At 43.3% G+C, this 130000-nt stretch overlaps 2 protein-coding genes across 6 annotated transcripts in view; both read left to right on the top strand.

Annotated features, from left to right (window-relative positions):
- pag1 (phosphoprotein membrane anchor with glycosphingolipid microdomains 1) overlaps positions 1-7783 on the top strand; it is a 91671-nt gene extending 83888 nt beyond the window's left edge. For all 5 annotated transcript variants that reach the window (XM_024441056.2, XM_024441055.2, XM_024441054.2 and 2 more), the window contains 2 exons: positions 2565-2615; positions 3002-7783. In XM_024441056.2, the coding sequence (XP_024296824.1) occupies positions 2565-2615; positions 3002-3361 (411 nt within the window). In that variant the 3' untranslated portion in view covers positions 3362-7783. The remainder of the gene's footprint in view (positions 1-2564; positions 2616-3001) is intronic.
- Positions 7784-11394: 3611 nt separating this feature from the next.
- On the top strand, positions 11395-123289 carry LOC112264442 (zinc finger protein 704). Its single transcript, XM_042295316.1, is given in 10 exon segments — positions 11395-12002; positions 16007-16227; positions 105903-106006; positions 107553-107584; positions 107587-107802; positions 114375-114475; positions 118314-118605; positions 118855-118992; positions 119235-119332; positions 119597-123289. Coding segments are annotated over 10 exon segments (1575 nt in total). The 5' UTR covers positions 11395-11744; the 3' UTR covers positions 119712-123289.
- The last annotated feature ends 6711 nt before the right edge of the window (positions 123290-130000 follow it).

The following is a 130000-nucleotide window of genomic DNA, read 5'->3' as shown; positions in this document are numbered from 1 at the left end:
TGCGTGTTTGCCTGTGGGGGATGTGTGTGTGTGTGCGTGTTTGCCTGTATGTCTGTGTGTGTGTGTTTGCCTGTGTGGGGGGCGCGCATGTGTTTGTGTGTGTGTGTTTGCCTGTATGTGTGTGTGCCTGTATGTGTGTGTGTTTGTGTACCCATGTGAAACCAAACCACATATTCTCTTGCTGACTGATGCGTTGGCATGTTAGACTTCAGTCCTCCATCATCAGCCTCATAGTAGATGTCCTGTCTGTCAGTCCATACCCCAAACTGCCTTGATACACCAAATGACCAAAAGTATGTGGACACCTGCTTGTCAAATATCTCATTCCAAAATCCTGGGCATTAATATACAGTTGGTCCCCCCTTTGCTGGGAAGGCTTTCCACTAGATGTTTGAACATTGCTGCGGGGACTTGCTTCCATTCAGCCACAAGAGCATTAGTGAGGTCGGGCACTGATGTTGGGCGATTAGACCTGGCTCGTAGTCGGCGTTCCAATTCATCCCAATGGTGTTCGATGGGGTTGAGGTCAGGGCTCTGTGCAGGCCAGTCAAGTTCTTCCACACCCATCTCGATAAACCATTTCTGTATGGACCTCGCATTGTACAAGGGGGCATTGTCACGCTGAAGCAGGAAAGGGCCTGCCCCAAACTGTTGCTACAAAGTTGGAATCACAGAATTGTCTAGAATGTCATTGTATGCTGTAGCGTTAAGATTTGGAACTAAGGGGCCTAGCCCAAACCATGAAAAACAGCCCCAGACCATTATTCCTCCACCACCAAACTTTACAGTTGGCACTATGCATTGGGGTAGGTAGCGTACTCCTGGCATCTGCTCAACCCAGATTCGTCCATCAGACTGCCAGATGGTGAAGTGTGATTCACCACTCCAGAGAACGCGTTTCCACAGCTCGAGTCAAATGTCGGCGAGCTTTACACCACTCCAGCCGACGTTTGGCATTGCACATGGTGATCTTAGTCTTGTATGCGGCTGCTCGGCCATGGAAACCTATTTCATGAAGCTCCCAACAAACAGTTCTTGTGCTGACGTTCCTTCCAGAGACAGTTTGGAACTGTGTTGCAACCGCGGACGGACAATTTTTGTGTGTGTATATATAGTGTACATTCTTATCTATAAGACATCTTGACTGAGTGAAGGAATGCCTTAACATGCATACTTTTCATAGTTTTTCCTGACCATGGAAGTGACCTGACCTTTCAGCCTTAATGTGGTCAGGACAAGTGACTTGGCTGGTATGTCTAGGAACCTGTTTTCTCCTGGTTAAGTCATGTAGTCAGGAGCAACTCCTGGTTGTAGTCATGAAACAACTTACTTAACTGGACTGGCACTTTAATTTGTTAAGCTACATGGACAAAGACTTCAGGGAATTCAGGAATTAGAGCAGACTAACATTATGAGAGACACATGGAGGCTTGTTGATGACGGGGTCAAGAACTTTCTTCGTGATTCCACACCACTGGGCTCCAAGGCAATCAAATGAATTGGTTAGCTAATCAAGGAGAATGTGTGTCCATAAATTAAGAATATGAATTCTGCGCTCTTTGAGAGTATCAAAAGAGATGAAGGAGAGATGCTGAATATAGATGGAGAGATGATGCTGAATATAGATGGAGAGATGCTGAATACTGATGGGGAGGTAACAGAGAGATGCTGAATATAGATTGAGAGATGATAGAGATGATAGAGAGATGAATATAGATGGAGAGATGCTGAATATTGATGGAGAGATGATGCTGAATGTTGATGGAGAGATGCTGAATATAGATGGAGGGACGATGCTGAAAATTGATGGAGAGTTGCTGAATATTGATGGAGAGATGCTGAATATTGATGGACAGATGCTGAATATTGATGGAGGGACGATGCTGAATAATGATGGAGAGTTGCTGAATATTGATGGAGAGATGCTGAATATTGATGGAGAGATGCTGAATATTGATGGAGGGACGATGCTGAATAATGATGGAGAGATGCTGAATATAGATGGAGATGATGGAGAGATGATGCTGAATATAGAGGATGCTGAAAATAGATGCTACTGAATATAGATGGTAGTGGTCAACCCTTTCTGGTTCTACATTCAAGTTATCCCACCATCGTCCTCACCAGTCCCCATGTAAAGTCATTGGTTAACCTTGGGTTGTCTAACTCAAGATTTACATCTTATATGTCCTTGACCAAGTGAACAATGGATTTTAAACCAGGCTTATTCCTCAGTACATCCAACATATAGGAGGCGTGAAGTAGTAGCCAGCTAGCTACTGTACCAGCTCTGATATTGACACCCTAGAAAGGTGTTTTTGATGTCTGTCGGCGATGTGTTGTTGATTAATGACCCCATCAATCATAAGGAACTGTATATAGCAGCTATACACAATAACATCGCTACAATTCTCATTGTGTATTAACTGATTAATCCGTAATGTTGTTCATAAATGATTGATTACATATCATACACCTGCTTAGCTCAGGTGGGAGTATGCACAACACACATGGTTCTGTTATATTGTAATGCGTGGACTTGTTTGTGTTGTTTTCTCTTCTAGTTGCTCTCTCCCTCACCGGGGCTTCACAACCATGTGCTGTTGGAGAACGAGGTAGGGTTGTGGCCTTCCACTGAACTCATTCCCCTATTGTCCTGATGCTTATTTAGGAATCACTTGAAAAAGAGATGTCAGTCTAACTGTGACTTCCCTGGTTGAATAAAGGATACATAAATCAAATAGTCCTTCGATGCTCACTCTGACTGCATTCTCTCCTCTCGCTCTTTCTTTCTCTCTCGCTCTTTCTTTCTCTCGCTCTTTCTTTCTTTCCTTCTCTCTCTCTCTCTCTCTCTCTCTCTCTCTCTCACACACTCTTTCTCTCTCTCGCTCTTTCTTTCTTTCTCTCTCTCGCTCTTTCGTTCGTTCTCTCTCTCGCTCTTTCTTTCTCTCTCTCTCTTACTCTTGCTCTCTCTCACTCTCTCATCCCTCTTTCTCTCCAGCTGTCAGACATATACTCCACAGTGAGGAAGACACACCTAGACGTGGAGGAGAAGGAGAGTGACTACAGCAGCATCGCTGAGATCAAAGGTCTGGTCCCTGAGTCGTCCTCCAGTGATCTCTACGCTACTGTCAGGGACATCTACCCCCAGCTCGGAGAGGGGGAGTCAGACCCACAGGGACCCCCTGGGGACCTCCAGGAGTCCCCTGCAGAGAGCATCGACCCGGGCTACGAGAACGTCTGCCTCACTAAGACTGGCAATGGAGAGGACTTGGGGCTGAGGAACCAGGTTCAGGAGCCAGACTATGAGAGTGTAGGTGAGCTGGGCCTGGGGTTGAACAGGGAGAGTTCCCGTCTCTAACTGGGTAGTAAAGCTACAGTGCGGGGCCTAAATCTGAGCCTCTGGGGCCTCACCCTCAACCCCAGCAGTTAGCCTAACTCCTAGCCTCAGATTCAACCCCAGCCATTAGCCTAACTCTTAGCATCACCCTCAACCCCAGCCATTAGCCTAACTCCTAGTCTCACCCTCAACCCCAGCCATTAGCCTAACTCCTAGCCTCACCCTCAACCCCAGCCATTAGCCTAACTCCTAGCCTCACCCTCAACCCCAGCCATTAGCCTAATTCCTAGCCTCACCCTCAACCCCAGCCATTAGCCTAACTAATAGTCTCACCCTCAACCCCAGCCATTAGCCTAACTCCTAGCCTCACCCTCAACCCCAGCCATTAGCCTAACTCCTAGTCTCACCCTCAACCCCAGCCATTAACCTAACTAATAGCCTCACCCTCAACCCCAGCCATTAGCCTAACTCCTAGCCTCACCCTCAACCCCAGCCATTAGCCTAAATAGTCTCACCCTCAACCCCAGCCATTAGCCTAGCTAATAGTCTCAGCCTCAACCCCAGCCATTAGCCTAACTCCTAGCCTCACCCTCAACCCCAGCCATTAGCCTAACTCCTAGCCTCACCCTCAACCCCAGCCATTAGCCTAACTAATAGTCTCACCCTCAACCCCAGCCATTAGCCTAACTCCTAGCCTCAGATTCAACCCCAGCCATTAGCCTAACTCTTAGCATCACCCTCAACCCCAGCCATTAGCCTAACTCCTAGTCTCACCCTCAACCCCAGCCATTAGCCTAACTCCTAGCCTCACCCTCAACCCCAGCCATTAGCCTAACTCCTAGCCTCACCCTCAACCCCAGCCATTAGCCTAACTCCTAGCCTCACCCTCAACCCCAGCCATTAGCCTAACTCCTAGCCTCACCCTCAACCCCAGCCATTAGCCTAACTCCTAGCCTCACCCTCAACTCCAGCCATTAGCCTAACTAATAGTCTCACCCTCAACTCCAGCCATTAGCCTAACTAATAGTCTCACCCTCAACCCCAGCCATTAGCCTAACTCTTAGCCTCACCCTCAACCCCAGCCATTAGCCTAACTAATAGTCTCACCCTCAACTCCAGCCATTAGCCTAACTAATAGTCTCACCCTCAACCCCAGCCATTAGCCTAACTAATAGTCTCACCCTCAACCCCAGCCATTAGCCTAACTCGTAGCCTCACCCTCAACCCCAGCCATTAGCCTAACTAATAGTCTCACCCTCAACCCCAGCCATTAGCCTAACTAATAGTCTCACCCTCAACCCCAGCCATTAGCCTAACTAATAGTCTCACCCTCAACCCCAGCCATTAGCCTAACTCTTAGCCTCACCCTCAACCCCAGCCATTAGCCTAACTCTTAGCCTCACCCTCAACCCCAGCCATTAGCCTAACTAATAGTCCCACCCTCAACCCCAGCCATTAGCCTAACTCCTGACCTCACACTCAGTGCTAACCATTAGACTAACTCCAGCTTCACCCTCAACCCCAGCCATTAGCCTCACTACTAGCCTCAACTTTACCCAGCAGCCCTGATGACAGGAACACCACCTCAGGGCTCTGAACTTCAACCTTCAACCCTACTGCCCATCATCACCAATTCAGGGTTTCTGCCCACTACCCCCTCAGTGCAGTTTGGGTGTGCCCACAGCCCAGCGATATCTGACTGAATTAGCTATAATCTTAACTCTCCATCAATTCATGGGGCCCTTAAATTACAATGTGCGTACTCTGGGTGCTATCAAATCAGTATCTGAACTATGAAATCACCGTCCGTTTTCAAGTTATTGGCATCCGTCCACTTTGTGATGTTGCTTCTCACTCTGTATCATGGTGCACATCACATCACTGAAGATTGAAGGTTAGCTACATTATCAACGACTGCTATCAATGTGGGAAGGAAGGCCAATATTTCTACATTATCCATCACCATCATAATTACTTCCTCAGACTATAAAATAGTACATTTATAAACATTTATAACCAGTCATTACGAATTCAGTTCATTTTACAAGGCTGGTGACAAGCTGACTGGCCAGTGACACTTTGTCAGTGCCTTGTGATTTGAGTTTTTGTGCCATAATGTCGTTCTATAAGGCACTTATAAAGGTATGAGTAGAATGTTTCCCCACAATGTAATGTCACTTTTTATATAATCTGTTCTCCCTTCCTAGTGCATCATTTCATTCAGAACATCATGATAAATCAGAGATATGATAGATATGTGTACTTACATACTATTGTGAAATAAGTAGCCTCAAGTCAGGCAGTTTAGACGGCTGAACTCGAAATGGAACGGCTTCTTTTAGTTTCTAAAACATTTTTTATTTGATTTACGTCAACTTTTTTTAATTTAAAAAAATCAAATTCCTATTTATTTGAAGATGGTGGATCATTGTGTGATTAAGGGATATCAGGAAGTGTGTTTGTTCATGAGGGAAACTTGAAAAGGTTTTGCTCTGTACATAGGATAAACAAATGAATAAGTGGGTTACCATGGTAATAAAGTAGTAAAGGTACTCATGAATAATCCAGACTTTTTAAAAAGGACTTATTCATTCAAACAAAAGACGAACAATGGTGAGACCATATCTATCAATGTTGTTGTGAATTGTTGTTTTCTCTATATTTCTTCACATGATTCAAAATGTATTTAAAATACTTATATTCGCTCAATGTGACAATATGCAACAGCAAACCGGTGTGTTAATGCAGCTGTATTGATCAAGGTGTATAATATGTGTTTGTATGGCGTGTTTATGCTTACCCTGTAGGTACGTATACTATTGATACGGTGGAAAAGGATTTTAAAGCACAAAGTGTCAAAAAACATTATGCTACTGCTTCTGTACAGAGCTTATAGCAACAACATCATACATACATACATATAACCCATCATGTGCACAATTATAATATCAAATGCTTCTAACTTAACTATTTGAACAAGCACTATTAAGGTAGCATGTGCTGATGACACGCTAACCGAGGGTTGTATAAAGTTAGAGTACGATTTCATTAAGTCGGCTAATGTATGAATTTGCAAATGGTAAAGTATATTTTGTAGTATGTATGCATGTGATTTGGACTGCTTAATAGTGGCTATAAAAGCACATAGAGGACAGTAAAACCATGATGTCATTTTAAGGGAATACATTTAGGCTAGCTGTAAGTATGCCCCTTACTCAGAGAGTGACCTAACTATTGTTGAAAATATAGTGATTGATTGAATTGTGGCGTATAACAGTTTGGGAGTTCTGTATTCTGTTTTAATAGGACACCATCTCATTGGTTATTTTGTTCTGTTGTTTTATTCAAGTATGGTACATTGTGTTGGTACAGGTGTTTTAAAACAGAAAAGTCAAAGTTGGTACTTTTTATTTTTTTTAAAGAAAAGTGAATGAATATTGTTGTTTGGTGTTTATTTTCAAACTAACTGAGTAAGTTGTGACTAGCTATTGCAATGATGATATCTGCATTTGACAGTTAAACAATAATACTATCTTACTTTTCCTCCCATTTCTCTGTTATCTCAATATTGCACATTATTGGTGTATGCAGAGTGAGTGAGTGGATTTCATTACACATGCATGAGCTTGAATGAGCTTCTTGACGACAAACCAAGCGCGCAGGTTGACTGATATTATATTCACAAATGAAATCCAGGAAGGAGAGAAAGGACAGTTCCCACTAAATTAGCAACAATTGATAGACACATTAAAGATGCTATACATTTCAGATATCCTATAAAGCAAGGGCCCTGCATATGAGGTTTTTCACACATTTTATAGAGTGTAATTGTCATTTCATTAATGTTAAATCGCAAAAACATGACCTTTTAATGACCATTGTTCTCCCTAACAGATTCCAGATTAGTTCATGTAGCAGGAAATGCTTTCATTTAAACCTAATGGTGTCTATGGAAATGCCATAAAAGGCTTTTAACAAACGGTCTGTCAAATAGGAACATTAGTGCCAAATCTCACAACCAAAGGTACCACACACAGACGAGCGTACGCACACACACTCATACAGGAGGGAGTGGGTTGTGGGGGGCAAGCATGAAGAGGAAGTCCATCATAGCACCCTCTCATTCAGCCCACTCTAATAATGAGACAATACATTCTCAACAAGCAGCAGAGAATTCCTTACCATTGTCTTTCATTATGGACACTGTGTCCCAAATGGCACCCTATTGTCTCCGTAGGTCACTACTTTTGAACAGTCAAAAGTATTGCACTAATAAATACTATAGGTATAGGGAAAAGGGTGCCATTTGGGATGCAGCCAGAGCCATGCTTTCTTTGACAGTTATGTGCACATCTGTCATAAGATTCTATCTGGTTTCCTGTGTATGCATGAACATATTTTATGACCATAATTTGAAAATATTAAAAGATGTATAACAAGTAAGTGTGTATTTTTTATTCATGAAGATAGCTTGCAGGGGGAGAATGGTGTTTTATACATTTAATCTGGTACATTGATTAGCTACTTGCAACAGTATTGCATTAATTCATTGAAAGTCTAGTTTATCATGTTAGCAGTTAAACAGGCTCATATGGACCATTCACACAAAATTTGTATTAGGCCTACCCTCTGACCAAAAGAGGGAAAATTAATATTAGGTACCACTAATTTCACAGTATGTCTACTCGAATGTTTCAGCACTGAGCTAATTTCATGTCTGCTGAGTGAAACTTGAAAGTTGTGAAAATTCTGTGCAACTTCCAGCGCATTTACTGTGAACACAGGCAGTGGTCACGCTTTAAGTTAGTTTTAACAGTGGCAATGTAGGCTACTGTGGCTATTGGATCATAATGTAGGCTTACCAGAGTGGCATACCATCAAAAATAATGGAGAACATGCATCCCATAACATTTTAACATGCAAATAACTGTTATATCATTCAGCCTACAGACAATGTGTGATGTTCAATGTAGGCCTACATTCCATGAGATTTGGAAAAAAGCATACAGGGCTTGATGTTAACCTGTTTATCCACTTGTCCTTCAGACAAGCAATCACTCCCATATTGCTAAAACAAGCACATCTACTCACGACCGCTCATGCTGCAAACACAGTCCAGTTCAAAGTAAAGGCACAGATCCATATACGGCAATGGTCTATTCTTGCATATAACCCTCCTGCAACTCAAATTGTTTATTCTGCGTAGAGTATGGGCTGAGTAGTGTGTAATACTACCAAAAGAACCAGACACCATTTTTACTACTATCAGATATTCTCTGTAGGTGGCTACTTAGCATAGCCAGTTAACACAGTGCCTTAAAATAAAGTGCAACCAATTATTGTTTTATACTGAACAGAAATATTAAGGCAACAATTTACAAGATTTTGCTTAGTCACAGTTCATATAAGGAAATCAGTCAATTGAAATAAATCAATTAGGCCCTAATCTATGGATTTCACATGACTGGGCTGGGGCGCAGCCATGGGTGGGCCTGGGAGGGCATAGACCCACCCATCTGGGAGCAGGGCCCAGCCAATCAGAAATATGCCCCCCCCTCTGACCATCCTGCAGGTGAAGAAGCCGGATGTGGAGGTCCTGGGCTTGGGTGGTTACACATGGTGAGGCCGGTTGAACGTACTGCCAAATTCTCTAAAACGAAGTTGGAGGCGGCTTATGGTAGAGAAATTAACCTTCAATTATCTGGCAACAGCTCTGGTGGACATTCCTGCAGTCAGCATGCCAATTGCACGCTCCCTCAAAACTTGAGACATCTGTGGCATTATGTTGTGACAAAACTGCACATTTTAGAGTGGCCTTTAATTTCCCCAAGCCCAAGGTGTACCTGTGTAATGGTCATGCTGTTTAATTAGCTTCTTGATATGCCACACCTGTCAGGTGGATGGATTATCTTGACAATGGATCAAATGTTCAATAACAGGGATGTAAAAACATTTGTGGATAAAATTTGAGAGAAAAAGCTTTTTGTGCATAGGAACATTTCTGGAATATTTTATTTCAGCTCAAGAAATAATGGAGAGAAGAGGAAATTAGGAGGGAGTAAGGGAGAGGATAAAAATGGGACCAGCACTTCACATGTTGCGTTTTATATTATTGTTCAGTGTAGCTCACTTGGGTAAGCCTATGATCATCTCGCCCTATACTGTGAATCTGGCTTTATTTGGTTTGAGGTGACCATGATGATAGAGAGATTCTGACCCATTTTTCTGATAGTAATCATCAAATTACATATTTGATGCCTTATAAATCCAGGAGCAATGCTTTTAGGTAAATGGCCTTCATAGCTCCTAAAATAAAACTTTGTGGGCTAATAGAAGTGTACAGAATAATAGTAGGCTTATATTTGGTTTCAAACTATAAGCTTTATGCTTGAAATATACATAATAACCCTGGCTTCTCAACTAGTCTTACTGAGCCTGGCTGGTCTAAGTGTTTCTTTCCGCTACATTCCCATATTTTTATCCTCTCCCCTACCCCTCCCATTTCGTTTTCTCTTCTATCCATCGTTGCGTCATTGTTTTGGTTGGAGCCAAAACTTGTGTTATACAGACAAAATACTCGATTGACCGCTGTAACAATGGAAATACATGTCCTTAAAGATGGAAGGCAGGCGACATCAGGTGGGACCATTCTAGCCAATGATTGGGCAGATACGCGTTTGAACAACATGCCATAGAGATAGATAGAGGACTCATCTTTGTTTCTGTGTTATTATAGCGTCTGTGACGCTTTAAAATCTCAATTTTAAAGTAGTCCATTTTCTTCATTGGATAATTGCTCCCAATTTATGGGAATCCCGACCCAGTTGACCACTTTAAGATGATAGAAGCCCTCAATGCCAATGTCAAAAATATGTTAAATCCATGAGGAGTCCTCCATAAAGTATATATATTTTTTTTAAGTTGCTGAAATGCCACGTGAGTCCATTTTTATCAGTGTATTCTTAACTTCTTGGCGCACCTAACCATTACGAAACGTATATTAGATCAAATAACCTCACGTAGAAAATGAGCAATTACAATTTTTGATGACCAAATTCGACACTCTCCCTTCCATTGACCTCTAAACAAAAAAAATACAAAATTCCTGGGTTCATTTTTTTGTGGAGAAATTTTGAAACGTCGCTTCCTGTCTGATGGAGCGTCCTCTCCATCTCCCATTACCTTATAGTGGAGGGAAATTGAGGGAGTTTTATTAACCTGAACCCCGGTGCACCGGTATATGGCCCGTGACGTGAACAGACAAAAGCGGTGAGGGAGGAGCGCCTTTTTCAAATCGAACAGTAACCTAATCTGCGTTGCTCGGTCATGTTGTCAACAAGGCAGCATGGTGCATCATTCAGGAACATACATATCTTTTCCATTCGAATTATGTTAACATTTTTGTTAACATAGTTTTCATCGGGAAGGCTTATAAAGCGTTTTTAGCAAGAGCAATCATTTTTGCATGGTAAAACAGATTCCTACTCATTACTCCACGTGCTTAATCAAGCCTGGGCTACGTCACCTTTGTTTTGAGCGACTTTTGCGTGGGTTTTGAAGGGGCATATGGATCACGCCCAGGAGATAGCCCGGTTCCAAAACGAATGCAATCACTTTTCACCCGGTTTAAATTCATTCACTGGGGTAACCCGGGCCAGATAATCGAATCCCTTCACTGACAGAAAAATGTGCGTAGCCTAGTGGAGGCGTGTGCTGGGTCGACCAATGGGAGCTCGAGTCAACCGCGAGACCGCACATGTTTACAGGCAGCAATCCGCCGGTAGAGGCGCTGGCTCTTGGCAGTCGGCTACGGACTGGAGTAACTAGAATATGGATCCGGAGTTACTGTACGCGGCTATTTCAGCAAATTTCACCCTGTCAGACGGCAAACCGGTGTAAAATATGTGTGTGAAACTTAAATAATTTTTCATGTAGATCACAATTAATATCTTTGTTTGTGTATTGGCGAAGCCCTTTTGTTCGGATGAAAATGTACTGTACAAATGTCATTTGTCGGTCCTTAAATACATTTCCGTGTTTTTGTGCTCTCTTACGAGTTTAGAGGGAACAGTCAGGAAAACAAACAGGTCGAACGAAGAAATATCAGTAACCGGTCTGTTGAAGAGGTTATTTCACGGGGAATGGTTTGTTTTCATGCATTTGTTAATCCATGCATGTAGTTTTTTCTACACATATTCGTGCTTTCGAATATCGTTAGTTTTGACCCGTGCTAGCAGCAGAGTATGTTGCCGCTTTCTAACATTTGGTTAGGGTTTATGGAGCACGTAGTCTATCCGCTGCGGTGTTGTGTTTTTCATGTCAGTGTTTATCAATTCTAACTCGACGTCCATAGATAGACATTGACCACATTCCGCTTTAAATTCGGTGCTAAATATTGATCGCTATGCATACGAGGCGTTTAGTGAAGCGTTCAATCCTGGGGAGCCGGGTGTATGCGCCGAGTCCGACTGGGGACGGGGCTCCGTTGACAGGACTGGTACAGGCTGTCAAGCAGGAAAACAGAGACGTTTCAACCGGACCTCGGCGTAACGTCTACACGGTACTAATGCAAGACGGAAGCCTGAAAGAATTCTCCGAGGACGAGATAGCCGTGGGCTTCAACCAAACGACCGCGAAAGGACCGCTCAAATCCAGCTTGAAGGTCTGTTTGTGTGTGTGTGACCGGGAAGCCTGCAGTTGTCGTGCAGCGGTGTTTTGCAGCGTTTAACTGCTTCGTGCACAGACGGAGAAAGAGCGTGCTATTGCATCCATTGCCCGCCGCTGCAACCGGTTATTACAAGCTATATTAATGATAGGCAGACAGTCACATACCCAGAATAATCCAGATGAGATTTATGTTGTAGTGCAGAACTACATATTGAATAATAACAATGCACTGTCAAAATATTTATCATTAAATACAGGACAAAGGGGTTCCCATTGAATGCTTGATTATGATAGGGCCCTATCTGCGCAGTGTTTTTCTGACCCATTGACTGTAGATTTGACCCAGTGGGTAGGTGGCAGACGCAAACACGCTCTGCAGCGTTTTGGACCGATCATTGATGTAATAAAACATCCGAGATTGTACACAATGAATCAGTCGCATATGACACTGGCAATTCATGCATATTAACCCGTCATATTGCATTGAATATGTCACTATAATGTAGGAATTCATGTAATAACAGTAGTTGCATTTATTTTATTGTGTAGGGGAGGGAGTAGTATGTAGTCATTAGATAAGCTATTTGTTTCATTCATGTCACACTTGTGTCCTTGCTGCTACTGAAGAAAACAATTGACTTTAGGCTAAATAACTAGCGTAGAATAGTAGATATCATATTATTATGCCACACTGGATGGTACATTGTGTTCCTAAATATCAACATGTATTCCTTCCTGTTATGAGTGACCTCATTGCCTGCCTTTAAAAGTTCCAGCTTGATGGTGTCGCATGGTTTCACAACAAAGATGGTCTGGTGAGGCTGCCTGCTTGGTGGTCCCTTATAAAAACCGCTTCTATGATGAGAGGGGAATGCATGTGACTGTGTTGGATAATGTAGCCTGTCAATACGTATTGGGGGTTTGATCCAAGCAATGGGGTCATAGTTCAGTGACTCAAATGGGAAAACAGGCATATGGATACAGTTTCAAAACAGCAGATGTAAACATCTTCATAGAGGCATGACAGAAATACTAGATGTCATAGCATGGGTATTCATAGGACACAACCATATTTTATAAACAAACCCATTCTATTATGCATAGTCAGAATGCAAATAGTGGTCAAGTACAGTTCCATAAAGAGAAATGTAAGTAGTATGTTTGCATAAAGGCACAACAGAAATGCAGGATGCCATAGCAACCACATTTGATAAACAAGCCATAATATCCATTCCATTTATAGTCCGGTTGTAATTTTTAAGTAATAGTTCTCTAACGGAATGGTAGCTTCCCTCAGCACCGCTCAATCTTCTAAAAGTAGAAAGACAAGACATGGATAGAATCAGGGGACGGAGGAGAGTAGGGGTCAGAGGCTGGCGGGGGGGAGAGTAAGGGTCAGAGAATGGAGGGGGAGAGGCTGGCGGGGGAGAGGAAGGGGTGAGAGGCTGGCGGGGGGAGGGAAGGGGTGAGAGGCTGGCGGGGGAGAGGAAGGGGTGAGAGGCTGGCGGGGGAGAGGGAAGGGGTGAGAGGCTGGCGGGGGAGAGGAAGGGGTGAGAGGCTGGCGGGAGGAGAGGAACGGGTGTGAGAGATGTTTAACTGAAGAGGTTCACATCTCCTAGCAAGCAGTTGCTGTAGCAGCTGTAGTAACAAAGCATGGCTTGGAGAGAGAAGGGCACGGCTTGGAGAAGAATCTGGAGCTCTGGCAAGGTGCCCAGAATGCCAAATGAGCACCATTCACTTTAGAGGAAGGAGGAGTGGATGGATGGATGGAGGGAAAAGGGGATGGAAGGGAGGTGGGAGAATGCCACTTGTTGTTATAAAGGAAGGAGGTATAGCATTGACCGACTGACTGCCATTTTATGCGGCTCCCACACAGACAAAGGCATGTGTTGTTTTCAGTTGATTTGACATCAGACATCCTAACTGAAGCTAACTGACTGACTCTTTGTTCATCAGCACATTGCTCCTCATTGGTTGGTTGGCCACCATTTGCCTGCATGTCATACGACGGGGCCATGTTTAGATTCCTTCATGATGGATAGATGAGTATTCCGATGGGAGAGAGAGAGTCCGGTTCTTTGGCTTGTGCTCTGCCAAAATCATTCACCAGGCAGTGTAGCCAAGGCAAGGCCTCCCCTTGCTTTGAGGGAAGGATCATGGATCCTGCCGTCAGAGGGCTGTGTTGGTGAATGGAGAGCACTAATCAATATCCCGACTGTTGCATTTGGCTATTGTAAGCTGCAGTGACGTGATGGTTCAGAGAATGAGATCAACATGGCTAACTAGGCTACATCACCTGACACATTGAGTGTTTTAAACCAATCAACTACTTCATGACCGTGCTCCTGATCTCCTCTTGTTTACTGTGTAGTCTACTGTGTAGTCTACTGTGTAGCCATACATATCAATGGAAGTTAAACTGTAATAACATTGCATGTTTATTTTACTACAATAATATTGAATGCTCTGGCTGGCTATGTAAGCAAAATATTTATTTTCTTTATCCTGGAGCGAAGCCCTCCCCATTAGGTCAATTCACATCCTTCTATGTACATATAACCTGTAATCCATGTAAATCTCCTGAATTCTACAAATATATAGCTTTTTGAAATATTATTATTAAAATCTTTAATAGCACTGTTTGTTGAATTATTTTATCCGAATACATTTGATAATATATAGCCTAATCTTTGAACAATGCATCACATGAGTTGAACACAAATACCATTAGGATGAAACCAAGTATTCCATGACTCCTGAGCTATTGTCAATTTATGATGCATGAAAACTTCTTTACCTTTGGCCTAATAGAGGTGAAAAACCTCATGCCTAAAGCAAGAACATAAATTTTGTGTGTGTGTGTGGTGTGTACATCATGGTAGCTTGTTAAACTTACATGATTAATCTCCTGAATTTCGGAGCTGCGAGACAGTTACCCCACATTAAAAACTCGTATGACATGTGCAACCCAACTTACATTTTATGGTCGATTTGGCTCTGCAATTTCCTGCCATGCATGAAATATCATAATTCATAGGGCTGTAAAAGGAAGCGATGGAGATTTGTTTTGGTTATAGTCAAATAACGGGTCTAGGTAACAGTTAATCTTTCTCTTAGTTCAGATAATCCATCTTGTTGTTTCACTCAAGTCCTGTTTTCAGAAAGGCTTTCTCGCTTGTTAAATGTTTGCTCAGCCAGGTTTTTATATATGATAATCCATATTTTACCTCATTAATCTAAGCCAACTGTTGAAAACTGTGTCTGATCGACTGACTGGGTGTTTCCTGTAGTTTTCTCTTCAGTTGAGAACTGATTGTGTTCGTGTGTTTTGGAGATGAGGATCTCCATCCCACTGTACATCTGTATGGGCATATTGTCCTTCAACGCTCTGCTGGTGCAGATAGCCATGTGTATCTCTCTCTCTCTCTCTCCCTGCCCTTTCCGATTATGTGTGTGTTCACCGTGCATGTCTGGATGGTTGACGTCTTTATTTAAGGTGTGCCCAAAAACAAGTGTGCACGGCATGCTACACACACGCAATCTGTTGCCGTCCCGAGTTATTTTGTGTGTGTGCTGCTTCGCCTCACATGATTGTTTCCACGGGGTAGTGGTTTACAGAATGTCAGGGGAGATGCTTGCTTGTGCAAAAGGGAATGGCTGTTATCACCACCGGGGCACTGCAGCAACAAGAGCAGCCACCTTCAGGGGCTTTCTCACACAAACAAAGAGAGTCCGGACTTTGACATATTTGAAAGTCAAACACCCTCCACTGGTAGCATACATCCTGTTGGTGTTAGCTCAACGCTAGCAGCACTAGCAAACTGTCTGTACATGTGAGTATTTGCTAGAATGACAAAGGAGAGACTGGAAGGCAAATATGTAGTGACATTTCGCATCTTTATTTTATTTCCACATACAAATCCTCTTAGGTTTTTGCCTCCCAGAGTCCCAGTCTTTACTCTTCTGTATTGATCCAGTCATATCTGTTCTCCTCTGCAGCAGAGCTCCAGTAACGGCCGGGGGGACGGGACTCCAAACCAGGGCCAGAACGGGGAGGCCAACTCCCTGAGCCCAGATGCGGTGGAGGGGGAGCGGGCAGTGGATGGCAGGAGGACAGGGCGCACCTTGGAGGGTCCTGAGAGGGACCACACCCGCTCTGTCTCCCTGCTGGACCAGAAACGTAAGGTGGTGTCATCCAGCATCGATGTGCCCCATGCCAGGTAAGACAGACAGTGTGTATGTGTGTTATTGGGTGGGTGGGCCGATGGGCTGTGTGTGTAAATGTATTGCTTCTGTGTCTTCCTTACTGAGCTCGAACCAGGGACCCTCTGAACCCGTCAACACTTTTCAATCATTGCGCCACAACTGCTACATCGCTAGCCATTTCACATAGGTGTGTGTGTGTGGTGTGTTATGGGATTGGTGTTTGATTGCAGGAGTTTTTGGTTAGAGTTTCTTTGTGCTACATGTATGTGATATACACTGAGTGGACAAAACATTAAGAACACTTCCTTATATTGACGTGCACCCCCCCTTTTACCCTCAGAACAGCCTCAATTCGGGGCATAGACTGTACACGTTGTTAAAAGCGTTCCACAGGGATGCTGGCCCATGTTGACTCCAATGCTTCCCACAGTTGTCAAGTTGGCTGGATGTCCGTTGGGTGGTGGACCATTCGTGATACACACGAGAAAATGTTGAGCCTGAAAAATCCAGCAGCTTTGCAGTTTTTGACACTCAAACCGGTGCTACCATACCCCGTTCAAAGGCACTTAAATATTTTGTCTTGCCCATCCACCCTCTGAATGGCGCACATACACAATCCATGTCTCAAGGCTTACAAATCCTTCTTTAACCTGTCTCCTCCCCTTCATCTACACTGATTGAAGTGGATTCAACAGTGACATCATTTAGGGATCATAGCTTTTACCTAGATTCACTGGGTCAGTCTATGTCATGGAAAGAGCAGGTGTTCTTAATGTTTCGTACACTCAGTGTACTTAGGTGTGTGGTACAATGGATCGATGACGATGGACTGAAATTCAAATCTGATCTGTTAAACTATATGATCCGTCGCCTTTAAAGTGCTTTAACAGGAACCAGGCGGGTGCATATGGCTTTAATATATATGACCATGTAGGCATTACACTGCTGTGATTCAATAAATATACTACAATCAAATAGATTCATAATAAAGAAAATCTGCACATTTTTCCACCAGTGGTCTGTTTCTACCAAACAGACTTGTTGCAGATAAGTCCGTGCGTGATGACGTAGTGCACACAATGTTTTCATGTACCAAATTAAAGTTGAATGTGTTTCCATCGTATTTTCGACTCTACCGCTAGTTTTGTCACAAAAACTGTTGCATTAAATAGACAATGTGCTCTGGTCTTGACATCTGCACTCTAGCCAACAGCTTTGCAGATACAGTGCAGGTAGGCTAGTCTACATGATGAGATTATTATGGAGAAGAGCCAGAATAGTTTTATTTGTCAAACAGCAGTCAAGCATCAATCATCATGTCACCAGAATAAGACCCTCAATATTTTTGGAAAATCTGCATCATGCTCATCACCCTGTAAAATTCATCCTAATTTATTGAATCTGTTGCCTAATCAACTGCATGGCTTCCCGAGTCGTAATGGGAGGACCACACAACATACACTGTACACTACCTGTCAAAAGTTTTAGAACACCTACTCATTCAATGTTTTTTCTTTCTTTCTTTTTTACAATTTTCTACATTGTAGAATAATGAAGACATCAAAACTATGAAATAACACACATGGAATCATGTAGTAACCAAAATAGTGTTAAACAAATCAAAATGTATTTTATATTTGAGATTCTTCAAATAGCCACCCTTTGCCTTGATGACTTTGCACACTCTTGGCATTTGCTCAATCAGCTTCACCTGAAATACTTTTCTAACATTCTTGAAGGAGTTCCCACATATGCTGATCACTTGTTGGCTGTTTTTCCTTCACTCTGCAGTCCAACTCATCCCAAACCATCTCAATTGGGTTGAGGTTGGGTGATAGTGGAGGCCAGGTCATCTGATGCAGCCCTTCCTCACTCTCCTTCTTGGTAAAATAGCCCTTACACTGCCTGGAGGTGTGTTGGGTCATAGGTAACGCTAATGAACGTATCCTCTGCAGCGGAGGTAACGCTAATGAACGTATCCTCTGCAGCGGAGGTAACGCTAATGAACGTATCCTCTGCAGCGGAGGTAACGCTAACGTATCCTCTGCAGCGGAGGTAACGCTAATGAACGTATCCTCTGCAGCGGAGGTAACGCTAATGAACGTATCCTCTGCAGCGGAGGTAACGCTAATGAACGTATCCTCTGCAGCGGAGGTAACGCTCGTATCCTCTGCAGCGGAGGTAACGCTAATGAGGCAGCGGAGGTAACGCTAATGAACGTATCCTCTGCAGCGGAGGTAACGCTCGTATCCTCTGCAGCGGAGGTAACGCTAATGAACGTATCCTCTGCAGCGGAGGTAACGCTAATGAACGTATCCTCTGCAGCGGAGGTAACGCTAATGAACGTATCCTCTGCAGCGGAGGTAACGCTAATGAACGTATCCTCTGCAGCGGAGGTAACGCTAATGAACGTATCCTCTGCAGCGGAGGTAACGCTAATGAACGTATCCTCTGCAGCGGAGGTAACTGCAGCGGAGGTAACGCTAATGAACGTATCCTCTGCAGCGGAGGTAACGCTAATGAACGTATCCTCTGCAGCGGAGGTAACGCTAATGAACGTATCCTCTGCAGCGGAGGTAACGCTAATGAACGTATCCTCTGCAGCGGAGGTAACGCTAATGAACGCCTCTGCAGCGGAGGTAACGCTAATGAACGTATCCTCTGCAGCGGAGGTAACGCTAATGAACGTATCCTCTGCAGCGGAGGTAACGCTAATGAACTCTGCAGCGGAGGTAACGCTAATGAACGTATCCTCTGCAGCGGAGGTAACGCTAATGAACGTATCCTCTGCAGCGGAGGTAACGCTAATGAACGTATCCTCTGCAGCGGAGGTAACGCTAATGAACGTATCCTCTGCAGCGGAGGAGGTAACGTAATGAACGTATCCTCTGCAGCGGAGGTAACGCTGAACGTATCCTCTGCAGCGGAGGTAACGCTAATGAACGTATCCTCTGCAGCGGAGGTAACGCTAATGAACGTATCCTCTGCAGCGGAGGTAACGCTAATGAACGTATCCTCTGCAGCGGAGGTAACGCTAATGAACGTATCCTCTGCAGCGGAGGTAACGCTAATGAACGTATCCTCTGCAGCGGAGGTAACTCTAATGAACGTATCCTCTGCAGCGGAGGCAACTCTGGGTCTTCCATTCCTGTGGCTGTCCTCCTGAGAGCCAGTTTCATTTTAGCGCTTGATGGTTTTTGCGACTGCACTTGAAGAAAAAGTTATTGAAATGTTCCGTATTGACTGACCTTCATGTCTAAAGTAATAAACTGTTGTTTTCTCTTTGCTTATTTGAGCTGTTCTTGCCATAATATGGACTTGGTCTTTAACCAAATAGTGCTGCCTTCTGTGTACCCCCCTACCTTGTCACAACACAACTGATTGGCGCAAACGCATTAAGTGTACAAATGTACTTAAGGCACACCTGTTAATTGAAATGCATTCCAGGTGACTGCCTCATGAAGCTGGTTGAGAGAATGCCAAGATTGTGCAAAGCTGTCAAGGCAAAGGGTGGCTATTTGAAGAATCTCAAATATAAAATATATTTTGATTTAACACTTTTGGTTCCTACATGATTCCATATGTGTTATTTCACTGTAGAAAATAGTAAAAATAAAGAAAAACCCTTCCATGGGTAGGTGTTCTAAAACCTTTAACTGGTTGTGTGCGTATATACACCAAAGTATGTGGACACCCCTTCAATTTAGTGGATTTGGCTATTTCAGCCACACCCGTTGCTGACAGGTGTATAAAATCGAGCACACAGCCATGCAATCCCCATAGACAAACACTGGCAGTAGAATGGCCATACTGAAGAGCTCAGTGGCTTTCAACATTCCACTATCATTGGATGCCACCTTTCCAACAAGTCAGTTTGTCAAATTTCTGCCCTGCTAGAGTTGCCCTGATTAACTGGAAGTGCTGTTATTGTAAATGTCTAGGAGCAACAACGGCTCAGCCGCGTAGTGGGAGGCCATACAAGGTCAGAGAACGGGACCGCCGAGTGCTGTAGTGCGTAAATTATCATCTGTCCTCAGTTGCAACACTCACCACTGAGTTACAAACTGCCTCTGGACGCAATGTCAGCACAAGAACTGTTCATCGGGAGCTTCATGAAATGGGTTTCCATGGCCGAGCAAGCCTAAGATCACCAAAAGCTCACCTCCATTGGACTCTGGAGCAGTGGAAATGTGTTCTCTAGAGTGATGAATCACTGTTCACCATCTGGCAGTCTGACGGATGAATCACGGTTCACCATCTGGCAGTCTGACGGACGAATCCGGGTTTGGCGGATGCCAGGAGAACACTTCCTGCCCGGCTGTGTAGTTCTGACTGTATAGTGCCAACTGTAACGTTTGGTGGAGAAGGAATAATGGTCTGGGGTTGTTTTTCGTGGTTCGGGCTAGGCCCCTTAGTTTGTCTAGATGGGGGTGGAAGAACTTGACTGGCCTGCACAGAGCCTTGATTTCAACCCCATCGAACACCTTTGGGATGAATTGGAACACCGTCTGTGAGCCAGGCCTAATCGCCCAACATCAGTGCCCGATCTCACTAATGCTCTTGTGGCTGAATGGAAGCAAGTCCCCGCAGGAATGTTCAACATCTAGTGGAAAGCCTTCCCAGAAAAGTGGAGGTTGTTATAGCAGCAAAGGGGTGACCAACTCCATATTCATGCCAGTGATTTTTGGAATGAGATGTTCGAGCAGCTGCCCACATTATTTTGGTGATGTAGTGTATCATTGCGTGACTCCACGTTTACTTCGATTTGATGGTTATTATTATATCAGTATTTGAGCATGAAGGCATTTCAACACAAAAAGATCCCACCATGTGGAACGAACATTATCTGTCTGCATTTAGAGAATTGTACCGAAACAACTTGTTTCCATCACAGCTGTCCCATAGCCGCAAGAATTATTGGTGCTGAGGGTGCTGCAGCAACCCTGATAAATCACAATACAATTTATATTTTTTAAAAGTAGTGCACTGGGCCATTATTACTCCTTTTATGAGCAGACAAAAAGGGGTTAGTGAGACAGAGCGAGGGCTCTGTCCCAGTTTAAAATAGTGGGCACAACCTGTATCCATAGGTCATTAGTTCAGAACACACACTAATAATATTAATCTCTGCAGACCAACAACAGATTTAGATTATAAAGGCATTGATCCCTGAGAGGTGAGTTACCAACGACAGATATGTTCAGAATAGGCATTAAACAACAGTAATCACTCACATATATAGAAGTACCCAGCGAGACCCACTCCTAGAAAAAAATATAAAATACATCTCGACAGTATAAACAATCTACAGGTATCTATCTGCCTTTACTGGCACACATACACACACTGAGAGGCACTTTATAAATAAAACTGTGCATCCCAAATGGCACCCTATTCCCTAGTGTACTAGTTTTGACCAGGGCCCATAGGGCTTTATATCGGGAGTAGGGTACCATTTGGGACAGATCCTATAGTGGAGGTTTTAGCTCAGTATGCGGTTATTGTTTCTATGTGGTCAACAAACTGCTTTTTCCAAGCTCCCAACTCCAGAGCAATTAAAAGTGAATGAGTGTCTTCTTGGCTGTGAAATGTAGTCTAATAAAAGAAAGACACACTTTTACCATTAAATGGCAAACACTCATGTACTATAAACTATACTGGTGTTATACGCCAGGCATTATTTCTCTATTAGACGGTAGATGGCGGAAATCGATTTGGAAGCCGTTGTAAAAGTACAATAAAAAACCAACATGCGCACCATGCAGATCCATCCAGCTGTTTTTCGACTCATTGATGTAGTATTATTTGTTATTGATTTGGCTCTCAAAGTACTATTGATTTGGCTCTCAAAGTACTTGTCTATCTTCAACCATTTTAAAGTAAAAATATCTCTGTTCAGATTGAAGTTATTTTATGGATGAGCCAAGGAATTTTTGATAATTGCCCTTTTGCAAAGGAGCAGTGATTTAAAAAAAAATAGATATTTCTGTTGGCATCACTGGATAGCTTGTTGATCATCTCGATACCTGTGTGTCTCTTCAGCTGGTTAATCCTCTCCCATGTGAGCGCATACAGCTATTAATCCATATCCAACTAATGATATGGTATAGAGCAGGATATTGTATCAGGGAGATTATCTAGTGTGTGCAGATTTAAAAAATAAATAAATAAATACATAATATATATATACACACACACACACACACACTGGGGCAAAAAAGTGTTTAGTCAGCCACCAATTGTGCAAGTTCTCCCACTTAAAAAGATGAGAGGCCTGTAATTTATCATAGGTAGGCTTCAACTATGACAGACAAAATGAGAAAGAAAAATCCAGAAAATCACATTGTATGATTTTTAATGAATTTATTTGCAAATTATGGTGGAAAATAAGTATTTGGTAAATAACAAAAGTTTATCTCAATACTTTGTTATACCCTTTGTTGGCAATGACAGAGGTCGAACGTTTTCTGTAAGTCTTCACAAGGTTTTCACACACTGTCATGCTGAAAGACCCAGCCACGTTTCATCTTCAACGCCCTTGCTGATGGAAGGAGGTTTTCACTCAATCTCACGATACATGGCCCCATTCATTCTTTCCTTTACATGGATCAGTCGTCCTGGTCCCTTTGCAGAAAAACATCCCCAAAGCATGTTTCCACCCCCATGCTTCACAGTAGGTATGGTGTTCTTTGGATGCAACTCAGCGTTCTTTGTCCTCCAAACACGACGAGTTGAGTTTTTACCAAAAAGTTCTATTTTGGTTTCATCTGACCATATGACATTCTCCCAATCTTCTTCTGGATCATCCAAATGCTCTCTAGCAAACTTCAAACAGGCCTGGACATGTACTGGCTTAAGCAGGGGGACACGTCTGGCACTGCAGGATTTGAGTCCCTGGCGGCGTAGTGTGTTACTGATGGTAGGCTTTGTTACTTTGGTCCCAGCTCTCTGCAGGTCATTCACTAGGTCCCCCCGTGTGGTTCTGGGATTTTTACTCACCGTTCTTGTGATCATTTTGACCCCATGGGGTGAGATCTTGCGTGGAGCCCCAGATCGAGGGAGATTATCAGTGGTCTTGTATGTCTTCCATTTCCTAATAATTGCTCCCACAGTTGATTTCTTCAAACCAAGCTGCTTACCTATTGCAGATTCACTCTTCCCATCCTGGTGCAGGTCTACAATTTGTTTCTGGTGTTCTTTGACAGCTCTTTGGTCTTGGCCATAGTGGAGTTTGGAGTGTGACTGTTTGAGGTTGTGGACAGGTGTCTTTTATACCGATAACATGTTCAAACAGGTGCCATTAATACAGGTAACGAGTGGAGGACAGAGGAGCCTCTAAAAGAAGAAGTTACAGGTCTGTGAGAGCCAGAAATCCTGCTTGTTTGTAGGTGACCAAATACTTATTTTCCACCATAATTTGCAAATAACAATGTGATTTTCTGGATTTTTTCCCCCTCATTTTGTCTGTCATAGTTGAAGTGTACCTATGATGAAAATTACAGGCCTCTCTCATCTTTTTAAGTGGGAGAACTTGCACAATTGGTGGCTGACTAAATACTTTTTTGCCCCACTGTATATATACTTTTATTTGAATCCACCAATCAAATTGACATACAAAACATTTCAAAGGTCCCTGTGTGCATGGACACTCAAGGGTACAGAAAACACCACCTTCTGCAAACCACTAGACTGCCCATGAGAGCTGAAACAGAGCAGCACCTAGCCAACTGCTTTGCCCTAGTCTTTGGCAGGCTCGCAATCACATACACATACAGCAAGCCTGCAGCCTCTGGTCAGCTTCATTTCAGCTGAACTGTGCCTAAAACAACCTCCTGTATGTTAAATAACTGGCATATCACTTAAGGCTGTACTCAGTCTATGTATGGTATGTCCCAGTCTGGCAGCGCACAACAGCGCAGTGAGCACACAGCAGGGCATCAAAATTATGTGTCATGCACAAAGTAGATGTCCCAACCCACTTGCCAAAACTATAGTTTGTTAACAAGAAATTTGTGGAGTGGTTGAAAAAAGTCTCCAACCTAGGTGTATGTAAGGTTAGAGTTCAACTGTAACTAGGCAAGTCATTGAAGAACAAATTCTTATTTACAATGATGGCTTACCCCGGCCAAACTCTAATGAGGATGACGCAGGGCCAATTGTGCGCCAACCTATGGGACTCCCAATCACGGCCAGTTGTGATACAGCCTGGAATCGAACCAGGGTCTGTTGTGACACCTTTAGCGCTGTGCGACTCGGGAGCCCTTTCAATAAGCAAATGAGGAGTCGGTGTTAGTTGTCTCACAAACAACTTTTATTTACAAATTGTGCATTTATATAAAAGTCAACGACCAGCAGATACATGTTTAGCCTGTAACACTTGAATTAACTTTGGTTTAGGCTAAAAATGAATAGCCAGATTAGGATATGTCTCTTACCTATCAAACTGTACAAATCCTAAATATATGTTTCAAAATAAATAATTTAGCCTAACACCAATAAGTATGAAAATAACTAATTATTGCAAAAAAAAATTGTAAAGAGTAAAAATAATTATTTAAAGTTTTGACAATGTTTTAGCCCAAATGTTGTCTTTTGAATAAGATGCTTCTGGATTTGAATATAGGCTACATTTACAAAAAAAAAGTGCAATGAGGAAGCGTTAGATCTAGTTGTTTTTACCATGTCTTATGTCAAAGGTTTCTGCCAAGGAACACTAGCATGTTCACCATTTCTGCCTCAGGCTAGTGAACTCTGTAGGATGATGGACTTGTAAATGTTGATGGAGGTTTGTAGTCTGTCCATCCTTTGCCTTCATATTCTTTAAGTGACTTGGGTCAGGTCTGCTGGCTCACCTTTATCATTCGTCCTGAATCCAAAGAACGCGCCAAACGGGCGAAGACAAGAACGCGCCAAACGGGCGAAGACAAGAACGCGCCAAACGGGCGAAGACAAGAACGCGCCCACCACGTCAGCCATTGTCATTTTTCAGATTTTTTAACTAAGGCAGGCTGTGCTGCAGCAACTAAGTAAAATTCCGCCACTTCCTTTTTTTTTTACCAGTCTGAAACTGAGAGAAAGTAGCCTACTGGAAGAAAGAATATCACACATGCTCTTTCCCAGATGATCAAGATTAAATGACTGGCCTACACTTGATGCTGCTATAAAATTCCCTTTTAAAAGGTAGGCTAATATAACTGATATCTGAGTATTTTTATGGACAAGAGAAACATAGTCCTACTAATTTTAGAAAACCATTCTGCAGCCTAGACGAAAAATAACTAGGCCTGACACTGTTTAGATTTGATGACGTTATGGGTGTTTTTTGTAACAATTGAAATAAGAACCTTAGTGTTCAGTAGATAGACGGTGAGAGCAGAATCCTCCCTTGTAGTTCAGAGCCAGAATGCCCTTGAACAGTCTAAAAGGCTCTGAAAGGAAAAGCGCCTCTTCTAGTCGTAATTGAACACAATGTTTTGGGTAATTTGGCTTTCTAGGCTATGTCAACTTGCTTTAAACGTGTAAACGGATCTAGCCTGGTTGGTTTCTGTGCTGTGGTCTCCTCTTCCCACAGTGCATGGTGTGTTATGTTTCAACAGTCTCAGATGGGAACAGATCGTGTCTATAAATGAAATGATATGATGGGTTTGTTGTGAAACTTTAATGGTTAAGTTCTCTCATATTCTTGTTATTTTCTACAAGTTTGGTACCCTGAAGTCCAGCAGCCAACTCATTCCTTTGTGAGGGGCATTCTAGAATGTGACTTTGCCCCCAATCCCAAGCAGGTTTCAATTCATCACTCAAAAGAAGATATTGTCTCCTCCTCTTACTGGGTTGTAGGCTAGGCCACAGTGTCTCCAGCTCTCTGTCTAATAGCTTAATCCCTCTCAGACTGAAATGAACGAATGTGGAGTGGAGAGATACCATTCTGACTGGGGCTTCAGTAGGAACAGCTTCAAGTTCCCGTTCCTTTCGCCTGGCTCCCTCCGTGACCTCTCCTCAGCGCGGGACCATTATTGCCTTCAGATTAAGATCCATTGCACACGGCTGCACACCTGTGACCAATTTCTGCTGCAAACGCTGAATGCTTTCTGCGGGAATAAATGGTTCTGCCACCACCACAAAGTAACCGTTAGTAATGTTTATCCTGTATTGGAGACTAGAGGGAAGGGTGGAGGGGGGACTGAGAGCAAGAAATGGAGAGAGAAAGAGAAGGCGGGAGCAAGATTGCGAGAGGGGGACCGAGAGAGATGGAACGAGTGAAAGAGGGGGAGAGATTGCCTGAGGATTTTTTTTTAGAATCAACTCCCCAGAGGAATATGACCTTGAGGCTTTTAATTGCATTTCTTTCAAAGTTGTGATTTACAAGGGAACTGACTCAATGTTTGCTGCTGGTGCTCCTGTCCACAGTAACCCACATAAGATGTTAACCTCAGTGGAGTAAAGACTTATGTGTGAGTACTGTAGTGGAGACACTATCTGGGGGTTAAATTACTGTAAAGTACAGAAAAACATGTATGGCGTTGGTTATGTTTACTACGCCCAAGTGGCTCTGACAGTCTGGGTACCTCTTTCATTTACACACATACAGCTATTCTGTACATCTAAATGTTTGTAGTCATTTAGCAGACGTTCTTATGTAGAGCAACTTACAGTAAGTGCATAAATGTTCATACTTTTTCATACGGGTTCCTTGTGAGAATCAACCCCACAACCCTGGCGCTGCTACTCCGTGCTCTACCAACTGAGCCTCACTGGACGTCTCATTATTATATCGAATAGCTTTGCAAGTCATTTACACCATTACACCACAAGTCTTCTGTCCAATCTCACATCTCACTCCTAAAATCAATGCTCTAGTAAGTCTATATGATGATTGACCTATTTTCCCTCCTGACTGCAACCAGTGCCCCGAGATACAGTTATATATGAGATGTTTCATTAAAACTGCTGTGTCTCACATCTTAAAATGTTGAACTGCTCACAAAGGAGGACTTAGCTTTCAGTTCTTGTTTATATTTAGGTATGCTTCAAATCAAATTCTGTATTACTCTCTTCCCCCAAAAGCTCTGAATGTACACTGAACGAAAATATAAATGCAACATGTAAAGTGTTGATCCTATGTTTCATGAGCTGAAATAAAATATCCTAGAAAAAAGTGTTTCTCTAAAATGTGCACAAATTTGTTTACATTGCTGTGAGTGAGCTTTTCTCATTTGCCTAGATAATCCATATGCCTGACAGGTGTGGTATATCAAGATTAAACAGTATGATCATTTTTTATTTTATTTATTTTATTTTTTTATTTCACCTTTATTTAACCAGGTAGGCTAGTTGAGAACAAGTTCTCATTTACAACTGCGACCTGGCCAAGATAAAGCATAGCAGTGTGAGCAGACAACACAGAGTTACACATGGAATAAACAAATTAACAAGTCAATAACACAGTAGAAAACAAAGGGGGAGTCTATATACAATGTACAATGTGTGCAAAAGGCATGAGGAGGTAGACGAATAGTTACAATTTTGCAGATTAACACTGGAGTGATATATGATCAGATGGTCATGTACAGGTAGAGATATTGGTGTGCAAAAGAGCAGAAAAGTAAATAAATAAAAACAGTATGGGGATGAGGTAGGTGAAAATGGGTGGGCTATTTACCAATAGACTATGTACAGCTGCAGCGATCGGTTAGCTGCTCAGATAGCTGATGTTTGAAGTTGGTGAGGGAGATAAAAGTCTCCAACTTCAGCGATTTTTGCAATTCGTTCCAGTCACAGGCAGCAGAGTACTGGAACGAAAGGCGGCCAAATGAGGTGTTGGCTTTAGGGATGATCAGTGAGATACACCTGCTGGAGCGCGTGCTACGGATGGGTGTTGCCATCGTGACCAGTGAACTGAGATAAGGCGGAGCTTTACCTAGCATGGACTTGTAGATGACCTGGAGCCAGTGGGTCTGGCGACGAATATGTAGCGAGGGCCAGCCGACTAGAGCATACAAGTCGCAGTGGTGGGTGGTATAAGGTGCTTTAGTGACAAAACGGATGGCACTGTGATATACTGCATCCAGTTTGCTGAGTAGAGTGTTGGAAGCCATTTTGTAGATGACATCGCCGAAGTCGAGGATTGGTAGGATAGTCAGTTTTACTAGGGTAAGCTTGGCGGCGTGAGTGAAGGAGGCTTTGTTGCGGAATAGAAAGCCGACTCTTGATTTGATTTTTGATTGGAGGTGTTTGATATGAGTCTGGAAGGAGAGTTTGCAGTCTAGCCAGACACCTAGGTACTTATAGATGTCCACATATTCAAGGTCGGAACCATCCAGGGTGGTGATGCTAGTCGGGCATGCGGGTGCAGGCAGCGATCGGTTGAAAAGCATGCATTTGGTTTTACTAGCGTTTAAGAGGAGTTGGAGGCCACGGAAGGAGTGTTGTATGGCATTGAAGCTTGTTTGGAGGTTAGATAGCACAGTGTCCAATGACGGGCCGAAAGTATATAGAATGGTGTCGTCTGCGTAGAGGTGGATCAGGGAATCGCCCGCAGCAAGAGCAACATCATTGATATACACAGAGAAAAGAGTCGGCCCGATCATTACACAGGTGCACCTTGTGCTGGGGACAAAAGGCCACTCTAAAATGTGCAGTTTTATCACACAACATAATGCCACAGATATCTCACAGATATCTCAAGTTTTGAGGGAGTGTGCAATTAGCATTGTCATGACTGTCCCTCGAGGATCCAGATGGGTCGGATCAGCTTTGCAGTGGATGACTTCGGCCAGACCCCCTCACCCGCAGAGGAGGGAGAAAGGAGCTGGTGGGGGGTTGACCGCTCACACCCTGTTGTAAATCAAGGAGAGAACATCCCTCCAATGTTCACACAGGAATGTGCCTTTGTCTACACAGACATTTTTCCGCCGAAACTCTTAACACGCTCTAAAGCGAATACTGGAACAATATTTCTAACAACTTTTTTTCTGGGATCTTTTATTTCAGCTCATGAAACATAGGATCAACACTTTACATGTTGCATGGTCAGAGGCGATCTAAAGAACAATAATGTAATTTCCATTATTTTTTGTGATGTCAATAAAAATGTTATAAAGGAAATGCATTAACTTAAAGTAGACACACTACATGTACGAAGTTTCCATCCTCTCAGTTGTGTATGAAATGTGTTTTTGTTAAGAGAGAATGTCATCTTAGAAACTATAAGAGGAAATTGTTTCTCTAACTTTTTGTACAAGGAAGTAGTCACTGCTCCCTGAGTGAGGTCAGAGAAAGTATCAGCCTGGTGAACCGCCCCTTTTGAATGAACCATATAAAACGATGGGTTAAGAATGAACATATCAGACCAGAAAGGCTTCGAGCTGCAGCTCATGCCCAAAGTGGTTTGTACTCTGAAATCTCAACACGAGGTAGAGGCGAGAAGCTCACCTCCTGGACATTCACTGGTACGGCTGATTAGCCCCACCAATGTGTCGGTGGAAACACTGTCCAGCTGGCAACCGTGTCAGCATGCATGCACCCGGCCCGCCACAGGAGCCGCGAGAGCGCGATGGGACAAGTACATCTCGGCCAGCCAAACCCTCCCCTAACCTGGGCCAATTGTGCGCTGCCTCATGGGTCTCCTGGTCGCAGCAGGCAGCGACAGCCCTGGATCGAACCCAGGTCTGTAGTAAAGCCTTAGACCGCTGCGACACTCGGGAGGCACGTTTTCTTTCTATGTGGATGTTTTTTTTTAGCAGTTGTTTAGTCTTGCTATTCTTTTGAGGGCCTTATGTTTTCCCTATTGCAGGAAACGGCCAATTGTAACGCGAGCTGGATAAAGGACTGGTGGAAACAGATCGAAACTCTAAATTTGACAAATAGCCTTCTGGAGACTAATTGCTAACAGGGGAAGTGGAGTATAGTCTGGGGTGAAAAGAAGAGTGACTGCATATGATTGAAACAGCAGTCAGCCAGTGATCTTCAAGGCATGGCCTCCTGACTTATACTATTTGAAATGTTCCATATATTTTTGGTATTTGCTCGAGTATGCCTGGAGGCAAAATGGACTGACTTTGCAGTTTTGTGACTTCTATTGGTTCCATTGCAACATGCAAGCTTAATTAATTACAGATGAGGTATTTGAACCCAGGTCTGACCTTGACCGAGATCTTTAGTTCTCAATAATGCAAGACAAATGATTTGCATGAAGGACCAGTTTTTTTCACAGAAGTTTCTCAAAATAACCTGCAGTTTTTCTGCTCACAACCGGCTTTGACTTTTTAGTTCGACAAATGTTTTGTTGTTGAACGCCTGATGAATATACATCAGTAAAATAAACCTTTTGGACTTGTGCTAAATGCTGGCATGTGCTGAACATGAACATGCAGGCTAGTAGTAAAAGATTAATGTTTCGATGAGTGTATCGGCCTAACTTCAAATCACTTGTTTCTAAGTCCAAACCAATCTGTTTCTTCTCTCTCTGTGTGGTGTGTGTGTGTGTGTGTGTGTGTGTGTGTTCTGGAATGGTACTGCATTGTGTTCTGAGTGTTTCACCAGCAGCCATGTGTTCCATCCACACTACAGGCCCAGCGCTGTAGCATAGCCAGCTCTCAGCCAGGGACAACGGCCAAAACTCTTCTTTCCTCCTGAAAAAAGACAGACTTAAGGGACTATCGCATTATCGTCTGTTTTGATGAAGTGACTTCTTTTTGTTAATCTCCCCTTCGTTGTTTTTTACTACAGTATTTCATTTCTTTCTCTTCTTCTGGCACTGATGCAGTTGCCGGATATGTGCAAACTGCAAAGGGGGTTGGGTGGATGAATGTTGAAATGGAGAGGGAGGGAGGTTGTGTTTGTGTGTGAGGTTTGTGTGGTGGGCAGGCGGCTCAATGTAGCATCGGAACAATATGGTTTCTCAGCAGCAGAGCACGGCCACTCGGGCTAGCTTTTGCCAAAAAAAAAACAATTTGCTCCAGAGAGTGGATGATGGTTGACCGTGTTATTGCCATCTGAAAGGAAGGCGCTCCTCTCCTTTCAGCAGAGCATCCGAGTACTGCCAGGGTGGAAGTCTTACAGCCAGCCCCAGTTCACATCTAGCTAACTTCCCAGAGGGAGAGAAGGGGAGAGAGGGAAAGAAAAATAGACTCTTCACTAGTCCAGCCCTGGCCTGCGCCACTACCCTCTTATCTGATTGGATATGGAGAGGTTCTGACTTTCTCAAGTCCGTCTGACTTTCTCAAACTTTACTGAGCAATGATTGAAATATTCTATACGCCATATCTGATTGGCTCTGGCAGTAACATTCTGCTAGAACTACAGCAACATAATGCCAGTCGTCCCACATAATGAATGTTCCCCCTTTATTAGGAGGTGTGTGTGCGTGCTGATTGACAGTCTCTTCTTCAGCTACTGTTGTATGTTATGTTTCAACAGCTAGCTAGCAGGCAGCACACTTACCATGCTACTCATATGCACTACTGACATATTCATATTTTAGAGAAATTAGCAGGCAAAATAACAACTAGTAAGCAGTTGATTGTAAGCAGCTGACTGTATGCACTGAGAAGACAACTTTTTGATGTACAATCTATTCAATTTCTCACTTGTTTTCCCCTCTTTCATGGGTGTTGTCATACCTGTCCTGGTTCTCCCTTCAACCACCAGGCTACACAATAAAACAAAGCTTTAATATATGTAGTAATCTGATGGTTGGTTTTGGTCAAGAAGAATGATCTTGTCTGCCAGAAAACCGCCAATGAATCCTAAAAACGTATTTCATTCAGGAACAATGGATCTGTTTTCATTGTAGAATCATTCCAACACTCCACAACGGAACGTGAAGGCCATGAGAGAGAGCGACTACCTGTGATGGTGTTGTGTTGGGAATTACATTGCCATGCATTGGAATTTATATGCAAATTGGCAGTTGAATTAAATGTGGTGAGTTTAGTAGGTGTGAGGGTTGACATGCATTATGGCATTCAGGCCAGTCAGTATACAATATAAAGCCTTGAGCAGGTGGCGCTTGAGTTGCCAAACCCCCAGCTGTGCTGTTTGTATGTTGGGCTGGGATCAACTTACTGTGGATTTATATTGTAGCACACACACACACACACACACACACACACACACACACACACACACACTCATAAGGGCCGTAAATAAGTCAGTGGGAAGGGACTAAAGGTTACATCTGTCAGCATTTTTTGGTCCCCTTGACAACGTCTGTTCTAGAAGTGTCTGTATTAATAATTTATCGCCATGACAACATAAATACCTGGATAATGTATTCAGTTACATCTAGAATGGTTGTGAGGATTACTAAAGATTATAATTTCAGGGGGTAGATCAGCTTTAATATTGAAGATAGATAGATTGTAGTTTCCATCAATGTAATTGTCTGGATCATTTCCAATCCCCCATATATTTTTGGGAATATAGATATATATCTATCCAAAATGTTAGTCCTGGCCTTATCTAACCTCCACCTCTCCCATCTGTTTCTGATGTCCATCCAGTTTCATTTCTATTTGCCATATATTTTTAACTGTACTATTTCACAAAATTCCTTGACCTATATACATTTTACAGACCCGTATGTTTTACATTTATTGTGTTGTAATTAGTCCCACCCTTCAGCTCCATTCAACCCTTCCTATCTCTTAACACCATCCATATTGGATTTCTATTTGCCATAGATTTTTCAACTGTGCTGTGATGCTTCACAAAAGTTCTGAACCTTTCTATTCTCATAGTTCTACAGATTGTAAATTAAAATAGCATTTTTGCTAAAAGTATATTATTGATCGATTTGACTATGACTTTTCAAATCACCCAGTATTGCTATCTGCAGCATTAGCTCCAGGTAAATGTTGCAATTCTAAAGCCATTCCTGGACCTGTGACCAAAAATAAATTATCTAATGACTCTGCCCCTTCGCAGATAAATCTGCAGAGCTGGGAAGGTTGTATCCCCCATATACAGTTGAAGTCGGAAGTTTACATACACTTAGGTCATTAAAACTCGTTTTTTAACCAAGCCACACATTTCTTGTCAACAAACTATAGTTTTGGCAAGTCGGGTAGGACATTTTACTTTGTGCATGACATGTATAGTGCCTTGCGAAAGTATTCGGCCCCCTTGAAATTTGCGACCTTTTGCCACATTTCAGGCTTCAAACATAAAGATATAAAACTGTATTTTTTTGTGAAGAATCAACAACAAGTGGGACACAATCATGAAGTGGAACGACATTTATTGGATATTTCAAACTTTTTTAACAAATCAAAAACTGAAAAATTGGGCGTGCAAAATTATTCAGCCCCCTTAAGTTAATACTTTGTAGCGCCACCTTTTGCTGCGATTACAGCTGTAAGTCGCTTGGGGTATGTCTCTATCAGTTTTGCACATCGAGAGACTGAAATTTTTTCCCATTCCTCCTTGCAAAACAGCTCGAGCTCAGTGAGGTTGGATGGAGAGCATTTGTGAACAGCAGTTTTCAGTTCTTTCCACAGATTCTCGATTGGATTCAGGTCTGGACTTTGACTTGGCCATTCTAACACCTGGATATGTTTATTTTTGAACCATTCCATTGTAGATTTTGCTTTATGTTTTGGATCATTGTCTTGTTGGAAGACAAATCTCCGTCCCAGTCTCAGGTCTTTTGCAGACTCCATCAGGTTTTCTTCCAGAATGGTCCTGTATTTGGCTCCATCCATCTTCCCATCAATTTTAACCATCTTCCCTGTCCCTGCTGAAGAAAAGCAGGCCCAAACCATGATGCTGCCACCACCATGTTTGACAGTGGGGATGGTGTGTTCAGGGTGATGAGCTGTGTTGCTTTTACGCCAATCATAACGTTTTGCATTGTTGCCAAAAAGTTCCATTTTGGTTTCATCTGACCAGAGCACCTTCTTCCACATGTTTGGTGTGTCTCCCAGGTGGCTTGTGGCAAACTTTAAACAACACTTTTTATGGATATCTTTAAGAAATGGCTTTCTTCTTGCCACTCTTCCATAAAGGCCAGATTTGTGCAATATACGACTGATTGTTGTCCTATGGACAGAGTCTCCCACCTCAGCTGTAGATCTCTGCAGTTCATCCAGATTGATCATGGGCCTCTTGGCTGCATCTCTGATCAGTCTTCTCCTTGTATGAGCTGAAAGTTTAGAGGGACGGCCAGGTCTTGGTAGATTAGCAGTGTTCTGATACTCCTTCCATTTCAATATTATCGCTTGCACAGTGCTCCTTGGGATGTTTAAAGCTTGGGAAATCTTTTTGTATCCAAATCCGGCTTTAAACTTCTTCACAACAGTATCTCGGACCTGCCTGGTGTGCTCCTTGTTCTTCATGATGCTCTCTGTGCTTTTAACGGACCTCTGAGACTATCACAGTGCAGGTGCATTTATACGGAGACTTGATTACACACAGGTGGATTGTATTTATCATCATTAGTCATTTAGGTCAACATTGGATCATTCAGAGATCCTCACAGAACTTCTGGAGAGAGTTTGCTGCACTGAAAGTAAAGGGGCTGAATAATTTTGCACGCCCAATTTTTCAGTTTTTGATTTGTTAAAAAAGTTTGAAATATCCAATAAATGTCGTTCCACTTCATGATTGTGTCCCACTTGTTGTTGATTCTTCACAAAAAAATACAGTTTTATATCTTTATGTTTGAAGCCTGAAATGTGGCAAAAGGTCGCAAAGTTCAAGGGGGCCGAATACTTTCGCAAGGCACTGTAATTTTTCCAACAATTGTTTACAGACAGATTATTTCACTTATAATTCACTGTATCACAATTCCAGTGGGTCAGAAGTTTACATACACTAAGATGACTGCCTTTAAACAGCTTGAACAATTCCAGAAAATTGTAATGACTTTAGAAGCTTCTGATAGGTGAATTGACATCATTTGAGTCAGTTGGTGTTCTTGTGGATGTATGTCAAGGCCTGAGTGCCTCTTTGCTTGACGTCATGGGAAAATCTAAAGAAATCAGCCAAGACCTCAGAAAAATCATACCACTCAGGAAGGAGACGTTTTCTGTCTCCTAGAGATGAACGTACTTTGGTGCGAAAAGTGCAAATCAATCCCAGAACAACAGCAAAGGACTTTGTGAAGATGCTGGAGGAAGCAGGAACAAAAGTATCTATATCCACAGTAAAACGAGTTCTATATTGACATAACCTGAAAGGCCGCTAAGCAAGGGGCGGGGCCGCAGGGTAGCCTAGTGGTTAGAGCGTTGGACTTGGAAGGTTGCAAGTTCAAACCCCCGAGCTGACAAGGTACAAATCTGTCGTTCTGCCCCTGAACAGGCAGTTAACCCACTGTTCCTAGGCCGTCATTGAAAATAAGAATTTGTTCTTAACTGACTTGCCTAGTTAAATAAAGGTAAAAAAAGAAGGAAGAAGCCACTGCTCCAATACCGCCATAAAAAGCCAGACTACGGTTTGCAACTGCACATGGGGACAAAGATCATACTTTTTGGAGAAATGTCCTCTGGTCTGATGAAACCAAATAAAACTGTTTGGCCATAATCACCATTGTTATGTTTGGAGGAAAAGGGGGAGGCTTGTAAGCAGAAGAACACCATCCCAACCATGAAGCACAGGGGTGGCAGCATCATGTTGTGGGGGTGTTTGCTGCAAGGGGGACTGATGCACTTCAGAAAATAGATGGCATCATGCGGAAGGACAAATATGTAGGTATATTGAAGCAACATCTCAACACATCAGTCAGGAAGTTAAAGCCCGGTCGCAAATGGGTCTTCCAAATGGACAATGACCCAAAGCATACTTCCAAAGTTGTAGGAAAATGGCTTAAGGACAACAAAGTCAAGGTATTTGAGTGGCCATCGCAAAGCCCTGACCACAATCCTATAGAAATTTTGTGGGCAGAACTGAAAAACTGTGTGCGAGCAAGGAGGCCTACAAACCTGACTCAGTTACACCAGCTCTGTCAGGAGGAATGAGCCAAAATTCACCCAACCTTATTGTGGGAAGCTTGTGGAAGGCTACCTGAAACATTTGACCTAAGTTAAACAATTTTAAAGGCAATACTACCAAATACTAATTGAGTGTAAGTAAACTTCTGACCCACTGGGAATGTGATGAAAGAAATATAAGCTGAAATAAATCATTTTCTCTACTATTATTCTGACATTTCACATTCTTAAAATAAAGTGGTGATCCTACCTGACCTAAAACAGGGAATTTTTACTAGGATTAATGTCAGGAATTGTGAAAAACTGAGTTTAAATGTATTTGGCTAAGTTGTATGTAAACCTCTGACTTCAACCGTATATAACGTTCTATTAGTTGCAAGAATTTAGTTAAATAATTGAAATTGGAAGTTTTGAATCCAGCGTCATTTTGGGTGAAAATCTCTTCCCAACTATTTTGCAATTGATATTGCACAGCTGTCAATGTTTTGGTCGTTCAATTAAACTGGTATATTTTTTTATTTATCACAGTTTTCTTCAACCAATTTTGGTCTTTAATCTAGGGCCGATAAACAAGTTCCTTACTTTTTCCCCCTTCCACTTGCCATTTTTGTGGTAATGCTGCAATTAGTTGTAATTTTGGGTAGAGCAGACATTTCCATATATTTGTGTTAGCTACATGTGTGACAACTCCACCAGTCCTATTTATGATATAATTTACAAAGATTATACCTTTTTTTTAATGTATATAAAAAATAAATATATATATATATATATATATTTGATCAATTACTATATTTGAGATTAACCACAATATTTGTAGTATTATTTGTTCTGCCTTTTCAGGTGGATTAAACTGAAATTTCAACCAACTTTCAATGGCTTGTTTAAAAAATACAAATATTTTTTTGATTTCTTTTTCAAATAACCGAAAGTGATAGGTTTTAATCTGAATAAAGGGGAAAAGGCCATTCTTGAACATGGGGTGAGACATTCTTACTAATTTGCTAGAGAACCAGTTTGGATGTAAGTATAACTTTTGTATGACTGACACCTTTAGTGAGAGGTCTAATGCTTTAATACGAAATCATTTCTTCCCTCGAAATTCATATTCATTATATAAATAGGCACTTTTTATTTTGTCTGGTTTGCATTCCAAATAAAATGGAATATTTTTTGCTCATATAATTTAAAAAACGGGTCGCTAGGTGTAGGTAAGACCATAAGCAAATAGGCTTTGTGTATGACTAAAGATTTAATCAGGGTGATTTTTCCACAAATATACATTTATTTTCCTTTAGATGTTATCTATTTTTGCTACCTTTATGTTAAAATGTGTTGGTGTGAGATCATTAATTTATTTTGGGATATGTACAGTGGGGAGAACAAGTATTTGATACACTGCCGCTTTTGCAAGTTTTCCTTCTTACAAAGCATGTAGAGGTCTGTAATTTTTATCATAGGTACACTTCAACTGTGAGAGACGGAATCTAAAACAAAAATCCAGAAAATCACATTGTATGATTTTAAAGTAATTAATTTGCATTTTATAGTACATTTATCATAATTTGGTTTTAATCCAGAGGTTAGAAAAAGTATCTAGATCCTCTATGAGGCTGTGGATCCAAGTTGTGTATTTAAAGAACATGAATCATCAGTGTATTTAAAGAAAACATGAATCATCAGTGTATTTAAAGAACATGAATCATCAGTGTATTTAAAGAAAACATGAATCATCAGTGTATTTAAAGAAAACATGAATCATCAGTGTATTTAAAGAAAACATGAATGTTTTTAAGCCCTGGATTTCTAATCCTTTAATATTATTGTTGGATCTGATTTTAACAGCTAACATTTCGATGGCAATAATTAATAATAGATATTTATAAATAAACAAAGGCTTTATAAATAAGGCCTTATCAAAGTCAACTATGAATACCAGGCCTGGTTTCCCAGATGTTTCGTAGTGTTCTATTGTTTCCAGTGCTTGTCTTGTATTATCTTCAATGTATCATCCATGTAAAAAACAACCTGACTGATTGGGATGAACAGTATCCAACAATACCTTTTTTAATTCAATGCGCTGTACATTTTGCTAGAATTTTTCCATCACAACAAAAGTGTAAAAGGTCTCCAATTTATTTTAAATGGACTGGATTTTTATATTTACCACTTGCATCCTGTTTCAGTAGTAATGAAATCAGACCTTGTTAGTGTCTTATAATCTCCATTTATATAGGAGTGGTTAAAACATGCTAATAACAGTGCTCTGAGTCTATCAAAAAAGGTTTGATATACATCCACTGGTACGCCATCCAGCCCTGTAGTTTTCCCAGCCTTAATTAAAGGCTTTAATTGCACTAAGAAGTTCCTCCTCTGTAATTTGGCCTTCACATGAGTCATTCTGTACAGATGTTAATTTTACATTATTAATAGGAAAAAAATCCATACAATTAGCTTTGGTTAGTGGAGATGGAGGAGACTGAAACTAAAAACATATGCTTAAAGTACTTCCTCTTTCAAAATATAGTTTGGTGAATCATGGGTGACCCCATTTGTAACTAACAAGCTTCAGTAAATTATTTTTGGTAGAATTTCCATGTTGAAGATTTAAAAATAATTTGGTGCATTTCTTTCCCCATATTCCATCCAGTTCATTTTATTTTCTGAATATATTACACTGGATATTTCTTGAATAAGTTCCTCTGTTTCTTTTTGTGTTTCCTCTAACTTACTCTGTGCCTCTATGGTACAGTTGTTATTGCTATCCATCTGTTCTGTTAGTCCTTCAATATCCTTTGTTAATATGGTCTCATTTGACCTAAATTGCTTTTGTTTTAGAGATGAGTACAGAATTGTGTGACCTCTAAAGGCACATTTTAAAAGTGTCCCATACAATAAGGTAATCTGCTGTACCTATGTTGTGGAGTAAAAAGCCTTATTTCTTCTGTCCTAGTTAACTTGTTTTTGTCATCCAATAGGCTTTGATTACATTTCCAATATCCTCACCCACGTGGAAAATCTGTAAGAGTTATTTATTTATATATACTGCTCAAAAAAATTAAGGGAACACTAAAATAACACATTCTAGATCTGAATGAATGAAATATTCTTATTAACTACTTTTTTTTTTTACATAGTTGAATGTGCTGACAACAAAATCACACAAAAATGATCAATGGAAATCAAATGTATCAACCCATGGAGGTCTGGATTTGGAGTCACACTCAAAATGAAAGTGGAAAACCACACTACAGGCTGATCCAACTTTGATGTAATGTCCTTAAAACAAGTCTTAATGAGGCTCAGTAGTGTGTGTGGCCTCCACGTGCCTGTATGACCTCCCTACAACGCCGGGCATGCTCCTGATGAGGTGGCGGATGGTCTCCTGAGGGATCTCCTCCCAGACCTGGACTAAAGCATCCGCCAACTCCTGGACAGTCTGTGGTGCAACAGTCTGTTGGTGGATGGAGCGAGACATGATGTCCCAGATGTGCTCAATTGGATTCAGGTCTGGGGAATGGGCGGGCCAGTCCATAGCATCAATGCCTTCCTCTTGCAGGAACTGCTGACACACTCCAGCCACATGAGGTCTAGCATGGTCTTGCATTAGGAGGAACCCAGGGCCAACCGCACCAGCATATGGTCTCAGAAGGGGTCTGAGGATCTCATCTCGGTACCTAATGGCAGTCAGGCTACCTCTGGCGAGCACATGGAGGGCTGTGCGGCCCCCCAAAGAAATGCCACCCCACACCATGACTGACCCAACGACAAACCGGTCATGCTGGAGGATGTTGCAGGCAGCAGAACGTTCTCCACGGTGTCTCCAGACTCTGTCACGTCTGTCACATGTGCTCAGTGTGAACCTGCTTTCATCAGTGAAGAGCACAGAATTTGCCAATCTTGGTGTTCTCTGGCAAATGCCAAACGTCCTGCACGGTGTTGGGCTGTAAGCACAACCCCCACCTGTGGATGTTGGGCCCTCATACCACCCTCATGGAGTCTGTTTCTGACCGTTTGAGCAGACACATGTACATTTGTGGCCTGCTGGAGGTCATTTTGCAGGGCTCTGGCAGTGCTCTTCCTCCTCCTCCTTGCACAAAGGCAGAGGTAGCGGTCCTGCTGCTGGGTTGTTGCCCTCCTACGGCCTCCTTCACGTCTCCTGATGTACTGGCCTGTCTCCTGGTAGCGCCTCCATGCTCTGGACACTACGCTGACAGACACAGCAAACCTTCTTGCCACAGCTCTCATTGATGTGCCATCCTGGATGAGCTGCACTACCTGAGCCACTTGTGTGGGTTGTAGACTCCGTCTCACTCTAGTAGACTCCGTCTCACTAGAGTGAAAGCACCGCCAGCATTCAAAAGTGACCAAAACATCAGCCAGGAAGCATAGGAACTGAGAAGTAGTCTGTGGTTATCACCTGCAGAACCACTCCTTTATTGGGGGTGTCTTGCTAATTGCCTATAATTTCCACCTGTTGTCTATTCCATTTGCACAACAGAATGTGCAATTTGTTGTCAATCAGTGTTGCTTCCTAAGTGGACAGTTTGATTTCACAGAAGTGTGATTGACTTAGAGTTACATTGTGTTGTTTAAGTGTTCCCTTTATTTTTTTGAGCAGTGCATATATATGCCAATTGTGTGATGGTCTGACCGCATTCTGATTACTAAAGATTTGTAAATGGTAGGAGTTGACTTATTACTGGGGACATTCATTCAGCAGCCAACAACAAAATGTTTATTTACATTCATTGATATCAACAATAAGAGTGTAGCAGGCTTCTTCCAGAGTTTGAACAGTTTTTATGGCTGTCAGGAGAGGCGAGACCAATATGCCTGTAGCGTTGGTTTGGAAGACTGTAAAGATGGTAAATCCATGAAGGAATCAATCAGTGATGCTTGAACAACCCATCTTGCTATTTTAAATGGATCCATATTGTTAGAATCCCATGGTCTTCTCTATGTTACACACACACACACACACACACACACACATGTACAAACACACACTTTAATATAATGCGTTGTCCAAACTACTAGTCAATGCTCTTAAGGCAGTGTTCATGTTCAGTGTTGTTCTGGAAGGGATTTGGTATTTTGAAGCTAATTCATAGCATCTCTATGACTGATCGCCACACTGTTAGTCTAGCCGCGGAAACCGCTCATTGATTATATTGACCAATTTTGCATTATGTTCATCCTCTGTAACCAATAAATTATTCTAGTTGACCAATAAGGTGTCAGACAGACAGTGTCACAAAGTTCACAAAGGCTCACTAATTAGGTGGTGGAATTTCTCAATATGACCCCTCTTTAGCTGGTCCTAGATTTGTTAGTGCTACAGCCAACTCCTATGGTTGTCATCAAACTGATCTGGGACCAGGCTAGATTAGTCTTTAGCTGGGATGAAAACAACGCATCATCACTTTCATCTTGTGATCTTAATGAATATTTAGTTGGAGGAGTCTAATATTTACCTTAAGATAATTACAGCTATCACTACCAGCTGTGCTCAATCTATGGATTTAAGTGGTTCCATTGCGCAGGCCCATCATTCAGCTTAATGGCAAATGAGTAGTTAGTGTGTTAGTAGGTAGTAGTAGTTAGTGAGGCTATAATGAGATGTTAGCAATATATTGATGTCTTCATACCCCACTAACATTAACAGAGAGGGAGGGGTATCACTGACAACCTTCTAGTCATGTCCTGGTCAGGGGCAAAGGCATTATGGCATTGGGTGGGCATTAGGATTTGTTGACGTGTGTGTCCTATTAAAACGAAACCTGTGTAACATGTACTTCTCTCTAATTACACCCATCAATTTACTACATGGTTGTGTGTGTGTGGCGTAGTGGGTGAATTGAAATGATTGATCTCTGTCACAATGAAAGCCTTTATGAATTAAAATGGAGATGTATGAATTAAGAGCGCCACATGAGGGTGTCATAACAGTCCCTGATTTTAATGGTGCGCTGACGCTCATCGATCTTATCACAGTTTAGCATAATGGGCTTCGGGACAAGGCTGGGGGGATACTTTCGAGGGAAGCACACACACACACATGCAATGTGTTTTGTCAATTGTCACTATCCTCCACCACAACATGCCAAAAGGAGATATGGAACCCCCAGACTGCAATGCCAGATGCCTTGCCTTTCCCCCCCACACACACACACACTTGAAAGTTTTCCTCATGACATTCGTTATGTGATCCAAAGTAATATTAGCATATTTGATGTGAAGTCCCTCATACATCAATATTGTAGTAATTCCATTCTTGATTGAGACCTGCAACAAGTTGCTCCCTAACACTAGGTCTAACCTAAACCTACTCCAGGGCCTGTACTCACAAAGTCTCAGAGTATGAGTGCGGATCAAGGACCAGTTTCGCCTTTTAGATACAATAGTAAGATTACATGGCAACTCCTACTCTGAAACACTTAATGAATACAGAAACAGGCTTCGGCAGTGCAGTTTTCACCAGGAGGAGGAAGTAGAAATGAGAGAAATTTAAGATGACTGTGTTTCTGGAAGAACTCCCAGACTCTCTCATACATATTTCAAAAAAGAAATGGAGCAATTTATGCTGTCCTTCTCCACATCAGCCTCTCCAGAAAGAGAGTCAGAATGGCTTATTGCCGTAGAGTGACAAGCATCTGGATAACAGAACGTGGCTCGTGGCCCAAACAGAGTGTATGAAGTATTTTTAAGGCCGAGTAGCCGTGTATCTGACGACAACGATCAGCTGCAACGTTTTCAGGATGCAAAAAGTACATTGACTGTAAGAGTTGGAAATATGTAAATGAGGATACAAAATTATAGTTCACAAACAAGAACAAAAGCACTTAAAATGCTTGTGGTGGGGACCATACCCTCGTGCAGATTCTTAGATGAGATTGTTTTCACCCACACAGGCAGCTGCAAGCCCCTCTAAACCCACCACCTCCTCCCCCAGGTATCAGGCGTCAACTTCGGTAGCCATTTTCATGTCCAAAAAGCTGTTATTCTTTATACTGTCATTGAATACACACCATAATAAGAAGTGAATAGCCAATTAGTGGTTTGTACACTAGACAATGCTGCCTGTGTCCTTAGGAATAGAAACACTCGGCCACCGGAGATAGTCTAGTGTATTTAGCATGGCAGCAGTATGTCATTTTAATTCCAAAAAAGAAGATAATCATTGCCTTGTATGAATAATTCTGTTTGAATGTAACGTGATCGCATGATTGGAGCTTTCAACTCATGTTCCCATGCCAACAACAACCACTTTGTTTGATATCACACAATCTTATTTCTCGCTCAGCATTTTGCTCGTGCAGAGAAATTCAGTTTTCCTATAGCCAACAGCTCTTTTATCAATAAAGCGTCACAATACTGTGCAGAGCATTCGATTTGGCTGCTGGGGGGGCATGGAGACCCACAGCTCCACAAACCATTGACAACTATGTGCCGTTTTTAACCTCCCTCGCCAACAGCCAATGAAATTGCAGGGCGCCAAATACAAATCAACAGAAATCACATAAATCAAATTTCTCAAACATATATGTATTAGGCACCATTGTAAAGATAAAATTCTCGTTAATCCAGCCACAGTGTCTGATTTAAAAAATGCTTTACAGCGAAAGCTCCACAAACGATTATGTTAGGTCACCACCAACTCACAGAAAAACCCAGCCATTTTTCCAGCCAAAGAGAGGAGTCACAAAAACCACAAATAGAGATAAAATGAATCACTAACCTTTGATGAGCTTCATCAGATGACACTCATAGGACTTCATGTTACACAATACATGTATGTTTTGTTCAGTAAAGTTCATATTTATATCCAAAAATCTTATTTTACATTGACGTGTTACGTTCAGTAGTTCCAAAACATGCAGTGATATTGCAGAGAGCCACATGAATTCATAGAAATACTCATAATAAATGTTGATGAAAATACAACTATTATACATGGAACTTTAGATACACACGTCTCCTTAAATTTTTAGGGATAGGGGGCAGCATTTTCACTTTGGATGAATTGCGTGCCCAAAGTGAACTGCCTCCTACTCTGTCCCAGATGCTAATATATGCATATTATTATTATTATTACTATTGGATAGAAAACACTCTGAAGTTTCTAAAACTGTTTGACCTATGTCTGTGAGTATAACAGAACTCATAGGGCAGGCAAACTTCCAAACCGGAAGTGGAAATTCTGGTGCTGGTTGATTTTCAACTCATCGCCTATTTACATCCCAGTAAGATATGGATCTGTTCGCGCTTCCTATGCCTTCCACTAGATGTCGACAGTCAGTTGAATGTGGAATGAAGTCTCTAATGTGATGTGGGACCGGATGGGAGGGGAATGAGTCAGTGGTCTGGCAGAATGCCAGTTCCTGGTTACGCACATTACTCTTGATATCGCCTTGCGTTCCATTACTCTGTAGACAAAAACGAATGCTCCGGTTGGAACGTTATTGGATATATATGATAATAACATCCTTAAGATTGATTCTCTACTTAGTTTGACCAGTTTATTCGACCTGGAATATAACTTTTTGAAGTTTTTGTCCGAGTTCGCCTGGACCGGCGTCAGCTTTTGGACCTGTAAGCTAAACGTGCGAGCAAAAGAGAAAGAAAGAGAGAATTAGAGAGGGCACGCTTAAATTCACACAGGACACCGAATAGGACAGGAGAAATACTCCAGATATAACAAACTGACCCTAGCCCCCGACACAAACTACTGCAGCATAAATACTGGAGGCTGAGACGAGGGGTCAGGAGACACTGTGGCCCCATCCGAGGACAGCCCCGGACAGGGCCAAACAGGAAGGATATAACCCCACCCACTTTGCCAAAGCACAGCCCCCACACCACTAGAGGGATATCTTCAACCACCAACTTACCATCCTGAGAAAAGGCTGAGTATAGCCCACAAAGATCTCCGCCATGGCATAACCCGGGGGGGGGGGCGCCAACCCAGACAGGATGACCACATCAGTGAATCAACCCACTCAGGTGACGCACCCCCTCCAGGGACGGTATGAGAGAGCCCCAGTAAGCCAGTGACTCAGCCCCTGTAACAGGGTTAGAGGCAGAGAATCCCAGTGGAGAGAGGGGAACCGGCCAGGCAGAGACAGCAAGGGCGGTTCGTTGCTCCAGAGCCTTTCCGTTCACCTTCCCACTCCTGGGCCAGACTACACTCAATCATATGACCCACTGAAGAGATGAGTCTTCAGTAAAGACTTAAAGGTTGAGACCGAGTTTGCGTCTCTGACATGGGTAGGCAGACCGTTCCATAAAAATGGAGCTCTATAGGAGAAAGCCCTGCCTCCAGCTGTTTGCTTAGAAATTCCAGGGACAATTAGGAGGCCTGTGTCTTGTGACCGTAGCGTACGTGTAGGTATGTACGGCAGGACCAAATCAGAGAGATAGGTAGGAGCAAGCCCATGTAATGCTTTGTAGGTTAGCAGTAAAACCTTGAAATCAGCCCTTGCTTTGACAGGAAGCCAGTGTAGGGAGGCTAGCACTGGAGTAATATCATCAATTTTTTTGGTTCTAGTCAGGATTCTAGCAGCCGTATTTAGCACTAACTAAAGTTTTTATTTAGTGCTTTATCCGGGTAGCCGGAAAGTAGAGCATTGCAGTAGTCTAACCTAGAAGCTAACCCAAAAGCATGGATTAATTTTTCTGCATAATTTTAGGACAGAAAGTTTCTGATTTTTGCAATGTTACGTAGATGGAAAAAAGCGGTCCTTGAAATGGTCTTGATATGTTCTTCAAAAGAGAGATCGGGGTCTAGAGTAACGCCGAGGTCCTTCACAGTTTTATTTGAGACGACTGTACAACCAATTTAAACCAAAAGGAACATGTTTCGTTATCTACTTGAGGCTAAATTGATTTTATTGATGTATTATATGAAGTTAAAATAAGTATTGATTCAGTATTGTTGTAATTGTCATGATTCCAAATAGAAAAATTTGTAAAGAAAAAAAATCGGCATCGGCCTTCTTGGTCCTCCAATAACCGGTATCGGCGTTGAAAAATCATAATCGGTCGACCTCTACTTTTCAGCGGAATGTTGGGGGGTTCCGTTAGCGGAACGTGTGTCCTAGACAGGTTTAATGCGACCGCTGTCAGATTTAAAAAAAAAACTTTGCGGAAAAAGCATAATCTGAGAACGTCGCTCAGGGGAATCGCAATTCCACAATAAATGCTTGTTTTGTTCGATAATGTCCATCATTTATGTCCATTTATGTCCACTAGTTATATTACAGGTCGAAGAAACTTGTCAAACTAAGTATAGAATGGAACGAGAGCTACCTCTCAAGTGAAAGCATGTGACTGAGAACGAGGCTGTAGGCAGACCCCTTAGTCAAACAGCTCCCATCCGGCCCCCCTTCACATGAGCAGCCTGAAACAACGTTCTAACACGGTTGACATCTAGCGGAAGCCTTAGGAAGTGCAAAATAACCCATATCCCACTGTGTATTTGATAGGGGTGAGTTCAAAAACTACAAACTTCAGATTTCCCACTCTGTTTAGATTTTTTTCTCAGGTTTTTGCCTACCATATGAGTTCTGTTATACTCAGACATGATTCAAACAGTTTTAGAAACTTCAGAGTGTTTTCTAAACAATACCAATAATAATAAGCATATATTAGCATCTGGGACTGAGTAGGAGGCAGTTCAATCTGGGCACGCTATTAATCCAAAAGTGAAAATGCTGCCCCCTATCCCAAACAAGTTAAGGGAATGTTAAATATTAACTTGTTTATTGTGGTTGTAATATCGTCACCTCTCGAAGAGCATAGTCGGAACAAACAAATATGATTATTCCATGCAAAAGTTGGACACATTTTAGCTCTATCATCAAAGTTATAGTCCAGCAAGTAAACTTATGATCAGTAACCATCAATTGATCATGTCATTTCAGATATGTAAGGGTAGCCTCTTGATATCTCTTTATTGTCCACCATTAATTGGATATTTGAGTAAAGTAAAGTATACAAAATCAAATTTGATTTGTCACATACACATGGTTAGCAGATGCTGCGCCTTCTTCACCATGCTGTCTGTGTGGGTGGACCAATTCAGTTTGTAGTCGTTTAGAGGTAGTCGTTTAGCTCAGTTACCTTAGCTTTCTTGGGAACAGGAACAATGGTGGCCCTCTTGAAGCATGTAGGAACAGCAGACTGGGAAAAGGATTGATTGAATATGTCCGTAAACACACCAGCCAGCTGGTCTGCGCATGCTCTGAGGACGCTGCTGGGGATGCCGTCTGTGCCTGCAGCCTTGCGAGGGTTAACACGTTTAAATGTTTTACTCACGTCGGCTGCAGTGAAGGAGAGTCCACAGGTTTTGGTAGCGGGCCGTGTCAGTGGCACTGTATTGTCCTCAAAGCGGACAAAAAAGTTATTTAGTCTGCCTGGGAGCAAGACATCCTGGTCCGTGACGGGGCTGGTTTTCTTTTTGTGATCCGTGATTGACTGTAGACCCTGCCACATACCTCTTGTGTCTGAGCCGTTGAATTGCGACTCTACTTTGTCTCTTTACTGTCGTTTAGCTTGTTTGATTGCCTTGCGGAGGGAATAGCTACACTGTTTGTATTCGGTCATGTTTCTGGTCACCTTGCCCTGGTTAAAAGCAGTGGTTCGCCCGAAATTGAAATTGAAATGCTGCCATCAATCCACGGTTTCTGGTTTGGGAATGTTTTAATAGTTACTGTGGGTACGACATCGCTGATGCACTTGCTAATAAACTCGCTCACCGAATCAGCATATTTGTTATTTGACGCAGTGCGTAACATATCCCAATCCACGTGATTGAAGCAATCTTGAAGCGTGGTATCTGATTGGTCAGACCAGCGTTGAACAGACCTGAGCGCGCGTGCTTCCTGTTTTAGTCTCTGTCTATAGGCTGGGAGCAACAAAATGGAGTCGTGGTCAGCTTTTCCAAAAGGAGTGCGGGGGAGGGCCTTATATGTGTCGCAGAAGTTAGAATAACAATGATCCAGGGTTTTACGAGTCCTGGTAGCACAATCAATATGCTGATAGAATTTACGGAGTCTTGTTTTCAGATTAGCCTTTTTAAAATCACCAGCTACAATGAATGCAGCCTCAGGATATGTGGTTTCCAGTTTACATAGAGTCAAATAAAGTTTGTTCATGGCCGTCGATGTTTCTGCTTGGGGGGGGACAGATATGCGGCTGTGATTATAATCAAAGAGAATTATTTTGGTAGATAATGCGGTCGACATTTGATTGTGAGGAATTCTATGTCAGGTGAACAGAAGAACTTGAGTTCCTGTATGTTGTTATGATCACACCACGTCTCGTTAATCATAAGGCATACCCCCCGCCCCTCTTCTTACCAGCTTGTTTCTGTCGGCGCGATGCGTGAAGGAACCAGCTGGCTGTACCGACTCCGATGTCTCGAGTGAGCCATGTTTCCGTGAAGCAAAGAACTTTACAGTCTCTTATGTCTCTCTGGAATGCTATCCTTGCTCGGATTACATCAACCTTGTTGTCAAGAGACTGGACATTGGCGAGTGGTATGCTCGGGAGCGGTGCGCGATGTGCCCGTCTCCGGAGCCTGACCAGAAGACCGCTTCGTCTGCCCCTTTTACGGCGACGTTGTTTTGTTCGCCGGCTGGGATCCAATCCATTGTCCTGGGTGGTGGGCAAAACAGAGGATCCGCTTCGGGAAAGTCGTATTCCTGGTCATAATGATGGTGAGTTGACGTTGCTCTTATATCCAGTAGTTCCTCCTGACTGTTGCCTGGGGTACGAATGTAAGAAATAACACGTAAAAAACAAAATACTGCATAGTTTCTTAGGAACGCAAAGCGAGGCGGCCATCTCTGTCGGCGCACTTACACAACAAGTATGAGTGTTTTTAAGGTTAATTTCCCATCCTTTGTGGACTCTGCCAGTCAAGCAGCAGAAGGGCCCATTTGCCGATGTAACGTTACTGTTTGTTAGCTGATAACGTTTACTTTGCAAGCTAACGGTAGAAACATGGTACAGTTGACTGAACAAAGACTTTTTTTTTCTCTCAACAATGTAGGCCTACCTAGCAAAGTTAGCTAACATTATCCCCTGTTCAACATTGTTTTTAAATAATGTTTAATCACGATTGCTGCTGACAGACATGATAGGCTACATTGATTGATGGACCATGTCAAATTGGCTAGCTAGCTAATAACAGATTATGTCAAAATGGCTAGTTAAGAAGCTAGATGGTTATATCCAAATATTTGATTTGCTTTCCATCTATAGTTCTGTCTGACTGACAACTTTACCAGGACGAGGACTTTACAAAATCAGAATCTCTGATGAAGCAAGCTAAATTACATGCTGTTTGCTTAGCTAGCTACGCAATGGATCTGGCTACCCTCACGTATTGGAAAATACATGAAAATAATGTATGTTTACTGAATTGATTGTGAAAAGCATGCAGTTATTTGCTGTATAACACATAGCTACAGTGGGGCAAAAAAGTATTTAGTCAGCCACCAATTGTGCAAGTTCTTCCACTTAAAAAGATGAGAGGCCTGTAATTTTCATCATAGGTACACTTCAACTATGACAGACAAAATTAGAGAGAAAACAATCCAGAAATTCACATTGTAGGATTTTTAATGAATTTATATGCAAATTATGGTGGAAAATAAGTATTTGGTCACCTACAAACAAGCAAGTTTTCTGGCTCTCACAGACCTGTAACTTCTTCTTTAAGAGGCTCCTCTGTCCTCCACTCGTTACCTGTATTAATGGCACCTGTTTGAACTTGTTATCAGTATAAAAGACACCTTTCCACAACCTCACAGTCACACTCCAAACTCCACTATGGCCAAGACCAAAGAGCTGTCAAAGGACACCAGAAACAAAATTGTAGACCTGCACCAGGCTGGGAAGACTGAATCTGCAATAGGTAAGCAGCTTGGTTTGAAGAAATCAACTGTGGGAGCAATTATTAGGAAATGGAAGACCTACAAGACCACTGATAATCTCCCTCGATCTGGGGCTCCACGCAAGATCTCACCCTGCGGGGTCAAGAACGGTGAGCAAAAATCCCAGAACCACACGGGGGGACCTAGTGAATGACCTGCAGAGAGCTGGGACCAAAGTAACAAAGCCTACCATCAGTAACACACTACGCCGCCAGGGACTCAAATCCTGCAGTGCCAGACGTGTCCCCCTGCTTAAGCCAGTACATGTCCAGGCCCGTCTGAAGTTTGCTAGAGAGCATTTGGATGATCCAGAAGAAGATTGGGAGAATGTCATATGGTCAGATGAAAACAAAATATAACTTTTTGGTAAAAACTCAACTCGTCATGTTTGGAGGACAAAGAATTCTGAGTTGCATCCAAAGACCACCATATCTCCTGTGAAGCATGGGGGTGGAAACATCATGCTTTGGGGCTGTTTTTCTGCAAAGGGACCAGGCCGACTGATCCGTGTAAAGGAAAGAATGAATGGGGCCAAGTATCGTGAGATTTTGAGTGAAAACCTTCCATCAGCAAGGGCATGGAAGATGAAACGTGGCTGGGTCTTTCAGCATGACAATGATCCCAAACACACCGCCCGGGCAACAAAGGAGTGGCTTCGTCAGAAGCATTTCAAGGTCCTGGAGTGGCCTAGCCAGTCTCCAGATCTCAACCCCATAGAAAATCTTTGGAGGGAGTTGAACGTCCATGTTGCCCAGCAACAGCCCCAAAACATTACTGCTCTAGAGGAGATCTGCATGGAGGAATGGGCCAAAATACCAGCAACAGTGTGTGAAAACCTTGTGAAGACTTACAGAAAACGTTTGACCTCTGTCATTGTCAACAAAGGGTATATAACAAAGTATTGAGAAACTTTTGTTATTGACCAAATACTTATTTTCCACCATAATTTGCAAATAAATTCATAAAAAAATCATACAATGTGATTTTCTGGATTTTTATACTTCTCATTTTGTCTGTCATAGTTGAAGTGTACCTATAATGAAAATTACAGGCCTCTCTCATCTTTTTAAGTTGGGAGAACTTGCACAATTGGTGGCTGACTAAATACTTTTTTGCCCCACTGTATATGTGGAATAATTGGAAATGTGTAGACTATGCTCTTCAAGAGGTGATATTAAAACCAAATAGTTGTCTATAGCATTTATTTAACAATATCTTGAAAACGGCACGTAGTTGTCAATGATTTTAGCGGAGCTGGGGTCTCCTTGCCCCCCAGCAGCCAAATTAAACGCTATTGTGATGTTTTATTAATAACGACCTATTGAGGAAGGATGACACTTTTATCCCAAGTGACTTATGTGTGTATGATCCCTGTGGGAATTGAACACGCACCAATGGTGTTACTATTGCCCCTCTCAACTGAGCCACATAGGACCACATGTAGTTCCTTTGCTTTAAGTACACTACGTAGTCCTCCCACTCAGAAAAACCACACTCAGTGTCTTTTTACCTCCGAATCCAATAAGATGTTTGATTAAGGCCTGGTGGGCCTCTGTGGCTTCCAATCAAAACAAGCAGTGGAGGACAGCCACAACAATACAGGCCAGGCATTAGACCAAATATCTACTTAGAGAGCCAAAAAGCTTCCAAACATACATTTTAAAAGGCACAGAATCCTATGTTTGCTTGCCAGCATCTACACACTTAGACCTAATAATAAAAGGCTAACATAGAGCGCTGAAGATGACAATCTTTCCCTCCTCCACCTCCTCCTTCTCACTTCTTGTTGTAAGTTGGCTGTTATCTTGTTTACAGTTGCATTAGCAACCATTTTGATTTGAAACCATGGGAAGAAAACAGCCTTTAAAAATGGACTGTTCAACCTTACACCCCATATACAGTGCCTTCAGGAAGTATTCACACCCCTTGACTTTTTCCACATTTTGTTGTGTTACAGCCTGAATTTAAAATTGATTAAGTGTTTGTCACTGGTCTACGCACTACCCCATAGTGGAATTATGTTTACATTTTTTCTTTTACAAATGAATTAAGTGAAAAGCTGAAATGTCTTGAGTCAATAAGTATGCAACATCTTTATGGCAACCCTAAATAAGTTCAGGATTACCAATTCACCATGAGGCCAATGCTGACTTTAAAACATTTAGAGACTTCAATGGCTGTGATAGGAGAAAACTGAGGATGGATCAATAACATTGTAGTTACTCCACAATACAAACTTTATTGACAATTGCAACAAGGCACATGTCTGTGGAAAGAACTGCAAATTGTTGTATAGCAATGATCAAAAAACAATTTGACAGAGCTTGAAACGGAGCTTCAATTTTGAAAAGAATAATGGGCAAATGTTGAAGAATCCAGGTGTGGAAACCTCTTAGACGTACACAGAGACTCACAGCTGTAATCACTACCAAAGGTGCTTCTACAAAGTATTGACTCGGGTGGGAATACTTATGTATATTAGATTTCTGTACTTCCTTTTCAATACATTTGCACACATTTCTAAAAACATGTTTTCACTCAGTCATTATGGGGTATTGTGTGTTGATGGGTGGACATATTTATTTAATTTGTTTTGAGTTCAGGGTGTAATACAACAAAATGTGTAACATTCTGAAGGCACTGTAATTGCTAACCACAGCCCCTAGCATACACTCCATCAGGGTCTTAGCGGGAATGGAGAACGACTCCGCTGTTCAATACATTTTGTACAACAGTAATTGCTTTCTGCCTCCTACCATAATGGCCAAAATAAGATAGCTGTGTGTGTGTGTGTGTGTGTGTGTGTGTGTGTGTGTGTGTGTGTGTGTGGGGTATTGTATTGTATTGTTGGGGATCTGATTCATTCTACCACATCCCTTTGTTGTGCTGCAGACACATTAGTCATTTAGCTCGACCTACAGCCAAACCAGACAAGTTAGTCATTTAGCTAGATCTACAGTCAGACCAGACAGAAGGGTAGAGACAGGGAAGGGTTAATGCATACCGTTTCAGCCACCACTGTCTCAAGTTCAGTTTTCCTTAAGACTGATGATGCTCCTCCTCACACACGTCACACGTGCACACACACAGAGACACCTTCCTGTTCCCTCCTGCCTGTAACAACAACAGCTTGCAAGGGGTTCAGAGCGGACCTTGAGTCTCCTATCTCCTAGTCAGTTGGTCAGCTGTTTCTTTCAGGGCGGTAGTGTGACAGCTGGAACTGTCACCCCCCCCTCCCCCAACCCTCTTCAGGGGACTAACGTGTAGTGTTATGTGGGCCACCTCTGGTTTTTCTTCCTTGCCTTCAAACCAAACCCTCAAGTGCAAGTTCAACTTTTATTTGCCATATGATAAATATATTATTCGTACATTATCAGATTAACACTATCAATACTACCTGCCTGGCTCCTAAACTCTCATATTTTTTAAAACCACATTAAAAACCGCAAAAGGTTAACAACAACATGTGTACAAATATGCTTTTATACACCAACCATGATTGATTGCTTCCTCCCAGTCTGCTTTAGCTGTAGCTTGCTGCTTTTTCCTGCCTCAAGTAAACAATGGAGTGTGTTAGTCTCAGTCAGCACTACAGCGCAGCCCAGCAGCATCTGTGGGAGAGGTTGTTGTGATTCTGCTTCATTCTCTGAACTTTGCTCCCGTTGGAGAAAGGAGAGGAGGGAGAGAGGGCTTGTGGCTTGTAGTGTTCTGCCAAACTCTTGAGGGCTGCCTGCCTGGCCTGTGTTTTACTATGGGGAGTAAACGGCATATTGATGGTGCTGCTGGAGGGAATAAGGGAAGGAGGGAAAGATGATGGCTTTGGCATTACCTCACAGCAAGCTGCTTGAGGATGTGTTTACCAGCACAGCCTGAGCTGCTATGATCTACTTTTTCTCTTTCTCCCTCTATCGCTCCCTCCTTTTCTCTGTCTCACTCTCTCTTTCAATTTAAGGGCTTTATTGGCATGGGAAACATATGTTTACATTGTCAAAAGGGAAAATAAATAAACAGAAATATGGATTGTATTTAAGATGGTGTTTGTTCTTCACTGGTTGCCCTTTTCTTGTGGCAACAGGTCACAAATCTCGCTGCTGTGATGGCACACTGTGGTATTTCACCCAAGAGAGAGAGAGACTCCTGTAGCCCATTCTGTTGTTCTCAGTCACCTCTGTCTCTTTCTTGTAGGCTCTCCCTCTGTTTACCTACACTCTCTTTCTCTCCCCTGTTCTCCCTCACCTCTCCTGTTCTCCCTCACATCTTTCTTTCTGACAGCTGTGTCTACCTGTCACTGTCACCCCAGGAAATAAGTAATTCCCTTTCTCACTGACAGAAACACTGCACCCACGCACAGACACATGGATACACATACATACACACAATAAAGGAATGCACAATAAAGGAATGCACAAATGCACAAACTTGCATAAAAATGCCCAGTTTCCCACACTGCAATCTACACAAACAGTGGTTGTGGTTGAAGAAAGCAGAAAGCTGATTTTCATACCGTCATACTGTTTCTATACCATACTGGGGTATACAGTATTACGGGAAGTGCACAAAAGGGGTGCTTTTTAGAAGGTATTTCGAAATATCCCTGTGTACGGTATAAATGGTATATTGCCTAAGCCTAACACACACACGCTGACTCTTCTCACCCCCTGGAGGGAGGGGCCAGGGCCTGCTGCTCATAAAAAACCCTGCTGGTCCTCTCTTAAACAATAAGCACAACACCAACTCTCCTTCCTTCCTTCTCTCTCTCCCTGCTTCCCTCCCTTCCTCTCTCAATTTACTCCAGCTGAGGGGATAAGCGCCCACTCTCCTTCTCATTCTCTCTTCCCTTCCTCTCCCTTTTCCCTCCCTCTCTTCTTCCTTCGCTCTCTTTTTTTCCTTTGTCTCCTCTCATGTTTTTTCCTCTGTAAGAGAGATGAAACTCCACCGCTGTGCTGTACGGAGGCTTTATTGTACAGTCTCATTACTATAAGGAGGCCAAGGAACACCAGTTATGTTCTATCTGGCTGAAGGCATCTGGTGTTGTTTGCTATCTGAAGGAATGTGCTGAGAGTCTGAACATTCTCTCTCACACACACATACACACACACACACACACACACACACACACATATCATGGGCAATGAGACATGAATGACAATGTAAACAAACACATGTATGATCATATAAAAACATGCAAGGTAGTTACAGGCACAGACAACGTTGTTGTTTAGTTGCTTGGTCTCAGACCACTTGGTGATAAGAAGTAATCCTGGAATACATAATTAGTAGGACTATATCTATCTGTATAAACTGTGGTTCGAGCTCTGAATGCTGATTGGCTGTTGGGCAGTCCTCTTCTCTCCTCTTCAAAATTCATGGGAACATTCAAATTTAGCATGGGAAACATGGAACATTGCCAAAGCAAATGAAATAGATGATATACAAAAGTGAAATTTACAGTAAACATTACTCTCACAGAAGTTCCAAAAGAATAAAGACATTACAAATGTCACTTCTCTCTGTCTGTGTGTGTGGTGTATTAATCAGAGATGGAGACTGAGTTGTGTTGGAGGCCTTATCTTCTACCTCTTCAGGCCACTCTATGCTTTCAGAGCTCCTGCCTGTGGTGGGGTGTTGTGGGTGTGAACCTGGTGACCCAGTCTCCTGGGTGATAAGCCCTCATATAGACTACCTGCCTGTGGTGGGGTTTTGTGGGTGTGAACCTGGTGACCCAGTCTCCTGGGTGATAAGCCCTCATATAGACTACCTGCCTGTGGTGGGGTGTTGTGGGTGTGAACCTGGTGACCCCTGGGTGATAAGCCCTCTCTACCTGCCTGTGGTGGGGTGATAAGCCCTCATATAGACTACCTGCCTGTGGTGGGGTGTTGTGGGTGTGAACCTGGTGACCCAGTCTCCTGGGTGATAAGCCCTCATATAGACTACCTGCCTGTGGTGGGGTGTTGTGGGTGTGAACCTGGTGACCCAGTCTCCTGGGTGATAAGCCCTCATATAGACTCCCTGCCTGTGGTGGGGTTTTGTGGGTGTGAACCTGGTGACCCAGTCTCCTGGGTGATAAGCCCTCATATAGACTACCTGCCTGTGGTGGGGTGTTGTGGGTGTGAACCTGGTGACCCAGTCTCCTGGGTGATAAGCCCTCATATAGACTACCTGCCTGTGGTGGGGTGTTGTGGGTGTGAACCTGGTGACCCAGTCTCCTGGGTGATAAGCCCTCATATAGACTACCTGCCTGTGGTGGGGTGTTGTGGGTGTGAACCTGGTGACCCAGTCTCCTGGGTGATAAGCCCTCATATAGACTACCTGCCTGTGGTGGGGTGTTGTGGGTGTGAACCTGGTGACCCAGTCTCCTGGGTGATAAGCCCTCCCTCATATAGACTACCTGCCTGTGGTGGGGTGTTGTGGGTGTGAACCTGGTGACCCAGTGTGGTGGGGTGTTGTGGGTGTGAACCTGGTGACCCAGTCTCCTGGGTGATAAGCCCTCATATAGACTACCTGCCTGTGGTGGGGTGTTGTGGGTGTGAACCTGGTGACCCAGTCTCCTGGGTGATAAGCCCTCATATAGACTACCTGCCTGTGAAAGTGTTTCTCCACTTTATGTACAGGATCGTTTTACTACCCCCAGGCTGTGCTGAAGTGATATTCACTGATAGGGGCCTGCTATATAACCCATCTACCCATGTCCTCCCCCTCCGAGGTGTCATTTATTTACCAATTATTTTAACAGGGTGTTCCATTGAGACCAGGGTTTCTTTCACAAGGGAGGAGCCTGCATACACATCATTTAGAAAATATAATATGATACTAAAATTACAAATACATTAAAAACAATTACATTCCTCAGCAAGGAGGTCCCCACTCAACATCTTGAACTGCCAGAGAGGCACCAGAACATGCAGTTGTAGGGAACTCTGTTCCAAACATGGGGTGCAAAGAAATTAAAAGCAGATTTACCCAACTCTGAGGAGACCAAAGGTGATTTCCAGGGTATGGTAACTTGTACATCTAAATGTAATGAATGAAGTTAGGTACGGTGAGTTTTTGTGAGAGCTTTATAAATATAAACAAGGCAATGAATTGAGGAGACTTCAGAGATGGCCAGCTTCATTTCTGGTAAATAATGCAGTGATGAACCTGTCATCTGTAATAAAATGAAGTGCGCTGTGGTAAACTGCATCTAATGGACTTAAAGACGTGGCAGCTACATCCATATAGATAATGTCCCCATATAGATAATGTCCCCATATAGATAATGTCCCCATATAGATAATGTCCCCATATAGATAATGTCACCATATAGATAATGTCACCATATAGATAATGTCCCCATACAGATAATGTTACTATATAGATAATGTCACCATATAGATAATGTCACCATATAGATAATGTCACCATAGTCTAGGACCTAAAAGACGGGCCCGTCTATCCACATGCTTTCTAAAAGCCGGCCCGTCTATCCAGATGCCAAGATATTTGTAAGCAGGGACACGATCAATGTGGGTGCCAAAGTATAAATGCTTAAATCGTTTGTCATTTATATGCCCTCTAGAAAACCACACGTCATTTTTCCAGCATTCAATGCTGGTTTAAGATCAAAGGTTTTCTGTAAAACCATGAAGGCAGACTGTAGATCAGACAGAGCTTTGTCAACAGAAGGGGCAACACAATACACAGCAGTATCAAATGCATACAAGTGAAGGTTACCATTTTTTATTTACAGACAAACCATTGTTTATATAAATAGCAAAAAGTACAGGTGACTGGGGAGGGCTTGACATTGAGATAAATTTGCTTTCAAAGTTACTGGCCCCAACATTTGCCTAGATGTTATGCACATTACCTCATCTTTCTCTGTTGCTTCATTTCTTCCTCGCTCTCAACAGAGAGTTTCACGTTTACATGCGCGCAGTATTCCAGATAGTAACTCATATCCGGCTTAAGGTCTTATTCCTGATAAGCTTTTTACGTGCACATGAGTATCCCTGTAACCATGAATAAACAGAATATCCCTCTTTTTAAATTCATATGGGTGAAATGGAATACTAACTGAAATCTGGACGCTGACTATAGGCCTATAACCTCTCACATGTAGTGTAATATTATATTCAACTCCTATAATACCAATTTGTGCATTTCTTGCAGTGAAATTGTTCATGTTAATTTTGTCTTGGGAACAGAAGTGGAGAAATATGGTTTCCCTCTTTCAGCATCTCTTGAGAAAACGCAAACGTACGTGTAATGTGTTATCTTTGACACTGTTTTGTATTTCAACCACATAAAATATGCACCCAAGAAACAAACGGTCTTATCAGAAACATGTTTTGTCATTTTCTCAGCTTTTTCAGGGGGTAGATCAGCTTTAATGTAATTGTCTGCAGCACTTCCAATCCCCCATGTACTTTTTGCTTCATTTTTATACAGTACCAGTCAAAAGTTTGGTTACACCTACTCATTCAAGGGTTTTTCTTTATTTGTACTATTTTCTACATTGTAGAATAAAAGTGAAGACATCAAAACTATGAAATAACACATATGGAATCATGTAGTAACCAATAAGGTGTTAAACAACAATTGCCTTGATGACAGATTTGCACACTCTTGGCATTCTCTCAACCAGCTTCATGAGGTAGTCACCTGGAATGCATTTCAATTAACAGGTGTGCCTTGTTAATTTGTGGAATTTCGTTCCTTCTTCATGCATTTGAGCCAGTCAGTTGTGTTGTAACAAGTTAGGGGTGGTATACAGAAGCCAACCCTAGTTGGTAAAAGACCAAATCCATATTATGGCAAGAACAGCCCAAATAAGCAAAGAGAAACGACAGTCCGTCATTACTTTAAGACACAAAGGTCAGTCAATGCGGAACATTTCAAGAACTTTGGAAGTTTCTTCAAGTGCAGTCGCAAAAACCAAGTGCTTTGATGAAACAGGAATGGAAGACCCAGAGTTACGTCTTCTGTAGAGGATCAGTTCATTAGAGTTACCAGCACCAGAAATTGCAGCCTAAATAAATGCTTCACAGAGTTCAAGTAACAGGCACATCTCAACATCAACTGTTCAGAGGAGACTTTGAATCAGGCTTTTATGGTCGAATTGCTGCATAGAAGCCGCTATTAAAGGACACCAATAATAAGAAGCGACTTGCTTGGGCCAAGAAACACGAGCAATGGACATTAGACTGGTGGAAATTTGTTCTTTTGGTTTGGAGTCCAAATTTGAGATTTTTGGTTCCCGACCGCCGTGTCTTTGTGAGATGTGGTGTGCGTGAACAGATTATCTCTGCATGTGTATTTCCCACCGTAAAGCATGGAGGAGGAGGTGTTATGGTGTGGGGTGCTTTGCTGGTGACACTGTCTGTGATTTATTTCGAATTCAAGGCACACTTAACCAGCATGGCTACCACAACATTCTGCAGAGTTATGCCATCCCATCTGGTTTGGGCTTAGTGCGACTATCATTTATTATTCAACATGGCAATGAGCCAACACACCTTCAGGTTGTGTAAGGGCTAATTGACCAAGGAGGAGAGTGATGGAGTGCTGCATCAGATGACCTGGCCTCCACAATCCCCTGGCCTCAACCAAATTGAGATGGTTTGGGATGAGTCGGACCGCGGAGTGAAAGAAAAGCACCCAACAAGTGCTCAGCATATGTGGGAACTTCTTCAAGACTGCTGGAAAAGCATTCCAGGGGAAGCTGGTTGAGATTGCCAATAGTGAGCAAAGCTGTCATCAAGGCCAAGGGTGACAATTTGATGATTCTCAAATATAAAATATATTTTGATTTGTTTAACAATTTTCTTTTGGTTCCTACATGATACCATATGTGTTTTGATGTCTTCACTATTATTCTACAATATAGAAAATAGTACAAATACAGAAAAACCCTTGAATGAGTCGGTTCTAAAACTTGACTGGTAGTGTATATACATTTCACAGTATGTTTTACATTAGTTATCTTGTTATTATTCCAACCCCTCCCATCTATCTCTTAACACCATCCATATTGGATTTTTCGACTGTGCTGTGATTTTTCACTAAAGTACCGAACCTTTCTATTCTCATAATTTCTAGACTTTAGATTAAAATTAAATATTTTTGCTAAAAGTATTATTATATTATTGATTGATTTTATATCACCCAGTATTGCTATCTGCAGAGTTAGCTCCAGGTAAATGTTGCAATTCTTTAACTATTTCTGGACCTGTGACCAAAAACAAACTACATGGACAGTACCAAAACAAATTATCTAATAATTCTGTCTCTTCACAGCAAAATCTGCAGAGCTGGGAAGGTTGTATCCCCCATATATATAACATTCTATTGGTTGTAAGAATTTTGTATAATAATTTAAATTGAAAAATGTGTTGTTTTGAATCCGGCTTCGTTTTCCGTGTCAGTTCAAAAATCTTGTGCCATGGAATCCTTACATCGGAAATCTCTTCACATTTTTTTTGCAATCTATATGGCACAGATACAGTTGAAGTCAGAAGTTTACATACACCTTAGCCAAATACATTTAAACTCAGTTTCACAATTCCTGACATTTAATCCTAGTAAAAATTCCCTGTCTTCGGTCAGTTAGGATCACCACTTTATTTTAAGAATGTGAAATATCAGAATAATAGTAGAGAGAGTGATTTCAGCTTTTATTTCTTTCATCACATTCCCAGTGGGTCAGAAGTTTACTTACTCTCAATTAGTATTTGGTAACATTGCCTTTTAATTGTTTAACTTGGGTCAAACATTTCGGGTAGCCTTCCACAAGCTTCTCACAATAAGTTGGGTGAATTTTGGCCCATTGCTCCTGACAGAGCTGGTGTAACTGAGTCAGGTTTGTAGGCCTCCTTGCTCGCACACGCTTTTTCAGTTCTGCCCACAAATTTTCTATAGGATTGAGGTCAGGGCTTTGTGATGGCCACTCCTATACCTTGACTTTGTTGTCCTTGACTTTGTTGTCCATTTTGCCACAACTTTGGAAGTATGCTTGGAGTCATTGTCCATTTGGAAGACCCATTTACGACCAAGCTTTAACTTCCCGACTGATGTCTTGAGATGTTGCTTTAATATATCCACATAATTGTTCTTCCTCATGATGCCATCTATTTTGTGAAGTGCACCACTCCCTCCTGCAGCAAAGCACCCCCACAACATGATGCTGCCACCCCTGTGCTACACAGTTGGGATGGTATTCTTCGGCTTGCAAGCCTCCCCCTTTTTCCTTCAAACATAACGATGGTCATTATGGCCAAACAGTTCTATTTTTGTTTCATCAGACCAGAGGACATTTCTCCAAAAAGTACAATGTTTCCACCCATGTGCAGTTGCAAACTGTAGTCTGGATTTTTTTATGGCGGTTTTGGAGCAGTGGCTTCTTCCTTGCTTAGCGGCCTTTCAGGTTATGTCGATATAGGACTCGATTTACTGTGGAGATAGATACTTTTGTACCTGTTTCCTCCAGCATCTTCACAAGGTCCTTTGCTGCTGTTCTGGGATTGATTTGCACCTTTCGCAACAAAGTACGTTCATCTCTAGGAGACAGAACGCTTCTCCTTCCTGAGCGGTATGACTGCTGCGTGGCCCCATGGTGTTTATACTTGCGTACTATTGTTTGTACAGATGAACGTGGTACCTTCAGTCATTTGGAAGTTGCTTCCAAGGATGAACCAGACTTGTGGAGGTTACAATTTGTTTTCTAAGATCTTGGCTGATTTCTTTTGATTTTTCCCATCATGTCAATCAAAGAGGCACCGAGTTTGAAATAGATCCACAGATAAACCTCCAATTGATTCAAATGATGTCAATTAGCATGTCAGAAACATCTAAAGCCATGACATCATTTTCTGGAATTTTCCAAGCTGTTTAAAGGCCCAGTCAATTTAGTGCATGTAAACTTCTGACCCACTGGAATTGTGATACAGTGAATTTTAAGTGAAATAATCGGTCTGTAAACAATTGTTGGAAAAATTACTTGTGTCATGGTCAAAGTAGATTTCCTAACTGACTTGCCAAAACTATAGTTTGTTAACAAGAAATGTGTGGAGTGGATGAAAAACCAATTTGAATGACTCCAACCTAAGTGTATGTAAACTTCCGACTTCAACTCTATTTTTTTTGGTCCTTAAATTAAACTGGTATATATTTTTATTTATCACATTTTTCTTTAACCAATTATGGTCGTTAAACAGGGCTGACAGACAAGTTTCCTACTTTTTCCCTCTTCCACTTTCCTCTTCAATTTTTGCGGTAATGATGCAATTAGTTGGTTGTAATTTTCGGTAGAGCAGACATTTCCATATTTTTGTTAGCTGCATGTGTGCCAGAACTCCACCAGTCCTATTTATGATATAATTTACAAAGATTGTGTTTATTCATTCATACATACATACATACATACATACATACATACATACATACATACATACATACATACATACATACATACATACATATATCAAATCAAATCAAATTTTATTTGTCACATACACATGGTTAGCAGATGTTAATGCGACTGTAGTGAAATGCTTGTGCTTCTAGTTCCGACAATGCAGTAATAACCAACAAGTAATCTAACTAACAATTCCAAAACTACTGTCTTATACACACAAGTGTAGGGGGATAAAGAATATGTACATAAAGATAAAATGAGTGATGGTACAGAGTGGCATAGGCAAGATACAGTAGATGGTATGGTACAGTATATACATATGAGATGAGTATGTAAACAAAGTGGCATAGTTAAAGTGGCTAATACATGTATTACATAAAGATGCAGTAAATGATATAGAGTACAGTGTATACATATGAGATTAATAATGTAGGGTATGTAAACATTATATTAGGTAGCATTGTTTAAAGTGGCTAGTGATATATTTTACATCATTTCCCATCAATTCCCATTATTAAAGTGGCTGGAGTTGAGTCAGTGTCATTGACAGCAGCAGCCACTCAATGTTAGTGGTGGCTGTTTAACAGTCTGATGGCCTTGAGATAGAAGCTGTTTTTCAGTCTCTCGGTCCCAGCTTTGATGCACCTGTACTGACCTCGCCTTCTGATGATAGCGGGGTGAACAGGCAGTGGCTTGGGTGGTTGTTGTCCTTGATGATCTTTATGGCCTTCCTGTAACATCGGGTGGTGTAGGTGTCCTGGAGGGCAGGTAGTTTGCCCCCGGTGATGCGTTGTGCAGACCTCACTACCCTCTGGAGAGCCTTACGGTTGTGGGCGGAGCAGTTGCCGTACCAGGCGGTGATACAGCCCGCCAGGATGCTCTCGATTGTGCATCTGTAGAAGTTTGTGAGTGCTTTTGGTGACAAGCCAAATTTCTTCAGCCTTCTGAGGTTGAAGAGGCGCTGCTGCGCCCTCTTCACGATGCTGTCTGTGTGGGTGGACCAATTCAGTTTGTCTGTGATGTGTATGCCGAGGAACTTAAAACTTGCTACCCTCTCCACTACTGTTCCATCGATGTGGATAGGGGGGTGTTCCCTCTGCTGTTTCCTGAAGTCCACAATCATCTCCTTAGTTTTGTTGACGTTGAGTGTGAGGTTATTTTCCTGACACCACACTCCGAGGGCCCTCACCTCCTCCCTGTAGGCCGTCTCGTCGTTGTTGGTAATCAAGCCTACCACTGTTGTGTCGTCCGCAAACTTGATGATTGAGTTGGAGGCGTGCGTGGCCACGCAGTCGTGGGTGAACAGGGAGTACAGGAGAGGCCTCAGAACGCACCCTTGTGGGGCCCCAGTGTTGAGGATCAGCGGGGTGGAGATGTTGTTGCCTACCCTCACCACCTGGGGGCGGCCCGTCAGGAAGTCCAGTACCCAGTTGCACAGGGCGGGGTCGAGACCCAGGGTCTCAAGCTTGATGAGCTTGGAGGGTACTATGGTGTTAAATGCCGAGCTGTAGTCGATGAACAGCATTCTCACATAGGTATTCCTCTTGTCCAGATGGGTTAGGGCAGTGTGCAGTGTAGTTGAGATTGCATCGTCTGTGGACCTATTTGGGCGGTAAGCAAATTGGAGTGGGTCTGGGGTGTCAGGTAGGGAGGAGGTGATATGTTCCTTGACTAGTCTCTCAAAGCACTTCATGATGACGGAAGTGAGTGCTACGGGGCGGTAGTCGTTTAGCTCAGTTACCTTAGCTTTCTTCGGAACAGGAACAATGGTGGCCCTCTTGAAGCATGTGGGAACAGCAGACTGGGATAGGGATTGATTGAATATGTCCGTAAACGCACCAGCAAGCTGGTCTGCGCATGCTCTGAGGGCGCGGCTGGGGATGCCGTCTGGGCCTGCAGCCTTGCGAGGGTTAACACGTTTAAATGTTTTACTCACCTCGGCTGCAGTGAAGGAGAGGCCGCATGTTTTGGTTGCAGGCCGTGTCAGTGGCACTGTATTGTCCTCAAAGCGGGCAAAAAAGTTATTTAGTCTGCCTGGGAGCAAGACATCCTGGTCCGTGACGGGGCTGGTTTTCTTTTTGTAATCCGTGATTGACTGTAGACCCTGCCACATACCTCTTGTGTCTGAGCCGTTGAATTGAGATTCTACTTTGTCTCTATACTGACGCTTAGCTTGTTTGATTGCCTTGCGGAGGGAATAGCTACACTGTTTGTATTCGGTCATGTTTCCGGTCACCTTGCCCTGATTAAAAGCAGTGGTTCGCGCTTTCAGTTTCACGCAAATGCTGCCATCAATCCACGGTTTCTGGTTTGGGAATGTTTTAATCGTTGCTGTGGGAACGACATATTCAACGCACGTTCTAATGAACTCGCACACCGAATCAGCGTATTCGTCAATGTTGTTGTCTGACGCAATACGAAACATATCCCAGTCCATGTGATGGAAGCAGTCTTGGAGTGTGGAATCAGATTGGTTGGACCAGCGTTGAACAGACCTCAGCGTGGGAGCTTCTTGTTTTAGTTCCTGTCTGTAGGCAGGGATCAACAAAATTGAGTCGTGGTCAGCTTTTCCGAAAGGAGGGCGGGGCAGGGCCTTATATGCGTCGCTGAAGTTAGAATAGCAGTGATCCAAGGTTTTGCCAGCCCTGGTTGCGCAATCGATATGGTGATACAATTTAGGGAGTCTTGTTTTCAGATTAGCCAGAAAATCCTCAGCTACAATGAATGCAGCCTCAGGATGTATGGATTCCCATTTGCAAAGAGTCAAATAAAGTTCGTTCAGAGCCATCGATGTGTCTGCTTGGGGGGGAATATATACGGCTGTGATTATAATCGAAGAGAATTCCCTTGGTAGATAATGCGGTCGACATTTGATTGTGAGGAATTCTAAATCAGGTGAACAGAAGGACTTGAGTTCCTGTATGCTTTTGTGACCACACCACGTCTCGTTAGCCATAAGGCATACGCCCCCGCCCCTCTTCTTACCAGAAAGATGTTTGTTTCTGTCGGCGCGATGCGTGGAGAAACCAGCTGGCTGCACCGACTCCGATAGCGTCTCTCCAGTGAGCCATGTTTCCGTGAAGCAAAGAACGTTACAGTCTCTGATGTCCCTCTGGAATGCTACCCTTGCTCGGATTTCATCAACCTTGTTGTCAAGAGACTGGACATTGGCGAGAAGTATACTGGTGAGTGGTGCGCGATGTGCCCGTCTCCGGAGTCTGACCAGAAGACCGCTTCGTTTCCCTCTTTTACGAAGTCGTTTTTTTGGGTCGCCGGCTGGGATCCATTCCGTTGTCCTGGGTGAAAGGCAGAACACAGGATCCGCTTCGCGAAAGTCATATTCTTGGTCGTACTGATGGTGAGTTGACGCTGCTCTTATATTCAGTAGTTCTTCTCGACTGTATGTAATGAAACCTAAGATGACCTGGGGTACTAATGTAAGAAATAACATGTAAAAAAACAAAAAACTGCATAGTTTCCTAGGAACGCGAAGCGAGGTGGCCATCTCTGTCGGCGCCGGAAGAGAGTGGGGCAAAAAAGTATTTAGTCAGCCACCAATTGTGCAAGTTCTCCCACTTAAAAAGATGAGAGAGGCCTGTAATTTTCATCATAGGTACACTTCAACTATGACAGACAAAATGAGAAAAAAAGAATCCAGAAAATCACATTGTATGATTCTTAATGACTTTATTTGCAAATTATGGTGGAAAATAAGTATTTGGTCACCTACAAACAAGCAAGATTTCTGGCTCTCACAGACCTGTAACTTCTGCTTTAAGAGGCTCCTCTGTCCTCCACTCGTTTCCTGTATTAATGGCACCTGTTTGAACTTGTTATCAGTATAAAAGACACATGTCCACAACCTCAAACAGTCACACTCCAAACTCCACTATGGCCAAGACCAAAGAGCTGTCAAAGGACACCAGAAACAAAATTGTAGACCTGCACCATGCTGGGAAGACTGAATCTGCAATAGGTAAGCAGCTTGGTCTGAAGAAATCAACTGTGGGAGCAATTATTAGGAAATGGAAGACATACAAGACCACTGATAATCTCCCTCCATCTGGGGCTCCACGCAAGATCTCATCCCGTGGGGTCAAAATGATCACAAGAACGGTGAGCAAAAATCCCAGAACCACACGGGGCGACCTATTGAAGGACCTGCAGAGAGCTGGGACCAAAGTAACAAAGCCTACCATCAGTAACACACTACGCCGCCAGGGACTCAAATCCTGCAGTGCCAGATGTGTCCCCCTGCTTAAGCCAGTACATGTCCAGGCCCGTCTGAAGTTTGCTAGAGAGCATTTGGATGATCCAGAAGAAGATTGGGAGAATGACATATGGTCAGATGAAACCAAAATAGAACTTTTTGGTAAAAACTCAACTCGTCGTGTTTGAAGGACAAAGAATACTGAATTGCATCCAAAGAACACCATACCTACTGTGAAGCATGGGGGTGGAAACATCATGCTTTGGGGCTGTTTTTCTGCAAAGGGACCAGGACGACTGATCCGTGTAAAGGAAAGAATGAATGGGGCCATGTATTGTGAGATTTTGAGTGAAAACCTCCTTCCATCAGCAAGGGCATTGAAGATGAAACGTGGCTGGGTCTTTCAGCCAAACATAACGCCCGGGCAACGAAGAAGTGGCTTCGAAAGAAGCATTTCAAGGTCCTGGAGTGGCCTAGCCAGTCTCCAGATCTCAACCCCATAGAAAGTCTTTGAAGGGAGTTGAAAGTCCGTGTTGCCCATCAACAGTCCCAAAACATTACTGCTCTAGAGGAGATCTGCATGGAGGAATGTGCCAAAATACCAGCAACAGTGTGTGTGAACTTTGTGACTAACAGACTTACAGAAAACGTTCGAACTCTGTCATTGCCAACAAAGGGTATATAACAAAGTATTGAGAAACTTTTGTTATTGACCAAATACTTATTTTCCACCATAATTTGCAAATAAATTCATTAAAAATCATACAATGTGATATTCTGGATTTTTTTTTCTCATTTTGTCTGTCATAGTTGAAGTGTACCTATGATGAAAATTACAGGCCTCTCGTATCTTTTTAAGTGGGAGAACTTGCACAATTGCTGGCTGACTAAATACTTTTTTGCCCCATTTTTGCCCCACTTGTTGATTCTTCACAAAAAAATAGTTTTATATCTTTATATTTGAAGCCTGAAATGTGGAAAAAGGTTGCAAAGTTCAAGGGGGCCGAATACTTTCGCAAGGCACTGTATGTAGTTTTAAAAAAATCAATTTGCAAAAATTGCTAAAACCTGTTTTTGCTTTGTCATTTTGGGGTATTGTGTGTAGATTGACGGGGAGATTACGACTAAAATTGATAAAACAATGTCAAGGGGTTTAAAGACTTTCCGAATACACTGTAGAACTAGAATAAAATGCAGTGGCTTTAGCTTTTCTTCACAAGGATTGAATGTTTATGTGGGTCTGAATAAATAATAGCCTGGCGCGATAGCACTTTCTCTATCTTTCAAAGTCCCCAATTAGTTATTTTAGCTGCTGTTTTTAACATTCAGCAAACAAGAGCAAGCTTGCATCCTGCTTGGAATAGTCTATTAGTAAAATAAATGCAAAAAAAAGATGTCCAACAAGCTATTCTAGTCTAGATTCTCCACAAGAGCTTAGGAGAGAGGCCAGTGGAGAGCAGGTGCATAATTTCGCAAGCGAACAGTGAAGACAAGAGGCTATAAGTTAGAAGCTTATGCATATTAACCCATCATTCATTGTCTAAATATGAAGCTAATAGGCCTACTGCATAGACTGTATTACCATGCACTGTGCAAGACAGAGGCTGAAACCTTTATGGAAACATTCCCCACATCGTGCCCGTTTCCATCACGCGCCATCATTCTCTTGCTACCATGGAGCCTTTTGCTTTTTAATATTGTAATGACATTCTTGAATAGTTTATAGGCCTTTAGGACTAGAATAAGGCGCAGATGGGCTTTCGCTTCTCTTCATGAGGATTGAGTAGGTGTAAATAAATAACTTTTCCAGGCCATTGTAGAATAATTGTAAAAATAAAAACCCCATCTCAATTGGGTTGAGGTCTGGTGATTGGAGGCAAGGTCATGTGATGCAGCACTCCATCACTCTCGGTCAAATATCCCTTACACAGCCTCATCAGACCATAGGACAGATTTCCACCGGTCTAATGTCCATTGCTCGTCTTTCTTGGCCTAAGCAATTCTCTTCTTCTTATTGGTGTCCTTCAGTAGTGGTTTCTTTGCAGCAATTCGACCATGAAGGCCTGATTCACGCAGTCTCCTCTGAACAGTTGATGTTTTTGTTACTTGAACTCAGTGAAGTATTTATTTGGGCTGTGATTTCTGAGGCTGTTAACTCTGATGAACTTATCCTCTGCAGCAGAGGTAACTCTGGGTCTTACTTTCCTGTGGTGGTTCTCATGAGAGCCAGTATCATCATGGCGCTTGATGGCTTTTGCGACTGCACTTGAAGAAAAAGTTATTGAAATGTTCCGTATTGACTGACCTGCATGTCTTAAAGTAATGATGGACTGTCATTTGTCTTTGCTTATTTGAGCTGCCATAAAATGTACTTCTGTATACTACCCCTACATTGTCACAACACAACTGATTGGTTATCTTGTGTATACTACCCCTACCTTGTCACAACACAACTGATTGGTTATCTTGTGTACACCACCCCTACCTTGTTACAACACAACTGATTGGCTCAAACGCATTAAGAAGGAAAGACATTTCACAAATTAACTTTCAACACCTGTTAATTGAAATACATTCCAGGTGACTACCTCATGAAGCTGGTTGAGAGAATGTTAACCCCTCTAGGGTAGTTGAGACACTAACGTCCCACCAGGCCAACATCCGGTGAAACTGCAGAGCTAACATTCTAAATACACCATTTGTTCTAGTAAACATTCTACAATACATGTATCTTACATCATTTAAAAGATGAACATCTTATTATTCCAGCCGCTTTGTCAGATTTGAAAAGCCGTTACTACGAATGCAAACCATGCTATTTTCCGAGGACGGCGCCACGCACACACAACTGTTACTAGCATTTTCCAACCAAGCATTAGCATCACGAAAGTCAGAAATAACAATAAAATAAATCGCTTACCTTTGAAGATCTTCCTCTGGTGGCAATGACAAGTGTCCTAACTACACAGTGAATGTTCGTTTTGTTTGATAACATCCATTTTTATAGCCTAACACGAAACATTTGTAAACCGTTTGCGTCATGATTTCCGTCTCATTCAACTTTGGACGAAGCATTCGTGGTAATTACACACACTAAACAAACGTTTATCCAGTCATGGTTGGTTTCATTGTAATCCTCTGGTTGTTACTAACACAACCATACGTGATGGTTCTTTTCCCGGGACATATTGACCGAAACAAACCGATTTGAAGACACCAATCAATGACCTCATTGCGCACCAATGGTAGGACCGGTATATCGTTGATTGACTGTATTTTGTCCCAATGACCACTGATCATCTTGAAATCTAGCTTGGAAGATAGCCAATGAGCCGAGGTAAACGGCAATATGTAATGGTTATATGTTCGAAGACCAGCCTTTGCCGTAAACTCTGGTGTAAGAGAGGTTCATTCGCCATTGCAAATCCTACTTGACGGAGCCACAAGTGTTACGCATAGCAGTACATAGTCAATAGCATTTTCAGAAAGTTTATATATTTAAATTATGGCGAATAAATCAGGAAATGCTAAAACAAAGTCTGGGTATACAGATTTAACCCAAATTACAGAGGAAATTGATAGAGAAAGCGAGACCGAGTAAATAGTTACCCTTGTTATTTTTTTTAAATTAAAAATATATATATGTTTTATGTATTTTTTTGGTGTGTGTTAGAATAGCATTTATGTATTTTCAATTTAGTTCTTTCCTTCAAAATGTATCACTGTACCAATTCGGCCACTTTGGTACATTTGGTTACATTTGTGTGGGACACTTGGGCGACTTCATGCTCAATGCCATGTAGCTCCCCAGCATCCCCAGCATCCTATCTGTATGTTTGGCTGTTCTTGGTCATTTGAAATATGATGCAGCAACAATAAAAAACTGAAAACGTATGTTTATTTCCTTGTATTTTCTTCTACCAGATCTATTGTGTTATATGCTCCTACATTCAATTCACATTTCCACAAAATTCAGAGTGTTTCCTTTCAAATGATACCAAGAATATGCATATCCTTGCTTCTGGGCCTGAGCTACCTTCAGTTAGATTAGGGTATGTCTTTAGGCGGAAATTGAGAAGAAGGGGGAGTACCCCAAAGAAGTTAAGTGTGCTAAGCTGTCATCAAAGCAAAGGGTGGCAACTTTGACAAATCTTAAATATAAAATATATTTTGATTTAACACTTTTTTGGTTACTACATGATTCCATGTGTGTTAATTCATAGTTGTGAAGTCTTCACTATTATTCTACAATGTAGAAAATAGTACAAATATAGAAAAACCATTGAATGAGTATGTGTGTCCAAACTTGACTGGTACTGTGTGTATCTGTTCCCCGGGCGCCGAAGACGTGGATGTCGATTAAGGGAGCCCCCTGCACCTCTCTGATTCAGAGGGGTTGGGTTAAATGCGGAAGACACATTTCAGTTGAATACATTCAGTTGTACAACTGACTAGGTTTCCCCCTTTCCCTTTCTTATTTATATATCACACACACACACACACACACACACACAGTGCTTTGGAAAAGTATTCATCCCCCTTGGCGTTTTTCCTATTTTGTTGCATTACAACCTGTAATTTAAATTGATTTTTGGGGGATTTCATGTATTGTACATACACAAAAGTGTCAAAATTGGTTAAGTGAAATAAAAAAAAATTACTTGTTTAAAAACATTCATAAAAATAAAAAAGGGAAAAGTGGTGCTTGCATATGTTTTCACCCCTAAATAAGATCTGGTGCAACCAATTACCTTCAGAAGTCACATAATTAGTTAAATAGATTGCACACAGTTGGACTTTAAGTGTCACGTGATCTGTCACATGATCTCAGTGTATATACACTACCGTTCAAAAGTTTGGGGTCAGTTAGAAATGTCCTTGTTTTTGAAAGAAAATCACATTTTCTGTCCATTAAAATAACATCAAATTGATCAGAAATACAGCGTAGACATTGTTAATGTTATAAATGACTATTGTAGCTGGAAACGGCTGATTTTTAATGGAATATCTACATAGGCGCACAGAGGCCCATTATTAGCAACCATCACTCCCGTGTTCCAATGGCACGTTGTGTTAGCTAATCCAAGTTTATCATTTTAAAAGGCAAAAACCCTTTTGCAATTATGTTAGCACAGCTGAAAACTGTTGTTCTGATTTAAAGAAGCAATAAAACCGGCCTTCTTTAGACTAGTTGAGTATCTGGAGCATGAGCATTTGTGGGTTTGATTACAGTCTCAAAATGGCCAGAAACAAAGAACTTTCTTCTGGAACTTGTCAGTCTATTCTTGTTCTGAGAGATGAAGGCTATTCAATGTGAGAAATTGCCAAGAAACTGAAGATCTCGTGCAACGCCGTGTACTACTCCCTTCACAGAAACGGGCTCTTACCAGAATAGAATGAGTGGGAGGCTCCGGTGCACAACTGAGCAAGAGGGCAAGTACATTAGTGTCTAGTTTGAGAAACCGACGCCTCACAAGTCCTCAACTGGCAGCTTCATTAAATAGTACACGCAAAATACCAGTCTCAACGTCAACAGTGAAGAGGTGACTCCGGAGTCATTCGAACACAGGAGTGATGGTTGCTTTTCATGGGCCTCTATACGCCTATGTAGATATTTCATAAAAAATCAGCCATTTCCAGCTACAATAGAAATTTACAACATTAACAATGTCTACGCTGTATTTCTGATCAATTTGATGTTAATGGACAAGAAAATGAGCTTTCCTTTCAAAAACAAGGACATTTCTAAGTGACCCCAAGCCTTTGCACTTGTGTGCACCACAATTTGAACGATTTTACTCATTCACATAAGGAAATCCAGTGATTTGAAATAATCTCTTTATGCCCAAATCTATGGATTTCACATGACTGGGCAGGGGCGTAGGCATAGGCCCACCTACTTGGGAGCCAGGCCCACCCACTGGGGAGCCAGGCCCAGACAATCAGAATTAGTTATTACCCACAAAAGGGCTTTATTACAGACAGAAATTCTCCTTGGTTTCATCAGCTGTCCAGGTGGCTGGTCTCCGATGAAGAGGCTTGATGTGCAGGTACTGGGCTGGCGTGGTTACATGTGGTCTGCATTTGAGTCCAAATGCTCTAAATGACATTGGAGGCAGCTTATGGTAGAGAAATTAACATTCAATTCTCTGGCAACAGCTCTGGTGGACATCCTGGTAGTCAGCATGCCAACTGCACGCTTCCTGAGAACTTGAGACATCTGTGGCATTGTGTTGTGTGACAAAACTGCACATAATAAAGTGGCCTTTTAATGTCCCCTGTACAAGGTGCACCTATGTAATGATCATGCTGTTTAATCAGCTTCTTGATATGCCACACCTGTCAGGTGGATGGATTACCTTGGCAAAGGAGAAATGCTCACTAAAAGGGATTTAAACAAATTTGTGCACAAAATGTGAGAAATAAGCTTTTTGTGCAAATGGGATCCTTCATTTCAGCTCACGAAACATGGGACAAACACTTTAATGGCATAGGCCTAAAAATCAAGATGTTGATTTGACGAGGGAGAAGAATACCTGTTAAGTTTGCCGCTATGATTGGGCTCGTAGTTTGCACCTTGTTGTTTTTGTGTGTTTTTTCTCACAAGCTGGAATGATGGCATGCCCAAATTCACAACTGGAGCATAAAACTAAACTCAATCCTACATCTTAATGGGTTGTGGATTTGACACTTTTTTTTCTTCTCTGAATCGTTGCGCTTCCTGATTTCGCTGAGACTGGTCTGGCGCGAGTATCCAGAACGTACTGAGGTGGGGCTCACTCGAGAGGGAAGGCTTTGACATTCTTGCCTCTGCTTGGAAACCAAATGCTGACCGATAACAAGTGTGATGCATCCGAAGGCGGGAAAATTGTGAAGAATTGAGTCCAAATAAAAAATAAGTTTGACTGTTTTGGAATTTGAAAATGTACTGGCCTAAGCAGGTCATATGAAAACTGGATTAACTGGCCCGGTGAGCTCGGCAGATGTTTCAGGGCCAGCAGGCAGCCCTGAACGTCGAGCCCTGCTGGAGTATACAGGGGTCACAGAGCCCTGCTTGGACCCACTCTGTCCAGATTGAGAGCAGGAACCATGGAGAGAGAGCTCTTTGTTTTTCTTGACAACCAGGAGCCTAACAAAATCGCTCAGTTACTGTTCTACTCTCATTCAGATTCCTTTAAGGTGATTTTTTTCCATACTTCAAGACAGCTGCTTCCCTCCAACTGACTATGCTAGCCTTCATTATGTCTGTGGGGGCGTGCACTCTCTTACTGTTATCTGAGATTGGGGTACATGCCGCAGAACCACTAGAGAGCAAGAGGGGGGAAAAGCGGGGTCCTCACTGCGACACCGTAGCGGTCGTTATGACTGAGGTTGCTTCCTCCTCAACCCCCCCCCCTTCACCCCAACACCCCTCCCTCACCTCAACCCCCCTCGCGGAGGGAAAGGGTAAAGGGTTGGCCAAATGAATAGCTTACAGCAGTCTGCGTGTCTATTCCCTCTGCTCATTAGACGATACAGGAACATCAATTCAGTCAGAGCCCATCACAATATAGGAGCAGGAGCAGTGAGAGTACCACCTGGGTCACAGACACACACAGAGACAGACAGTCTGAGGATCCTATAGACCAGACCGAGGGAAGAGTGGGCCTGGGGCTTGGACTGGGTCTGAGGATCCTATAGACCAGACCGAGGGAGGAGGGGAGGCCTGGGGCTTGGACTGGGTCTGAGGATCCTATAGACCAGACTGAAGGAGGAGGGGAGGCCTGGGGCTTGGACTGGGTCTGAGGATCCTATAGACCAGAACGAGGGAGGAGGGGGCCTGGGGCTTGGACTGGGTCTGAGGATCCTATAGACCAGACCAAGGGACGAGGGGGCCTGAGGCTTGGACTGGGTCTGAGTGGGTACCCATGTATTACACTAATGACAGATACAGTAAGAACCTGGGACACGAGATGGAGGTAGAGGTGTGTGACAGAGTGTCTGTAAGACCGCAGTATTGCAGTAGTAGGTAGCCTAGTAGAGATGTAGTAGTGTGCGGTAGAGCGGTACTGTATAGGAGGGTTAAAGGCTGAATTCCGTCTCTTTTGCCTGAGGGGGCAACTGCTTAGCCACCCACTTCTCTGACTAGCTTATCACCCATTTGTGTACTGAGGAGATATCAGGAGTCAGCTGATCATGCAGCTTTTGTATTCTGATCATGGAATTCGGAACACGTCATACATCTACACCTACATTTAAATGTGTCTACCGTATCCACAGTGTGTGGATTCCCTGTCTCCGCACTATATTGAAACATGATGGCACCCGGTTTCTTCACGCATCGCGCCAACAGAAACAAACATCTCTCTGGTAAGAAGGGCGGGGTTGTATGCCTTATGATTAACGAGTCGTGGTGTGACCATAACAACATACAGGAACGTAAGTCCTTTTGTTCACCTGACCTACAATTCCTTACCGACCGCATTATGCCGACCGCATTATCTACCAAGAGAATTCTCTTCGATTATAATCCGCCATGTATATCCCCCAGGTCTGTTCAACGCTGGTCCGACCAATCTGATTCCATGCGTCAAGATTGCTTCGATCACGTGGACTGGGATATGTTCCGGATAGCCTCAGACAACAAAATTGATGTATGTGTATGCTGATTCGGTGAGCGAGAATATTAGCAAGTGCATCGGTGATGTTGTGAATATTAAAACCTTCCCCAACCAGAAACTGTGGATTGATGGCAGCATATGCACAAATCTGAAAACGCGAACCACTGATTTTAAATCATGGCAAGGCGACCGGAAATATGACCGAATACAAACAGTGTAGCTATTCCCTCCGCAAGGCAATCAAACAATCTAAGCGTCAGAAAAGAGACAAAGTAGAGTCGCAATTCAACGGCTCAGACACAAGACATATGCGGCAGGGTTTACAGTCAATCACGGATTACAAAAAGAAAACCAGCCCCGTTGCGGACACCGATGTCTTGCTCCCAGACAAACTAAACAAATTCTTTGCTCGCTTTGAGGACAATAGTGCCACTGACACGGCCCGCTACCAAAACCTGCGGGCTCTCCTTCACCGTGGCCAACGGGAGTAAAACATTTCAACGTGTTAACCCTCGCAAGGTTGCAGGCCCAGATGGCATCCCTAGCTGCGTCCTCAGAGCATGGCAGACCAGCTTGCTGGTGTGTTTACGGACATATTCAATCAATCCCTTCCCAGTCTGATGTTCCCACATGCTTCAAGAGGGCCACCATTGTTCCTGTTCCCAAGAAAGCTAAGGTAACTGAGCTAAACGACTATCGCCCTGTGGCACTCACTTCCGTCATCATGAAGTGCTTTGAGAGACTAGTCAAGGATCATATCACCTCCACCCTACCTGACACCCTAGACCCACTACAATTTGCTTACCACCCCAATAGGTCCACAGACGACACAATCACACTGCACACTGCCCTAACCCATCCGGACAAGAGGAATACCTATGTAAAAATGCTGTTCATCAATAACGTCTCAGCATTTAACACAATAGTACCCTCCAAACCCGGCCTGTGCAACTGGGTCCTGGACTTTCTGAAGGGCCGCCCCCAGGTGGTGAGGGTAGGAAACAGCATCTCCACCCCGCTGATCCTCAACACTGGTGCCCCACAAGGGTGCGTTCTCAGCCCTCTCCTTTACTCCCTGTTCACCCATGACTGCGTGACCATGCACGCCTCCAACTCAATCATCAAGTTTGCAGATGACTACAGTGGTAGGCTTGATTACCAACAACGAAGAGACGGCCTACAGGGAGGAGGTGAGGGCCCTCGGAGTGTGGTGTCAGGAAAATAACCTCACACTCAACGTCAACAAAACAAAGGAGATGATCGTGGACTACAGGAAACAGCAGGGGGAGCACCCCCCTATCCACATTGATGGGACAGTAGTGGAGAAAGTGGAAAGTTCCTCTGCGTACACATCACGGACAAACTGAAATGGTCCACCCACACAGACAGCGTGGTGATGAAGGTGCAACAGTGCATCTTCAAGCTCAGGAGGCTGAAGAAATTTGGATTTGGCTTGTCACCAAAAACACTCAAACTTTTACAAATGCACAATCGAGAGCATCCTGTCGGACTATATCACCGCCTGGTACGGCAAGTGCTCCGCCCACAACCGTAAGGCTCTCCAGAGGGTAGTGAGGTCTGCACAACGCATTACCGGGGGCAAACTACCTGCCCTCCAGGACACCTACACCACCTGATGTATCAGGAAGGCCAAAAAAATAATCAAGGACAAAGACCACTCGAGCCACTGCCTGTTCACCCCGCTATCATCCAGAAGGCGAGGTCAGTACAGGTGCATCAAAGCTGGGACCGAGAGACTGAAAAACAGCTTCTATCTCAAGGCCATCAGACTGTTAAACAGCCATCACTAATTTTGAGTGGCTGCTGCCAACATATGGACTCAAATCTCTAGCCACTTTAATAATAACAAATTGGATGTAATAAATGTATCACTAGCCACTTTAAATAATGCAACTTTATATAATGTTTACATACCCTACATTACTCATCTCATATGTATATACTGTACTCTATACCATCTACTGCATCTTGCCTGTGCCGCACAGCCATCGCTCATCCATATATTTATATGTACATATTCTTATTCATTCCTTTACACTTGTGTGTGTATAAGGTAGTTGTTGTGAAATTGTTAGATTACTTGTTAGATATTACTGCACGGTCGGAACTAGAAGCACAAGCATTTCGCTACACTCGCTTTAACATCTGCTAACCATGTGTATGTGACCAATAAAATTAGATTTGATTTGAAGCATACAGCAGAGGACATGTGCAGATTGATTGGTCTGTCAGACACTGTCCCTCATCCCATGCCAACCCACAGCTCTCTGCGTCCTCCCTCAACAGGAAGGGTAGTTTATTCTCTCAGAGAGGTCTTTGAAACCTTGAATAAGGGTTTCAAATTTGGGGAAATTACACTCTCTAATTGTTTTTTATTTTTGACGTTTTGTCAGGAAATGCAACTCTGTCTCAGGTTCTGCTGTTGTGCAGTGGTTGCACAGCTTTTCCTCTACAGGGATCCAGGTTTTCCTTTGTTTCCCCTTCTCAATGCCAGGCTGTGCTCTCTGAGTCTGCACTTTGTCAAGGTTTTTCTAAGGTTTTGATCAGTAACTATGGTCAAATGGTTTGCCACTGTGTACTGTCGATTTAGAGCCAGATAGAGCTGCTTTGTGCTTGTGTTTCCCAATAAGCAATGTAGTTTTGTTTTGACTGTGTTGTAATTTGTTTTATTCTGATTGATTGGATGTTCTGGTCCTGAAGCTTCAGTGTGTTAGTAGAACAGGTTTGTGAACTCAGCCCCAGGACCAGCTGGATGAGGGGACTCTTTTCTTTGCTCAGCTCTTGGCATTGCAGGGCTTAATAATGACATGAGAGGAGGTCACTGTATTTTAGATGTTTCCAAAATGTAATTGCTCTTTTTTGAGTTTTTATTATTTGTGGATATTGGCCTAATTCTGCCCTCCATGCATTGTTTGTAGTTTTCCTCTGAACATGTAGGAGAATCTTACAGAACTCTGCATTCAGGGTTTTAATGGGGTTTTTGTCCCATTTGGTAAAATCTTGTTTTGTAACTGGACCCCACACCTCGCTGCCATAAAGTGCAATTGGTTCAATGACACATTCAATTAGTTTTAGCCAAGGACATGTTTATCTATTAGGGTGTGTAGGGTGTAAATTTGATCGGTCGTGCAATGTTTTGGTATAAATCCAATTTGGCTTTTACTCAAGACTTGCTTAATAAGGAAGTTAACAACTCCTACATTTTATAATACTACAGAAAACCTTCCCCAAGTTACTGTTCACACAAATGCCAAATTAAACAGTTTTGATATAGCCAATTAAAATTTTGCACTAGTGAGTTTGAGCATCTCATTTCCGATGCCATCAGGTCCGCATGCTCAAAAAAAAAAAAATGAGGGCCATATAGAGCTCCTGGTCAGTAATTGGGAAGTCCAGTGGATTTGGATTGTTCTTTGTAGCTTTTTCTAATCTGTTCAACTTCTCATGAATTTGGCCTTGTTCTGCGTTTGTGTCAATTTGAACAGTGTTGTAGAGTATTTTAAAATGGGTTGTCCATATGTCACCATTTTGTATTGCTAATTCCTCTTGTTTAGATTTTTTTTTTTTTGTTGCCAGAACTTGTTTGTTTATGGACTCCTCAATTAGTATCAGCTGCTTGCTGTTGTACTGTGCTTTTTTGGTTGTTTCCTTGTCTGTCCTTGTCTGTTTCCTTTTTTTTGGTTGTTTCCTTGTCTGTCCTTGTCTGTTTCCTTTTTTTTGGTTGTTTCCTTGTCTGTCTCCTTGTCTGTTTCCTTTTTTTTGGTTGTTTCCTTGTCTGTCCTTGTCTGTTTCCTTTTTTTTGGTTGTTTCCTTGTCTATCCTTGTCTGTTTCCTTTTTTTTGGTTGTTTCCTTGTCTGTCCTTGTCTGTTTCCTTTTTTTTTGGTTGTTTCCTTGTCTGTTCATTTGACGAACAACATAATTTGGCTGTGATCAGACAGAGGTGTTAGTGGCTTGACAGTGAATGAGCTGAGAGAGGAAGGGTCAATGGCTGTAATCATATAGTCAGTCTACTGTGCTGTGGACAAGTGGTGAGCAATAGGTGAATCTCCCCAAAGAGTCTCCCCGTAACCTACCATTGACAAAGTACAGACCCAGGCTTCGACAGAGCTTCAACAGATCCCTTCCGTTTTTGTTGACAGTGTTGTCACTGTTGTTTCTATGGGGGAGATTAAGGCAGTTAAAAACTGTATGGCCTGTAATAAAGCTGTCCCCTCGTGTTGTCGTTAGATCAGGTAGTCTTCCTGTGCGCGCATTTGTGTCCCCACAGATGAGCACATTTCCCTGGGCCTGGAAATGGCACGTCTCTTCCTCAAAGGTGCGGGAGATCTCTAAGTAATATGGGATTTCTGAGGGGGATATATATTGTGCGAAGGAACACATTTTTCTGTCAGTACAAGTTATTTTTTTCAGTTTTAACCAACAGTGATGTTTACCAATTTTGAGGGGGTCAATTCGATTTTGTAGTTTGTATCAAATGATCAACCTCCCAGAGTTTCTGCCTCTATTGACAGAGCTGTGTTTCTGTGATGGCACAATTACCTCTCTGTAGCCTGTGGGACAGTGAGTGACAATGTCTGCCTTACACCATGTCTCCTGCAGAATGATCACCTCTCTGTAACCTGTGGGGCAGTGAGTGACAATGTCAGCCTTACACCATGTCTCCTGCAGAATGATTACCTCTCTGTAGCCTGTGGGACAGTGAGTGACAATGTCTGCCTTACACCATGTCTCCTGCAGAATGATTACCTCTCTGTAGCCTGTGGGACAGTGAGTGACAATGTCAGCCTTACACCATGTCTCCTGCAGAATGATTACCTCTCTGTAGCCTGTGGGACAGTGAGTGACAATGTCTGCCTTACACCATGTCTCCTGCAGAATGATTACCTCTCTGTAGCCTGTGGGACAGTGAGTGACAATGTCTGCCTTACACCATGTCTCCTGCAGAATGATTACCTCTCTGTAGCCTGTGGGACAGTGAGTGACAATGTCTGCCTTACACCATGTCTCCTGCAGAATGATTACCTCTCTGTAACCTGTGGGACAGTGAGTGACAGTGTCTGCCTTACACCATGTCTCCTGCAGAATGATTACCTCTCTGTAGCCTGTGGGACAGTGAGTGACAATGTCTGCCTTACACCATGTCTACTGCAGAATGATTACCTCTCTGTAACCTGTGGGACAGTGAGTGACAATGTCTGCCTTACACCATGTCTCCTGCAGAATGATCACCTCTCTGTAGCCTGTGGGACAGTGAGTGACAATGTCAGCCTTACACCATGTCTCCTGCAGAATGATTACCTCTCTGTAGCCTGTGGGACAGTGAGTGACAATGTCTGCCTTACACCATGTCTCCTGCAGAATGATTACCTCTCTATAGCCTGTGGGACAGTGAGTGACAATGTCTGCCTTACACCATGTCTCCTGCAGAATGATTACCTCTCTGTAGCCTGTGGGACAGTGAGTGACAATGTCAGCCTTACACCATGTCTCCTGCAGAATGATTTCTCTCTGTAGCCTGTGGGACAGTGAGTGACAATGTCAGCCTTACACCATGTCTCCTGCAGAATGATTACCTCTCTGTAGCCTGTGGGACAGTGAGTGACAATGTCTGCCTTACACCATGTCTCCTGCAGAATGATTTCCCTCTGTAGCCTGTGGGACAGTGAGTGACAGTGTCAGCCTTACACCATGTCTCCTGCAGAATGATTACCTCTCTGTAGCCTGTGGGACAGTGAGTGACAGTGTCTGCCTTACACCATGTCTCCTGCAGAATGATTACCTCTCTGTAACCTGTGGGACAGTGAGTGACAATGTCTGCCTTACACCATGTCTCCTGCAGAATGATTACCTCTCTGTAACCTGTGGGACAGTGAGTGACAGTGTCTGCCTTACACCATGTCTCCTGCAGAATGATTACCTCTCTGTAGCCTGTGGGACAGTGAGTGACAATGTCTGCCTTACACCATGTCTCCTGCAGAATGATTACCTCTCTGTAGCCTGTGGGACAGTGAGTGACAATGTCAGCCTTACACCATGTCTCCTGCAGAATGATTACCTCTCTGTAGCCTGTGGGACAGTGAGTGACAATGTCTGCCTTACACCATGTCTCCTGCAGAATGATGACATCAACATCTTTAAGATGTTTGTTGACCTCCAGTGCTAAACACTTCAGACCAAAGGTTGATGAATGTTCCTCATGCTGACTGATAGGTTGATGAGTTTAGGCCCTGAATGTTCCTCATGCTGACTGATAGGTTGATGAGTTTAGGCCCTGAATGTTCCTCATGCTGACTGATAGGTTGATGAGTTTAGGCCCTGAATGTTCCACATGCTGACTGATAGGTTGATGAGTTTAGGCTCTGAATGTTCCACATGCTGACTGATAGGTTGATGAGTTTAGGCCCTGAATGTTCCACATGCTGACTGATAGGTTGATGAGTTTAGGCTCTGAATGTTCCTCATGCTGACTGATAGGTTGATGAGTTTAGGCCCTGAATGTTCCACATGCTGACTGATAGGTTGATGAGTTTAGGCTCTGAATGTTCCACATGCTAACTGTCTGTTACACCATGTTCCCTGCAGAATGATTACATCACATCTTTAACCTGTGGGACAGTTTAGTGCTCTGCCTTACACCATGTCTCCTGCATAGGTTGATGAGTTTAGGCTCTGAATGTTCCACATGCTAACTGATAGGTTGATGAGTTTAGGCTCTGAATGTTCCACATGCTAACTGATAGGTTGATGAGTTTAGGCTCTGAATGTTCCACATGCTAACTGATAGGTTGATGAGTTTAGGCTCTGAATGTTCCACATGCTAACTGATAGGTTGATGAGTTTAGGCCCTGAATGTTCCACATGCTAACTGATAGGTTGATGAGTTTAGGCCCTGAATGTTCCACATGCTAACTGATAGGTTGATGAGTTTAGGCTCTGAATGTTCCACATGCTAACTGATAGGTTGATGAGTTTAGGCTCTGAATGTTCCACATGCTAACTGATAGGTTGATGAGTTTAGGCTCTGAATGTTCCACATGCTAACTGATAGGTTGATGAGTTTAGGCCCTGAATGTTCCACATGCTGACTGATAGGTTGATGAGTTTAGGCCCTGAATGTTCCACATGCTAACTGATAGGTTGATGAGTTTAGGCCCTGAATGTTCCACATGCTGACTGATAGGTTGATGAGTTTAGGCTCTGAATGTTCCACATGCTAACTGATAGGTTGATGAGTTTAGGCTCTGAATGTTCCACATGCTAACTGATAGGTTGATGAGTTTAGGCTCTGAATGTTCCACATGCTGACTGATAGGTTGATGAGTTTAGGCTCTGAATGTTCCACATGCTGACTGAAATGTTGATGAGTTTAGGCCCTGAATGTTCCACATGCTAACTGATAGGTTGATGAGTTTAGGCTCTGAATGTTCCACATGCTAACTGATAGGTTGATGAGTTTAGGCTCTGAATGTTCCACATGCTAACTGATAGGTTGATGAGTTTAGGCCCTGAATGTTCCACATGCTAACTGATAGGTTGATGAGTTTAGGCTCTGAATGTTCCACATGCTAACTGATAGGTTGATGAGTTTAGGCTCTGAATGTTCCACATGCTAACTGATAGGTTGATGAGTTTAGGCCCTGAATGTTCCACATGCTAACTGATAGGTTGATGAGTTTAGGCTCTGAATGTTCCACATGCTAACTGATAGGTTGATGAGTTTAGGCCCTGAATGTTCCTCATGCTGACTGATAGGTTGATGAGTTTAGGCTCTGAATGTTCCACATGCTGACTGAAATGTTGATGAGTTTAGGCCCTGAATGTTCCACATGCTAACTGATAGGTTGATGAGTTTAGGCTCTGAATGTTCCACATGCTAACTGATAGGTTGATGAGTTTAGGCTCTGAATGTTCCACATGCTAACTGATAGGTTGATGAGTTTAGGCCCTGAATGTTCCACATGCTAACTGATAGGTTGATGAGTTTAGGCCCTGAATGTTCCACATGCTAACTGATAGGTTGATGAGTTTAGGCTCTGAATGTTCCACATGCTAACTGATAGGTTGATGAGTTTAGGCCCTGAATGTTCCACATGCTAACTGATAGGTTGATGAGTTTAGGCTCTGAATGTTCCACATGCTGACAAAGGTTGATGAGTTTAGGCTCTGAATGTTCCACATGCTAACTGATAGGTTGATGAGTTTAGGCCCTGAATGTTCCACATGCTGACTGATAGGTTGATGAGTTTAGGCCCTGAATGTTCCTCATGCTGACTGATAGGTTGATGAGTTTAGGCTCTGAATGTTCCACATGCTAACTGATAGGTTGATGAGTTTAGGCCCTGAATGTTCCACATGCTGACTGATAGGTTGATGAGTTTAGGCCCTGAATGTTCCACATGCTGACTGATAGGTTGATGAGTTTAGGCTCTGAATGTTCCACATGCTGACTGATAGGTTGATGAGTTTAGGCCCTGAATGTTCCACATGCTGACTGATAGAGATTTCATGTTGCAGAAAGAAATAATAGCAGTCAGAAATACAGTAACTACTAACTATTAAATTGTTAAGAGTGAGATTAACAGGATAAACAGGATAACAGCAAACATTTGTTTCTGTTATATACAGTGCCTTGCGAAAGTATTCGGCCCCCTTGAACATTGCGACCTTTTGCCACATTTCAGGCTTCAAACATAAAGATATAAAACTGTATTTTTTTGTGAAGAATCAACAACAAGTGGGACACAATCATGAAGTGGAACGACATTTATTGGATATTTCAAACTTTTTTAACAAATCAAAAACTGAAAAATTGGGCGTGCAAAATTATTCAGCCCCTTTACTTTCAGTGCAGCAAACTCTCTCCAGAAGTTCTGTGAGGATCTCTGAATGATCCAATGTTGACCTAAATGACTAATGATGATAAATACAATCCACCTGTGTGTAATCAAGTCTCCGTATAAATGCACCTGCACTGTGATAGTCTCAGAGGTCCGTTAAAAGCGCAGAGAGCATCATGAAGAACAAGGAACACACCAGGCAGTTTTATATCTTTATGTTTGAAGCCTGAAATGTGGCAAAAGGTCGCAAAGTTCAAGGGGGCCGAATACTTTCGCAAGGCACTGTATACAGTTGAAGTCAGAAGTTTACATACACCTTAGCCAAATATATTTAAACTCAGTTTTTCACAATTCCTGACATTTAATCCCAGTAAATACTACCTGTCAGGTAGGATCACCACTTCATTTTAAGAATGTGAAATGTCAGAATAATAGTAGAGAGAGTGATTTCAGCTTTTATTTCTTTCATCACATTCCCAGTGGGTCAGAGGTTTACATGCACTCAATTAGTATTTGGTAGCATTGCCTTTTAATTTTTTTACTTGGGTCAAATGTTTTGGGTAGCCTTCCACAAGCTTCCCAAAATAAATTGGGTGAATTTTGGCCCATTACTCCTGACAGAGCTGGTGTAACTGAGTCAGGTTTGTAGGCCTCCTTGCTCGCACACAGTTTTTCAGTTCCGCCCACAAATGTTCTATGGGACTGAGGTCAGGGCTTTGTGATGGCCACTCCAATACCTTGACTTTGTTGTCCTTAAGCCATTTTGACACAACTTTGGAAGCATGCTTGGGGTCATTGTCCATTTGGAAGACCCAAGCTTTAATTTCCTGACTGATGTCTTGAGATGTTGCTTCAATATATCCACATAATTGTCCTTCCTCATGATCTATCTATTTTGTGAAGTACGCCAGTCCCTCCTGCAGCGAAACACCCCCCCACAACATGATGCTGCCACCCCCGTGCTTCACGGTTGGGATGGTGTTCTTCGGCTTGCAAGCCTCCCCCTTTTTCCTCCAAACATAACGATGGTCATTATGGCCAAACAGTTCTATTTTTGTTTCATCAGACCAGAGGACATTTCTCCAAAAAGTATGATCTTTGTCCCCATGTTCAGTTGCAAACTGTTGTCTAGCTTTTTATGGCGGTTTTGGAGCAGAGGCTTCTTCCTTGCAGAGTGGCCTTTCGGGTTATGTTCGATATAGGACTCGTTTTACTGTGGATATAGATACCTTTGTACCTGTTTCATCCAGCATCTTCACAAGGTCCTTTGCTGCTGTTCTGCGATTGATTTGCACTTTTCCACCAAAGTACGTTCATCTCTAGGAGACAGAACGTGTCTCCTTCCTGAGCAGTATGACGGCTGCGGGGTCCCATGGCGTTTATACTTGAGTACTATTGTTTGTACAGATGAAAGTGGTACCTTCAGGCGTTTGGAAATTGCTCCCAAGGATGAACCAGACTCGTGGAGGTCTACAATTTTTCTGACGTCTTGGCTGGTCATCCCCAAAGCCAGCACCTACTTTGGCCGCCTTTCCTTCCAGTTATCTGTTGCCAGTGACTGGAACTAATTGCAAAAATCCTTGAAGCTGGAGACTTACATTTCCCTCACTAACTTTAAACATCAGCTATCTGAGCAGCTAACCGATCGCTGCAGCTGCACATAGTCCATCTGTAAATAGCCCACCCAATCTACCTATCTCATCCCCATATTGTTTTATTTAATTTTCTGCTCTTTTGCACACCAGTATCACTATTTGCTCATCTATCACCCCAGTGTTAATCTGCTAAATTATAATTACTTCACTACTACGGCCTATTTATTGCCTTACCTCCTCACGCCATTTTCACACACTGTATATAGACTTTCTTTTTTTTCATTATGTTATTGATAGTACATTTGTTTATTCCATGTGTAACTGTGTTGTTGTTTGTGTCGCACTGCTTTGCTTTATCTTGGCCAGGTCACAGTTGTAAATGAGAACTTTTTCTCAACTATCTTACCTGTTTAAATAAAGGTGGGTTTTTTAATTTTTTCATGGCCCATTTCCTTTTTCCTATGATTTCAAGCAAAGAGGTACTGAGTTTGAAGCTAGGCCTTGAAAAACATCCACAGGTACACCCCCAATTGACGTGTGTCAATCAGAAGCTTCTAAAGCCATGACATAATTTTCTGGAATTTTCCAAGCTGTTTAAAAGGCACAGTCAATTTAGTGTATGTAAACTTGTAATCTCTCTCTCTCTCTCTCGACCCCTCTCTCTCTCTCGACCCCTCTCTCTCTCGACCCCTCTCTCTCTGTCTCGACCCCTCTCTCTCTGTCTCGACCCCTCTCTCTCTTTCGACCCCTCTCTCTCTGTCTCGACCCCTCTCTCTCTTTCGACCCCTCTCTCTCCCTCGACCCCTCTCTCTCTCGACCCCTCTCTCTCTCTCGACCCCTCTCTCTCTCGACCCCTCTCTCTCTCTCGACCCCTCTCTCTCTCTCCCTCTCTCTCTCGACCCCCTCTCTCTCTCTCTCTCGACCCCTCTCTTTGTCTCGACCCCTCTCTTTCTGTCTCGACCCCTCTCTCTTTCTGTCTCTCCTCTCTCTCTGTCTCAACCCCTCTCTCTCTCTCTCGACCCCTCTCTTTGTCTCTTTGTCTCGACCCCCTCTTTCTGTCTCGACCCCTCTCTCTTTCTGTCTCGACCCCTCTCGCTCTCTGTCTCGACCCCTCTCTCTCTCTCTCGACCCCTCTCTCTCTGTCTCAACCCCTCTCTCTTTCTGTCTCAACCCCTCTCTCTTTCTGTCTCGACCCCTCTCTCTTTCTGTCTCGACCCCTCTCGCTCTCTGTCTCGACCCCTCTCTCTGCTCTCTGTCTCGACCCCTCTCGCTCTCTGTCTCGACCCCTCTCTCTCTGTCTCTCTCTCTGACCCCTCTCTCTCTGTCTCTCTCTCTGCCCCCCCTCTCTCTGTCTCGACCCCTCCCTCTCTCTCTTTGTCTCGACCCCTCTCTCTCTGTCTCGACCCCTCTCTCTCTTTGTCTCGCCGCTACCCCTCTCTCTCTGCGACCCCTCTCTCTCTGTCTCGACCCCTCTCTGTCTCGACCCCTCTCTCTCTCTGTCTCGACCCCTCTCTCTCTGTCTCGACCCCTCTCTCTCTGCCGCTACCCCTCTCTCTCTGTCTCGACCCCTCTCTCTCTCGCTCTGTCTCGACCCTCTCTCTCTGTCTCGACCCCTCTCTCTCTCGCTCTGTCTCGACCTCTCTCTCTCGACCTCTCTGTCTCGACCCCTCTGTCTCGACCCTCTCTCGCTCTGTCTCGACCCCTCTGTCTCGACCCCTCTGTCTCGACCCCTCTCTCTCTCGTGTCTCGACCCCTGTCTCGACTCTGTCTCGACCCCTCTGTCTCTACCCTCGACCCCTCTGTCTCTCTCTGTCTCTACCTCCTCTCTCTCTGTCTCGACCCCTCTCTCTCTGTCTCGACCTCCTCTCTCTGTCTCGACCCTCTCTGTCTCGACCTCCCTCTCTGTCTCGACCTCCCCTCTCTCTGTCTCGACCTCCCCTCTCTCTGTCTCGACCTCCTCTCTCTCTGTCTCGACCTCCTCTCTCTCTGTCTCGACCTCTTCTCTGTCTCGACCCCTCTGTCTCTCTCTCTCGACCCCTCTGTCTCGCCCCTCTGTCTCGACCCCCCTCTCTCTCTGTCTTGACCTCTCTCTCTCTCTCTCGACCTCCTCTCTCTCTGTCTCGACCCCCTCTCTGTCTCGACCTCTCTCTGTCTCGACCCTGTCTCTCTCTCTCGACCTCTTTCTCGACCCCTCTCTCTCTCTCGACCCCTCTCTCTCTCTCTCGACCTCCTCTCTCTCTCTCTCTCGACCTCTCTCTCGACCCCTCTCTCTCGACCTCTTTCTCGACCCCTCTCTCTCTCTCGACCCCTCTCTCTCTCTCGACCCCTCTCTCTCGACCTCTCTCTCGACCCCCAACCTCGCTTGACTCTCTCTCGACCCCTCTACCTCTCTCTCGACCCCTCTCTCTCTCTCTCAACCCCTCTCTCTCTCTCTCTCTCAACCCCTCTTCCTCTCTCTACTTCTCTCTCTCCCCTTTACTTCAATGTAAGGGCTTTATTGGCATGGGAAACATATTTACATTGCCAAAGCAAGTGAACTAGTTAATAAACAAAAGTGAAATAAACAATAAAAACATTAACAGTAAACATTACACTCAGAAGTCACAGAAGTTCTACAATAACTGTTCTTGTAGCAACAGGTCACATCTTGCTGCTGTGATTGCATACTGTGGTATTTCACCCAATAGATATGGAAGTTTATCAAAATTGGGTTTGTTTTCAAATGATTTGTCCATCTGTTTGTTTAATCTGAGGGAAATACGTGTCTCTGTTCATACATTTGGCTGGAAGTTAGGAAGTGCTGCTCAGTTTCCACCTCATCTCTCTTTCTTCCTAGTGTGATCAGGCAGGGGAAGTGTTAAGTCTCTCTTCCTGTGTGTGTAATCGCACCACCACCTAGTTGGGCCGCAGCAGCTGAAAGTCTGGTGGCCTGTCTTTTTTTTCAATGGTTTCTGTTGCCAGGGAAAATAGAAATCTCCCCATTTGTATGTTGGCAACTACTGTATACATCTCTAGAAAGAGTGAGTAAGAGAGAAGAAAATACACATGAAGAAACACACACATGAAAATAGAGGGAAACATCTAAGTCCGAGAGAGAGGCATATAGTCACGTCCTATATAGATGTGAACAGAGTAGTCACGGTGGTGTTGTCTGTGTTTGGTCTGCTCTATGACAGGGTCCCAAATGGAACCTTATTCACTATGTAGTGCACTATGTTGGGATGCCTCCTGCCGTGTGCAGTCTGATTAGTGAGTCAACAAGGAGATCCAGTATTATCACTGACCGCTTAAGTTACTGTGTGTGTGTGTGTGTGTGTGTGTGTGGACGTGGACAACGTGCGTGTGTGTGTGTGTGGACAACATGCGCGTGTGTGTGGACAACGTGCGCGTGTGTGTGGACAACGTGCGCGTGTGTGTGGACAACGTGCGCGTGTGTGTGGACAACGTGTGTGTGTGTTTTGCTGCTCAGTGGTCCAAATAGAGAACTGAAAAGGTCATGTTTACGTGTGTGTGCATGCCTGAGAGCGTGTTCTTGAGTTGTGTGTGTGTGTGTGACTCCGTTCTCTGTGTTTATGTGTTAGAGATAGAGGAGGGAGGGAGGGAGGGAGGGAGGGTTTGGTCGGCTGCCAGCCACTGTGTGGGATGGTCAGGGCTGCCTCAAACTTCTTCCAGGCTGACCGTCAGTAACCCTCCGGCTCGTGAGACCCCGTACTCTGTGTGTGTGTGTGTGTGTGTGTGTGTGTGTGAAGCTGAGCGCCTGTGTGCTGCCTGTGCAGAGAGCAGCCCACGCAGTCGACCAACGCCGCTCCACGCACACAGCCACACTGCACGCCTAGGAGCCTCTCAGACCTGCCTGCAGAGACAGGGAGTGGGGTTGGAGAGAGGAGGACCAAGAACAAAGACCAGGCTTGTGTTCAGTCAGAATGCTCCTCCACATGTCAACAGAGAGCTGAGATAGAGGCAGTGATTGGCTGCTTGGCTGGGGAGGGGAGGCCTGGTTGGCTGCTTGGCTGGGGAGTCCCGGTTGGCTGGGGAGAGGAGGCCCGGTTGACTGTAATATAAGTTGGAAGGTAATGAGTGCATTAATCTTTCCTTACCCGGCCCTGACAGTGGTGGGATAGGCTATCCCAGCACTCTAAGTGTTCTGTAATGGCCTGTGGGTATCTCAGCACACACGCACAGCTCTCGCCCCCTAGTAAAACAGTCATTTGTGCGTTTGCACAGAGGGGAAACCGAATTTCCAATCTCTTGGTCTCTTCTCCCGGAGAAGGAAATACACTGACGATAATGTGTTCATAACCATTTCATGAATCATTTCAGCCTGCAATCATTTCATAGAGAACTATGAAAGGCAAAGGCAAACATTAGGTACATGTAAAGAAACTCAACTATGTGTGTTTCGGTTTTACTGGTAGGGTACTGTCTCTAAATGCAGTAATGAGCTCGGGCCGATTCCGGTGAGAGTTATCTGGCCCAAATGTATTACTTGGGGCTAGGGCCGATTGTGGCTACTCTCTGGCAGATGATTACACAGGCTGCTTTATGTAATTAACGTTTGATTATGTATTTATTTTTCCATATTTTCTCATTGTTTCTGTGATTTAAAAAAAACTATTTAACATTTAAATTAAAAAATTTGAGTCCTGTTTATGTTGTATTTAGTTCATTTTTTAATAAATTGTATTATTACTCCCAAACTCTACCACCCCTCCCACAATTGGAGTAAGATAATAAACAATAACATGTAGGCTTATACCTTTAGTTTATACATACTATAGACATTTTACAGACACAATCTATTTTACAATAGTTCTATGTTTTGTTTTTAATTCTGGCCTTCCTCTATTTCTGATGTCCATCCAGTTTGATTTCTATTTGTAACTGTGCTATTTCACAAAAGTTGTGAACCTGTATACATTTGACAGACCCCGTGTGTTTTACATGTGTTATTTTGTTGTTATTAGTCCCACCCTTCAGCTCCATTCATCCTCTCCCATCCATCTCTTAACACATCCATTTTCAATTTGACATATATTTTTCGACTGTGCTGCGGTGCTTCACAAAAGTTCTGAACCTTTCTATTCTCATAGTTTCTACAGATTGTAAATGAAAGATTTTTTTTGCTAAAATAATAATTATATTATTGATCGATTGACTATGACTTTTCAAATCACCCAGTATTGCTATCTTACTTTCCCTTACTTTTTCCCCCTTCCACTTGTCTCTTCCATTTTATGGTAATGCTGCAATTAGTTGGTTGTAATTTTGGGTAGAGCAGACATTTCCGTATATCTGTGTTAACTGCATGTGTGACAACTCCACCATTCCTATTTATGATATCATTTACAAAGATTATACCTTTTTTTTAAACAATTTATCGAAAAATACGTTTTTTTATTTTTTATCAATTAGTATATTTGAGTTTAACCATAATATTTGTTGTATTATTTGTTCTGTCTTTTCAGGTGGATTAAACAAAACAAAAAAAACGTTCTAATGCTTTAAAAAAACACTTTATTTTGGAGATTATTTTGTTCAAATAATCCGAAAGTGAGCGGTTGTAATCTGAATAAAGGGAAAGAGGCCATTCTTGAACATGGGGGGGCAGGCATTCTTACTAATTTACTAGAGAACCATTTCGATTTTTAAGTATAACTTTGTATGTCAAATCAAATCAAATGTATTTATATAGCCCTTCGTACATCAGCTGATATCTCAAAGTGCTGTACAGAAACCCAGCCTAAAACCCCAAACAGCAAGCAATGCAGGTGTAGAAGCACGGTGGCTAGGAAAAACTCCCTAGAAAGGCCAAAACCTAGAAGAAACCTAGAGAGGAACCAGGCTATGTGGGGTGGCCAGTCCTCTTCTGGCTGTGCCGGGTGGAGATTATAACAGAACATGGCCAAGATGTTCAAATGTTCATAAATGACCAGCATGGTCGTATAATAATAAGGCAGAACAGTTGAAACTGGAGCAGCAGCACGGTCAGGTGGACTGGGGACAGCAAGGAGTCATCATGTCAGGTAGTCCTGGGGCATGGTCCTAGGGCTCAGGTCCTCCGAGAGAGAGAAAGAAAGAGAGAAGGAGAGAATTAGAGAATGCACACTTAGATTCACACAGGACACCGAATAGGACAGGAGAAGTACTCCAGATATAACAAACTGACCCTAGCCCCCCGACACATAAACTACTGCAGCATAAATACTGGAGGCTGAGACAGGAGGGGTCATGGGGTATGTCTGATGCCTTTGGTGGGAGATCTAATGCTTTAATATTTAATTATTTCTGCCCTCCGAATTCATAGTCATTATATAAATAGGCCCTTTTAATTTTGACTGGCTTACATATCAAATAGAATATTTTTTGCTCATAATTTAAAAAGCAGGTCACTAGGTGTAGGCAAAACCATAAGCAAATAGGTCAACTGTGATGTGACTAAAGATTTATTCGGGGTGATTTTTCCACAAATAGACAGGTATTTTCCTTTCCATGGTAGCAAGAGCTTATCTATTTTTGCTAACTTTCTATTCAAATGTATTGGAGTGAGATCATTCATTTTTGGGGGGATATGTATACCGAGTATGTCCACATCCCCGTCAGACCATTTTATTGGTAAACTACACGGCAATGTAAAAGTTGCATTTTTTTTAGTGATCCAATACACTTGGCTTTCCAGAGAGGTTAGAAAAAGTATCTAGATCCTCTGAGGATGTGGCGGATTATAATTGTGGTTGTAAAAGAAACCATTAATCATCAGTCTACAATGTCACCTTTGTTTTTAATCCATGAATTTCTAATCCCTTAATATTATTGTTGGATCTATTTTTAACAACTAACATTTCGATGGCAATAATAAATAGATATGTCGATAGTGCACAACCTTGTTTTACTCTCCTTGACAGTTTAAGACTTTCTGAGATGTAGCCATTATATACTATTTTACACCTAGGGTTATTATTCATAACTTTAACTCCTTTTATAAGAGATTCACCGAAATTGAAATATTCCAGGCAGGTATATATAAACTCCAGTCGTACTTTATCAAAAGCCTTTTAAAAGTCAGCTACGAAAAACAGTCCTGGTTTCACCGATATTTCATAGTATTCTATTGTTTCCAGTACTTGTCTTATATTATCTCCAATGTATCGTCCATGTAAAAAACCTGTCTGATTAGGATGAATGATATCTGATAAAACCTTTTTAATTCAATGCGACAAGCATTTAGCTAGAATTTCTGCATCACAACACTGAAGTGTAAGAGGCCTAATTTTTTTGAATGGACTGAATCTTTATATATACCACTTAGATCCTGTTTCAGTAATAATGAAATCAGACCTTCTTGTTGCGTGTCCGGTTATCTACTGTTTATATAGGAGTGGTTAAAAAAAGCTAGTAAGGATCCTCTGAGTATATCAAAAAACAGTTTGTTATACCTCAACTGGTGTGCCATCCAGCCCTGTAGTTTTCCCAGACTTAAATTATTTAATTGCACTAAGAAGTTCCTCCTCTGTAATTTGGCCTTCACATGAATCTTTCTGTAAATATGTTAATTTAACATTATTAATAGGGAAAAAATCCATACAATTAGCTTCGGTTAGTGAAGATGGAAGAGACTGAAATGAAAACATATATTCTTAAAGTACTTTACTTCCTCTTTCAAAATATTGTTTGGTGAATCATGAGTGACTCCATCATTTGTAACAAATTTCAGTAAATTATTCTTTTGTAGCATTTCTATGTTGAAGATTTAAAAATAATTTGGTGCATTTCTTTCCCCATATTCTATCCAGTTCATTTTATTTTCTGAATATATTACACTGGATATTTCTTGAATAAGTTCCTCTGTTTCTTTTTGTGTTTCCTCTAACTTACTCTGTGCCTCTATGGTACAGTTGTTATTGCTATCCATCTGTTCTGTTAGTCCTTCAATATCCTTTGTTAATATGGTCTCATTTGACCTAAATTGCTTTTGTTTTAGAGATGAGAACTGAATTGTGTGACCTCTAAAGGCACATTTTAAAAGTGTCCCATACAATAAGGTAATCTGCTGTACCAATTATGTCAGAAAAAGTCAGTTATAAATTCTTCTATCCTAGTTAAAAACAAGTTATCATCCAGTAGGGTTTGATTAAATTTCCAATATCCTTGCCCACGTGGAAATTCTGTAAGAGTAGTATATATGCCAATTATGTGATGGTCTGACCGCATTCTGTCACCTATCAACACAAGTGCTGTACGGAAACCCAACCTAAAACCCCAAACAGCAAGCAATGCAGGTGTAGAAGCACGGTGGCTAGGAAAAACTCCCTAGAAAGGCCAAAACCTAGAGAGGAACCAGGCTATGAGGGGTGTCCAGTCCTCTTCTGGCTGTGCCGGGTGGAGATTATAACAGAACATGGCCAAGATGTTCAAATGTTCATAAATGATCAGCATGGTCAAATAATAATAATCACAGTAGTTAGTCGAGGGTGCAGTAAGTCAGCACCTCAGGAGTAAATGTCAGTTGGCTTTTCATAGCCGATCATTAGAAGTATCTCTACCGCTCCTGCTGTCTCTAGAGAGTTGAAAACAGCAGGTCTGGGACAGGTAGCACGTCCGTTGAACAGGTCAGGGTTCCATAGCCGCAGGCAGAACAGTTGAAACTGGAGCAGCAGCATGGCCAGATGGACTGGGGACAGCAAGGAGTCATCATGCCAGAGAGAGCATACTTAAATTCACACAGGACACCGGATAAGACAGGAGAAGTACTCCAGATATAACAAACTGACCCTAGCCCCCCGACACATAAACTACTGCAGCATAAATACTGGAGGCTGAGACAGGAGGGTCAGGAGACACTGTGGCCCCTCCGATGATACCCCCGGACAGGGGGGATATAATCCCACCCACTTTGCCAAAGCACAGCCCCCACACCACTAGAGGGATATCTTCAACCATCAATTTACCATCCTGAGAAAAGGCTGAGTATAGCCCACAAAGATCTCCGCACCGGCACAACCCAAGGGGGAGCGCCAACCCAGACAGGAAGATCACGTCAGTGACTCAACCCACTCAAGTGACGCACCCCTCCTAGGGACGGCATGAAAGAGCACCAGTAAGCCAGTGACTCAGCCCCTGTAATAGGGTTAGAGGCAGAGAATCCCAGTGGAAAGAGGGGACCGGCCAGGCAGAGACAGCAAGGGCGGTTCGTTGCTCCAGAGCCTTTCCGTTCACCTTCACACTCCTGGGCCAGACTACACTCAATCATATGACCCACTGAAGAGATGAGTCTTCAGTAAAGACTTAAAGGTTGAGACCGAGTCTGCGTCTCTCACATGGGTAGGCAGACCATTCCATGACAATGGAGCTCTATAGGAGAAAGCCCTGCCTCCAGCTGTTTGCTTAGAAATTCTAGGGACAATTAGGAGGCCTGTGTCTTGTGACCGTAGCGTACGTGTAGGTATGTACGGCAGAACCAAATCGGAAAGATAGGTAGGCGCAAGCCCATGTAATGCTTTGTAGGTTAGCCCTTGCCTTAACAGGAAGCCAGCGTAGAGAGGTTAGCACTGGAGTAATATGATCAAATTATTTGGTTCTAGTCACGATTCTAAGCAGCCATGTTTAGCACTAACTGAAGTTTATTTAGTGCTTTATCTGCGTAGCCGGAAAGTAGAGCATTGCAGTAGTCTAATCTAGAAGTAACAAAAGCATGGATTAAAGTTTCTGATTTGTGCAATGTTATGTAGATGGAAAAAAGCTGTCCTTGAAACAGTCTTGATATGTTCGTCAAAAGAGAGATCAGGGTCCAGAGTAACGCTGAGGTCCTTCACAGTTTTATTTGAGACGACTGTACAACCATCATTAATTGTCAGATTCAACAGAAGATCTCTTTGTTTCTTGGGACCTAGAACTAGCATCTCTGTTTTGTCCGAGTTTAAAAGTAAAAGTTTGCAGCCATCCACTTCCTTATGTCTGAAACACAGGCTTCTAGCGAGGGCAATTTTGGTGCTTTACCATGTTTCATTGAAATGTACAGCTGTGTGTCAGCCGCATAGCAGTGAAAGTTAACATTGTTTTCGAATGACATCCCAAAGAGGTTAAATATATAGTGAAAACAATAGTGGTACTAAAATGGAACCTTGAGGAACATCAACATTTACAGTTGATTTGTCAGAGGACAAACCATCTACAGAGACAAACTGATATCTTTCCGACAGATAAGCTCTAAACCAGGCCAGATCATGTCCGTGTAGACCAATTTGGGTTTCCAATCTCTCCAAAAGAATGTGGTGATCGATGGTATCAAAAGCAGCACTAAGGTCTAGGAGCACGAGGACAGATGCAGAGCCTCGGTCTGACGTCATTAAAAGGTCATTTACCACCTTCACAAGTGCAGTCTCAGTGCTATGATGGGGTCTAAAACCAGACTGAAGCATTTCGTATACATTGTTTGTCTTCAGGAAGGCAGTGAGTTGCTGCGCATCAGCTTTTCCTAAAAGTTTTGAGAGGAATGGAAGATTCGATATAGGCCGATTAGTTTTTTATATTTTCTGGGTCAAGGTTTAGCTTTTTCAGGAGAGGCTTTATTACAGCAACCTTTAGTGAGTTTGGTACACATCCGGTGGATAGAGAGCCGTTTATTATGTTCAACATAGGAGGGCCAAGCACAGGAAGCAGCTCTTTCAGTAGTTTAGTTGGAATAGGGTCCAGTATGCATCTTGAAGTTTGAGGCCATGATTATTTCCATCATTGTGTCAAGAGATATAGTACAAAGTATAAAACACTTGAGTGTCTCTCTTTTATTTTCCTCAATTAAGTTGGAAAATAGGATGATCGAGCAGCAGTGAGGGCTCTTCGATACTGCACGGTACTGTCTTTCTAAGCTAGTCGGGAAGACTTCCAGTTTGGTGTGGCGCCATTTCCGTTCCAATTTTCCGGAAGCTTGCTTCAGAGCTCGGGTATTTTCTGTATACCAGGGAGCTAGTTTCTTATGAGAAATGTTTTTAGGTGTGCAACTGCATCTAGGGTATTGCGCAAGGTTAAATTGAGTTCCTCAGTTAGGTGGTTAACTGATTTTTGTCCTCTGACATCCTTGGATAGGCAGAGGGAGTCTGGAAGGGCATCAAGGAATCTTTGTGTTGTCTGAGAATTTATTGCACAACTTTTGATGCTCCTTGGTTGGGGTCTGAGGAGATTATTTGTTGCGATTGCAAACGTAATAAAATGGTGGTCCGATTAGTCCAGGATTATGAGGAAAAACATTAAGATCCACAACATTTATTCCATGGGACAAAACTAGGTCCAGAGTATGACTGTGACAGTGAGTAGGTCCAGAGAAATGTTGGACAAAACCCACTGAGTCGATGATGGCTCCGAAAGCCTTTTGGAGTGGGTCTGTGGACTTTTCCATGTGAATATTAAAATCACCAAAAATTAGAATATTATCTGCTATGACTACAATGTCCGATAGGAATTCAGGGAACTCAGTGAGGAACGCTCTATATGGCTCGGGAGGCCTGTAAACAGTAGCTATAAAAAGTGATTGAGTAGCTTGCATAGATTTCATGACTAGAAGCTCAAAAGTAAATTGAAATTTGCTATCGTAAATATTAGCAACACCTCCGTCTTTGCGGGATGCACGGGATGCTCCTCCTTTACGGTCCATAGATGTATTTAAAACCGTTTTAAGATCTCCCACCATAATAATATAGTCTAGTGTTGCTTGTAGAGTTGATCAATTCTTTATATATATTTTCAGAGAAGTTTGGATCATCATAATTTGGTATTTTAGTGTTTTGATACTTTGTGCAAGGAAATTGATAAGCATTAAAAACTGGATGGAGCCGCCTGAGTGGTGCAGCAGTCGTAAGACACTGCATCGCAGTACAAACTGTGTTGCTACAGATTCTAGTTTGATACCCATGCCAGCGGGTCAGACACATGCACACCGACACAGTCACCAGGTGTACGCTGTTTCCTCCAACGGACATTTTTTTGGGGGGTGGATGGGTATAATTTGTATGCATTAAATGTATAATAGTAATATTTAAAATGACTAAATCGGGTCATTTTGTATACATTTATTTAAATTTGCATCGGGCCACTTCTGGGCCGATTCCTTATTGCTAGCTAGGGAACCAGTCTAATATGAATGAATGGCAGAGTCATAATGCTTTTTACTGATGCAGGAAAAAGTAAGACGTGATGTATCAGACATTGTGCAATGGAATTATTGTCAACCTAAAATATTGTTATATAATCCTAAATACAGTTTATACAGGTTTTATACCAATTCTCTGTATAAATGGCATGTAAAATACAGTATATGTAAACAGACCAGTCTCCATTTTTGTTTTCTCAGAAAGCTGTGAGTGTTATTATGTGATACAAAAAAAAATCCCAAGGTGGTGTAGCAGTCGGACGTGTGTGTTTGTCTTTGTCTTATCCCGTTAAATAGACTAAATTTTTTATTGACTATACGTTTGTTTACTCCATGTGTAACTCTGTGTAGTTTGTGTCGTACTGCTATGCTTTATCTTGGCCAGGTCGCAGTTGTAAATGAGAACTTGTTCTCAACTGGCATACATGTTTAAATAAAGGTGAAATCATTTAAATTAAATACAATATCAGTACTTGTTGCATTTACAACTTGTCTCAGTCCTATCATCAACTGTTTTCAGCCAGTGTGTGTGACTGTGGATTGACTGCATTGTTTGAATGGAATGTTGACATGTTGGCAGTTAATTAGAAACATTTATGGAATCATTCCTCTAAAACTGTCTGGCTAGCTAACAAACATACTTGGCTGACCCCATTTAGTCGACTGGTCGATTGTTTGGTCGATATGCTATTGGTCGATATGCTATTGGTCGATATGCTATTGGTCGATATGCTATTGGTCGATGTGCTATTGGTCGACCAATATTTGATTTAGTTGAGCAGTCATACATGTACAGTGCATTCGGCATGTATTCAGACTTTTCCCACATTTTGTTACGCTACAGCCTTATTCTAAAATGGATCAAATCATTTCCCCCCCTAATCAATCTACACACAACACCCCATAATGACAAAGCAAAAAAAACATTTTTTTGTTGTTGTATGTATTAAAATGTAAAACTGAAATGACATTTACATAAGTATTCAGACCCTTTACTCTGTACGTTGTTGAAGCACCTTTGGCAGTGATTACAGCCTCAAGTCTTCTTTGGTATGACGCTACAAGCTTGGCACGCCTGTATTTGGGGAGTTTCTCCAATTCTTCTCTGCTGATCCTCTCAAGCTCTGTCAGGTTGGATTGGGAGCGTTGCTGCACAGCTATTTTCAGGTCTCTCCAGAGATGTTCGGGTTCAAGTCCTGGCTCTGGCTGAGCCACTCAAGTACATTCAGAGATTGTCCCGAAGCCACTCTTGCGTTGTCTTGGCTGTGTGCTTAGGGTCGTTGTCCTGTTGGAAGGTGAACCTTTGCCCCAGTCTGAGGTCCTGGGCATTCTGCAGCTACCAGTCTCTCTGCTGCTGAAAAACATTCTCCCAGCATGATGCTACCATCAGAATCTTGTTTCTCATGGTCTGAGAGTCCTTTACGTGCCTTTTGGCAAACTCCAAGTGGGCTGTTATGTGCCTTTTCACTGAAGAGTGGCCTCCGTCTGGCCACTCTACCATAAATTTAGGGCCCTATGAAATCCATTTGATTTTTTTCCTCATTCAGTTTTTTTTCTTAATTCTGAATTCAAATTTCATCATCAGAAAGCGTGTCTAATAATGTGACTGAATAAAACGTCAACAATTTAATAAGATAAGAGTATACAAGGAGTACATGTGTAATGATGCAACACAATATTGCACTATTTTTTATCAAGGCAAGTGCTTCAATACGGAGTTCTACTAAGTGTTTCATTATTAAAAAGTAATGCAAGAATAAAGGGAACAATGCAACAAGCAATAGGCAAAACCTATTGTTATACTTATGTAAAAAAAAACTAAATGTTGCATTCAATGTTTTTTGTAAAATAAAGTGCTTCACATAAGTGTTTCATTATAAATGGAGAAAAAAAGATTAATGCAAGAATCTAGGCAACAATGCAGCAATAGGCAAAACTTATGGAACTACCTTATGAGCTCCTATGTTTGTCCATTGTAAGTTTTCCATCTATGACAGACATCTCTATTGAAGTACATGATTGTCAGCCTCTTTGTGTTGAGCTCGGTGAGTGTCTCTCGCTTTGTCTGTGAGCAGAGTCTTATTTTTGCTGAAACTCCTCTCACAGTCGACTGAGCTGACTGGGAAGTAGATGTAGGGCACTGCCACTTCTGCAACTCTTGGGAATCTCACACTCAGGCCCCTCCAGTAATCAGCAAGCTCCAAAGCAGGTGAGGGCTCCCTGGATACACAGCGGTGATAGGCAATCCATTCTTCACTCAGCTCTGTTGATGGGCTTGCCATGGGTTTCAGTTGTGTGTATGCTTCAATCTGCTTTCCCATGCTGGAGTCTGCATGGAGTCGGATCGAACTCCCTAGCCAGCCTGTAGATCTCTCTGGCTGGATGTGTGTCCCAGTGCTTTGAGACCTTTGTGAAGGCCAAGTGGAATGCATCATGGAGATGGTCAAGCACCTCCCTCCTCTCTCCAATCCCCATCCTTCTCAATAGCTCATCTGTCTTGGCACCATACCCACATGTTTTTGCCATTCCATTCACTAGGTAAGAGCCCAGATCCTACATGACATTGTATGCAGACACTGCTGTGGGACAGTGTGTTCCTTCTAGGATTGACAGAGCTGTCATCCATTTGGAGCAGCCCTCTGAGATGAAGGTCATTTTAACAGTGAGGGCCTGCACCTTCTCTTCTGTTTCCAGCTGGATGAGGAGGTATGTGACTGCCTGGGATAATGACTTTTCTGCCAATACAAACTCTCTGTACAGATGAACATACTCTGCATGGCACTGCCTCAAACCAGCTATTCCATCTAGAGCTCACTGCTTCAGGAGGAGCCTTGTCCTGCACAAACTCCTTCATAATGAGGAAGCTCACCCATCTTCTCTTTCTGCCAGGGTTCTTGAAGAAGACAGATCTCATCCATGTCACAAGTGATGCAACTTCAGAGAAGTATTTGTAGTGCTGCCAGGTCTCTCACACCAGATTGACATGGCAGAGACCAGTTACATGGACACTGTTGGGCATCACTCCTTTCAGAACCTCCTTGTATGCCTTCAGGCAGTAAGGAGGCATTGTCTGTGGCCATTGCCCAGGCATCGTTCAGGTTCAGATCGTTGCTGTGGAGGGAGGCTAGTATAGCTTGGGAAAACGTTGAGGAGTTGCATTTGTCCATGAAAATGACATCCACCAGGAAGTACTGGTTTTCAACACCTGCAATGAAAGATAACCAAAATAAGTGTTATTTAAATTTAAAGTGTAAACACAATATAGATACAGCGATAGTTACCTAATTGGAGAGGCAGACAGCTGCTGACATTATGCATCGCTATATTTCACCACGATAGCTCGTCGTTTGGAATATCCAATTTGCATGCGGACAATTCAACTTGCAGAATGTAAATGTAGGCTATGTTAATAGGCTGTTAAGTTAACTCACCAATGACCATGTTTAGGATGCTGAAATCCCTTGCATCTGTTGTCTTGTCAACAACCACTGCAAACTTCTTCCCACGGATCTTCTGTAGAAGGGCAGTCATATGTTGGTCAAACACACGGGGCAGGTGAGTTTGACGGAGACTGCTCTCGTTTTCGGGCAACGCTCCTTCCTGTTTGCAATGCTTCCCTAGAAACGGCCTTGGCTTTCTTAGCTTTTCAAAGGGGATATCAGACTCGGCACACACAGCCACAAAATCCTGAATAAATTCTCGTCTTGAATCTGCTGATGCACTAGTAATGGTCATTTGAAGAGGCATGTTCTGGCTAACACGGTGCTTTTCCTTGTTCTTCACATGGACTTTAGACTTTAAGTGGTCATCACACACTTATTTTTACGGGTCCAATCAATAGTATGTTGACATAATTTTTAAAACAGCTTATCGCGTGGTTCGTTGAGCTTATCGCCTGACTCGATGGTTCGTTGAGCTTATCGCCTGACTCGATGGTTCGTTGAGCTTATCGCCTGACTCGATGGTTCGTTGGGTATTGCTCTGCTCTGAATTTAGGGGTTAGGGTCAACTTTTTTTGTTTTTTTGACGACTTGGGCATCTCAGACGGCCTCTTCGACGACTTGGCCTCTTTCGAACGTGATTCTCAAAGTGACAGCCAAGTTGTGAGGTGACGTAAGACTGACCCCCCGGAAAACGGAATTAATTCTCTAGGCCTACTCGTCTGTAATTTTACAATTATGAAATCATTTAGGTTACTACAATCATTTTTTAAAATTCAGCCAAATTATGGAAAATTCTGCAATATTCCACGTTTTCCAGTTGATTCCATTTTTATTACCAAATTCTGCGATCCCGTCTGCGTTTTCCGCATCGCGGATATCATAGGGCCCTATAAATTGGTGGAGTGCTGCAGAGTCTTTCTGGAAGGCTCTGGAAGTTTGGCCAGGCGACCAGCTCTAGGAAGAGTCTTGGTGGTTCCAAACTTCTTCTATTTAAGAATGATGGAGGCCAGTGTGATCTTGAACATTTTTTGGTACCTTTCCCCAAATCTGTGCTTCAACACAATCCTTTCTCTGAGCTCTATGTACAATTCCTTCGACGTCATTGCTTGGTTTTTGCTCTGACATACACTGCCAACTGTGGGACCTTTTATATAGACAGGTGTGTGCCTTTCCAAATCATGTCTAATCAATTGAATTTACCACAGGTGGACTAAAATCAATTTGTAGGAACATCTCAAGGATGATCAATGGAAACAGGATGCACCTGAGCTGAATTTCCAGTCTCATAGCAAAGGGTCTGAATACTGTAAATAAGGTATTTCTGTTTTATTACATTTGCAAACATTTCTAAAAACCTGTTTTCGCCTTGTCGTAATGGGGTATTGTGTGCCGATTGAGATTTTTTATTTTATTTTAAAATACATTTTAGATAAGGCTGTAACAGTGCCCTTAAAGCATCAGACTATAAGCACACAGACCCATGCACAAACACGCATGTACACATGCACACTCAGACAGTGACACGCAAAAACACACCTGCTAAACACACTAACTCAAATGAAAGGAGGAAAGATCTGATGTGGAAGTTACACAGAAAATGTAATGAAAAAACAGAATGCTCTCGCTCTCTTATTATCCACAACCCCTGTGAGATGAAGGCATGGCCTTTGTGTGGAATGCATCTCTTCCGTGTGTGGTGGGAGGTTAGTCTTAATGTCCTTCATGTCCTTGCCCCATGTCATTCATAGATCTGTACTGTATGTGTGCGTGTGTGGACAGACGATAGAAGTATCATCCGAGTAGATAAGAGGGGGAGAGAGATTGGAAGGTGTTTAGCTTTTCGCAATAGGTGTCTGATTTATAGTCAATTATTCAAGAGGAAATGAGCGTCATAGGCCAGCGACTGTAATTAAAGATGAGCTGCCCCGCTCTACGCCCACATCAAAGAGACTGGGGAGCCCCCTCTAACCCTCCGCTGGAGCCCCAAATACCCCTCCTCTGGGGCCCCCTGCTCTCCTCTCCCTGTTTTACACCCAGCTCAAAACAGAGTTGAGTGGTAGGAGAGAGAGCAAAACAGAGTTCATTCTCAGAGGTGAGGGGGAGGTTGTGTGTAGCAATAGGAAGGAGGGCTCTCACTAGGCAGAGTTTGGGGGGAATTCCCGGCAGATAGTTAAATTGGCTTCATTATTTTTGAGTAATGGTTTTCGATGACACGGAGAATAAAGTTTCCAGATATGAATGACTGTGTGTGTGTGTGTGTGTGTGTGTGTGTGTGTGTGTGTGACACATTATACCTGGAATGTCTGTACTTATGTTCCATGTCAAACTCCCCACGTCACGTCTTATCTAAAGAGAGAAACGGTTGTTTGTTCTGGATCAAAACCTCTCGTTTAATTGTCATTGGTTAGTTAAGTTAGCTGAACTACAACAACAGTACGTGGTCTGTGTTTAGAAGATAACTTGTCATTAGTTGTACAAGCAAATGTTCATGAGTTCGCAGAACTATTACAGTACGCGTCGTGAGTCAGTGTTCAAATGGTCTTAGCCAAACTCATTTTAGACATGCAGGAAGAGACTCGTGTTAATGTAAGACATGTTGTTTTCTGATGCGGTACATCTGAGGAGATGGCTAGTGTGTCCACTGTACAGTACGGAGCTGGTTATGTCCCATCAAACTTCTTCTCTTTTATTTCTGTCTGTTTGGGATTCCTGTGGTTCTCGATAGTCTTTTATCACCTGCTAATAACCTGTTGCTAAAGAATGAAAGAGCCTGAAACAATTCAATCAAACAGGACAATCGCCAAGGAAACATGTTGCGCTAAATCGTCTGTAACACAATGGATAATTATTCTTACACCCAAGGTGAAACACCTGGTGGTGTTCCAGAAACACCTGGTGGTGTTCCAGAAACACCTGGTGGTGTCCCAGAAACACCTGGTGGTGTTATATAAACACCTGGTGGTGTTCCAGAAACACCTGGTGGTGTTATAGAAACACCTGGTGGTGTTATAGAAACACCTGGTGGTGTTGTTATAGAAACACCTGGTGGTGTTGTTATATAAACACCTGGTGGTGTTCCAGAAACACCTGGTGGTGTTATAGAAACACCTGGTGGTGTTATAGAAACACCTGGTGGTGTTGTTATAGAAACACCTGGTGGTGTTGTTATAGAAACACCTGGTGGTGGTGTTATAGAAACACCTGGTGGTGGTGTTATAGAAACACCTGGTGGTGGTGTTATAGAAACACCTGGTGGTGGTGTTATAGAAACACCTGGTGGTGGTGTTATAGAAACACCTGGTGGTGGTGTTATAGAAACACCTGGTGGTGTTGTTATAGAAACACCTGGTGGTGGTGTTATAGAAACACCTGGTGGTGGTGTTATAGAAACACCTGGTGGTGGTGTTATAGAAACACCTGGTGGTGGTGTTATAGAAACACCTGGTGGTGGTGTTCCAGAAACACCTGGTGGTGTTCCAGAAACTGGAAACATCCCGGGCTGGGACAGGGAACAGGGCAAGGAGGGTGCTGGCTGTCGAGTGGTTCCTCAATGGAACCATTAAAGACAAAGGCACAGATGTCTGGTGAGTGGGAAGGAGGGTAGGTATTGGTTTCTCTCTCTCTCCTTTTCACTCAGATTGCCTTTCTCCCAACACCCCGCCAACCCTACTAAGCCATTTGTCTTCTAGAGTTTGGACAGTCAGTCAACCACAAGAAAGTTGTTAGCACATCTGTCTGTCTGGTGGAACAGTGTAAGTTCAACAGATGTCATCAGACTGTAGACAGACTGCTTCTCTCTGGCTGATGGCCATCTCTCCCATTTGCCCCCTGCCCCCCAACCAAACCCCAATGAGGGGGGTAGACCTAACCCTGTGTCTGCTAATGAGGGGCAGTGGGCTGGAGTACAGGCTGTTATAAACCCTGTGATATCCCCCCCCCGCCAGTTTAGCAGGGCAGGCAGACTGCTTGGTGGCATTATCTACGTACACACACACACCAAGGTGACCAGAAACTGTGGGGGGGGTTCTGGGTAAAGTTAATCAGTGATTTATATGTAATCCATGAATGACATCATATTAATTTCAACAGAACAATGATTTAGGTAATTCTTCTCTATCAACCTCCCTGCTCTCTATAATAGTAATTTGTGTGTGTGCGTGTGTGTGCGTGCGTGTGTGTGTGTCAGGAGTACAGCGGGGTGGATTAAGAGATGAATCCATTGCGTTGGTGAATTCACGCCAATTAAGAGACGCATGGCGATGTTTACATTCAGCATCTCTGTTATTTGTCAGACACACGGCGCTGGTCACATCAACGTAGAACAAAGAGGCTGCCGGATCGTATTAATGAGCTAACCAATATATCACGGTCTCACAGGGGGAGTTGACGAATGGTTTTGAGGCATGCCCAGTGAATCTGAAATTGCACTATATTGCTGTGCCATATTACCAATGTAGGCTACGTGCTTTGGGTCAGAGCTGTATATGATGTCATTTCGGATACAGCTACATTATTTGTTTGTTTTTGTTGTTGTTGTGTTTTCATGCACAGTAATATTCTCTGTTGTTGTTTTAACAGGAAGTCAGAGGAGGAAGTGGACATGGACAAGGTGACAGCTGCCATGGTTCTGACCAGCCTGTCCAGCAGTCCACTGGTCAGGAGCCCCCCAGTCAAAGTCAGCGGTGAGTCGACCAAACCTGGTATATATCATTTATTATAGTATCCTCTTTTTATACTGGTGATCCCATTAAGGCGGCAGGGTAGCCTAGTGGTTCGAGCGTTGGGCCAGTAACCGAAAGGTTGCTAGATCGAATCCCTGAGCTGACAAGGTAAAGATCTGGCGTTTTGCCCGTGAACAAGGCAGTTAACCCACTGTTCCTAGGCCATCATTGTAAATAAGAATTTGTTCTTACCTGACTTGCCTAGTTTAAATCAAGGTAAAATAAATTAAGATTCTCTTTAACCACTGAGTTTTGTCCCAAGACGGCAACAATCAAACATTTGATCAAACAAACATTTGCGGAGGTGATCATGATAGCTAGCGTCTGTACGTGTCGTTTTGCGTGCTCTGAACGAACTGACAAAGGAAGTTGTTTACTGTTTCATATACATATCCCCTTGCTGAGGTCACGTCATGATGAGGACATGGTGAGACTAGTGCAGCTGTAGAGATGCATACTGTATGCATCTCCTGAGTGCAGCTCTCCCACCAGGTAAAGATGAATGCTGTCTTTGATCTCTCTGCTCCGTCTCCACCTTCAGATTGAATTAGAAGTGCTGAGTGGATTGTCACGGTGATATCTAAAGAAGAGTTTCTCTTCATCTGCTGTAATGTACATTATATCAATCGCAAGACGTCTCAACTAAGTCCCTGGAGTGAAGCAACTGTAAATGAGGTCTTGTTTGTTGTGCCACTCAAAATTGCACTCTTTTGACGCTGGCCTCCACACCATCCATCCCACCAGCTTCTGCTCCATGGGAGACGGGGCTTTTAGCAGTGCAGCCCCTGAACTCTGGAACTCCATCCCTCTCCATGTCAGAACCTCACAATCCATACACACTTCCAATAACACATTCACACTGGATGATCTGTTGTCTTAGCTTTCACCCCCCGTCGAGTTCACCTCCCTAATAAGTCTGTTATCATGTTTAGTGTGTTCTCTGGTTAGCCTTCCATAATGTTTAGTGTGTTCTCTGGTTAGCCTTCCATAATGTTTAGTGTGTTCTCTGGTTAGCCTTCCATAATGTTTAGTGTGTTCTCTGGTTAGCCTTCCATAATGTTTAGTGTGTTCTCTGGTTAGCCTTCCATAATGTTTAGTGTGTTCTCTGGTTAGCCTTCCATAATGTTTAGTGTGTTCTCTGGTTAGCCTTCCATAATGTTTAGTGTGTTCTCTGGTTAGCCTTCCATAATGTTTAGTGTGTTCTCTGGTTAGCCTTCCATAATGTTTAGTGTGTTCTCTGGTTAGCCTTCCATAATGTTTAGTGGAATTTTAGTCTTGTTTGTTTTAAAGTATGACATGAAACGTGCTTAAAATAAAGTATTATTAAAACTACTGCATACGTTGAAAGTCGATGCAGCTGGAAATCACTGTTAGATGCATGTGTTTCTGAATCGTATGATGTCATCTCAGTGACAATTGTTGCTTAGAGGACTCCTAAATAGTTGAGTACTAAGTTTGAGTACTTTTCTGACTCTCTCTGTCTCTCTCTCTCTCTCCCCCCCCCCAGAGGGTCTGAATGGCTCGTGGAAGGAGAGTGGTGGGGGCTTCACCCCTCCAGTTACAGCAGTAGTGGCTATTGGAGCTGGAGCGGCCCTAGTGACCAGTCCAACCCGTCCACCCCCTCCCCACCGCTATCTGCAGACAGCTTCAAGCCCTTCCGCATGTCCAGCGTCAACGGCCCGCCCCCCGACGACGCCATCGACGAACAGGATGGCAGCAGCCTGCTCTTCGACGAGCCAATCCCACGCAAGCGCAAGGTGGATAGTCCGATTTCATTTCACCATCTAAAAATACAATTCTAGCCACACAAGTGGATACACTCAATAACCCATAGGATAACCCATAAGATAACCCGAAAATAGTTAACAAAGTGCTATTTTGGTCCTCTGAGGACCACACAGAACCAACACTTGATTAGATCAATGTTTCAAACACTTCTGACTGTTGTACATTTTGAATTGGTAGGTTGATTTAAGAAGGGGTTGTACTGCAGTATCAGTGATCTTGACAAGACAGAGGATGTCCCGAAAGAAGGGAGTTCCTGCTAGCTACTGTAATACCTCCTTCTTGAACTCCGTGACATTGGGAGATGACAAGCTGTTTGAGGTAGAATTTGGGACACGGGGTAAAAGTGACAGACTGATCCTTAGACACGTGGCGACGCCTGATGTCGTCTCTGAGCCACCACATAGCACAAACACCACTAGAGGAGACCATTAACACTAATTGGGCGGACCCAGCAGCATGTTATGGCCACTTAGAGTAGCCGAACGCTCCTGCTTCCACTCTCCTTTATTTACTCCGTTGGCGGCCACCATTTTGTCACTCTCCTCATTTACGTGAATTAATGACTGAATATTCCCTACTTTATTTCTCTCCCTTTTTCTTTGTCTCTCATTCTTATCAGGGGAGCGGAATTCTTGGATGCTGAAGCTCTGTTGTCTAGCTGTCCATTCCCAGACTATACTGACACACACACACACACACACACACACACACCTCCCGCCCTGCGACTCCAGGCATTTATCCTGCTTAATTACTTTACAGCCACACATGGGCCCATCTAACATTGAAATGAATGATTTTAATATCTTCACTGGCAAACAAGAAGATTGTCCCTCCGTCTCGTCCTTCTTTAGAATCAGTATCCAATTAAGAGATGAGCGGTGCCGTGCGTCTCATCAGATCAATAGGATAGCTCTGGTGAGAGACGCACAGCACCCCTCATCTCTTAATTGGATACTGATTCTAAAGAATGAGAGGATGGAGAGAGAGAGATGGGGGGTGGTGGAAAGAAAGTTAGAGGGGGTGTGCTGAGAGATGGAGACAGACACAAAGAGATTGAGAAAGAGGTAGATGGAGACAGGAGGAGTCTAAATCAGAGTATAGTTTGATTTGAGCACAGCCATGCAACAGTGCAATAAAATATATTCAGATTTGATTTTAAAGGAGTATTCTGTAAAAGAGTCCGCTGATATCTTTTAATTTAAGACTAGTCTATTCTATTACATTATTGGCTATATGTTGTCATTAACAATGAACTGTTCTCAGCTTGAAGAAAACCATCCACCACAGGAACTCTCCCTCTCCTGGAGGGGCACAGGACATGTCTGTCTGGTGTCTCCCTGTGTTATGTTCCTCTTTCAACTTCTGACTCCAGTTCTCCATATTGGCTTCAGACACAAGTCTAGTTTTCATTGTTCCCCATATTTTCAGAAAACTTCCCCCAGGTTACATGTGAAATAATCACCCATGACAACTGGAGCCAAGTGTTGCTCTTCTTGTCCTCCTCTGAGTCAAACACAATGCTGCTCGTTCACCAGCTCTCTTTTAATTAACTGTGTGCTGCTGGAATGTGGAACTGCACAGGGGTTTTGTTACTGAAGGACCAACACACACACACACACACACACACACACACACACAAGCAGGAGATGATGACGAGTGTATTATTTGGCATCAGGAAGAAAAAATATAAAACATCTTCTGTTGTAAATTAAATGAATGTCCTGAACAATGGCAAAATAGACGGCCACCCATCATAAAGATCTATGACGAGGGATCAGAGCATTAAGACACGTCTATCCTCATCAGGCGCAACTGCTTTCAACTGGAGGCATACACCCGCGCGCACACACACACACACAGACCTCCTTCTTCACTCTCCTCTCACCACCCTCCTCAGACTGAATGGGCCAGACAGGTGGGTTGGTGGGAGTCCCTGGCCACATGTTAGTTTGACTAATGGAGGATGGGATGAATGGCAGAGCTCTGTTTCTCTGTAAGAGGTACATTGACACAAAACCCACACACATTCACACATACAGCGACAACACAAACACATACATACACACAACATGCTCGCACACACTTTTAAATCATTTGCTGTTCTTTATTTGACTTGTATTATCTATCCTGATGCCCAGTCACTTTACCCTGCCTTCATGTACATATCTATCTCAAATACCTTATTATTATCTATCCTGATGCCTAGTCACTTTACCCTGCCTTCATGTACATATCTATCTCAAATACCTTATTATTATCTATCCTGATGCCTAGTCACTTTACCCTGCCTTCATGTACATATCTATCTCAAATACCTTATTATCTATCCTGAAGCCTAGTCACTTTTATTATCCCTGCCTTCATGTACATATCTATCTCAAATACCTTATTATTATCTATCCTGATGCCTAGTCACTTTACCCTGCCTTCATGTACATATCTATCTCAAATACCTTATTATTATTATTATCTATCCTGATGCCTAGTCACTTTACCCTGCCTTCATGTACATATCTATCTCAAATACCTTATTATTATCTATCCTGAAGCCTAGTCACTTTACCCTGCCTTCATGTACATATCTATCTCAAATACCTTATTATTATCTATCCTGATGCCTAGTCACTTTACCCTGCCTTCATGTACATATCTATCTCAAATACCTTATTATTATCTATCCTGAAGCCTAGTCACTTTACCCTGCCTTCATGTACATATCTACCTCAAATACATTATTATTATTATCTATCCTGATGCCCAGTCACTTTACCCTGCCTTCATGTACATATCTACCTCAAATACCTTATTATTATCTATCCTGACGCCTAGTCACTTTACCCTGCCTTCATGTACATATCTATCTCAAATACCTTATTATTATCTATCCTGATGCCTAGTCACTTTACCCTGCCTTCATGTACATATCTACCTCAAATACCTTATTATTATCTATCCTGACGCCTAGTCACTTTACCCTGCCTTCATGTACATATCTATCTGAAATACCTCGCATCCCTGCAAGTATTTAGTCAGCCACCAATTTTGCAAGGTCGCCCACTTAAAAAGATGAGAGAGGCCTGTAATTGTCATCATAGGTACACTTCAACTATGACAGACAAAATGAGAAAGAAAAATCCATAAAATCACATTGTAGGATTTTTTATTTATTTATTTGCAAATGATGGTGGAAAATAAGTATTTGGTCAATAACAAAAGTTTATCTCAATACTTTGTTATATACCCTTTGTTGGCAATGACAGAGGTCAAACGTTTTCTGTAGGTCTTTACAAGGTTTTCACACACTGTTGCTGGTATTTTGGCCCATTCCTCCATGTAGATCTCCTCTAGAGCAGGGATGTTTTGGGGCTGTTGCTGGGCAACACGGACTTTCAACTCCCTCCAAAGATTTTCTTTGGGGTTGAGATCTGGAGACTGGCTAGGCCACTCCCGGACCTTGAAATGCTTCTTACGAAGCCACTCCTTCATTGCCCGGGCGGTGTGTTTTGGATCATTGTCATGCTGAAAGACCCAGCCACGTTTCATCTTCAATGCCCTTGCTGATGGTAGGCTTTGTTACTTTGGTCCCAGCTCTCTGCAGGTCATTCACTAGGTCCCCCCATGTGGTTCTGGGATTTTTGCTCGCTTTTCTCGTGATCATTTTGACCCCACGGGGTGAGATCTTGCGTGGAGCCCCAGATCGAGGGAGATTATCAGTGGTCTTGTATGTCTTCCATTTCCTAATAATTGCTCCCACAGTTGATTTCTTCAAACCAAGCTGCTTACCTATTGCATATTCAGTCTTCCCAGCCTGGTGCAGGTCTACAATTTTGTTTCTGGTGTCCTTTGACAGCTCTTTGGTCTTGGCCATAGTGGAGTTTGGAGTGTGACTGTTTGAGGTTGTGGACAGGTGTCTTTTATACTGATAACAAGTTCAAACAGGTGCCATTAATACAGGTAACGAGTGGAGGACAGAGGAGCCTCTTAAAGAAGAAGTTACAGGTCTGTGAGAGCCAGAAATCTTGCTTGTTTGTAGGTGACCACATACTTATTTTCCACCATAATTTGCAAATAAATAAATAAAAAATAATTTTGTCTGTCATAGTTGAAGTGTGCCTATGATAAACATTACAGGCCTCTATCATCTTTTTAAGTGGGAGAACTTGCACAATTGGTGGCTGACTAAATACTTTTTTGCCCCACTGTAGATCCACATTGATCTGGTACTGGTACTCCTTGTATATAGCTCCACATTGATCTGGTACTGGTAATCCCTGTATATAGCTCCACATTGATCTGGTACTGGTACCCCTGTATATAGCTCCACATTGATCTGGTATTGGTAATCCCTGTATATAGCTCCACATTGATCTGGTACTGGTACTCCCTGTATATAGCTCCACATTGATCTGGTACTGGTACCCCCTGTATATAGCTCCACATTGATCTGGTACTGGTACCCCCTGTATATAGCTCCACAGTGATCTGGTACTGGTACCCCTGTATATAGCTCCACATTGATCTGGTACTGGTAATCCCTGTATATAGCTCCACATTGATCTGGTACTGGTAATCCCTGTATATAGCTCCACATTGATCTAGTACTCCCTGTATATAGCTCCACATTGATCTAGTACTCCCTGTATATAGCTCCACATTGATCTAGTACTCCCTGTATATAGCTCCACATTGATCTGGTACTCCCTGTATTTAGCTCCACATTGATCTGGTACCCCCTGTATATAGCTCCACATTGATCTGGTACTTCCTGTATATAGCTCCACATTGATATGGTACTCCCTGTATATAGCTCTACATTGATCTAGTACTCCCTGTATATAGCTCCACATTGATCTAGTATTCCCTGTATATAGCTCCACATTGATCTGGTACTCCCTGTATATAGCTCCACATTGATCTAGTACTCCCTGTATATAGCTCCACATTGATCTGGTACTTCCTGTATATAGCTCCACATTGATATGGTACTCCCTGTATATAGCTCTACATTGATCTAGTACTCCCTGTATATAGCTCCACATTGATCTAGTATTCCCTGTATATAGCTCCACATTGATCTGGTACTCCCTCTATATAGCTCCACATTGATCTAGTACTCCCTGTATATAGCTCCACATTGATCTAGTGCTCCCTGTATATAGCTCCACATTGATCTAGTGCTCCCTGTATATAGCTCCACATTGATCTAGTGCTCCCTGTATATAGCTCCACATTGATCTAGTGCTCCCTGTATATAGCTCCACATTGATCTAGTGCTCCCTGTATATAGCTCCACATTGATCTAGTACTCCCTGTATATAGCTCCACATTGATCTAGTACTCCCTGTATATAGCTCCACATTGATCTAGTACTCCCTGTATATAGCTCCACATTGATCTAGTACTCCCTGTATACAGCTCCACATTGATCTAGTACTCCCTGTATACAGCTCCACATTGATCTAGTACTCCCTGTATATAGCTCCACATTGATCTAGTGCTCCCTGTATATAGCTCTACATTGATCTAGTACTCCCTGTATATAGCTCCACATTGATCTAGTACTCCCTGTATATAGCTCCACATTGATCTAGTGCTCCCTGTATATAGCTCCACATTGATCTAGAACTCCCTGTATACAGCTCCACATTGATCTAGTACTCCCTGTATACAGCTCCACATTGATCTAGTACTCCCTGTATTTAGCTCCACATTGATCTAGTACTCCCTGTATATAGCTCTACATTGATCTAGTACTCCATGTATATAGCTCCACATTGATCTAGTACTCCTGTATATAGCTCCACATTGATCTGGTACTCCCTGTATATAGCTCCACATTGATCTGGTACTCCCTGTATATAGCTCCACATTGATCTAGTACTCCCTGTATATAGCTCTACATTGATCTAGTACTCCCTGTATATAGCTCCACATTGATCTAGTACTCCCTGTATATAGCTCTACATTGATCTAGTACTCCCTGTATATAGCTCCACATTGATCTAGTACTCCATGTATATAGCTCCACATTGATCTAGTACTCCCTGTATATAGCTCCACATTGATCTGGTACTCCCTGTATATAGCTCCACATTGATCTGGTACTCCCTGTATATAGCTCCACATTGATCTAGTACTCCTGTATATAGCTCCACTGATCTAGTACTCCCTGTATATAGCTCCACATTGATCTAGTACTCCCTGTATATAGCTCCACATTGATCTAGTACTCCCTGTATATAGCTCCACATTGATCTGGTACTCCCTGTATATAGCTCCACATTGATCTGGTACTCCCTGTATATAGCTCCACATTGATCTAGTACTCCCTGTATACAGCTCCACATTGATCTGGTACCCCCTTTTTACAGCTCCATTCTTGTGTATTTGATTCCTCCTGTGTTACTATTTCACGGTAAAGTCTACACCAGTTGTATTCGGCGCTTATGACAAATAAAATTAGATTTTGAGTGCGTGAGAAAAGAGTGAAGTGTCTGATGTTGAATGTCGTTCTGTCTTTCCTCCTGTGTGTAATGTACAGAACTCCATGAAGGTGATGTTTAAGTGTCTGTGGAAAAACTGTGGGAAGGTTCTGAGCACGGCTGCTGGGATACAGAGACACATCCGGACCGTTCACCTGGGGTAAGACACATACTGTTATACACATAGACATCACTCACTCTCTCCCTTACACTTTTTTTACTCCTCTCTTTCATCCTCACACTGACATGTATACAGTCAAGGGTTTTTCTGTATTTGTACTATTTTCTATATTGTAGAATAATAGTGAAGACATCAAAACTATGAAATAACACATATGGAATCATGTAGTTACCAAAAAAGTGTTAAACAAATCAAAACATATTTTATATTTGAGAATCATCAAAGTATCCACCCTTTGCCTTGACGACAGCTTTGCACATACTTGGCATTATTTCGACCAGCTTCATAAGGAAAGCTTTTCCAACAGTCTTGAAGGAGTTCCCACATATGCTGAGCACTTGTTGGCTGCTTTTCCTTCACTCTGTGGTCCGACTCATCCCAAACCATCTCAATTATGTTTAGGTTGGGTGAATGTGGAGGCCAGGTCATCTGATGCAGCACTCCATCACTCTCCTTCTTGGTCAAATAGCCCTTATCAAAGTCAAACCAAATATTATGTGCCGAATACAACAGGCGTAGGTAGACTTTACAGGGAAATGCTTACTTACAAGCCCTTAACCAAAAATGCAGTTTTAAGAAAATACCTAAAAATACTTAAAGATTAAGGAAAAAGTAAGAGATAAGAAAAACCTAATTAAGAGCAGCAGTGAATAACAAAAGCGGGGCGATATACAGGGGGAACCGGTACAGAGTCAATGTGGAGGCTATATACAGGGGTACCGGTACAGAGTCAATGTGGGGGCTATATACAGGGGAACCGGTACAGAGTCAATGTGGAGGCTATATACAGGGGTACCGGTACAGAGTCAATGTGGAGGCTATATACAGGGGTACCGGTACAGAGTCAATGTGGAGGCTATATACAGGGGTACCGGTACAGAGTCAATGTGGAGGCTATATACAGGGGTACCGGTACAGAGTCAATGTGGAGGCTATATACAGGGGTACCGGTACAGAGTCAATGTGGAGGCTATATACAGGGGTACCGGTACAGAGTCAATGTGGAGGCTATATACAGGGGTACCGGTACAGAGTCAATGTGGAGGCTATATACAGGGGTACCGGTACAGTGTCAATGTGGAGGCTATATACAGGGGTACCGTCAGAGTCAATGTGGAGGCTATATACAGGGGTACCGGTACAGAGTCAATGTGGAGGCTATATACAGGGGGAACCGGTACAGAGTCAATGTGGAGGCTATATACAGGGGGAACCGGTACAGAGTCAATGTGGAGGCTATATACAGGGGTACCGGTACAGAGTCAATGTGGAGGCTATATACAGGGGGAACCGTACAGAGTCAATGTGGAGGCTATATACAGGGGTACCAGTACAGAGTCAATGTGGAGGCTATATACAGGGGAGTCAATGTGGAGTCTATATACAGGGGTACCGGTACAGAGTCAATGTGGAGGCTATATACAGGGGTACCAGTACAGAGTCAATGTGGAGGCTATATACAGGGGTACCGGTACAGAGTCAATGTGGAGGCTATATACAGGGGTACCGGTACAGAGTCAATGTGGAGGCTATATACAGGGGGAACCGGTACAGAGTCAATGTGGAGCTATATACAGGGGGAACCGGTACAGAGTCAATGTGGAGGATATATACAGGGGGAACCGGTACATTGTCAATGTGGAGGCTATATACAGGGGGAACCGGTACAGTGACAATGTGTGGGGGCACCGGTGTCGATAAATTAGATAATTATGTACATGCAGGTGGGGTTGTTAAAGTGGCTATGCATAGATAATAACAGAGTTGTAGCAGCGTGGGGGGGTGCAAATAGTCTGGGTGGCCATTTGATTAGCTGTTCAGGAGTCTTGTGGCTTGGTGGTAGAAGCCATTTAGAACCCTCTTGGTCCTAGACTTGGCGCTCCGGTACCGCTTGCCGTGCGGTAGCAGAGAGAACAGTCTATGACTAGGGTGGCTGGAGTCTTTGATGATTTTTAGGGCCTTCCTCTGACACCGCCTGGTATAGAGGTTTCTGGATGGCAGGAAGCTTGGCTGTACGCACTACCTTCTGTAGTCCCTTGAGGTCGGAGGCCGAGCAGTTGCCATACCAGGTAGTGATGCAACCCGTCAGGATGCTCTCGATGGTGCAGCTGTAAAATCTTTTGAGGATCTGGAGGTATGGAAGTGTGTTCTGGATCATTGTCCTGTTGGAAAACAAATTACAGTCTCACAAAGTGCAAACCAGATGGGATGGCGTATCGCTGCAGAATGCTGTGGTAGCCATGCTGGTTAAGTGTGCCTTGAATTCTAAATGAATCAGACAGTCACCAGTAAAGCACCCCCACACCATCACACCTCCTTCATCATTCATGGTGGGAACCACACATGCAGAGTTCATTCGTTCACATTCTCTGCGTCTCACAAAGTTGGAACCAAAAATCTCAAATTTGGACTCATCAGACCAAATGACAGATTTCCACCGGTCTAATGTCCATTGCTCGTTTTTCTTGGCCCAAGCAAGTCTCTTCTTCTTATTGGTGTTCTTTAGTAGTGGTTTCTTTGCATTTATTTGGGCTGCAATTTCTGGGGCAGGTAACTTTAATGAATTTATCCTCTACAGCAGAGGTCATTCTGGGTCTTCCTTTCCTGTGGCGGTCCTCATGAGAGCCAGTTTCATCATAGAGCTTGATAGTTTTTGCCACTGCACTTGAAGAAACTTTCAAAGTTCTTGAAATATTCTGGATTGACTGACCTTAATGTCTTAAAGTAATGATGGACTCAATTCTCTTTGCTTATTTGTGCTGTTCTTGCCATAATATGGACTTGGTCTTTGTGACCCTTACCATGTCACAACACAGCTGATTGGCTCAAATGCATTAAAAGGACATTAATTCCACAAATGAACTCTTAACCAGGCACATCTGTTAATTGAAATGCATTCCAGGTGACTACCTCATGAAGCTGGTTGAGAGAATGTTAAGAGTTTGCAAAGCTGTCATCGAGGTAAAGGGTGGTTATAATCTCATATAACCTGGCTGGCAGCGGTCCAGCTGAACCTTGGGCACCTCCTTTCACTGGGATTGTCAAAACACAACAGCAGATTAATCCCTGTGGTATTATCACCATGGTAACATTTTCTCCACTTGGCACAACGTGACAGGCCTGGGATAAATGAGGACAGAACAGAACAATGTTATCACACAGATGACATTTACACTCAGTCAATTAAAGCACAATAATAACCACAGTGGTACTCACAACAGAGATACCTTTAAAGGCCGCCACCCCACTTCCCTGACAGACAGAACAGTGTTTGAGGAGTGTTTGTTTGCCAGGCCTGTGATGGTAAGGTCTACTGTCTGTGCTACAATGGGGATGAGGGAGACATAATGACACATTTCAGAGCCAGCTCTCCCCATTCAATCTCTGATGAAGTTTGCTAATAAAGAATGATAGAGGCCTCTGGTGGCCAAAAGGCCTGGCAACGCCATTGAGTGCTTCCACCATTTTAATATAGTCAACTGGGTGGGACTTCCAACTTCATTGGCTGATCACTCCTGGTGACCCTGTTGGAGTCATGTCCAACCAGATCGTCAGGAGGGATCATCCAATCGTGACAAAGAAAATTGTCTACTTCAAAATGGGAAACAATTATCCATCTCAATGAGCTTGCTTTAGTTTTTCTGTCAATCACTTTATGAACATGATCAGATTCGGTAGTTCATAACCTGATATTAGTCATGGGACCAGCAAACTGCCCCAATCATCATTTCTCTGTAATGACAAGAGCAGGGCTCATCTAATCAAAGATAAATGCTGATATTAACATTCCTAGTTTTAACCCTTTCCTCTCCCACAGGCGTAACTGTGACTCTGACTGCAGTGACGGAGAGGAGGATTTCTACTACTCGGAGATCAAACTCAACACAGACTCAGTGGCTGACGGTCTGAGTAGCCTGTCCCCCGTCTCCCCCTCCGTACTCTCCCCCATCTCTCCCCCCCATGACCACCACAGACGACCCCCTGCAGAGGGCAGCAACGGGACCAATGGGAACAAGGATAATCACAGCCACACCCACTCCAACAGCACGCCCCTCAGTCGCTCTGCCCCCAGCGCCCTCTACCTCATCCACGCAGAGCACGCTTACCAGGTGAGAAATGCACCCACAAAACTACTGGTCACACCTTCTGATCTCCAAAGTAGTGAAGTGCTTATAGTATTTGCAATTCAATTGAATTGATTGAGTGCTTGACTGACGGTTGGTTGGTTTGATTGTTTGATTGGCGTATTGGTTGATAGGTCCATTGATTGATTGATTTGTTAATTGACTGACTGTGTGGGTGCTTCACACTGGTCTTTAAAGGTGTGACTGACTTGTGGCTGTCCCTCCCCTCCCCAGGCCACAGCTCCAGTCACCATCCCCTTCTCTGGCTCTGCTGCCTCAGGCTCTGCTGCCTCCACCTCCTTCACCCCCAGCAGCAGCTCGACCTTCAGTATCTCCTGGCAGTCACCTCCTGTCACCTTCACTGGCACTGCTGTGAGTAGAAGAAACACACAACGTGCACATACAGGGATTCACACAGTCTCTCTCTCTCATTCTCTCTCTCTCTCACACACACACACACACACACACACACACACACACACACACACACACACACACAGCCTCTCAAGCATACCAGTGGTTTTCTGTTGTTTTGTGCTTGTATTCAAATGAATGTTCTCTGTCTATTTCGTTGTTCTGATGGCTCTGGTCCTGTTCTGTTTCTCTCTCTCCAGGCATCTCCCACCCACAGTCGGACACAGAGCTTTGGGGAGCAGCGGTCCCAGACAATAGCAGTCCTCTCCTCCCCTCCCAGAGCCACTGGCTCACTCAGGTACCAATGACCTTTACCAGCTGAACTTTTACTGATGACCTCTGAGCTTCGGGCATCCTGAAATCACAGGAAACCCACTTTGAATCCATATTTAGAGATGGCAACCATGTCTTCCATAGGAATGAAGCAACTTACCAGAACCATGTTTTATGTTTTCCCCACTTGTATAAACTATACATCAATGATCAACATTTTGGATGTTTTCTCTCATTATAAACCAGGCAGTGTTAACAAACATATTTCACCATATTCTCATCTCTCCAGCCGTAAGTCCCGTGGCGAGGGTAAGAAGTGTCGTAAAGTGTACGGGATGGAGAACAGGGACATGTGGTGCACTGCCTGTCGATGGAAGAAAGCCTGCCAGAGATTTACCGACTGAACCAACCAAGTAACCGACCAACCGTGAGGGTTCCCCGTGGGAACCAGGGATGTTCCTTTCTGTTCCCGTCCTACGCATGCGTTGTCACTCCAAAACCAACGTTGTCACACCCTTCTACAGTCCTGGTCCACTCCACCCCAACCATAACCCGACCCCTCCTGACCCACCCCAGCAGGACCAAGGGGGTGGAGCCTCCTACTGTTCTGAGTATATCCCAAGCTAACTCCAGCTCCCTCCCAAGACTTCCAACCGGGGAACAAAAATAACCTCCGACCTAATTGTCAGGTCAGCCATGAAGGGACCAGAAAAGAGGCAAATTTTGTTCCAGAACATCTCAGTATTTAAAAAAAATTGAGAATGGGCTTTTTTTTGCTTTGAGAGAAGGTCATAATAAAAAGAGAACAGGGAAAAATCATTGTTTCCCATGTAGACTCCTTCTTTCCCCACTGGCCTGCTTCTTCTACTGGGTGCTCTGGATCTCTACAACCACAGGCCCCCTCTCTTCCCCGTCCTCACCCCAGGGAATGTATCTTGTGTCTGGACTCGGCAGGGGGAAGAGGGAGGGGTGGATAGCACCCCCTAGTGGGGTTAAATGGATCAATGCAACAACAGCAAAAATACAAATACACATTCGGGGTGCAGAACAGACCAACCTTGCCAGCAGCAATGAGCCCTACACCCCAACACTGCATCACAACCACAACACAGGACCACACAGTTTTCTATCTACATTTTATATATATATCCAGTTGACTGAAGCTAAAAAGGGTCATTTTCTTTCAGGGAGTGTTGATCAAAAGAAAGGAAACATTTCAATATAGTTATTTACAGTGAGGGTTTTGGTCACATGATATTTACTTGCAACCAAAAAGGTTATTTGTAATTTTTTTTTAGGTGCCATTTTCCCTAATGTTGTTATTTCTCTGTATCTATTCTTCTTGGTGTATTGAAAGCACAAAAGGACTGTTTTTGCTCACTAAGAACTCAAAACATTACACCCCTCCCACACACTTTGGGGCAAAACAATCAACCGACTTAAAATGGGTCTGCATACAAGTTCTCCTCTTCTTCCATCCGGAGTTAGTTCGTATTTCTAACGGTTTGTTTACGGGCGCCATACTTTACCAAAGCCCGTAGGTCCCCAAAGCCCGTAGGTCCCCAAAGCCCGTAGGTCCCCAAAGCCCGTAGGTCCCCAAAGCCCGTAGGTCCCCAAAGCCCGTAGGTCCCCAAAGCCCGTAGGTCCCCAAAGCCCGTAGGTCCCCAAAGCCCGTAGGTCCCCAAAGCCCGTAGGTCCCCAAAGCCCGTAGGTCCCCAAAGCCCGTAGGTCCCCAAAGCCCGTAGGTCCCCAAAGCCCGTAGGTCCCCAAAGCCCGTAGGTCCCCAAAGCCCGTAGGTCCCCAAAGCCCGTAGGTCCCCAAAGCCCGTAGGTCCCCAAAGCCCGTAGGTCCCCAAAGCCCGTAGGTCCCCAAAGCCCGTAGGTCCCCAAAGCCCGTAGGTCCCCAAAGCCCGTAGGTCCCCTATCCGCTCAATTTTCCCTTTCCTTTCCAATACCAAAAGTGAAGCAAGAACTTTTATTGTATGTGTGTGACGTGAATGAACAGTTGTAAAGGCGGTTCCTGTTGGGTCGGGGTGAACATCTCACTCTCTCTCACCCTACTCACTCTTGTGTTGACCTTCCAGGTCTGAGAGAATAGTGGTGAAGTAAGCATGGTAACATCACCTGTACCATACTGTGGCCGGTCCAGCCCAGACCTCCTTGTTGGAAAATGGGAAGCTTTTTGGGAGATTTCTTTAACTCGGCACACTGCACTCACTCCAGCTCGGCCAGCACATCACTCTATGGGCTTCATAAGTAGGAAGAAACTGTGTGATTGATGGGTGGCAGAGGCCGGTCCACTGGTGCAGCTACCTGATTGGTTATGTGGACCTGGCTGTCCCCACCCACTCCACTTCCTCCTGATGAGACTGGCCACCTGGTTGGCTTGGACGCGGGAGGTTGACTCACTTTGAAAGGGACATTACTGTACGTGGTAGATTATGAACTCTTACGGAATCACTCTGTTGTCACCTAGCTAGTTCTCTCTGTCTGTCTGCTCAGACACTCTGGCTGTTCTAAGGCTGCCCACCGCAAGCCTTCTTCCAAAGTGTGGACTTGCACATTTCCGGTCATGGATTTAACAATGGTGTGAACTCTCTCCTGCCAGTTTTTTACACCAATCCTATGCTTTTAAATCCATGAATGCACATTTTGGGACACAGCCTGAAACTCTTATATGAAGGTCAATATAACAAGGTCAAAGAAGTACACACAAAGAAAGAAGTCAACACACAGTCCAACACCAGCTATATAAACACACTAGTAAACCCACTCTGTTCACAACCCAGCTTCCTCCGTACCTCCTCCGGGATTATATAGCCTTTATTTCTCTCAACCCTTTTCTATTTTTGTCTTTTTATCAGAATGTTTATGTAGATGGAGCTCTGATTTGACTGTTTATTAAGTTAAATGTTATCCACTTTCTATCCTCCACCCAATGGACGAGTTCAGTATAACGCCAAGAAGGGTGACCATAGTTTAAGTGTTATATCATTCATTCAAGTGTAGGCTAAACCAATGTTGTCGACATGGTATGGCCTCGGTCGTACATTCAAAGTCACTGTGCTTTTAAATCATGTCATTGGAGTTTCTGCAAGATTAAACTATATTTAGATCAGTGATGGGCACCTGGTAGCCCACTGCCCCCCTTCTGAAGGACCTCGGATACATTTTTGGGGGAACTCAGTCGGGTCTCAACTTACTGTTGAGAGTTAGAATAGTAGAATACACCAGGTGCAATTTCAACATGTGGTTGTGCATCAGCAGTTTTTCTCTTGTTATGTCAGTCACTCAGTCACTCAATTAGCCCATATCAGCTCAAATGTTTAGCGACCAGTTATCTAGACTTGTTATCATGGTGGAATGACTGGCCGGGGGCTCCTCCATTGATTTTGTTAGTCAGTCTCACTCAGATATATCATATTAAATCCTGCAAACATTTCTCTCCACACTATGGCAAAATGTCTAGAATTGCAGGAAATTAGATGCAAAACATCAAAATCTTCTCTTGCCCCATGGCAAAATGTCTAGAATTGCACGAAACTCACATAAAAAAAAATCTCTCTCCTCTGTCAAGAATGTTTTGCTCGCGGTGTGGGGGGGTATGGATGTTTGTACGCAGACCCCCCACCATCATCATCGTTGCCCATCCTGACCCAGAGGATCTAAAACTGCCATTTTATTATGTCAACAGATTGTGGTTTAAAAAAGCCTCATGTACACATGCTTACGGAGGAACAGATGGATCTGTCTGTTCTACTGCTAAAGGAAGACTGTGGTTATTGTAACCCTGCAGCTCTTAGGAGAATACTGTCAGCTTGTTTTGTTACAGTAGGTGAACCCCACAACCTAATCTCTCTCTCTCTCTCTCTGTCTCTGTCTCTCTCTCACACACACACACACACTGTAACCCTCTATAATATCTATCTGCCAGTGTCATTTAGCAGTTGGAGAAAGACACCTGATTAAAAACCTTTGTCTTATTTGCAATAGCATTCTCTTCAACCTTATAAAGTTGTCATAATCGCAATTAGCTTGACGTGTGTGTGTGTGTGCGCCTTTAGGCTAGTGTGTGCCCCCAGGGAATCCATTGTTTTATCTTTAGGCTAGTGTGTGCCCCCCAGGGAATCCATTGTTTTATCTCTAACTCCATGCCCTGTTACTGTGGTGCTTTTTAAATTTGTGTTATATAAGCGGTATCCCTGTTATTAGAAATAGCATTCTAGATTCTATTTCTATGTCCCCGTTGTTGTGTGGAGATTGTGTCAGCCTCTACAGGGCTGAGGCTGGGTTACTTAGTGGTGCTGTGCACTCAGGTAGCAGGGAATGCAGGGGGGTGCACCTTTTGTCCAATGCGATTTCACAATAATGTTCTATGGCCTCCGTTACACTGTAGTAGAACATGAAAATAAAACACCTGCGTCGAGGCAAATCTCTCAACAGAGAACTTGGTGTGTCGCCACCAACACTGTGGCTTTTCCTCTCCTATCGCATTATATTATGTACCGTCCCGTATCAACGTGTTGTAGCTTCTACCAGATATAGTGCTGAACATAGTGGAAATGCAAGCTAAAATGTTGTTCACGTGTAATAGATAATGGTGTTTTTTAAATACATCATATAGCTACAGTGTTATTGAGTTAAGACTGGTTTAAACCCAGGTCTTGTATGAAAGGTCCATCCACCCGATAAGCCTACATTACGTTGCCTTTCTGAAACATATACTTTTCAGCTAGTTGTGGTAACTGTGTTTAACTGTCATGCAACTGAAGAAACTAGGATATAATGTATGATCCCCGGATTTCCCTAAAGGCGTCAGGTTCAATGATATCATCCGTTATTTACATCAGGCAGTACAACGGAACAGAAGGGAGCTGAATGGATCTGAGGGAGCAGTCCTAGTAGAATGATTTGTTTGTGTTATTCAGTCGGCCCTGGGAAATGGCTTCTCACTATGAACAAGTGTTAGAGAAGCCAGGTGTGTTCAGCAGGACGCAATGTTTTGGAACGTTCAGATAGCAATATGTTATGTTGAAGAAATATGCCTCTGACATGTAGTAGAATAAGGAAGCACATTGGCTCTATTCATGGCATTTCTATCTGCAACATTAGAAAGCATTGGGCAACTGAACATGGCCTGTAGGAGTTCCCTGTAGTGGCTAAGTGGGTGACATGAATACATATTAGGAACATGGGGATGTGGAGTGCACCAGTGGTGGGTAGATCATAAAGGGCTTTTGTTCTCTTGTGTTTATACGCTGCTGCTCCTGCCGTTAAGGGGTTGGGCTCCCTGTTGATTTAAAACGGATTCAAACAAGGCAGCAGCATTCTAATGATGGAAGCGTGACATCAAGCTAGTAGAGTTATGATGAGGAGGATCCCCAACATAGCAAAACAACATGTACCCAGATACATACAGGGTACCCAGATACATACAGGGTACCCGGATACATACAGGGTACCCGGATACATACAGGGTACCCGGATACATACAGGGTACCCGGATACATACAGGGTACCCGGATACATACAGGGTACCCAGATACATACAGGGTACCCGGATACATACAGGGTACCCGGATACATACAGGGTACCCGGATACATACAGGGTACCCGGATACATACAGGGTACCCGGATACATACATGCACGCATACAGAGTACACGGATACATACATAGATACATACATTCAGTACATTGTCTCTCACTACCAGCGATCTCCTATCCATGCTGAGGGCAGTGTGATGGATTCTGAGGCTATGGGCTGAGATTAGTTACAGTTCAAGTTTTGTAACAAAGTCTAAAGAGAAGTTTGTACATAGTTTAGATAAGCTAAGTGGTCTTTACAATGTCCATCTGTTCAGTGATATTCCAGCCGTACCCAGTTAGCCCTATCCTTGATCTGACCTTGAAACCACTTCTTTTGATTAGCCAGGTAGTTAGTGCTAGCGCCTGGCAGGGGTCTTCCCTCTGGCCTTCTAGGGCTTTTGTATCTGCCCCTAGCTTCCCTCTCTCCTCCCTCCCTAGCGCCGTCACTCTCTCCTTCCTTCGTAGCGCCGTCACTCTCCTCTGTCCCTAGCTCCGTCACTCTCTCCTCTGTCCCTAGTGCCGTCACTCTCTCCTTAGCTCTGTCCCTCTCTCCTCCCTCCCTAGCTCCGTCACTCTCTCCTCCCTCCGTAGCTCCGTCACTCTCTCCTCCGTCCCTAGCTCCATCACTCTCTCCTCCGTCCCTAGCTCCGTCACTCTCTCCTCTGTCCCTAGCTCCGTCACTCTCTCCTCCCTCCGTAGCTCCGTCACTCTCCTCCGTCCCTAGCTCCGTCACTCTCTCCTCCCTCCCTCTGTCCCTCTCTCCTCCCTCCCTCTCTCCGTCCCTCTCTCCTCCCTCCCTCTCTCTGTCCCTCTCTCCTCCCTTCTGAGCTCCGTCCCTCTCTCCGTCCCTCTCTTCTCCCTCCCTAGCGTCGTCCCTCACTCCTGCCTCCCGAGCTCCGTCCCTCTCCCCTCCCTCCCGAGCTCCGTCCCTCTCTCCTCCCTCCCTCCGTCCCTCTCCCCTCCCTCCGTCCCTCTCCCTCCCTCCCCTCCGTCCCTCTCCCCCTCCCTCCCTCCGTCCCTCTCCTCCCTCCCTCCGTCCCTCTCCCTCCCTCCCTCCGTCCCTCTCTCCCTCCCTCCCTCCGTGCCCTCCCTCCTCCTCCCTCCCTCTGTCCCCTCTCCTCCCTCCCTCCCTTCCTTCCCTCTCTCCCCTCCTCCCTCCCTCCCTCCCTCCCTCCCTCCCTCCCTCCCTCCCTCCCTCCCTCCCTCCCTCCCTCCCTCTCCCTAGTCCCTCTGTCCATCCCGAGCTCTGTCCCTCTCTCCTCCCTCCCTCTGTCCCTCTCTCCTCCCTCCCTAGTTCCTTCCCTGTCCCTAGCTCTGTCCCCTCCTCCCCATTCCTCTGTCACTAGCTCTGTCCCTCTCTCCCTAGCTCTGTCCCTAGCTCTGTCCCTCTCTCCTAGCTCTGTCCCTCTGTCACTAGCTCTGTCCCTCTCTCCCTAGCTCTGTCCCTAGCTCTGTCACCCCCTCCTCGCTCCATCCCTCTATAGCTCTGTCCCTCCCTCCTCGCTCCATCCCTCTGTCCCTAGCTCTGTCCCTCTCTCCCTAGCTCTGTCCCTCTCTCCCTAGCTCTGTCCCTAGCTCTGTTCCTCTCTCCTTAGCTCTGTCCCTAGCTCTGTCCCTCTCTCCCTAGCTCTGTCACCACCCCCCCTCCTCGCTCCATCCCTCTGTCTCTAGCTCTGTCCCTCTCTTCTCTGACACTGGATTCATTGTGCTGCTGAGAGGTATTGATCAACAATAAGCCAATGGCAGGTGGGCTAGGCTGGGCTGAACAGAGACCCACTGCACTGGCACAATACTGTGTGTATGTGTCTTGGTTAAATGGACCGCAAAGCAATGAAGAGGAGATTTATTGGCCACACACTCGCCCAAGCGCACACACACAGCACGACTTTAAAGTAAAGGAAATCATTAAAAAAATTGCTGATGTATTTTTCATAAATGACACAAGATGATCACCTGTAATAAACAAGTACAAAGGTTATTTAAGAGTGTAGACTACTAGTTATCAGAATAGTCATGGCAATATGGCTTCTATTGTACGAGCACAAGCAGAAGGTCAATAACAACACATTCTAACAGCTAACAGGACGTCCAACAACAAGCCATGAGAGCAGGTTATGTCTGTCTGGTCCCTCCCACTGTATTAGTGGGGTTGGACAGTATTGTTGTGTTCCAGGGTTTGGGGAGTGAGGGCTGTCCCTCTGACTGCTTTCAGGAATGTTAAGTCATGTGAAATAGAGGATGTTTTTTTATGGGAACCTGGAGTGTGACTGTACCTTGATGAGTTTGAGTTGGATTTTGACTCTGGGTGTGTAGAGACACAGCTATGATGGAATGTCTCCAGCCTCCTCTTGTCTGGGGATCTTTATTCCATCTTCATTCAAATTATGAAAATGTACTATTAAGTTCAGGGGCCACTTTTGGCCCCCATGGGAGTGCAAGGCTAGAGTGACTGCCTCCTTTCTCTTTCATGCTGTGGTTCGAAAGAGGGAGGACATTTTGTTTTTTAGGGCAAGGAAGGATTTTTGGATCTTCAGATGCTTTTTATAAACAGTTTTTATGTACTTTTCTGTCTGTGTGGTCCTTTCTTTCTGCTTTTCCAAACATGTATTTGCCCTTGAATAAAAGGGCTTGTAGTTTGAAGATTGAGATTGAAGAATTACAATCATGATGGAAAAGGCTTTTAGTCTTTAATGGAAATGTTTGGGGAATCAGGGATGCTTCTTTTAAATGTGTTAAATCAGTAAGATGACCCATTCAGAGACTCAACAACACTACTGCTGCACCACGGTTGTGCAGGTCTTGTATTGTTGGCCCTCTTCCTAATGCTCACACCACACCATTCCTCTGTGACCTGAAATCAACCAAAAGTTGGCAGCAGCCACAGTGGAATAGCTGACCACTACTTCAGAATCCGCAGGAGGCAGCATTTTGATCAGACCAACTAATGTGACCCCAAATACGCACCTCAACCCCGCAACTTCCAAACTAGGAGCATTTATTAGTGGGAGGAGCTTTGTCTAACGTTCTATTCGGTGCACAAATACTTGTTTTCTTCCCAGAAAAGGGGAGACCAAATGGAGACGGAGCATCTTCTTTGTAAATGGATCATCTCACTGCCCTGTCCTTTACCTACTACAACCATGTTAACCTCAACCAATTTAATGACTGTCGCACTGGATTTTACACTTTTTCAATAGGTCTATATACTCTGATGATCTAACTGTATTTTGTAATACTGCATGTGCATGCAAAGCTTCTGAGAAATGACTTTATCAATGTGTATATTGTTGTGTTGTCCTTGTAGTGGGCAGGCAGGTTGCCATTACCATGGAGGGAGAGTAACCGCTTCAAAAGTCCTCCAAATATTGGCAGTAGTGCTAGTGTTCTCCTGCCACTGTCCCAGTTAACCCTCTTCCTGCTATTCTCTGGTCTGTTATACTGACCTCATGACACTCTATTCCCTGGTCTGTTCCACTGACCTCATGACACTCTATTCCCTGGTCTGTTCCACTGACCTCATGGCACTCTATTCTCTGGTCTGTTCCACTGACCTCATGACACTCTATTCTCTGGTCTGTTATACTGACCTCATGACACTCTATTCTCTGGTCTGTTCCACTAACCTCATGACACTCTATTCTCTGGTCTGTTATACTGACCTCATGACACTCTATTCTCTGGTCTGTTATACTGACCTCATGACACTCTATTCTCTGGTCTGTTCCACTGACCTCATGACACTCTATTCTCTGGTCTGTTATACTGACCTCATGACACTCTATTCCCTGGTCTGTTCCACTAACCTCATGACACTCTATTCTCTGGTCTGTTATACTGACCTCATGACACTCTATTCTCTGGTCTGTTATACTGACCTCATGACACTCTATTCTCTGGTCTGTTATACTGACCTCATGACACTCTATTCTCTGGTCTGTTATACTGACCTCATGACACTCTATTCTCTGGTCTGTTATACTGACCTCATGACACTCTATTCTCTGGTCTGTTATACTGACCTCATGACACTCTATTCTCTGGTCTGTTATACTGACCTCATGACACTCTATTCTCTGGTCTGTTATACTGACCTCATGACACTCTATTCTCTGGTCTGTTATACTGACCTCATGACACTCTATTCTCTGGTCTGTTCCACTGACCTCATGACACTCTATTCCCTGGTCTGTTATACTGACCTCATGACACTCTATTCTCTGGTCTGTTATACTGACCTCATGACACTCTATTCTCTGGTCTGTTCCACTGACCTCATGACACTCTATTCTCTGGTCTGTTCCACTGACCTCATGACACTCTATTCTCTGGTCTGTTATACTGACCTCATGACACTCTATTCTCTGGTCTGTTCCACTGACCTCATGACACTCTATTCTCTGGTCTGTTCCACTGACCTCATGACACTCTATTCTCTGGTCTGTTATACTGACCTCATGACACTCTATTCTCTGGTCTGTTCCACTGACCTCATGACACTCTATTCTCTGGTCTGTTATACTGACCTCATGACACCTCTATTCTCTGGTCTGTTCCACTGACCTCATGACACTCTATTCTCTGGTCTGTTCCACTAACCTCATGACACTCTATTCTCTGGTCTGTTATACTGACCTCATGACACTCTATTCTCTGGTCTGTTATACTGACCTCATGACACTCTATTCTCTGGTCTGTTATACTGACCTCATGACACTCTATTCTCTGGTCTGTTATACTGACCTCATGACACTCTATTCTCTGGTCTGTTATACTGACCTCATGACACTCTATTCTCTGGTCTGTTATACTGACCTCATGACACTCTATTCTCTGGTCTGTTATACTGACCTCATGACACTCTATTCTCTGGTCTGTTATACTGACCTCATGACACTCTATTCTCTGGTCTGTTACCTCATGACACTCTATTCTCTGGTCTGTTACTGACCTCATGACACTCTATTCTCTGGTCTGTTATACTGACCTCATGACACTCTATTCTCTGGTCTGTTATACTGACCTCATGACACTCTATTCTCTGGTCTGTTATACTGACCTCATGACACTCTATTCTCTGGTCTGTTATACTGACCTCATGACACTA

The sequence above is a fragment of the Oncorhynchus tshawytscha genome, linkage group LG13 (assembly GCF_018296145.1).
Source record: "Oncorhynchus tshawytscha isolate Ot180627B linkage group LG13, Otsh_v2.0, whole genome shotgun sequence".
In the NCBI taxonomy this organism is placed as follows: domain Eukaryota; kingdom Metazoa; phylum Chordata; class Actinopteri; order Salmoniformes; family Salmonidae; genus Oncorhynchus; species Oncorhynchus tshawytscha.
The sequence above is the reverse complement of the archived record's forward strand: the minus strand, read 5'-3'. Positions and strand labels throughout refer to the sequence as shown.